This window comes from Nyctereutes procyonoides, unplaced genomic scaffold (genome assembly GCF_905146905.1).
Source record: "Nyctereutes procyonoides isolate TBG_1078 unplaced genomic scaffold, NYPRO_anot_genome, whole genome shotgun sequence".
NCBI lineage: Eukaryota > Metazoa > Chordata > Mammalia > Carnivora > Canidae > Nyctereutes > Nyctereutes procyonoides.
In genome coordinates this window covers 31,349,424-31,493,602 of record NW_026575024.1, presented here as the reverse complement: position 1 = coordinate 31,493,602, position 144,179 = coordinate 31,349,424, and the positions used below count along the sequence as shown (strand labels likewise).

At 43.9% G+C, this 144,179-nt stretch overlaps 4 protein-coding genes and 1 pseudogene across 4 annotated transcripts in view; 3 read left to right on the top strand and 2 right to left on the bottom strand.

Annotated features, from left to right (window-relative positions):
- Positions 1–2,089, top strand: part of PROKR2 (prokineticin receptor 2) — a 9,403-nt gene extending 7,314 nt beyond the window's left edge. The window contains exon 3 of the mRNA XM_055306395.1: positions 1,299–2,089. Coding sequence (XP_055162370.1) covers positions 1,299–1,995 — 697 coding nt within the window. The 3' untranslated portion in view covers positions 1,996–2,089. The remainder of the gene's footprint in view (positions 1–1,298) is intronic.
- Positions 2,090–48,002: 45,913 nt separating this feature from the next.
- Positions 48,003–111,960, bottom strand: CDS2 (CDP-diacylglycerol synthase 2). Its single transcript, XM_055300601.1, has 13 exons — positions 111,807–111,960; positions 69,825–69,961; positions 68,493–68,589; positions 67,646–67,743; positions 65,364–65,503; positions 63,811–63,869; positions 62,932–63,014; positions 60,868–60,955; positions 60,258–60,326; positions 59,173–59,325; positions 57,590–57,709; positions 56,135–56,238; positions 48,003–55,880 (listed from the first exon to the last, which is right to left on the bottom strand). Exons 1-13 carry the CDS (start codon positions 111,861–111,863, stop codon positions 55,748–55,750), a joined length of 1,338 nt encoding a protein of 445 aa, XP_055156576.1. The 5' UTR covers positions 111,864–111,960; the 3' UTR covers positions 48,003–55,747.
- Positions 94,768–95,232, bottom strand: LOC129493927 (ATP synthase F(0) complex subunit C2, mitochondrial-like; annotated as a pseudogene).
- An 8,714-nt stretch (positions 111,961–120,674) lies between the features above and the next one.
- PCNA (proliferating cell nuclear antigen) lies at positions 120,675–127,036 on the top strand. The gene is made up of 6 exons (XM_055300943.1): positions 120,675–121,058; positions 122,110–122,207; positions 122,373–122,440; positions 122,879–123,073; positions 125,675–125,798; positions 125,886–127,036. The coding sequence occupies exons 1-6, from the start codon at positions 120,838–120,840 to the stop codon at positions 125,963–125,965; spliced, it is 786 nt and encodes a 261-aa protein (XP_055156918.1). The 5' UTR covers positions 120,675–120,837; the 3' UTR covers positions 125,966–127,036.
- Positions 127,037–127,545: 509 nt separating this feature from the next.
- TMEM230 (transmembrane protein 230) lies at positions 127,546–137,154 on the top strand. Its single transcript, XM_055300956.1, has 4 exons — positions 127,546–127,675; positions 129,795–129,915; positions 131,276–131,398; positions 136,115–137,154. Exons 2-4 carry the CDS (start codon positions 129,817–129,819, stop codon positions 136,253–136,255), a joined length of 363 nt encoding a protein of 120 aa, XP_055156931.1. The 5' UTR covers positions 127,546–127,675; positions 129,795–129,816; the 3' UTR covers positions 136,256–137,154.
- The last annotated feature ends 7,025 nt before the right edge of the window (positions 137,155–144,179 follow it).

The following is a 144,179-nucleotide window of genomic DNA, read 5'->3' as shown; positions in this document are numbered from 1 at the left end:
ACCTGTCATTTGGTTATTCTAGTTTTTGTGTGGAAGAAAAGGTCTCTGAGGTCAAGGCCTGTGCCTTCCCTTACTTGTTTCCATATACACTGTTTGGGCACGCAGCAGGACCAGCAACCTGTTGTGCATTTACCAGGTTGTAGCAGATGCAATTGATGCCCCTGTCTTATCCCTTTGCTATTGTGACTTCGGTGCACACCTGTCCACTCCCACTAGCCAACACCTGCATTTCTTTGTCTGAAGGCCTCCTCTGTCTCCCTCACCAAAGACTTAAAATTGTTGGCATACAAATATCCTAGTTCCCTCTCACTCCTGGGTGAACTGCGTCTGCTCCAGGGGCTCAGCAGGAATAAGCATCAGCTGCCTACAGTGAAGGCTTGCTCAGTAACACAGCCTATTTTGACTGCCTTCCCATGCCCACCCCACAAAGGGTGCCAACCTCTTTCCCAGGCAGTGTTGCTCACTGGAAAGAGCAGGATAAAGCCTCATGCTGTGTGCTGCTTTATGATGTCAAGGCAATGTCACACACCTCATCTGAGTTTGAGACAGCCCAGGGAGGTGGGTGTAAAAGTTTTGTATCAGGAGCCTGGACTCTGGTCCCTGCACTGAGTTTGGTCAGATCATTTACTTCTCTCATTAGACAGATTCCTTAGATTCCATGCCAAGCCCACCTGAACTCTCCTTCCTTCTCTGTAATACAGGATGACACCTGAAGGGAGGAAAGAGACAGCCCTAATTCACTGCCCTGAGAAGGTCCCCACCTCTCTCAGAGCTTCAGAGCCCTCCTTTCACCTCTAACCCATGATTATTTGGAATAAAGAGTTTTGAAAGTATTAGGTTCTTGGGCAGAATGCCAAGACAAAGCCAACGTGGTATCAATAGGACGAACAATAATAGTGCTGCCTATCTGCTACATCCGAAGCATTTTACAAACATACTCATGTTTAATATTCACAACAGCCCCACAAGGTAGGTGTCACTTTATCCCATGTTGCGTCTGAAGAAACAAATCTCAGAAAGGCTGAGTGATTCACTCCAGACCCCAAAGCCAGTCAGGAGGAAAGCTGGGATCTAGTCCACCTGTTTGACCAAAGCCTGTGCTGTTTCCAGTAAACCGCTGCGCTACTCCAAATGCCAAATGATGTTGCTAAAATAGGACGAAGCTTGTCAAAGCCGGATAATTACACAGGGACTCGTTGTGCCATTCTGTCTGCTTTTGCGGTGTGTTTGCGCTTAGTTCCAGACGAATGTTTCCAAGCACACATCATTATTACTGACAGCTTGCCTCCCCACACCAGGTATCTCGCCATCGTTCACCCCTTGAAGCCACGGATGAATTATCAAACGGCCTCCTTCCTGATCGCTTTGGTCTGGTTGGTGTCCATCCTCATCGCCATCCCGTCGGCCTACTTCACAACGGAGACGGTCCTGTTTATCGTCAAGAGCCAGGAGAAGATCTTCTGCGGCCAGGTCTGGCCGGTGGACCAGCAGCTCTACTACAAGTCCTACTTCCTGTTCATCTTCGGCGTGGAGTTCGTGGGCCCCGTGGTGACCATGACCCTGTGCTATGCCAGGGTCTCCCGCGAGCTCTGGTTCAAGGCCGTGCCAGGCTTCCAGACAGAGCAGATCCGGAAGCGGCTGCGCTGCCGCAGAAAGACGGTGCTGGTGCTCATGTGCATCCTCACGGCCTACGTGCTGTGCTGGGCGCCTTTCTACGGCTTCACCATCGTGCGCGACTTCTTCCCCGCCGTGTTCGTCAAGGAGAAGCACTACCTCACAGCCTTCTACGTGGTCGAGTGCATCGCCATGAGCAACAGCATGATCAACACCGTGTGCTTTGTAACGGTCAAGAACAACACCATGAAATACTTCAAGAGGATGATGCTGCTCCACTGGCGTCCCTCCCACCACGGGAGCAAGTCGAGCGCCGACCTGGACCTCAAGACCAGCGGCATGCCGGCCACGGAAGAGGTGGACTGTATCAGGCTGAAGTGACCTGCTGGTGTTCCTCAGCCCAAAACCCAAAAGCGACCACTCTGAGCATCATCCACCCGTAACCAAGTTCACAGTTGGCTGCCTAAAGGAAGGACAGCCGTGTTCCCCTCCTCACTGCCCTCAAGGAACTGGATGCTTCTCAGTCCCGAAAGATGGTGGGACTCAAGACAGGTAACAGAAACTGACTTTGGCCTAGCTTCCTGTGTGCTGGCCACACCAGTGAGATTGGCTGAGTCAACAGGAGCTGACATTTACCCATTTCCTACTGTGGGAGAAAATTAAATAACAAGAAAAATGGCAGTAGCTATTGGAGTCACCAAGCGATGGCCAGTCAAGGGCCTCTGATGGTTATCTGCACTCACTCTCCATCTCCCTGCCCTCACTCTGTATCTTATCAATGCAGGAAGGTCAAAAGGTGAGAGAATAAGCCACTTAGGTGTGACAGAAACATAAGGCGGAAACATAAACATCAGAGTGTGGGGTTTACTGCCTCATGGGAAGAGGGCTCATGCCATCACATTGAACTTTCCCACTCGGCTCCCCCCACCTCCGAAGGATAGTTTATAGGATTCTGGCTACGAGAAAAAATATTTTCTCATAACCAGGGCATTGGTTATGTACAATGTTGTAATTTCAAAGGAAAGGTCCAAGATATCTCTTTTCCACTGATGCTTTGAGAACTCATTTTTTTGGGTGAAGACATGTGGTCCTGAAATGAGGAATACATCCGGTCCCTGACACCTGAGCATAAAGGATTTTGGGGCTGTAATGTCAGGGAGGCTGGGGATGGAGGAAGGGGTGGAGCTTGCCACTGGTAATAAACGTAATCTATGTGGCTGAGGTCTAAGTGACTTAGCGATCTAAGGTCTGGATCACTTTCTACAACAAATCCTCTTTTTTGAGAACAAACAAAATGAGCTCTACTTGGAAAGGAGAGGCCTGGGTTCAAGCCTGAATTCTAAGATCCATGTGACCTGCATGCTTACTCTGTCTGCTTCATTGAAATCAGGGTGATGAAAACAGCTGTGCTATCTACCTTCCAGGACTATTGGAAGAGCCCATGGAGGCCATAGTTTGTGAAAGTGCTTTTTAACCCTACCAGTGGTGAGAATGTATACGTGCTATTGAACAGTTTGGATAAAAGAAACCCCATCCACTGTGACTAAATGTGAAGAAACACTCCCACTTTTTCGTTCCTTGTCTTTGGACCAGAGACCCCTGCCTGAATCCTTCACAGTGCAGCCTGTCCCCTGGGGCAGAAAAAGGAACCCCTGTCCTGGGTTATAATGAGGAAGATTTAACCTCAGAATTTCAGACCACCCGCCCCTGCTGCCACCATCGTCTTCAAAAGTTTTGACGATCTTCCCTGCATGTCATGAAGCAGCACAGCCCAGGGCTGCACAATGTTTGTATTATTATACATCTGTGGTGATTATATATCTATGTTCTTGATCCTTCCTGGTTCATTTTAAAGCAGAGACTACAAATGGTACCTGGTTTGGGATTGACCCGTCCCCATTGGGATAACTCCTACTTTTCTCTAGAGAAAGGGTTATTGGGTTGTTTGCTTGCGTGTTTTTTTAAAATTAATTGTTGGTTTGTTTACCCAACAGTGAAGCATCAACCAACATTTCCTTCCATCACAACCCAGCACACTCACCTTCAACCCAATCATTTGTACCTCAGGAGATGCGCACTGACTTTAATATTAGCGTAAGCCAAATGGTTTGCAGGTTCTAAGTTTACAAAAATTACACAATGCATTTTAAAGCCAAGCAACCAAGTATTTGGGGTTATCTGCATTTTTATACATACAACTGTGCTTTTATTTATTTCCCCCATCTTGACTCTTCTCCTAATTAAAAGATTCTTTAAGAGTAGACTGTGCTACAGTTGTGTCTGACAAAAGAATTCAGCCCCTTTTTCCTTTTTATCCTAAAATGTACCATCCTCCTTTCATTTAAATTTAACTGAAACAGCTTTTGTAAATATCAGTGCGTATTTGTGATTTTTCCAGTGAATAAGTGTTATGTTGTTATCTAATTAAATAATTAACATATGGAATCTTAACCACAGTGTTCAAGTGTTTTCCCCACTAATCTCCTATATATGTTAGTATATTTAGATATAAACAGTATGTCTAGATATAAACCTAAACAGTTCAACCCTGGAACAGAGAAGCAACGTGTTGAAGGCATATTTAGAATAGCTCATGCCAGCATCCGGCCTCCCGTTGGTTACATCCCTCAAGCTTTACAGCCCAGGTGTGGATTCATGCATGCAAAACTACTCAGTGCCTCTATTACCCTTTGTTTTAAAATTGTCTTGTTTGTGTAATGAATACTACTGTCTGCATGGAGACTGTCCATTCACCTAACTGGTGTTAAAGTAATAAATAATAAATTAATTGCACTTATGTTTCCTCTCTTCTTCTCAAGATGAATTGATAATAAGTTTAAGATACTTTTAATGAGCTTGGCTATATAAATATTTATACATATGGCAAATTTTATCTCATTTGGCAATCCAGGTCCATTTCTTTGGCCAGAATAAGAGAAAAGATGACTTTGGGATGAAGCTATTAGAGGTTTTTCTTTCAGCATCCAATATCCAAATAAGTTGATTCTCAAACTAAAGAAATCAAAAAATGGCTTTAAACTCTCAGGCATAAACACCAATTCCAGACTTAGGAGGGAGAATGTAACATATGGGAGGTGATTGGAAAACTTTAAAAAAGAGTTTCATTTATAGGGGAAAATGATGGCTTTGAAATGTATTGATTCAATTTAACCATTATTTTCCCTTGGGCTCAAGAAGACACACACACACACACACACACACACACACACACTCCAAAGCAGAAAATGGCCTTTTGAGGGCTTATGATTCAACTTACTCCTTGCTTAGGTGAGGGGATCTAAATTCCAAATGAGAAATTACTTGCTTCAGGACACAAAGCTAACCTCTGTTGGAGGCAAAACATTACCCCAAGGTCTAACTCTGGTCCAGTGAACTGCACTTAGTCACTGTGTTCCAGAGCCCAAAGGAGATGAGCATCTCTAAGAATGCTTAAAGGGCCATTTAAACTGGTTTCTGACCTGAAAGAATCATGAGTTGCACAAAAGATACCTCCCTTCCCCCTAGCAAGCAAAGAGTGCACCCCATCCATGTGACTTCATAATCCAGACTCCATGATTCCAGAGAAACCAAAGAGAATTATGGCAGGGCCCCGCTGATGCTCCTGTGTTTCTTTTCCCCATGAGAGGCATGCCCTCCCTGGGAGAGACCAGAACACATTGATTTGAATGTACATGGAACTATCTGAGAATGATACTAGAGCATGTGGGAAAGCAGATCATGATGAAAGATGACCCTAACCCAAGGAAAAGCAAGTAGTGGGAGAAAGAGTGTGTTCATATTCAAAGACAAAGTCTGGGGCCACCCAAGGCAGAGTGTGCAATTTTCACCCAAGTCACTACCAGCTGGCCTTGAGCAGTGGTCATTCTTCATACTTCCCAAGGAGCAAATGGCTTCCAGTCACCAGATCAACTTCCCTCCTCAGGTACGCCAACCAAGGACATATTACCTCCTGGAGTTCCTTGCACCACCTAACCTTGTACAGATATTCAAAGAGCTCCAAATATGGGACGATTTTTCTAAGAGATAAGCTAGTATGGAAAAAAAGGTACTTGGCACTTTCTTTAGATGTAACAAACTGGTGGCAGGCGAGGGATTCATTGGAACTTAGAATAAGTAATTGCTGGGCAGGGAAATAGGTGGAGGTTTGTCTTCAAGAAGCAGGAAGGTCAGCCCTTGAAACAGAAGGCCATGTAGACACAAGGTCCTTGCATTTTTTTTACTGACTCTTATACTAAATTTCCACAGATGAGTCACAGGCTGATATGAAAGAGGTCATTTCCAGAATCTTGTTTAATCTTGTTTAATCATGTTAATCCCAGCTCTGGATCCAACACAATCCTTTGGCTGACCTCTGCTTTAGGGATGGTCCACTGTGTGCAAAAAAATGGCTTCCACCCATTTAGCCAGTGTCTGTGCTGCCTACTAGGGAGGAGCAGATATGATGGAGATCCAAACCTGAATCCTAAAATGACTTTTGAAATAACATGTGTTTAATCCTGTGTCGAAGTGGAAACACTGTAAACACAAAAATGGGAGGAATCCAGAAGACAGTTTCCTTCTGGCCAAGGGAATCAGGGAAGGCTTGGGGTGGCGGGGTAGTTAGGCAGAGCCCTGGACCTTGGTAAATGGTGGGGAGAGGGCATCCAAGGGAAAGGGGCCAGAATGAATCAAGATGTAGAAGGGAGGAGAAATGAGATGGGATGGTGAATTGTTTGGTTGGCACAAAGAATTCAGAATGTTTAAAGGGAGAGAAAACTCGGGCAGCAGGATGAAGAGCAGGATGAAGAAAGAGGCCAGGGGAGGGGAATGGCCTGAAAGAGCCTGAGATGAACAATTATACAGCATCAGGTTCAAACAGTAATTCTTCTTTAACCATGTCCATTTGGAAGATACCTTATCCCTTATCCAGGCTTTAGTTCCTTGTGTGTTAAATGGGAGTAATAATAATACCTACATCATAGGATTGTATGTGGACTAAATATATATCTTAGAAAAATGCCTAGTAGATCATAATCAGGCAATAGATACTATCTATTATTTTTAGGATGATTAATTGTAGGAACAGAATTTCTTCTAGATGAATCCAGAACATTGTGTCATATAAAATGGATATCATATTTTCGAGGTTATCAAACCAGAGAATTTTTATTTTCTGTGATCTCAATCTCTAGTCATCTTGGACTCCCAACCATACCAGGCCAGTTCAAATCACAGGATTTTTTTCCATAACGTGAGGATGCCCTTCCACCATTAAGCCTCAGCCAGGAAGTTTAATGACCTCCAGGAAAGAGATTATGATGTAGGGGAAGTCCTTTCCATAGAGGAAGAAAAAAACAAACACTACTCCTTCTAGTCCCTACAAGATTAGGAAAGAAAGAAAAAATGTTAGTTGAACACCAAAGATATTTGTTCTTGCTTTCTGATATTACGGGCTAAATCTAGGTGGTGGATGTGGGGACGCAATAGAATCATCTAAGTTATGGGGAAGCCTTGGATCAAAAAACAGGGAGGAGCATCCAGTGGAATGCTTCCCCAATCTCACTCTTCCTTAAGCTCCTCTAAGAAGAGTCCTGCATATGACCCAGAGGTATTGTGAACCAGCAGTGGAAAGGGCCACCATCTTGGTTGCCAGGTTCTGTGAGATACTCTTGATTGTGGAAGCATGCTTAAACCTGTAAGTCATCTCACTTCATCATGTAAAGATCTTTAAATCCCCCCACCTGTGCCTTTCCTGGAAGTCCTTGATGTAGGAGTGAGATCAGTGGGCAAAGTGAAATATGAGTTGTTATCAGAACTCCCTTGAGGACAGCTGTTGGGAGCACAAGGCACCTAACCTCATCCATGAGTAGTTCAAAAAATAAGTTCTTTCAAGGTACCTGGGTGACTCAGTTGTTAAGTAGCAGACTTCTGCTCAGGTCATGATCTCTGGGTCCTAGGATCAAGCCCCATGTTCGACTCCCTGCTCAATGGAGAAATCTGCTTGTCCCTCTCCCTCTGCCCTTCACCCTCCTCATTCTCTCTCTCTCTCTCTCTCTCTCTCTCTCTCTCTCTCTCTTAAATAAATAAATAAATAAATAAATAAATAAATAAATAAATAAATAAATATCTTTTTAAAAATTTTTCTCTCTCCTTAGAGAAAGAAAGAGAAGTAGCGAGGGAGAAATCAAGAGAGAGAACATATAGTCACATGCTTTTCCACCTCATTTAATAGCAGCTCACTGGAAAATGTGAAAGTGAAGAGGTATGCCTATAAAATACACAGATGGGGAGAAGATCTGGAAGGAAAAGCTCATCCTCTGTGGGACCTGGAATGTCAAAGGCCTTGAATGGCCTTCTGGAGGCCCCAGGACATTCTTACAGATGGAGTTCCTCAGCACCAGAGAAAGTACTGCCAAGGGAAGAGGGGTAGATCCTGGGTGAGGCAAATCCTTTGGGTAGACATGGAGTTTCTAAAAAAGTGAGTGGGAGTCCCATGATAAGAATGAAAGAGGGGGCACCTTGGTGGCTCGGTTGGTTATGTGTGGACTCTTGATTTTGGCTCAGGTCATGATTCAGGGTCATGAGATGGAGCCCCACGTTAGGCTCTGTGCTGGGATGGGCATGGAGCCTGCTTAAGATTCACTCTCTCCTTCTCCTTCTGCCCCCTCCCTAGCTTATGTGCATATGTGAGCACACACTCTCAAAAATTTTTATTTTTTTAAAGATTTTATTTATTTATCCATGAGAGACACATACACAGAGAGAGGCAGAGACATAGAGGGAGAAGCAGGCTCCCCCCATGGGGAGCCCAATATGGGACTCGATCCCAGGACCCAGGATCACGACCTGAGCCAAAAGCAGACACTCAACCACTGAGCCACCCAGGCGCCCAAAAATTTTTAAAAATAAAATAAAACCTTAAAAAAAAAGAAAGAGAAGTTCGCTTTTAAAGTAAGAACAAGATTTTAAAATGTCTGCTTTCATCCCTTCTGTTCAACCTGTAGAAGTCAGCATAATAAGAAAAAATATATAAGAATTATAAAATGCCATTGTCTTTTTTTGCAGATAATATAATTGTCAACACAGAAAAACCAAAAGAATCTAGTAGAAACTAATAGAATTAATAAAAGAGTAGAACAAGGTAGTTGGCTATCAGATCTGGAAACAAAAATCAGTAGTAAACTTGACAAGCTTACTCCAAAATTCAATCCAAGTCATCTTTTTGAAGAAGGGGCTTTTCTACCAGACACCGATATTTATTGTGAACCTATAGTCAATAAGTAGGCCAAGAAAATAGAATATCAAGCCCCAGATACAGATGTGTATATATATATATATACACACACACACACATATATATGCAAAAAGATCAAATTTTCTCCAAAATGTGCAAGTCAAGCTCAAGAATTAAATTTGTTATAGAGACAGAAAGTGAGATTTGTCACACACTTGACTTTTTTTTTTTTTTTTTACTAAAACTTTACACTTCCAGCCTCCTCTCATACTCTGTTGTGGAGGTGAGAGGATAAGGGGACAGGACAGGAAAGGGAAATGTAGTCTGCCCCTGCCTCAGCCCTGTCTGAATGCCTGGACAGAGGCATCTGGGTCATGGCAGGGAGTATGGTGTTTAAGCATTCCTCAGTCACCAGTGGCAAAGTGAGAAGGGGTGGAGATGGAGCCATGATGCCCTGGCTACCGCCCGGTAGATACCTTAGACTTAAGAGAAACTCCCCTGACACAAGGCCAGCAGGCCGAGAGGCTGGTCCACAGATGACGCTATGCAAGCCCAGTCAATATCATATATTACCAACAGAATTCCTCTATTATGGGTAACACACCAGCAACTCACTTCCTAAACATTCTGTGATTTCCCTTCATGTACCAGAGACAGTTTTCAAGTGTCTTCGCCCATTTTTAGAATTTTTTCCTTCCCCCTACCATCACTAAAATGTAAGGCAAAACTACATAATCATGAGCTATGATTGTGTCACCTTACATTTATCAACATGTGAAACAGAGGGTGTGGGCTTCTGCGTCACGTGTCCTTTCCCACCTGCCCCTGGTTTCATCCCTACTCAAACTCCTCAAAGAGCATGAAAATGACCCTCAACCTCCCTGCCTTCATCCTACTCCAATTTCTCTGGTGGAACTGGCTCTATCTCATGACCCTCAGACCGTTGGCTGGTTCTGGTCTCATGCCCAGGTCTGGGCTCCCCACCCCACTGGGATGAGTCCTGTTAAATGCTCAGGGACTTCCCAGAGTGAACTGTGTCCCCAGTGTATCTCCACTGCCCAAGACCCCTGCCTCTTCCCATCACCAGAGAATGTCTCCCTGGTTTCAGCACCAGCACAGACCAGTAACAATAACCTGTAATTTAGAACCGTGTGAGCCAGCTCTACTATTGTGCTCGATTCCTGGGTCCTGCTCCGTATGTCCCAAGTTTATTCTACCTCCTTCTCCCCCCTCACCTGCACCGCTGCTGCCTCAGAAAATTGATCCCACAAAGACTGGAACCCCTGGTGCCTTTAACTCTCTCTCCATGCACCAGTCAGATGGTTTAAATATGAAGATTTTAATGGAGGGACTGCTTATAGAAGTGTGGGTGTGGCTAAGGGAACCAACAAGAGGTGATTGGGCTCCCAGACAGCAGCAGCAGAGGCAGCTTTACTGCCCTTGGGACAGGAGAGCAAGGGAAGGAAATGGTGACACAGGAGCCCGAAGAGAGCTGCAGGCTGGGGAGAGGACAGTTCCTGGAGGGACGGAGCCAGTGTCAAAGCAGGGGGCAGGGATGTTATACTCCGACCTCTCTCCTGCTGCCCGCCAGTCTCCGATGACTCCCATAGGTCAAACCCAACAGTAATCCAGCTGGCATGTGAGCCCCCAAAATGCCACTCCTAGGGTCAGTCCCCAAGCTCAGAGCAGAACAGAGAGGGCAGAAAATGAGTCTGGGGTGGGCAAACAGCACATGCAACATACCTCTCATGATAGGTCCTTCATTTCTTCTGCATCCCTGAGAGCTTCAGCTCTATCACCTGGGCTCTATCCTGGCCTCGAGAGAGGGAAGTTTCTTAAGTCCTTCACGAGGTATCCACCTGGCAGTTGCCAAGGCATTATGGCTCCCACCATGCTACTCCAGCTATCCAGCTAGGAGTGAGATCATGACTCTGACTTTCTCCCACTCCTAGAGGTGGAGGATCTCTGGTACTTCCCTGATGCCAGGCGTTACTGCGGACTTACAGAGAGGACAGCGAGGGTGTGGCTCCACCAGGGAGCTCCCAGTGGAAATGCAGGCAGGTGGGACAGAAGCAAAAGAGAGGAAGACCACAGAACTGCAAAGCTCAAGCCAGGTCCCTTTGGTCCAATCACTTGGGACACTCAAGGGAGACGGTGCCCAACAAGCAGCAGAATGGCTGAGGCAGCCGTGATAGGGAGGGCTGCAGACCACGTAGTGATGCCCTTTCTGAGTTCACATCCTTCATTCTGTCCAGGCCGTGCACAGATTCCCAGCGCCCATTCAGACACAGTTGTCCTGCTCTGACTTTAGTGCACATTTTCCTACCTGCATCTCATACCCCTAGCTCCTGCCTCTTTTTTCTTTCTAGGTTTATTTATGTCATCCCATCACTTTGTGTTGTCACCTAGTCCCAGTTCCACATTCTTTGCCAACTTTTAGTGACTTTAGAAAATATGGTTGCCATAACAACGCTTGCAAAAATCACGGGCTGGCTGCATTATTTAGCAGTTGGCATGTCCCACCTCCGAACGACATCCTGGCAAGACAGAGGGTGTGGGCTTCTATTTTATGTTAATATTGAGACTCAGGGGAAGAACCAACACGTTCACCACTGGCTGGAAGACACACACACTAGCTCATTTAACTCTTCAACTACCCTGTTTGGTACAAACCAAACGAGTCCCATTTTATAGATGAGAAAACTAAAGCCCAGAGATGTTGAGCAACTTGCCCCAGGTCATGCTCCCTATGTGTCAGAAGGGGGACAGAAACCCCGATCTGTCCAACTGTAAAACACATGCTCTTCACCACTAACTTAAGTCTCCTCTATAAATCATTTCAAGGACCCTGAAGTGAAGACATAAACATGAGTGACATTGTGATGCACACCTCCAGAAGTCCCTGCTCCTAGCAACCTGCCCCTGCCCTCCCAAGAGCTTTTCTAAATGAGAATTCTGCTCTGGCCCATAGTTGGTTAAATAGAGCTAATGTTTCCTTGGTTCTCCTCTTCTGTGAGAACCTGGGGTGTTATTAGAATATCCTGGGGTTCAATCACTGGTTGCCTGCCCTCCACACTGTAATCAGATCAGAATCTGACGCGGAGACTGGAGTTCAGGTATAAGCGGTCAGTTACAAAATAAGTTCCTTAATGAATCAGATCATTAATTAAGGAGAACCCAGCAAGAAAGTGGGGGAAGCAGGATATGGAAGAGGAAGAAGCCAAGGAAGAGAGCATTTCTGGTGGGATCCCAGGCTCAGCCTAATCCCCTGGGGAGGTCTGGAGCATATATTACCCCGGAGTTTGTCTACTATGGGGAGCTGAGCTCTGTACTTCTACACTTGTCCTTGGCTAGGAAGGGAGGATTTTGGGGGGAAGGTCATGGAACTCTCAGGCTCCTCTAGCTCTTGTCACTGTCCAAAATGATCTTTCAAAAGGCACAGGTGCCGGCATTCACAGCAAAGCCCAGGGCAGCTGGGGATGCAAATGGAGAGCTGGGCGGGGGGACCTCAGGGGCTCTGGGTGGTTCAACAACAGTGCTCACGATACACACCAGCTCCTCTCCTAAAACCAAGAGCCAATACTGTTCTACTCCAGGGCGACAGTCAGCCCCACCTTCCCGCTGCCATCACTGTCATCCAGGCAGTTCTGAGGATGCATTGGTTGGGTTTCCGGCCCTAGCACGAGTTTTGTCCAACTCCAGTGAATCAGTTCCCTATGTTGCTGAGTGTGCATGATCCAAGGGTGAGGGATAAAAGCAGCATTTTGATGAAAGGCACTTTTCTCTCCTCTCATTGCTGCTAGTTCTCTGGCTTCCCCACAGATTCTGTATACATCTGCCCCTCATCTCTACCTTATGTTTCAGAGCAAGATTGAATGAATGAATAGCCAGGGCTGTCAGAAGCAGACTCCCAAATGGGGCGACCTGAGCCCTGGGTAGCTCCAGGGGGAACTGGGGTCCCTGTGGTTGAGCCTTTTCAAGCTCAGCTCAACAGTCTGCCATTGTATCTCCATTCCCTTTGATTCTAAGAACAGAAAAAAAGAAACTTTTGTTTTCTCCAGGGAGTGAGGAGGGATGGAGGTGAGGTTATTCTGAGAGAGTAAATTGAGACAGAAATGGGGCAGGACCTCTAACTGCTCCACACCCACTCACTATCTCTGTCAGTACAAGAGTCATTTCCACACTACAAAATTGCAAAAGCATGGCTGTTAGCACTTAACAAGTGATTTCCTGCATTATCTAGAGCAGTTTGGGATCTCGCATTCATCCTTCATCACACACACACACACACACACACACACACAGCCCTGGCTGGGTACAGAGTGGACAAATGACCACATGCTCCTATCCTGGTTGTACTGAGAAACTTGCGTGTAATGCCTGCGTGGTCCATAAAACCCTCAGCCTCCTCACTTCATAACAGGGAAATCAGATCTAGAAAGGCAAACTGTCCTATGCAAAGTCACAGTACCTGTTGGGGGCAGACCATGACCTAAAACCCAGGTCTGGTCCACGGTCTAAGGTGGAGGGCTAATTGTGGAGAGTCACATGAGGGCTAATTGTGGAGAGTCAACAGCAGTGTACAGCTGGGCCCAGCCAGCTGGGGTGAGAGAAGATTTGTAGGGAAAGAGGCTCTTAAAAAGTGAGAAACGAGTCTCATCATCTTTCTCAGGGAAGAGAGAACTCTTCCCAGGTAGGGCTGCCAGATTCACAAATTAAAATACAGAGTGTCCAGGTAAATTTGAATTTCAGATAAGAAATGAATTTTTGGGAATAAGCGTGTTCAAATATTGCAACTCCATCTGGCAATCCTATTCCCAAGGTTGGGATGGAGGGCAGGAACACTATAACTGCCACAGAGCCTTCATCCTTTCCCTGAGGCTGTCAGTGTTCTGACTATAGCGAAAAGAATCTGTCCTGTTTTCTAGCTTTAGTTATGGTCTGAAGTCAACAGAGCACCAGGAAGCAACTGGAAATATCAGAGTATTAACTGGGGAAGTAAAAAAAAATACAGATTCCAAAACTTATAAACCACGCTACCTCTTTGCTTTTCTGAATTTCTCAGAAAATGAGAAATAGACATGCCATGCTACTCTAAGGGATGCTACTCTAAGAAAGATGCTGTGCAGATGACCCTGAAATTAAGCAGATGCTCCTTCACATACTTCTTGAATGAATGAATGAATGAATGAATGAATGAAACCAGGCCTGATCTATCTTTCAGGGCTCAATGGAATCCCCTCCTTCTCTAAGAACAAGGTGCTCCTGGATGTCAGGCGTCTGGCTCACTCATCCAGGACCCCTAGGGCCTATCCTAATGCTAGACACAAAGCATGAAGCCAATTAAAAGTTGAATGAATGAACGAATGGCAGATCTGACCACAAGGACCTCAGGAGTTCAAGAAATTAGCAGCTTTCTAGGATTTGAAGTGCACAATGAGAGGAATCCATTATCACCAATCCTGAATTCACCCTTTCATTCAATACTAAATATGCTGAGCTTATTGAGGTCTAAGCAGGAAATAACTTCATTTATCCATTTGCCTTCAAAATTGCTCAACCCCTTCCCCTAGAAAACATCTCAGCCTAATTGACCCGTTTCAACAATAAGAACAGTCTCAGTTTGATACTGACACACTGCTTAGCTATTGAAAGCCAAGTCTGGTCCAGTCCAAGTCAAAACTCCAGTCTCGTATACAATTCTAAGCATCAATTCTCCTTGTAGCTCATCCCTAAACTGCGGCTCAAGACCCTGTAACGAGGAAGAGTGCTGTCAGCTGTCCTTGCCTTCCTCCACTTCTTCCCTCCAATGGAACAAAGCAGGAGAAGGAGGGATTAGAGAAAATAGGGAAGCATCAATGCACTTAGCTTCTGCTGTTTGTGGGTGTGCCTTGATTGTAAAAGTCTTCTGTATGTGGAAGGCTCTCAACCTTGCTCCTGGTGGGGCACACTGGGGAGTCCTTTGGAAGTACTTTTGCAAGAGCCTCCACATGATATATTTCAAGTAGATAGTTTTCTCATAATGACTAGAGGTAGGGGGTACCTGGGTGGCTCAGTGGTTGAGCCACTGCCTTTGGCTCAGGTTGTGATCCTGGGGTCCTGGAATCAAGTCCCACAGCAGGATCCCCATGGGGAGCCTGCTTCTCCCTCTGCCTATGGTCTCTGACTCTCTCTGTGTGTCTCTCCTGAATAAATAAATAAAATCTTAAAAAAGAAATAACCAGAGGTAGGATGGGGTTGATGGTCAAGGAATGTATTCTAATATTTCCAGTAAGTCTGGCATAGGTATGTCTAGTGCCTCTCTTGGTAACGTAGGTAAATACATCTTGCATCACTCATAGTATCTCTCATTGGGAAGTGAGGGTAACTTTCACTTACTATTCTCCCTTTCAGGGATTCACCAAAACTTCATGATATGAGGAAAAGCCCTTTCAACTTCCTGTGGAAGTCCATTTACTCATTCACTCCTCCATCTGTTTCTTAATCCAACACATTGTTAGAGTCCAGTTTTGAGTATGGCAGATTCCTGACAGAAGGAATCTAGATGGAAGATTTCACTGGGAGAAAGCATCTGATTCCAAAATCACACCAAACCACCAGTAATAATGGGCTTTAAAATAAAAAAAAATGAAACAAAGCAGTGTAATCAAAGGCCACAATAATATATGTGAAGTCTGACCCCATGGACATAACAACCATCCTTCCCTCTGCACTAACACACTCAGTCCAGGTTCCATCTGGAATCCCACGTTTCCTTGAAGAAAGAAGTGTGTTGACAAACTGGAGTCGGTTGCCAGATGTGGCTGCATGGGATAGTGAGGAACCTGACAGCCATACCTTAGGAAGAAGGGGTAGGTGAGTTCACCCAAGAAAAGAGGAGCCCAAAGGGAGAAGTGAACAATATCTGCCTTCGATGTTTGAATAGTAACCAGGCATGAGGGGAGCAATCTCAAAGAGTCAAACTACAATGACAGAAGCTTCCCAGAACACAGATTGAGTTGTGTGTATTAAATCACTTTCTAGGGATGCCTGGATGGCTCAGTGGTTGAGCACCTGCCTTCAGCTCAGGTCATGATCCCGGGGTCCTGGGATTGAGTCCCACATCAGGCTGTCCTTGAGAAACCTGCTTCTCTCTCTGCCTATGTCTCTGCCTTTCTCCGTGTATCTCTCATGAATAAATAAATAAAATTTTTAAATAAATAAATAAATAAATAAATTGCTTTCTAAGTCACCTGATTATTTGCACTGTGTGCCAGTGGAGGTGTAGACTAAGATCTGCTGGACCATCTGCCAGAAAGTATCTTTACTGCAATGGTCTTCAGGCCGCATTTGTAGAACATGTCAAAATACAGGTTCCTGGGCCTACCTCCAGGCTGGAAATCAGGACCTCTGGAGCAAAGCCCAGGGGTCTGTGTGTTTCCATAAGCTCCGCAGAGGATTTTGAAGGTCCAGTCAGGACTGATAACAAGTCCTCTGCAGGGTGGGGAGCCACCTATGGCCATTGCTGATTCCCAGCTGAGATAATTTGAAGAAATATTTGGTAAGAAGTAAATTGGGGTGTTCTGACTTAATATAAAGACTATGGTGCCTGGCTGGCTCAGTCAATAGAGCATGTGACTCTTGATCTCAGGGTCATGAGTTCAAGCCCCATGTTGGTTGTGGAGCTTACTTTAAAACATAAAAATTAAAATTAAATGTAAATAACTAGGAATTGAACACACAAATTATCTCCTGATCCTCCCTAAATCCTACCAGAAAAATAACATAAATGCTTATAAAAGCATAAACCACAAAAATAAAGACAGGATAGGAAATGACAGGCATCACTTTTTGGAAGGTGGGCTGCAGTAGGAGATGTGGTAACTGAGTTAGTAGATATGAGAATTGAAAATCAACAGTGGGAAAATCCAAGAAGCAACCCACTTTGCTCAGCAGAACCCGCCAAAGTTTCCAATGTTATCAAGGGCAGGGTTAAGGGCAATGCTGAAAACAGAATGAGGCTGAGAGTCTAAGGGCAAAGCAAATAGACACCTAGATTCTCCTCTTTGGTGCTGTCCAAAGACTAAAGGATTCCATCCCCTCCACTCCCCCCAGAGAGAACAAAGTGGAAACACCAGGCACGTCAGAGGGCAGCAAGTACCATATTGAAAAAGGGAACACCAGCAAAAATGTGTCTACCTATCGACTTTAAGCCCCAACTGTCTTCCTCCACTTATCCCCTGAATTCTGACAACTGGTGTCACATCCCCGAAGTGGGATGAGAAGTTTTCTCCTCTGGAAATTGGCTCAACCCAAAGAGGGTCACCAAAAGAGGAAAGACCTAAAGATACTGACATGGAATTTCCCTAACAAAATGGCCCAGTCACATCACTCTATAGTGAGACACAAAGTCAACAAGTGTTACCCATGAGCACAGACTTCTCCCATCATTCTTAGAGACATACACTTCAAGGTGAGCAGATAACCAAATATCTGAGGAAAGCCATGGACAGAGACAGAAATAATAGTTAGAAGAAAGTGACTAAGAGGGGACATGTATGTATACATATACATAATATATATAAATATATTACATATTAAAATATATTATTTATATAAACATGCAATATAAGTTAAATATATAATATTCTACATGTATAAATATAAAATGTCAATGGCAATTCCATCCTTCCTATACATGTTCACTAGGAGACAGAATATTCAAAGTAAAATTATTTCCAATTTTATAAAGTGGGGAGGACAGATACAATTTGAATGTCCATTGACAGGAGAATGGATCCAAGAATTGTGGTTATATTCATAAAATGGAATACCATAGAGCAAGGATTTAAATTTTTTGTTATATGTGTAGTTTGGAATATTCAGCAGGAAAATGATTGGAGCTCAGTCATATATATCACCGGGCAAATCTCAAAATAATAAAAAAAAGAAATCTCAAAATCAATATTGACTAAAAGAAATGAGTCACAAAGGGACACACATTTCACCTATAAATCTCCCCGGTGAGTTCCTCTGCCTGGAAGAAATATAATTTTCCAGGTCTGACCCTTCACTTCATGTTTCTGATATGGCTTTGGGAAATCTCTCACCACCGATTTCCGGGGCTTAGCCATTTGGCCTCAAAAGAGAAGAAGCTAGAGAGGGAAGCTCTTCAAGCCAGCTTGTTAAAGGAGCACCTAGAAACTTCTCATGACAGGGTTCAACTCTGTTCCCAAACACAAAACCAGAGGTTTAATCCAGAATTCCACTCTTAGGATGTTTATTTATACCAAGTCTTTCACCATGTTTTTTCCACCCTGTCATGGCCTTTAGATACCAAAAGGCAGGGATACCTGGGTGGCTCAGTGGTTGTCTGCCTTCGGCTCAGGTCATGATCCCAGTGTCCTGGGATCAAGTCCCACATCTTGCTCCCTGCAGGGAGCCTGCTTCTCTCTCTGCTTATGTCTCTGCCTCTCTCTCTCTCTGTGTCTCTCATAAATACATAAATAAAATCTTAAAAAAAAAAGGCAGCCATTCCTTCTGTAAGCATATGGCAGGACAGTAATTAATTCCCCTGCCCCTTTTTCTCTGTGTACCTGTGGTCTGTGCCTGGCCCAGGCAGGAGGACATCCCACCCTCGCTGCCCTGGACAGTGCTGTGACACCACATCAGCACTACATCATCCCCACCCCTACCACCCCCAGGAACCCAGATGCACACAGTCGGCGGAACATGGGGCGATGGTAGGGGTGAGGGAGGGAATCCTGAATTGACCAAGTTGAAGTCTGAAATGATCAAAACTTTTCAAGTGGGATGCCTGGGTGGCTCAGTAATTGAGTATCTGCCTTCAGCTCGAGGCGTGATCTCTGGTCCAGGGATTGAGTCCCACACTGGGCTCCCTGAGAGGAGCCTGCTTCTCCCTCTGCCTATGTCTCTGCCTCTCTCTGTGTGTCTTTCATGAATAAATAAAATCTTTAAAAATTTTTTCAAGTAACTTTATTTACCTGAAAAATGACTAGATTAAATTTTACGTATTCAGGTGGGAAGTGAGGCTGTGTTGGCTTGGCCTCTTCTAGAAGCAGACCCCAAGGTGGCTTATTTAGGGGTGGTGTCACAAGATCCCCATAGGAGAGTGGGGAAGGAGACAACAAAGAGTGGCTCACAAAGAATGTGTCAATGAGCAGATGCCCATCATCAGTGAGAATGAGGAAAGTGGGCCAGATGGTTGAGTCTTCCCTCAGGTCAGCTCCTTGGATCTACCAGCCGGTGCTGTCCAACAGGAGTAGCCAGAGAATATCCCCAGCGGAGAAGGTGTAGGAAGCTGTAGGGTTAGCTGGCACTAGAACAATGAATGTGAGGTGGCATGTGGGAGTGGGCATCAACAGTGTCTGCTACAGAGGCCCCAAATGACTGAGTCCATCATTAGAAAACAAAGGAAATTTCAATTTTGCACTCCTGAGTTCTGTGGCCTTGAAATATAGTTTCAGGTTCACAGCAAAATCAACAGAAAGGACAGAGTCCCCATATACCTCGTGCCCCCGCGCATGCCCAGTCTCCCCCATTGTCAACCCAGAATTGTCCTCTTCTTACAGCTGATGAACCCACCTGGACACATCACTGCCACCCAGAGGGCATAGTTTATATCAGCATTCACTCTTGATGTTGTATATTCTGTGGGTTTAGACAAACGTATAAGACACATATCCACCACCACAGGATGGTTTCACTGCCCTAAAAAGCTTCTGTGCTCTGTTTACTCATCTCTCCCTCCCCCCAGGCCCCTGGCAACTGCTGATCCTTTTACAATCCCCATACATCTGCCTTTTCCAGGGTGCATGTAGTTGGAATCACTACAAGATGCAGTCTTTTCAGATTGGCTTCTTTCACTCAGTAATATGTATTTAGTGTTTCCCCATGTCTTTTCCTGGCCTGAGAGCTCATTTCAGTAAGATTCTGTTGTCTGGGTGGACCACAGTTTATCCTCTCGCCTACTACAGGAACACCCTGGCTACTTCTGAATTTGGGCAATGAGTAAATGAATAAAGCTGCTGCGAACGTCCATGTGCAGGTTTTTGTGTGGAAGTATGTTTGCAGCTCCTTTGGGTAAATGCCAAGGAGCATGGTTGCCGGCTTGTATGGTAAGAATATGTTTAGTTTTGTGGGAAGATGCCATACCGTCTTCCCAAGTGTCTGTACCATTTTACATTTCCACCAGCAAAGAAATGAGAGTTTCTGTCACCCCACAACTTTGCCAGCATTTCCTCTTGTCAGTGTTCTGGATTTGAGCCGTTCTAATAGTTGTGCAGTTGCATTTTAGTTATTTCATACTAATTTTCAATTTAATTGTTAATGTAATTTAAATTTTTTAAAATATTTCCGGGCATTAAATGTCTCCTCCTTAAATGAAGGAGAAAGCTGGCCTCTGTCCTCCACATAAGAATTAAATGTAAGGGGGCACCTGGGTGGCTCAGTGGTTGAGCATCTGCTCAGGTTGTGATCCGGGGTCCTAGGATCAAGTCCCACATCAGGCTACCCAAAGGGTGCCTGCTTCTCTCTCTGCCTATGTCTCTGCCTCTTTCTCTGTCTGTCTCTTACCAATAAATAAATAAAAATCTTCAAAAAAATAATTAAATGTAAGAAGGGCACCCTAACCCTGAGGGGTTATAGGAGAGGGCAGGAGACATGCCCTCCCCACAGAACAGCTGGTTCCACCTTTTGGCTTCACCCTCCCTCTGCCCTTCCCTCCTCCAACTGCCACTCAGAGGCTAACATTTATAGAACAGTTACCATACACCAGATCCAACAGATGTTAAGTATCACGATTATATTATTATCCCAGAACATTGCAAAACATTTGAAAACAACTCTAAATAGAAACTCAATGTATTTTAAGTGGCTCCATAAGGAGACAGTGAAAACAGATGCTCATCGGGAGAAAGTGCCCGGTAGACAATTTAGCAACATGATTCCATTCCAGAGTCCTCTGCTGTTTGTGGGTGACATCAAGTTATTGAAACTGCATTTGATCCACCAGCAAGTGAGCAGTGTTAATGCAGGCATTCGTGTGCTCCCAAGGACGCCTCCCTGGCTTGTGATCTGAAAAGCCTAGAGAGTTCACTGGCAGGTCAAGGGGCTAAATCACCAGCTCCTCAACCGCTGCTGGATGTGTATATGCACAGAAAAAGAAACGGCAGCAAGTTTGCATAAATTTTCAACTTGGTGGGCACCTGGTGGCTCAGAGGTTGAGCATCTGCCTTCGGCTCAGGTCGTGATCCTGGGGTCCTGGGATGGAGTCCCCGCATTAGGCTCCCCAAGGGGAGCCTGCTTCTCCCTTTGCCTATGTCTCTGCCTCTCCCTGTGTGTCCCTCATAAATAAATTAATCAATCAATTAATTAATTAATTAATATATTTTTCAACTTTGTAACCCTCTCAATTTTAAAAATTGTAAGTGTGGGAAGAATATATACAAGAATGTGCATACACAAACAGACACATATACATACATACAGGGTTCATTGACAATTACTTTATTAAAACAAGATCACCTTATATATATGCTTTTCTACATCTAATTTTTCTCATTCATCAGGACCTTGGGGAGATACCTCCAAACCATCTGCATAACTCTGATAGACTCCTTTTAATGATGGCACAATATTCCCCAGCACAACCACACCATAGTCAAGCATGCCTCCATTTGTGGGCATTTACTTTATTCCCAGTTTCTTTAGGCACAACAAACAATACTGTGATAAGCACCTTGTTTTATACAGACTGGTGGTTTTAGTTCATGGGATAGAATTCTAGGAGAGCATTACTGAGCAAAAGTACATGTATTTCAGTAAAGCACACAGTTTCTTGAGTGCCTGACTCAATAAATTTTTAAAGTATAAATATTTTTTAATTGTAATAGATGTTGCCACGTTGCTGTTTTTAATTCACTTGTCCACAGCAATGAGGGAAAGTGCCTTTTGCCCTCACATCCCTCCCTGTTTTATCCAGTCTGTTGGGTACAAAGTGACACTTATTACATTAAACTGTATTTCACTGGTTGCTGGTGAGTTTCAGCATCTTGTCCCATGTAAGTTGACCACTTGAATTTGATGTTCTGTGAATCATCTCTTATGATCATTGCCCGTCTTTTTTCCCTTTGGGTGCTTGATCTTATCCTTGTGGATTTAATAAAGCATTTTTGAATATTAACAGTTTTAACTATGTCATGTGCATTATTGATATTTTTTAATCTCTCATTTATCTACTAACATTTTCAATGGTTGTTTTTTTTTTCCATAGAAGCCTATTAACAATTAAGGGGAGGGGCAGTATATAAACACACAAGAAGGAAGAGGGAAGGGACAAGTGAAAAGGGGAAAAAAAAAGACTGCATTTGAAATAAACCCTGTGCATTTATATAAAATTATGTATAAGTTTAAAGAAATTAAATACGGAGATAAAAATATTTTTAAAAGACATAGTGATACTGCTTTTCTTTATTTTTTAAAATATTTTATTTATTTACTCATGAGAGACACAGAGAGGGAGGCAGAGACACAGGCAGCGGGAGAAGCAGGCTCCATGCAGGGAGCTTTATGCGGGACTCAATCCCTGGACCTTAGGACCATACACTGAGCCAAAGGCAGCTGCTCAACTACTGAGCCACCCAGATACCCCAAGACTGCTTTTCTTTTTAATTCAACTTTTTATTTGAGAAAACTGTATACTCACTTGCAATTGCAAGAAATTATACAGGTTCAAAATACCCTTTATCCTGTTTACCCCAATAATAACATTTGGAAAACTATAGTAAAATATCACAACCAGGGGACACCTTCTATGTGCTAGACATGGTGTCAGGTGATGCAAAGAGGGGGAATAAGACACTTTCAGTGTTGACAAATTTGTGGAAGACACAGTAAGAGAACAAAGCAGTGGGGCACCTGGGTGGCACAGTCAGTTAGGCATCTAACTCTTCAATTTGGCTCGGGTCATGATCTCAGGATCATGAAATCAAGCCTCATATCAGGCTCCACACTTAGCACAGAGACTGCTTGGGATTCTCTCTGCCTCTCCCTCTGCCCCTCTTGCTCCTACTCATATGCTCTCTCTCTCTCTCTCTCTCCTCAAATAAATAAATCTTTTAGAAAGAGGGGGGGCACCTGGATGGCTCAGTGGTTGAGCATCTGCCTTTGGCTCAAGTCATGATCCTGGGGTCCTGGGATCAAGTCCTACATCAGGCTCCCCATGGGGAGCCTGCTTCTCCCTCTGCCTATGTCTCTGCCTCTCTGTGTGTGTGTGTGTGTGTCTCTCATGAATAAATAAAATCTTCAATAAATTAATTAATTAAAAGAGAGAGAGAAAAGAGATCATCCAGAGTGATGGGTAAGCGTTACCAGAGACCCTGTTCCAAACTAAGGTCACCTGTTCAAAGCTTGAAAATCAACACTCTGAGAGACAAGTGATGGTGGGAAAGGAAATATTGCTTTATTCATGAAGCCAGCACCCTGGGACGGTGGTGGACTAATGTCTCAAAGACCAACTTTCTTGTCCAGGGGGAGCCAGAGGGCTTTAAAGGGGAAGGCATGAGGAAGGAGGGGGGCTGCGTGCAGGAGGAGGTGTTTGGGCAGTTAGTCCGATGTTGACATGACCCTGCACAGACTTGGTGGCATCCGGGGCAGCCTTGTTCGAATGTGGTCAGGCCTTACCTTCTGGGAAAGTCTGGGCCTTTGCTCCTCAAGGCAGGTGGTCTGCAAATCTCAGAGTAAGTTAGTCCTGCTACAGATCAAAGGACTTAGGTCAGCAACAGGGAGTGTGTAGCTTGAAGTTAGCTAACCCCTAACATGGGTTGGAGTGCTATTACAAGTAAAAGTGAAAGCACAGAACACCAAGTCTTTTTTTTTAATTATTTATTTATTTATTCATGAGAGACACAGAGAGAGAGAGGCAGAGACACAGGCAGAGGGAGAAGCAGGCTCCATGCAGAGAGCCCTACGTGGGATTCGATTCCAGGTCTCCAGGATCACGCCCTGGGCTGAAGGCAGCGCTAAACCACTGAGCCACCTGGGCTGCCGGAACACCAAGCCTTTTGTAGGATCATGGAGCCATGTGCCAACCAATCCATCCCTTCCTCCTCTTGCAATGGCCCCCAGTGACACATCTTCAGTTTCCACGGCCCTGTGTTTCTGTTTCTGGCTCTTCTATCAGGCTTCATCACTCCGGTTAACTCTTTCATGACAATATGGCACTGCCTTAACGGCTCTGAACTTTCAATGTTGTGATATGTAGTAGAGCCGGACCTCACACTACCTTGTTCTTCTCTGTTGACTATTCTTGGCTCTTTACTTCTCCATGTAAAATTTCAAATCTTTTTTTTTTTTGAATTACATTGTATTTATAGCTCAGTTCTGGGGAGATTGACACACGTGTGGCACTTCATCTCCCTAGTCATAAACATGGCATTTTTAGCAATCACTTAGATATTCCTTAACATCTTTCAATAAAATTTTATCTTTCTCATCATAAATCTTGCTCTGACAAATGAAAAATCTGAGTTTATACAGAAAGCTTCCTTGTCTTAATTTCCAAAATGCTTGGGATCCCTGGGTGGCGCAGCGGTTTAGCGCCTGCCTTTGGCCCAGGGCGGGGTCCTGGAGACCCGGGTTCGAGTCCCACGTCGGGCTCCTGGTGCATGGAGCCTGCTTCTCCCTCTGCCTATATCTCTGCCTCTCTCTCTCTCTCTCTCTCTCTCTGTTGACTATCATAAATAAAATTTTTTAAAAAAAATTTCCAAAATGCTCATCTAGTTAACACTGATTTTCATTAGTAAATTGGCTGCTGCTAAAGAACTTTGAGAGGAGCTCTTCAATCTGAGTTCTCATCAGTGAGAAGCAAAGGCTGGGTGGGGACACCATTCCTAGGAGATTCTTAATTAGTTAATTTTCTCATCCACTTGTTCAAGGGAAAGAAAATGTTCACTGCTTAGGTAGTGCTCCAGGACTTAAGTAGGTTTTTAAAAGTTATATCCTTTCATTTTTCCAACAGACACTTACACTCCATGTGCTTGGCACCATGCTACCAAGATGCAGGTGGGAAATATATTGTGGTTGGTCCCTGTTCTCCCAGAATTTATAATGTCCCTATAGAGACAAGTCACCTCTGAGCTGTTCTTAACCCCACAGCCCAGAGCTTCAAGCATCCCAAACATTGATTTCAGTTTGTTCTTCTCATTTGGCCGAAGGCAAAGTGATGATGATGCCTAAAAATATGGTTCTTCTTTATCCCCACAATGTACATTTTTAAAAAAAATGGAACTACTGGTTTGCCTCTCCTTCATAGAGAAGGAGCCAGTGGACTCAATTCATGGACTGAATTTTTTTCTTAGTATGTGTCTTTCTTGTACAATGTCAGGTATTGTTTCTATCACCAGCCTTTATCACTAATTGGGGAACAAAAGACTTTGCTTGCTGTTAAAGGATTTTTTTTTTAGAGTTTATTTATTTATTTGAGCAAGAGAAAGAGATAACACAAGCAGGGGAGGGGCAGAGAGACAAGCAGAACCCCACCAAGCAGGGAGCCTGATGCAAGGTTCCATCCCAGGACCCTGGGATCATGACCTGAGCTGAAGGCAGATGTTTAACCGACTGAGTCATCCAGGCACCCCTGTTAAAGGAATTTTATGTCAGCATGGAAGGCAATTTTTTTGGGGGAGGGGATTTAACAAAGGGGAAGATAGAACTTGAAATCTAGAGGCCATATACAGCCCTGAAGAGAAAAAGACAAGTTGCCCTGCTTGCAGTGATGAAATTATACTTCTAGAATATGAGACTTTTTAAAAAGGGGAGGGGTGCCTACAACTTCTCAAAGGAAAAATAATGTGAAACTATGAAATATGATTAAACTGTCAAAAAAGTATCTTGCATACACCTTTTGTAGGCGGTAAGTTGTGGCACATAAGTTATATTTCCATTCTGCAACAGCCCAGAAATGTTAAATCTTTCTTTAAGGTAAAAAAGAAAATGTAAGAGCACCTTGGTATAACTCAGCCACCTACATCGTTCAGATTATCCCATCTCTACATCCCTGTACTCGCTTACTTCTTCACATGACACATGTGCAGTTCTCCATTGCCAGGCTCCTGTATTTCTTATTTCCCTGTGGTCACTAAATATTTTAGGCATGTTTTGCTGTGGGTCCTTTCTAACACTGCAATGTCTCAATACAGTAGTCATTAGCCACATGTGACCATTTAAATTTTAATTGATTTAAACAAAATTTAAAATTCAGTTCCTGAGTCACAATAGTGACATTTCAAGTCTCAGTAGCTACATGTGACCAGGGTCATTGTAACAGATGGCACAGATAGAGAACATTCTCTTCATCATGGAAAACTCTATGGTACAGTTGTTCTTGGTGATTGGAAGAATTTGAAAATCAAATTAAAATAAAAGTCTCTCTTTCCTCCCAGACTCCTCTCCTCCTCCCTCTTTCCTTCCTTTTCTACCATAGCCTCTTCCTACATCTGGTTCAGAATTCCTGGAAGAGATTGGACAGGATTCTCCTGGGTTTGTGAGCATGAATAAACTTTCCAGCAATGACCTCAAAGTTGTTATACATCAGTAAAAATACTGGAGCTGGAACCAAGAGAAATTTTAAAAGAATGAACTAAACAGGAAATCAATACTTAATAAATGTTTTTAGAAATTTATGAATAGGCCAATAGTTCTCATTAAAATGTTTATTATTATTTCGAATTAAACATAACCTGATTCACCTTAATTTTTTTAGGTAATGACTTAACATTCTGTGTAATATAATCTGAAGGTAGGTCTGTCTCTTTCAACATGTTTTTGATATCTATTGTAACCGAAAAAGTTTCCTCACAAGAAGTAAATGTCGTAAGGACAACATTGGATGTGCTCTCCTAAATTGCCATGCTTATTTTTTCTCTCTTCCACCATCAATTATGCAGAGACTCTTGTCGACACTCTGCAAGTAAATCACTCTGTTCCCTGAGGTTCTTGGAGACTAAAGAGAGGGTGTTGTGTTCTTATGTATTAACAAAATGTTTCAGTTCAAAACCTACTGAAATACTTCATGTGGAAGCTTTTAAACAGCTCAACTATTCTGTTCCCATCTTTTCCTCCGCTTTTTATTGTGTAAAAAACACATAAAACTTCTCATTTTAACCGTTTTTAAGTGTACAGTCCAGTGGTGTTAAGTACATTCACATTGTTGCAAAGGGATTTCCAGGAATTTTTTATCTTGTAAATATGAAATTCCACAGCCATTAACTCCTTTTTTTCTCTCTCCTCTGCTCCTGGGAGCCACCTTTCCACTCTGTCTCTGAACTTGACTATTTTAGATGTCCCGTGTAAGTGGACTCATGCATATTTATCTTTTTGTGACTTGCTTATTTCACCTAGCATAAAGTCCTCAAAGTTCATTCATGTGGTGGCATGTAATAGGAATTCTTTCCTTTTTAAGACTGAATAATGTGTGTGTAGGTGGGTGGGTGGTTATCACATTCTGTTTATCCATTCACGGTTGGTAGGTGCTTGGGTTGCTTCTGTCTCTTAGCTACTGTGAACAGTGCTGCTGTGAACCTAAGTGTGCAAATACCTCTTCAAGATTCTGCTTTCCATTATTTTGGATGTACACTCAGAAATGGGATTGTGGCATCATATGATAGTTGTTTTTAATTTTTTGAGGAACCTCCACATTGCTTTCCATAGAAATTGCACCAGTTCATGATCCTACCACCTGTGCACTACGGTTCTAATTTCTCCACATCCTCCCCAACTTACCTAACCTCACTCTACTGTTTTCTATCGTTGTTGTTTCTTATAGTAGTCCTACTATTGAGTTTGAGGTGATATTTCGTTATGGTTTTTTTTTAACGATTTATTTATTTATTTGTGAGAGAGAGAACATGTGCATGCAAGTGGGGGGAGGGGCAGAGGGAGAGAATCTTCAAGCAGACTCCTCACTGAACATGAAGCCCAATGTGGGGCACAATCTCACAACCCAGGAGATCATGACCTCAGCTGAAACCAAGAGTCAGATGCTCAACTGAATGAGCCACCCAGGTCCCCCTTCATCATGTTTTGATTTCCCTGCTGATTCATGATATTGAGCATCTTTTAATATGCCTGTTGGCCATCTCTATATCATCTTTAGAGAAGTATCTATTCAAGTCCTTTCCCCACTTTTAAATTGGGCTATTTAAATTTGTTTTTGAGTTGGAAGAGGTCTTTATATGTTCTGGATATTAATCCCTCATCAGGTATATGATTTGCAGATATTTTTTTTCCTGTTCCATAGCTCACCTTCTCACTCTGTTGATTGTGTCCTTTGATGCACAAAAGTTTTTAAGTTTAATGTAGTCCCATTTGTCTGCGTTTGCTTTTGTTGTTTGCTTTTGGTGTCATACCCAAGAAATCATTGTCAATGTCATGAGCCTTTCCCCTATGTTTTCTTCTAGGAGTTTGACAGTTGTAAGCCTTAAGTTTAGATCTTTAATCAATTTTAATTTTCATATATGATGTAAGATAAAGGTCCAACATCATTCTTTTGCATGTGGATATCCAGTTTTTCCAGCATCATTTGTTCAGAAGACTGTCCTTTCCCCATTGAGTTGTCTTGGCATCTTTGTTAAACATCATTTGACCATATACACAAAGGTTTATTTCTGGGCTTTCTATTCTATTCCATTGTTCTATTTGTGTTTATGCCAATGCCATATTGTTTTAATTATTGTGGCTTTGTAATATGTTTTGAAATCAAGAAGTGTGAGCCCTCCAACTGTGTTCCTTTTCAAAATTGTTTTGACTAGTCAGAGCTCCTTGAGATTCTATATGAATTTAGAATGTATTTTGCTATTTCTATAAAAAATGTCTTTGGGATTTTGGTAGGGAGCGCACTGAATTTGTAGCCTGCTTTGGGTAGAATTTATATCTTTTTTAAAAAGATTTATTATTTATTTATTTATTTTTAGAGGGGGAGAGAGAATAAGTGGGACAGGCAGAGGGAGAGGGAGAGAAAATTCCAAGCAGACTCTGGCTGAGCGCGGACCCCGACACAGGGCTTGACCTCACAACCGTGAGTCGAACCCAAGAGTTGTAAGCTTAACCAGTTGCGCCACTCAGACACCCCTAGAATTGATATCTTAATGATAGTAAGTCTTCCTATCCATAATACAAGAGCTCTTTGCATTTATTTGTCTTCTTTAGTTTCTTTCAATAATGTTTTATAGTTTTCAGGATAGGAGTCTTTCACCTCCCTGGTTAAGTTTATTCCAAAGTATTTTCTTCATTTTATTGCTATTATAAATGAAGTTATTTTCTTTTTTTAAGATTTTATTTATTTATTCATGAGAGACGCAGAGAGAGGCAAAGACACAGGCAGAGGGAGAAGCAGCCTCCTTGAGGAGAGCCTAATGCAAAACTTGATACCAGGACCCCGGGATCAATGACTTGAGCCAAAGGCAGACGCTCAACCACTGAGCCACTCAGGTTCCCCAATCCTGTTTGTTATAAAAATTTTTATTATGAACATTTTCAAATGTATGGAAAAATAGAAAAAATGGTGCAACAACCTTCTATATATGCATTACCTAAACTTAACGACTGTTAACATTTTGCCAGATTTGCTTCATACTTTTTGCCAAAGTATTTATAATAAATTACAGACTTTGACATTTTACCTCATAATACTCTCATGTGCATCTTTAAAAATAAGGACTTTCCTACATAAACCTATACTACTGTACCTAACAAAATGCACAATAATTATTTTACATCACTTAGTACCCAGTCCATATTCAGATTTCTCCAATTATCAGCATAACGTCTTTTGCAGTTGGTCTGTCTGAGCCAAGATCCACACAAGGACCACACATTGCATCTGCTTCGTAGGTCTCTGAAGTCCCTCTTAATCCAAAGACAGCTGGACAGCACTAAATTCTGGAATGTGTCTGGACAAGGCTGTTAGCTTAGGATCCAAAGGGGACAACAGAAGGCTGTGTTCATGGCTGAGGGCACTGGGACCTATAATAATATTTCATATCATAAACTCCAAGAGTGATGAGGTGCTTCTGGCTCCAGTATAAAATTTACTGTGCAAGTCTGGAGCCAAAGAGACAGGCTTCCAGAACGTCTGTTGGAATCCTTACTTGATCAGATTTTGTCATCTGACATTGTGTAGCCTGGGAGAAGATTTAGTGCACAAGTTTACACCTCCGTGTGGCTCAGTTAATGTTCCTAACCTCTTTGCAGTGAATTCTAACTATACCAACTCCCTTCCCCATCCATGAGATGAGTGAGCCTTGCTGATTTACCCGTCCATGATTGTTTCTTGGCTTTCTGCCAGGCTGAGCCCTCCCATGTCATTTGTCAATTCAATTGATTGATGGTTACTTGTCTTCCAAGAATAGGCTCCCAGATTTGAGACATTTGTCTTGTTTTCAAGGAAAACTGTGCAATTTATCTTTAAGTGAGATCTTTAACACACTTTGCCACCAGATAACCCATGAATTCTCATGTAGTTATATGCTTTTCATGCTCGTCCTCTTAAAAATCCTCTTTATTCAGGGCAGCCCTGGTGGCTCAGTGGTTTAGCGCCACCTTCAGCCCAGGGCCTGATCCTGGAGACCCGGGATCAAGTCCCACCTTGGGCTTCCTGCGTGGAGCCTGCCTCTTCCTGTGTCTCTGCCAATCTCTCTCTCTCATGAATAAATAAATAAAATCTTAAAAACAAAAAAAAAAACTCCTTATTGAGCAAGCTATGTCAATGGAGCACTTTCTATTTGCACCTCTTCGCTGCAACACCTAGCCTCTGAAACAATGGTGAATGCATTCTTTAAGAGGTGTTCAAGATCCTCACGCCAAAATCCTTCCTGTTCCCCTCTCAAATCAAAGCAGATGATCCTTGGTGGCTACAGGTTTTGAGGGCTTTCCTTTTCATCAAATACTGGTTTTATTCAAAAAGTCATTACTGCTGAGACTATTTGTCTAGTTCATCTTTCCTTTCCTGCTCATTAAAAGACACCTCTTGCATTTTATTACTGACAGAATCTAATAACCACTATACCCTGGGACACATAAGTAACTGCTCTCGGTACTTGTATCAAACTACATTGCAAACTTCCCACCTGTGTCATTTGTTTTAACATTTTCCAAATCTCCAGGAGTATTTTCCAAGTGTCCTGCACATATTTTTTTGACCAAGAACTGCATTTTAATTTTGCTACCACATTGGTTTCATGTATTCTTCTAATCATTTTATTTAGGATGAGATGTTTATACACAATGGCATAGTGCTTTCCATCTCTAAACTCTTAAATAGGAAATATTAAAAGTGGCTATTTGCCGTGAAATTTCATAACATTTTGTTAAGTTCTGAGTTCTGTTTCCCATGATTTCAATAACAAAACAATGAAAAAGTAGATCTTTTTGGATTAGGGCCCTATCTTATTCCAGTGTTACTTCACCCTAATTACATCTGCAAAGACCCTATTTCCAGGTAAGGCCATCTTCTGAGGTTCCAGGGGTTATGACTTAAACATATCTTTGGGGGGAACACAATCCAATCCATCACAGAGCTCTAAATAGTTGTTAGAGGAATAACTGCAGACCCTCTGAGCACTAACGTCTTATGTATCGAGAAATGAGATGAAGTGTTTTCAAAGCAAGAAGTTATACATGGAGAGAACACAATGACTATGGGAAGTGTTGTCAAAGCAAGAAGCTACACATGGGAGAGCACAATGACTATGATTTGTTACAGTTGGTACAGGTGATGTCAACCAGAGATATCATTCTGATCTCTGGCTCGGTCACCAGATTTGGCTTTCTTTCTTTTTCTTTCTTTCTTTCTTTCTTCTTTCTTTCTTTCTTTCTTTCTTTCTTTCTCTCTTTTTTTTTTTGCCTGTTAGTAAAGGTTTTGTTTTTTAATTTTTTTAAATTTAAATTGCATTTGCCAACATATAGCATAACACCCAGTTCTCATCACATCATGTGCCCTCCTTAGTGCCCATCACCCAGTTACCCTCTCCCCATACCTACTTCCCCTCCTGCAACCAACTCTTTTGTTTATTTCCCAGAATTAGGAGTCTCTCATGGTTTGTCTTCCTCTCTGATTTTTCCCCACTCAGTTTCCCCTCCTTCTCTGATGGTCCCTTTCCCTATTTCTTATATTCCATATACAAGTGAAACCACATGATAATTGTCTTTCTCCAACTGATTCATTTCACTCAGCATAATTATTGGGATCTAGCCAGACTGGGTTCTGGCTGCTGTTAAATCAAAATGTGTAACTGCACTCTCTAGCCAGAGGAGTGCTCCATGCAGGGATATTTCCTCCCACCTGTAGAAGCAACTGATGTTCATAATAAGAGTCCATGGCCCTGCATGGTCAGGAAGTATCTTATGAATCATCACAGTATGATGAAATTGTCTTCTGAAGAATGTTTCTGCTAAATGCATTTGAGTGATTTCATTGAAATTCAGTCTCAGGGTAAGTTCCTTAAAAGCGGAGATGGACACAGGATTCAGGTACACAATTTATTGAGGGGGACTTTCTGGAGAAGGGGAGAGAAAGAAGTAGGAGGCAGCAGGGGAAGCTGCCAAGCAGGGATGTGGTCTCAGCTGGAGCGTCGTGTCAGCCTAGTCCATAGGGAGCTCTAGAGTATGAACTGCACCACATGGTCAGTCCCATACTGAAGCAAGGAGGCTGGACTTTGGTACCCAGTATCAGTCATCATTAGCTGTGGGCTGTCAGAGAGGGGGTATAACATCTCCCAGGGAAGTTCCTGGACAAGGAAAGTTCTGCATGGAAAGGGTCAACTGTGAACTACCAGTTGCCAACAGTACCAGCAAGTGAGAGTAGCTATAGCAGCCAGGAAAGGGAGCCCAGCGCTTCTGTGCTCTTGGTGATGTGCATTGGAAAGAGAAAGGGTGGGTGCCTGGCTAGAGTCACCGTTGTGGGCTGAACTGTGTTCCCAACACCACCACCACCATCAAATTTTTATGTTGAGGTCCTAGGCTCCAGCACCTCAGAGTAACTGGATTTGGAGATAGGCTCTTTAAAAAGGTAATTAAGGGGCACCTGGGTGGTGCAATTAAGCATCTGACTCTTGGTTTTGGCTCCTATCATGATCTCAAAGTCATGAAATAGATCCCTGCGTCAGCCTCTGCACTCAGCTCCTTGCTCAGCATGGGGTCTGGTTGAGGTTCTCTCTCCCTCTCCCTGCTCCTCCTGCTTGTGCATGGTTGCTCTCTTTCTTTCTCTCTCAAATAAATAAATCTGTTTTAAAAAGTAAAAATAAATACATAAAAAGGTAATTAAGGTTAAATGAGGTTATTGTATGGTCCTTAATCTGATATAACTGGCATCCTTATAAGAGGAAATTAGGACACAGACACGCAGAGGGAGGGCCATATGAAGACACAGGAAGAAGATGGCCATCTGCAAGTCAGGGACAGAGGTTTCAGAATAAACTCTGCTGACACTTTGATCTTGGACTTCTAACCCCCAGAACTGTGAAAAAATAAATTTCTGTTGGTTAAGCCACCCAGTCTGTGGTACTTTGTTATGGCAAACTAATAGTCTAATATGGCAAAAACAGCCACTGATATTCATTAGCTCTCCAAAGGCCAGGATATTTGGTTCACTGGGAAATCTCACCTCCCAATACTGCTAGAAAACCCTGACCATAGGGTTTCATTTTCCCCAGTGCCCAGAGGCCACCAATAAAAACAAATTCATCTAAGCTCTCCCTCTGTGGAAACATACTTACATTCAGGCATCTCCTCAGTGTATTTTCCCATACCCCTACAGGCAGTTTATACAGCCAGGAAGCAGGCTTTGTTTTGCTAGGAATTAAAAATGTGAGAGCTACTGCATTAGGGTGGTTTGAATAACAGTGAGAGAGAAAAGCTATTAGCCCAGGCATGCTTGCTGTCTTCTGTTTATAGAACATCTTCACTCTGTAACGGTGTCAGGGGATATTAAAACGTCATCGATGAACAAAGGCCTTGTCACAATACCATCTTACGCAGAGGCTTACGGATTGTTGGATTACGATGGAGAAGTACTCAAAAAGCTATTGATCTCTGCTGTGTTGTATGGGGAAAAACATTTACTGCTCTGATTTTACCATCTTCTCCTAAACAATTGCCAATGAGTTGCTTTTTGGTAAGGATTGCTGAGTTTGGGTATATGTCACTATTTGGAAATAAAGCAACTTTTTAAAAAAAGATTTATTTATTTTATAGAGAGAAAGAGGGAGGGAGGGAGCACAGGGTGCAGGGAGGGGCAGAGGAAGAGAGAGAATCCCAAGCAGACTCCCCACCACATGTGGAGCCCAACACGGGGCTCAATTCCATGACCCTGAGATCATGACCTGAGCAGAAACCAAGAGTCAGATGCTTATTCAACTGAGCCACCCAGGTGCCCCTAAAGCTACTTCTTAATGACCTTTTCCATAAGGGTGACAAAGGCCAAGATGAAATTTCCACAAAGGCAATTTTGGTTCCTTTCCTCTCCCTTCCCCACACCCTTAAAGCAAACAACAATGTTGCCTCCCTAGAGTCTCTTCAGTCTTTATTTTCTCTGTTACTATCAGTTAGTGGTAACTGGTGGAAATACCAATGAAGAAGTGAGGTGGCAGGCTCAAGGAGGCAGGAGAGAGAGATGCATATCACAAATCATTCAATTCTCATTTTACTCTAGACCTCAGCTTTGGAGCTCCATTAGGCCCAGTGGCCCAATGACTCTGGCATTCACCTCCAGAAGCCCCAGCCAGCCTCTCAGTGTTGTTCATGGGTCCTTGGATAAAGCCCTCTATCTGAGGCAGCTGCTCACCACTGCCCAGAGGTAACCCCAACAGCTGCTCAGAATCTTCTCCCTGAGACAGAACATGGAAGACTCCTAACTCTGGGAAACGAACTAGGGGTGGTGGAAGGGGAGGTGGGCGGGGGGTGGGGTGACTGGGTGGCGGGCACTGAGGTGGACACTTGACGGGATGAGCACTGGGTATTATTATGTATGTTGGCAAATTGAACACCAATAAAAAATAAATTTATTATTTAAAAAAAAAAACAGGGATCCCTGGGTGGCGCAGCGGTTTGGCGCCTGCCTTTGGCCCAGGGCGCGATCCTGGAGACCCGGGATCGAATCCCACGTCGGGCTCCTGGTGCATGGAGCCTGCTTCTCCCTCTGCCTATGTCTCTGCCCCTCTCTCTCTCTCTGTGACTATCATAAATAAATAAATATTTTAAAAAAAAATAAAAATAAAAAAATAAAAAAATAAAAAAAATAAAAAAAAAAACAAAGACAAAAAAAAAAAAAAGAATCTTCTCCCTGAACTCTGGGGGCTGGGGGCTGGTAGCTTCACTCCCCAGGGGACATGTGACAATATGTGGAGGCATCACTGGCTGTCACACTGTGAGGAAAAGAGGGATCACTACTAGTATTTAGTGTGTCGAGGCCAGGGGTGCTCTAAGTATCCTACAACGCACTGGACAGTACTCCCCACCCCCACCCCAACATACACACACACACACACACACACACACACACACATATAAAAAAGAATTATCTGGACCAAAATGTCAACAGTGCTAAGTCTGAGAAACCCTGTTCTGACTACTTTTCATCAGAACCCCCTGCTCTAGCCTTGTATCCTGCCTTGACCTACATCATCCACCTATGCAGCTATCATTTGGTCTATAAACACTCAGCATGTTCCTTGTCTACGCCTGGAATTGTACCATTTGCTTTCAAACACACATGGACACATGGAACCAGAAGGATAAAGTTTTCAACTGTAGCTCGGTAACTAATGAGGGCAATAATTCAGAGAGTGATTTGACTTGTAGATATGGAGGAATGTTGTGTGGGACAGATGGGGTATGGCTGGGCACCAAGGTGCTGGCTGGGCTCCCTCGTGCACTGCAGTCAGCTCGTGGTTGATGACCTCAGTCACGTCTGCTGGGTGTCTGCCAGCAGGGGCCTTAAAGGTCTGTTTATCAGAGCATGTGTTGCTCATGCAGCAGCAGGCTCATTCACATGGCGTAGTAGTAGGGTTTCCGAGAGCACCATGAAAGGGTGAGCTCCCTTGTTGCAAGGGCTTTGCAAGTGTTGGGTTTGCAACACAGAACAAGCCCAGTGGCCCAGCCCAATTTCCAGGAGTAAGAAATAAGCTCCACCTCTTGATGGGAGGAGCTACAAAGTTACACTGCCAGGGGGTGTAGATAAAGGGAGAGGAAGAAGTGGAGCTATTTTGCAATCAGTTTTGCAATGAGAGTGACTCATTATTAATCTTTTTCTCTGGTGCCTCTCCAAGACCAAATACTGAGTTCTTCCCATTGGTTTGGGTTAATACCATTTCTCATTTCCACTTCACTAATCCTCACCCTAATCCCATGTGGGTTGGCCAAGCAAGTTTGGTTTCTGTTGTTTCTGTTTTTACTTTATAAGTGCAAAATTTGAGTCTCAGAAAGACAGAGTTCTAGCCTAAGGTCAAAGGCTAGTAAGTGACAAAAGTAGACTAGAGTAATGACCACGATGTGGTGACCAACCAGCAGCTGTCAGGCACTTTTACAGACTTCCTTCACCCTCACAACAACCCCCTCATGGATCCTATTTTGTAGATGGGTAAAGTGAAGCTCAGAGAAGTTAAGTAACTTGCCCAAAGTCACACAGCATATAGCGTTGAAACTCTAATGTAGGAGTTAAATCCAGCTTTTTCTGGTGTTAAGCCAAGTTATATCTCAATGTAACAGGATCATTATAAAAACAGGCTGAGCCTTTGTTGAAGCAGTAGGTGGCTCTGTCTCCAGGGGCGATACTATAGTTAGCCGGGGTCATCTCTGTACTAAGAGCAATTTCCCCATTGTCTAAGCTGACACACAGGACAATGAAGAGCTTATAACCATGGTCAGCGATGTGTTCTGACAAGACTTAGAGGGCACATTGCTGTTTCTTCATGGGGATAGAGACCCCATCGGTGAGTAGCCTACTTTCAGGTCCCCTGACCTTGACCAGCACCTCAGTCTAGGTAAACTATGTTAGGATAAATGACAGAGTCACATCTGGGGTTGAAAGAAAAGCAACTGGGAAAAGGAATAGTCTTACTCAATCTGCATCAACAAGAGTGAAGACAATATTCTTTTTCTTGATGTATTTTTCTGTTTACCAAAAGAATATGGTCAATTAAAAATGCTGTGAAAATACACCGATAGTATCTTCCCCTATATTCCAAATCCCCCCTCCTTCCAATGTACCCATTATGAATACGGTCATGTCTACTCTCCCCATGTTTTGTATTTGTAGTTTATATGTGTAAGTAATTTACATGTATAATACAAGCCCGTGTTGTATGAATGGGAATAACTCACAAACATCCCTATAATTTGTATTTGCCTATATAATTTATCAAAATGAGGACTTTCTGTACATTCTGCCTTGCAGCTTGCAATCTATTGTGAGCATTTACCCCTGCATGTCGATATTCTCTAAAGTATGACTGTAAGGGCTATAATATATGGTCATAACTTGATCATCTCACTGGATCTCAGGGTTGGTTGTTTAGATGGACAGATCTGCAATTAGTTGAGTTTGGGATTTTGTTTTGTTTTGTTTTGCCCCTTAGCATTGAGACAAAGACATCTGGGGTGGTCAAATGGAGATAAGGGTGAGAAGGAAGGCAAAAACCTCTCTGGTCTGTGCTCTCTCCCCATGCCTCCTTCTCCCGCAGTCCCACGCAGGGGCCCACAGTCCTTGAGTTAATTAAAAATGCTTGGGGGTGTACAGAGTGAGGGTAGCACATTACATCTCTAAGGCTCCACAAAGCATGATGTTGCGTGGGATTGTGGAATGCATTATTTATTTTCAAATCCACCTTGCCTCCAGGTAAGGCAATTCAGTATTTTCAGTGTGTCCATACTGCTGGTCTAGGACATGGAAGCCAGATATTCAAGAAAAATTATAGGCTCAAGTGCGTGCTTGAGGTTGATTGGCAATTTGAGGCTATATGCCAATTTTTAAAATAATACTACCCAGAGTCCTCATCATTCCTCTTTTAGAGAGATTCCAGGAAGAAGGAACATTATCTTCTTGTACAATTTGTATCTCTGCTTGTCATTCATGTGACCAATAGAGAGTATGCCTTACCCTGAACACTCTGTGAACAAACAGGACTTTCCAGCTGTGGCTTTAAGTCTCCTTGGTGTACCTTGAGCTCATTTTTTCTCATCGTGCCAGATATAATGAGGAAAATACAGTTTTTAAACTGTTTGTAGTGTGAGTAACAGCTAACATCCAGAGAAGTAAGCAAAATGCGCAAGGTGAGACTTATTGTTTTGTTTAGCCAACCATCTTGTTAGGTAGGGTTGGTAGAGAAAGTCAAGATCCCTGTGGGCATTGCTTAGGTGAGAGAGAGAAGGATAAAGAATAATCAAATCATTCTGCATAATAATTTGGGATTCACCTGCTGGGGCCTGTAAGACAGGGTAGAGACTATGGAAGGGGAAATGGGACCAAAGGGGTCCCAGCAGTATGGTGGAAGGAAGGGACCAGAGATAGGATGATGAGGCCAGTCCTGACATCAGTCCCAGAGAAAGGAGGACCCACAGAGGCAGCAGGCATAATGAGTGACTAAGCAGAAGTCAGAGAGCAGTGTCTTGGGTGGTCCCCCGGAAACTGACCTGAGACAGGACCTGAATTCAAGTAGATGATTAGGGAGGTGATTCCTCCGAAACGCTGGTTAGAGGAGTAGGGTGAGAGAAATAGAGATGGCAGGAAGTCGCAACAAACAGGACACCCCCTGCACAACCAGGACTCAGTCTTGCTAGGCAGCTCCAGGAGAGAGCACAGAACACACCTCAGAGTTAGCCCAGTGTCAGGACAAAGGGGATGGGCTGTTTATCTGCCAACTCTTATACATCATCAGCTGAAGGCCATCCTGGGGAACACTTCCTCCTCAGAGCTTCCAGCCTCCTCACTGTGGGAAGAAAAGCCTTATGCAAAAAGGTGCAGGGGCCTGCAGTAAAATGCAGTCAGCATGTCCTGCAATGGTGAGTGCCAAGAGTTGGGTTGGTCACTGGTGGGGTCCACTGTAGGCAGCTGAGATTGAGACTCACCAGTAGGAGTCACTAAATACCCTAATAGGACAGTTTTGTTGAAGGCTGGCCACAGAAAGGTAGAAATGGAAGGGGAAAAAAGTCTAAGATTTAGGAAACTAAATTTAGGATTTAGGAGTCCCAGGATCATTGAGCTCAAACCCATTATTTTACAGGAAAGCATAGCTCAAAGGATTTCCTGGCATTTCTTGTCCATACAGCAAGATAGAAGCAAGGGGATTAGGAAAGAGAGACCAAAACATCTAACTTTTTACACACCTGGGAATCCAGGAGGGAAGTAATCCCAGGGGCCAGCTGGGATGGTTGCTGATCAATTCATAGAATAAGCACTGCTAGCTTCCCGTTGTTTACATCTCTCTGTATTGCAGGACACTTACTATGGCCCAGCACTGTTCTAGGAGATTAGGACACAATAGTGAACAAAATAGGCAAAAATATTTGCCTTCAGGAATCTCACCCTTAAAAAAAAAAAAAAGGAATCTCACCCTTGAGAAGGAGAGATAGATAATAAACAAATAAGTAAAATATACAATATGTTAGTGATGAGCACTATGGAAAAAATAAATTAGGAAAGAAGAAGGGGGTGATCTGATGTAGGTGTGTGTGTGGCTAGACAGGTGGCCTGATGAAGCCCACTAAGGAGGAGACATTTGTATAAAGATCTGAAGGAGCCATGTGAACATCTAGGGTAAGGGCAATCTAAACAGAGGGAATAGCAAGTACAAAGGACCTGTGGAGGGACATGCTATTCTGGGGGGCCAGTATGGCTGGTACAGAGTGTACAGGGGACACAAGGAGGAAATGAAGCCAGATCATACAGGCATTGTAAGGACTTCTGCTTTTACTGAATGAGAAGAAAGCTCCTGTAGGGTTCTAGGCAGAGGAGGGATAGGAAATGAGTGGGCCAGGTCACTCTGGCAGCTGTGTTGATACTAGAGGGAAGAAAGGGACAAAGAAAGGGAAATCAGTTTGGAGGGTGGCTCATTCCACAGTGATAGCAAGGGGCAAGAAGAAATTGGATGCAAAGAAGTACATCATTTTTAAGAGAAAGTAGAGGTAAAACATGCATTTGTGCCAGAAGTGATGTCCTAGATACCCATGCCATAAAAACCTAAATGGCAAGAAGAGAGCCAGACAGGGACAATGCCTATGTAAGGTATGGGCTGAGAGGCGAGGGGTGGCATCCAATCATTCAGCCAGCGCTTCCCTCCTTCCTCCTTTCCTCATGGCAAAGACCCTCTTTGAATTTTCACTATTTTCCCTACAGAAGGTGCCATAAGGCACCCAGAGTGAGAGTTCAGACTGCAACTTTCCTGTTACATTATTTAAGGCAACTAGCTCACTCTTGATATTGAACCGCAAGGGACTCTGAAGTCGGCATGGACTTGTTACTTCCACACACCTCCTGAAGCTGGTTAATACTGTGGACTTTTGGGACGCCTGGGTGGCTCAGGCTCAGTTTATGATCCCAGGGTCCAGGGATCGAGTCCCGCATCAGGCTCCCTGCATGGAGCCTGTTTCTCCCTCTGCCTGTGTCTCTGCCTCTCTCTTTGTCTCTCATGAATAAATAAATAAAATCTTTTTTAAAGGACAAAAACAAAAAAACTATGGATGTGTGGTAGGCTCCTGTGTTTCTTTCTGCCTTTTTTTGTAAAGCAGAGGAGTAAGTGGTTATTTGGTATTTGTTATTACTATTGTTTTGAAGTAAAAAGGGTTCTTAAGACAGCTGATGTAACTTTCCACTCAGTCCTTCTCGAGTTAACAGTTAAATGTCGGGCCAAGCGTCAGTGTCCTTTGGACTAATGTGGGAAGAAATATGGCAGGTCCCAGAACCATTATGACTCAACTTCACATCCACACTGAACACCAACCAATACAGTGCCTTCATTCTGCCCAACGGTTGCCTTAATGACATACTGTGGATGTAAATCACTCTTTTCTAAACTCACTTTTCCTCGATGGTGCCTCCGTTAACTCAGATGGCAACTTTGTACAAATTAGAAGATACATCCTCCAGGCAGGTTATAGATTTGTGTCCAGGTGTATCCAGACTGGATGCAACTCCTTGCTGGATGTTGGGAGACTAGATGAATGTAGCTGTTCTGCCTTTTGACCCCCATCACCCAGCATCCTTGTGAAGCAAGCAGTCTACTCTATAGTATCCAGCGGACCGAGCCCACATGAGTCAGGTATCAGTGAATTAAAGCCAGCTAATTCTTCTAGATATTGCATTCATGAATTCCTGGGAAAGATCTGCCACACCCAACCCATACCTGCTGCAAGAGTTACCTGGGCTACACACAAGGTGGCTATTTCAAAGAACAAAGAAGTTGAATGAAACACAAAAAAATTAGTGGACTATTTTGAGATGGAACTGTCATGGAAATTATCTTGCTACTGTTTATAATCTGTTGTGAGGATTTCAAACCATGAAACTGCCACAGGCAACGATGGTATCTTTTGTGTCATGTTGGGAAAGACTGTCTGCCCTGCCAGTCATGGCCTGAGGTCCAGCAGCCCTAATCTTCCCTGAAAGCTATTGTAGCCCAGGACACCAGGCCCCACCCTTACCCCTTTGGCCCTCACCATTCCCAGCATGCAATGGCTCCCTACACAAGAGCTTTCAACTCATTGCTCGAGAGCTGCCTCTGGCTGCAGTGATGTTCTTAGCCCACTGCACAGTGGGTACAGTATGCCGGAGGATTTGATTCCCCCAGAAGCTCTCCTCAACTGGTGACAAAACAGGTTGGAGGAACCTCCTCACCTCTTAGCAGTGCCAACCCTGAAGACTGTGCTTCTGTAGTCTCATGGATTCCTCCCTGAAGACTGTGCTTCCTGTAGTCTCATTGAGTCCCAGCTGCCCCCCTGGCAGGACCTTCTCATTGATACGTGCTTCTCTGTCTGCCTCCACCACCACCGTGGGTTTGTCCTGAACATGCCCCCCGATGACCTCCCCGCTCTCAGGGTCTGCTCTGGAGAAGCCCAACCTACAGCAGCTGCTTAAAGGACTAGCTAAGTTGATTCTTCCTTCAGACCTTCTAGTCCTTCAGGCTCCAGTGTAGATGGGGAATAATTTTCACAGTGGAATTGAACACATGCAAATGACAGGCAAATCAATCACACTCAGTGGGGAGAATAAGTATGGCTATTTCTGCAAACCTAATTATGCCAACGCCCACCAATGCCAGAAAGAGAGAGGCTGTTAAAACAAAGATAACAGAAACAAATGCACCAAAACAGCCAGCCCTGGTGCATGCTCTCAACTCCCAGAGGAGACCAAGAAACTTCACCATAAGAAGTTCTGATTTGCAAAGGTGGGGGAGGGAAAGTGGAACCATCTCAAGGGTTTCTCCTCTGAAACATCCTTCACACCCTTTACCCAGTTATGTGCCCACTCCCTTGGATCTCTCCTGCTCCCCATGACCACCTCTGTCCTATGCTAAATAGCAAGACTTTTACCAGGAAACAATGGAACCGGGTCCACAATTATGGGAAAGACCATCCTTTCGCCACCGCACTAACCTTGGTCATAAATCAAGTGATCCTGTGTATACAGGTCTGTTTCCTTGCTCTTTTTTTTTTTTAAGATTTTATTTATTCATAGAGACATACAGAGAGAGAGAGAGAGAGGCAGAGACACAGGCAGAGGGAGAAGCAGGCTCCATGCAGGGGAGCCCGACTTGGGACTCGATCCCGGGACTCCAGTAACACCCCCCCCCCCCCGGGCTGCAAGCGGCGCCAAACCGCTGCACCACCAGGGCTGCCCTGTTTCCTTGTTCTTAATCCTTTCACTTTATTTACCAATTTCAAAATTACTACCTAGGGTGCTAGTTGATTCATCTTCATGCAGCAGGTATTTGATTGCATTGGTATACAGTTTATTTAGAAAAGGCAGGATCAATGCTGGATTCTGCCCCTTTGTTTACAAGTTCCAGAAATAGATTTCATTGACTAGCATCTTTCAGTGGTGATCCATTGAGTGTAAGTATCATCCTGATACTTCCCAAGTATTTAAACATAATTAACATATAAAACATAATTGATGATGTTTCAGTCAGGACTCTTTCCAACTCCTAACTCATGTCACCCTCCCAACAGTACCATGGGGTGGGGGCTCTCATCACCCCCATTTCACAAATGAGGAAATGAGCAAAGAAAGGTTAAAGGATTTGCCCAAAGCCACCAGGTCACATCAGGAAATGATGGAGTTAGGAGAAAAAGTTGGTCACTCTCCTGGCCACAATGAAAAGGAAGACCAGCCATTCCTCCTTTGTGGATCTGTGAAGGACTCCATGGAGGGGGAGGGGTGGTCGCAGCACCGGGTGGGACTCTGCACAATGCCCTGACATGCTCAGTTGGCACCCCAGTGAGAATTCAGATCTAACTGACTTTGGGATGCTCTGTTATAATTTTAGTTCCCCCTGCCTTCCTTCCCAAGAGCCTCCTTCCTTTTATTTTTTAAAGATTGTATTTATTTGACAGAGAAAGAGAGAGAGAGAACAGAAGGCAGAGGGAGAGGGAGAAACAGGCTTCCAGCTGAGCAGGGTGGCCCATGTGGGGCTCTATCCCAGGATCCCGGGACCACAATCTGAGCCAAAGGCAGATGCTTAACCAATTGAGCCACCCAGGCACCCCAAGAGCCTCCTTCCTCATCTGTGCATCAGCTTCAGTATCCCACCCTGCTCCTCCCTTCACTGGAGCATGGGTGCCTTTCCTCTGCTTCCCCCAGAAATTCTCTTCTCAGATCAAGGGGTAAGTCACAAATCAGTTTCTGATGGATGAGTAGTAGGTGCTAGGTGCTAAGTGCTAGACAAGTGCTTTGCAGATTTGCTCAATTATCTCCATTTTGTAGAGGAGGAAGCTGAGCGGTTGAGTGTTTCCTTCAAGTCACAAAGCTGCGGACCATTGGACCAGGATTCCACCCAGAGGGATCTCACACCAATGTCCTGTGCCTCGCTTATGACCCACTGCTTCCCCCTGCTGGGCTTACGGCAGCACTGCCCCGCGTGATGCCTATGCCTCCTGAGTGATTGCATCTGACCGGGAAGTGACGGCAGCGGTGGCGGGACCTGAGAAGGGCAGGGATGGTATTTCTTATTCTCAAAGCTACTGTCAGAACCAGTGACAATGAAAAATTGCATCAGTCAAAACTATATGTATTATTTTGCTATGAAGAACATTATTGGGATAATTGCTGAAATTTGAACAAGATTACAGAACAGTAAAGGAGCATAACGTCTATAATTTCAAACAATTTGAAAAAGTGTGTGTGGAGAGAGAAAGGGAATAATTGGCAAAATGCTAACATTTGAGGAATTTGGGTGAAGTCTGTGGGGAAATTCTTTACACTATTGTTATTTTTTTTGTACATGTGAAATTATTTCAAATAAAAAGTTAAGTAATTGTACATTCAGTAAGCCACCAACTACATCTCTCCTGAGATGGTATCTGGCAACTGATGAAGTCTGTAGGAGACAAATTTATGATCCACAGGGCTCCCTCCTCGGCTCCTCTTGATGACGATGATCACAATCACCCGGTAGGTACAGAGTACAGGGACCCTTGAGATGAGTGGAGGAAGAAGCTGCCTCTGAGGCAGTAGCGGCTAGGGGACTTCAGTTCTCATAGCATCCCATGTGCCGCCCCACCAATGCACATACCTATTTACAACTACAGGCAACAAGTAGAGACCCTCAAAAACCATAGGCCTGTCTGTGCCCAGACACTGGCACTGGTCAGCACAGTGAAGGAGCAGAAGGCATTTCTCATAGGAGAAAGAAGGGCATAAGATGGGAGAGCTACAGAAGAGAAGCCTGGGTGGCAAGGGCAGGAGCCACCTGGGAGCACACAGCAAATATTACAGGTATTTGTGAAGCAAAATAGATGCAGACTCAGTCTCTGAGATACAAGGAAAAGGAATGAGCACTAGGTGGAGGCATGTCATTCCACACTGTAGCCATGGTGGGCAACACCATTCCAGGGATTAATCCAGAAAGCTCACCTCAGGGACCCTGGGACTCCCAACTGGAGATACTCCCCCAAGAGGGCAAGGGGGTGTCTGGGAGGGAATCAACTCACTGGAGGGAGTTTCAACCACCGGTTCTCAATCTTGGCTACACATTGGAATCAGCCAGAGAATTTCTTTCAAACACCCATGCCAGGGTCCCAACCCCAGAGATTCTGAGGTAATTGGCTTGAGGTGCTGCCTGTGCATGGAGATTTTTTTTTTCAATTTCCTCAGGTGATTCTAATGTGCAGCCAAGCTTGAGAATCACTGGCTTAGAAAGCGCTACCTTGGGCAGCCCGGGTGGCTCAGCACCACCTTCGGCTCAGGTCCTGATCCTGGAGACCCGGGATCGAGTCCCACGTCAGGCTCCTGCATGGGGCCTGCTTCTCCCTCTGCCTGTGTCTCTGCCCCTCTCTCTCTCTCTCTCTGTCTCATGAATAAATAAAATCTTTAAGAAAAAAAAAAGAGAAAGAAAAGAAAAGAAAGCAAGCAAGCACTACCTCTAAGACTCTTGGAATCTCAGAAATCAGGACCACATGAATAAGATTGGAGGGCCCATCTTCACTGTAGGAATAACAACTTCAAACACCCTCAAATAAAAATCAGACTTAACCCTGAACCTACTCTCCGACGCCCGTGCATTTGACCCTGAAAATGTGCTGGGCTTTCTTGTTAAAATTGAGAAGAGGCAGGAATTAAGGGAATGGCAACATGGTTTTATTCCATTTGACAGCAACCTGGGCTTTGATTTTAGAACTAGCAATGGCTTTTATGGGGAGGTAATGGCTTGTGATTATGTCACGGTCAGGCCATCAGTCCATTCTCTGGGGCTTTCTATCCCAACTGCCTGTCCTCTGAACATCAGAATACAGAAGTCATTCTTGCTTTGTTTCCCTCTGCCACTTTCCCCCAAGAGGCCAAAAAAGTAATGGCACCCCTCCTTCTTGAGGAAAGGGCCTCTAAAATTCTGGCCCTCTTCCCCAGCAGGAAGTTAGCAGCCACTTCTGTTATCAGGTGGGAGGGGGCCATCCGAAGACAAACTCCATACAGGTCTTTGTCCTGGCTCAAATGCTGGATTGTCTGAGGCATGAGACCATCTCATAGAAGACATGAGGGGAAGGGCCCCAGGTGAAAAGAAGTGGATCCCTAAGTCCAGAACAATGAACAGAGGGCTTTGCTTTGGATCTGAACTCTTTCCCATCAATTGTCTCACCTAGTCTCCTGGCTCCTGGTACAGAATATCCACATCCCCTGGATTGGACATCCCCACATGGATATTTCAAGGCACATCAGACCTACTGTATCCAAAACCAAACTCCTGATCTTCCCTCTCTGCCCCACCTCCTACCCCAAACCTGTTCTCCTTCAGCCTTCTTCGGCCCCCCAAAATGGTGCCACCACTCTTCCAGTTGCCCAGGCCAACAGCATCATAGCCATCTTTCACTCCTCTCCCATGCTATATAAAATCATTCAGCAAATTCTGATGATTCTTTCTCACTATACCACCCATTCTGAGTCACGGTCTTCTGCTGTCTCGATTGTTGTTATATCCCTCTCTCTGGTCCTCCTGCTTCCACCCCTCTGAAATCTGTTCTTAACACAGCAGCCAAGTGAGTTTGAAAACAAACATCAGATCAAGTCACTCCTTGGTTCCAAACTCTCTCATCTCGCACAAAGTAAAAGCCAATGGCTTCACCCTGCATAATAACATCCTATCTCTGGGACCTCATTTCCTACCACTGCCCCTCCCCACTCACCCTGCTCCATCACTGTAGCTCCTTGAGGACATTTTGCATTTTGCTGCACACCTGCCCCAACACCCTCCCCCTACCCTTCAATGCGTCCAGTGGCCTAAACTTCACCAAACTTCACCTTGGTAGCAGGGCCTTCCCCAATTACCCTATTTAAAATAATCTCTCCCCATTGGCATTCCCCTCCCCTGGCTACATTTTCTCTAACTCACATACTACCTTTTTCACGTGTCTGCCACCCTCTCTTAAAATGAATTCCATGAGAACAGGGACTTTGTTGCTGCATTCCCAGCAACCAGATGGGTCAAGCACAGAGCAGGCCCTCCAGGAACGTTTGCCGAATGCATGGAGATCATTAAGACCTAAGCATAGGGGCTCTGAGGTGGAAGGTCAACAGATGCAGTCAATTGCAGAGGTGCCCATAGGAGATGGGCCCTGATGCCACTGGGGCCTCCTCAGAGCCAGCAGATGAACCTCACAAGCCAGGACAAGAGCCTTCAGCACATGGACAGAGGACTGGGGCCCCACCGTTTCTCCGGCGGTCAGGATGAACGTAGAATGGTCAGGCTGTCAGGGCACCTGGGTGGCTTAGCGTCTGCCTTTGGCTCAGGTCATGATCCCGGGATGCTGGGATCAAGTCCCGCATCAGGCTCCCTGAAGGGAGCCTGCTTCTCCCTCTGCCTATGTCTCTGCTTCTCTCTCTCTCTCTCTCTCTCATGAATAAATAAATGAAATCTAAAAAAAAAAAAAGAATGGGCAGGCTGTGTTTACTGATGAGATCGTTCCTAAGTACTGGCTGTGGAACAAAACACTGGGCTAGGGCGCATGTGGGTAAAGGGCCAGGGTCTGGGTTTGGTCATGCAAAGTCCACATGAAGAGGCCTCGCAGCCCATGTGGGTTAGGGGTGCGGACTTCGGAATCGTGGAGGTGAGTGTGGTAATCAGAGCCCTGGGAGTGGGTCAAAACACCCAGGACAGAGTTCAGTTGTGGGGGCGGAGAAAGCCTCAGGCAGAGTGCCACAGTCTCAGGGACAGACGGGTGGAAAGGATACTCAGAAAAGTGGCTAAGGAGGAAGAGTTAGGGAAGCCGGACCAAAGCCAAGAGAACAGGTTGCAAAGGCCAAGGGCAGAATGTCTTTAGAAGCTGGCAGGGGTGGCAGCATTCTGGGAAAGGATGCTGGTTTCACACCGCACCCCTCCCACCCCATTTCGAGCCAAGTCCCACGCACCCATAGCCTTCACAAGGCACTCCTCCCCCATCAGAAACCACAAACAACACAGAACTTAATAGATGTTTATTTGTGTAACAGGAACATTCAGGTATATAAATAAGGTAAATATTTCCCAATGTACAATACATGATGTTCTGGAACTGCAGTGAAAAAGAATCTACATGTACTGTTCAACACAGATCAGAACACAGAGAAAGGGTCAGCTGTGGCTAATACACATGGATTCCGCAAACCACCAGGTCAGGTAAAGGGCACAGCCGCAGCACACCTATCTGGGGAGGCCCTAAGGACTGTCAGGTGGGCTCCACACACCCCCAAGAGCTGCTCCAAGGTTACCAGTGTGTGAGCGCAGGAAAAGCAAGTGTCAGTACCAGTTTACCCGTCTGACGTGACTGAATCACACCGCACGAGGGGAGGAGCAGAGACATTGACCTTGAGGAGGCAGGGTACACACAGGCTAACCTCTGGGTGGCACAGACACAGCTGGGATGGGCCACAGGTGACTGCCTGGCACTCCCCAATGGGGCAGGGAGGCATTTCTGTCTGGGGGAGCTTTCGGGTTAAATCGATCCTCAGAGCAAGACAGAATTGAGGAGCAAGTCCACAGCTGTGCCCAGCTCCCCCAACACCCCAGAGCTCCTGGGGCTTCCACAGAGGGGCCTCCTACCTCACCCACTTTGGTTTTCCCCTTCCCTTTAGGAAAGTATGAAGCATCAATAAAAATTTGCTATCAGCATCAGCTCCAGAGGATAGTTCATATTCCGTGAGCTTTGAATCTTCCTGGATAGGCTTCTGAGCTCTGTTTCTGGTCCCCGCACCCACAAAACCCAGGGCTGGCCCCCCGTTAGTCTGCCCTCAGCCACAGGACTCCTGCCTGGCCTCTCCTTTGCCTCCTGTGGCTTCTCACCCGTCTTCTGGGTGGAGGGCAACAAATCTCTGCATTCTGTCCTGACTTGTTCTTGCAGCTCCAAGTCCTTTGCTTTTATTGGCCATGATGTCCACTCATCTCTTCCCCTTTCTAACCAGTTCCCCAGACGTCCAGCCAGCATGACCTAAGGAGTGACACGACATTCTGTGCATGAAAACAAAGCAGCACACGAAGGACATTCTTAGAAGAACATGGATATACATTCTGCCAACTAGAATTCTCTTCCTATTCTGGCATTTCTAGGCACAAAGGCGGCAAGCCCAGTCCATGAACTGAATGAAGGGGAGAAGCAGATGTGTTCCGGGAGCCAAGGACAAAAACAGTATCAGAGACACAATTTCACTTGGGACAGAATCACCAGGTGGCTAAGTCCACTTACACCCTGTGAGTGTTACTTAGGTAAAGCCCTAGGGAGGCTGCAAGGAGCTAGGTAGGCCCTGCCCTGTGCCCAGGAGACCAACACAGGGCATGGTCGCCCCGATGTCCAGAGGGCCCCTGTCCCCAGTTGAGAGCCCATTTCTTCACAGACAGAAGGCAACCTGTGTCCATCAGATGCAATAATTAGGGAAGAAGTGCCAGGCCTGGCAAATATGAGTCCAGGAGGGCGTGAGGGCAAGCTAGGATCAGCCTGTCAGAGCAGATGCATACTGAACACTTTTACAACCTTCTCCTGATTCCATTCATAGTCATTACTTCATTATTTAACTGAAGGGAAGAGACCATTCTTTAAATACAATGGGGCTTTCAGTCTGGTCTTCATTCCCCAACAACACCCAGGAAACAGTCCATGGTCAAATTGGTAGTTATGATTATTCCATTGGCTTGAGACTCTCATGGATTCTGTCAGCAAGATTCCTTCAAAGCAAAGAACCCTCCACCTCAAACACATGCCCTCCCCCAAGTCCCCATCTCCATTTGGAAAACTAAGTGAAATATTGTTCACACAATCCCAGTGCCTGTTTTCCGTTCATTCATCACACACCTATCTGATCCTTTAAACTAACCTTGATTCTAGCTAAACGAGACTCCACCAGAAACAAATACTCCATGCCATCTAGCCTCTCAAGAGGTCATCTGCTTCTAGCCCATTAATACCTTTTTTTAAAGAGATTTGATTTATTTGAGATAGAGAAAGAGCACAAGCAGGAGGAACAGCAGAGGAAGAGGAAGAAGCAGGCTCCCCGCCGAGCAAGGAGCCTGACACGGGGCTCAATCCCGAGACCTTTGGGACATAGCCTGAGCTGAAGGCAGACACCTAAGCAACTGAGCCATCTAGGCACCCCTTGCCCATTAATACTTTTAAGAAAGCATGAAACACAAGGCCCCTGACTTGTTATGTTGTGAGGGTATGGGCAGAACTTCTAAGATTTCCATCAGTACTATAATCTGCCACATAGGTTTCTCTTTTCCCCATTCTCCTTGGCCCTTGAGAGGCCCACCCATACAGGAAACTGCTCAGGCCACTGAGCTGTGTACAAAGGAAAATGGGGTCCAGAGTGAGTCACAAGACCTCACCTCTCATGGAGTGGAGGCAGCATCAGGCAAGAGGTAAGAACCTTCTCCAAGGAGAGCCCAGGCCATGGGCAACAGAAAGTGGGCAAGACCTCACAGAAACCACAACTAAGAGTGAAGAATTGCTGCCCATCATCATGTCTTCTTTCCCTTTGTCAGGCTAGCCTTCTAAATGAAGTCTGATGCACCCACACACTGTAGGTGGGTGTTAAAGTTGGCCTGCCTCTCTCAAAATCTTCTAGACTGTGAACACCCAGGCTGTGTGCAGGGCAAGTAACAGTGTAGTGACTAAGAACCCAGTCTCTGGCATTACACTAACTTGGGTTCAAATTACTCATTGAGTTTGACAACAAGAACTACCATTTATTGAGTGCTTACTAAGTGCCAGGCACCGTGCTAAATGCTTACATGCATTAGCTCATAAAATCCTCAGAATAACCCCTTGCGGGAGGTGACCGTCAGACCCCATCAGATTGGAGGTACACCTAGTAACCTGCCTAAACCTAGGGCTATTCGAGCCCGAAGTCTATCTTCTTAACCAGTGAGATCAGCCTGTCATGGTGCCTCGGTTTCCTTATTTATAAAATGAAGACAATAATATCTAATCAAAGGCTGTTTTCTGGATTAAAAGGGATAATGTATATAAACCCTTAGCATTATACCTGGCACATATTAAGCGCTATGACTATTATTGCAACTATTATTATTAATAACACACTGCTGGTATCTTATTTGCTCAAGAATAAAAAGGAGCCTCAGCAGATAGGCATTTGGTGGAGAGGGGAAGGAGATGGGACAGGGTCTTCAAAAGGCCAAGAGATTTGAAACCCACTACCCATAAAATCTTAGATGCCACATATTCTGCCCTCTAGTCTCATAAATTACTCAAATATTCTACAAACCCCAACAACCAAAGTATATCTCCCAAATTGCCCTCATAGCTGTGAGCTCTTTGCTCTTGAAAACACAATCCACCTACAAACAGGTGAAAGTCTTGCTCCATTAAGAGACAGCCCCAGGTAAGAATAACCTCTAGCCACCTGAAAGGGGGTGACAGGGCAGAGCCAGGAGGAACAGAAAGACCGGAACACTGGACAGTGGTACAAGCAGTCAGCAGCTGGGACTCCATTCCTGAGAATGCCTGCCTGCTGCAGAGATGTGGATGAGCAGAGTCCAGGACCAAGATGAGGTGGGCCTAGAAGAGACCATTCACTCTTGATCACGTGGGCCAAGAGCAGCACCCTCTGCAGATCAGGCCATCAGGCCCTCGCCCAACAAGGGAAACCAAATCAGACAATGGGAGTGTCAAATGTCTTCCAAAAACTGGAAAATGGACAACTGTGTGGAGAGTGATCAAGGGAAAGAGAAGTTCCTTTTGACCAAGACAAGGACAGAACAATGAGACTCTGGCCAAGAATCAGCCCCTCTAGGGAAGAAGCTGAGGATTTGTTATAGCTGCTTCTTCAGAGTCCCTGCTGCACACAAGCACAGTGAGTATGCCCATGGTTCCCTGTCTTGTGATGTCTAGACAGCCACCTGGACATCCTCCTCCTAGCTGTTCCTCCCCTCCCTGACTCTGGAAGAACGGGAACCCTGGGAAAAGTAAAACCACCCCCTCGCTACTCCACCTGATACTCAGCACATCATCACAACGGGAAAGGAAGGTAGGCCCAGATGCAGTTACTCTGGAAGCCAGTGACGGTGCCTAAGATATTATGGACACAGGAAGAGGTTCCAGAATGACGGATCACATTGCATAGAGTAATGGAAATCTACTTACTTAGAAATTGACCTAGGGCAGGTTCCTAATAGAGAAAGGCCATTGCTGAGTTTTCTGAGCATTGACGCTCTTTGTCCTGAGTCATTTACGTCCTCCCGACCACCTCCATCGACATGGGGGTGCCGCTGAGCCTGCTGGGGACTCGTGGACAGTTTGAAGATCTGAACTCAGGAAACCATTAGGATCATCCTCCAGCCAACTCAGCAACTAGCTTAGATTCAATTCAGGGTCTGTTTAATCTTTAAAATGTGTTATGTGGGAAGATTCCAAAAATATAAGTTACAGGAGAAGCAGCCCAGTGGGAAAAAACAAATACTATGAAAATGGCTCCAAAGTCCACCTGTATAAGATTAAATGTTACATTCCACCCCTTCTAAAAGTGAGACACTCATTTCAGACATACATTATAGAATTAGAGATACAAAATACAAAAAACACTAAGAGTAAATAACTTAAAATATAATTATACTGTAGCTACTAATATGCTCAGAATATGAAACAGGCAAAAAATAATAAGCACAAATAAGATCCAGGTTGCCTTAGGGATTTCACTCTCAGAAGCAAAACATACATGTACACTTTCTCAATGCTGAGGGTGGTGAAGGGGAAAAGACTCAGGCATCCCATGAGCAGTCATGAGTTGGGCTTACCAGGGAGGATGCTCAGGCCCAACCCTTGGTAGAACCCCTCCCCACCTCCAGGTTTCCAGGACACCCTTGCTCATCAGCTCCCTCTGTAAGTGCCAACCCGGTGCTGGGCCTCCTCGGCTTGAAGAACCAATGCTGCAGAATTCCAAGCACACTTAACACCATCTCACAAAAGCAAGTGGGGCCACGGATCATCCCTATTCTGGTGAGCGGGGCAGTGCAAGGTGGAATGAGGCTTGCCTCTGCCCGGTGACCCTGGAGAAGCACTCTCGCTGCTCTGACCCTCAATGACCTCACTAGTAAGGTGCTCAGGACTCCGACCTGAGGTGCCTCCAGAGATCACTAGATTCTAAGCAAAAAACAAAGGTTTCTAAATTAGGACTGCAAGATAATGATGCAGAAACAAGTGGGGAATGGAAAACCACACATGGGAGGGAGAAACTGAAGTCACAACAAGGGAGAGCACACAGTTTCGGTCACATTTTATTTCTCACACACACAAAAAAATGGATCTGAAGCAAGTTATACCATTAATGAAGATCAGTCCAGGGGTATGTTAAAATAGTCTCCTGCATCTTGACCATACGGTGAAATATCCTAACAAACGCGAGAATGAAAAACACTGCATATTCAGAGACACAAGGTGGCTTTGCTTTCCTGGCTACTAGGCTCTAGGAAATTCCTCTTCTCTGACCAGAAAGCAGGTGGGGAAAACAGAAGATAAAACCCAAGCTGACCTTCTGGGGTTCTTGCTGAGAGCTCTAGTGAGAATCCAGCTTCAGTTTCCTAGGACCCCAGAGGCTTCCTCGGTGACCACTTCCACAGAGGAAGGTGCCAGGCACCCTGATCCCAAAGACGGTCTTCTGCAAGGGCTGCTGGGCTCCAGCCACCAAGGCCCCCACCATATGCCCACACTAAGGCAACAGAAACAACCAACGCCTTGTGTCTCTGGTTTCAGAAAACAAGTTCATTCTTCAATGTGAAAACTAGATTTGTTACTAATGACCTTCACTGTTTAAGATTTATCAGTGAGCTACTGACTCATCTCAAGGTCAGGCATTTAGTAATGGCCTGAAATCTCTTGCTGTTTGGGTGCCCAGGCCACAACTCGATACCCACAATTAGCCTCTGGTGACATGAACTTGCTCAGCCAGAATCACAGAATACTGGAATTAGGGGAGCACTCAAGATGAGGACCAAGAAAGTGCTGTGTCCTGCCAGATGGTCACATCAGGATCACACAGCCAGAACAGAAACCCCATGTAAAAACCCATTTTGTTTTTAAGGGGCCTCGGCCCTGAACCAGAAAAGCCATGTACTGAAATGGAAGTACAAGCTCAGAGGGGGGAAAGTGGCTTCAGTGCTGCAAACGTGGGGAAAGCCACGCAGTGATCATAAGCTGCAATGTTGAGAGGGGCCGGCTGCCCTGCGCCAGACATATCAGTGACCTAAGCTGACTGTGAACAACCAGGGAAGGCTGATTTAAACAGAAACAGAATGAACCAATAGCAGACCAAGGTGCTGAAGCAAGTCACTGCACCCTCATTTGGCAATGAGAACCACCATGGCACAGAATAACCGAACACCTGGGCACCAAGTTCTCTCTCCTAACCTCCCTTCTTGTCCTGACAAAGAACTTGTTGCCCCAAAGTCAACCTCACTCCTATAATCAGGCAGGGGGAAAAAAAAAATCACAGTTTAAAAGAAAAAAAGGTCCCTCAATAAAATACAAACTACATTTAAACTGGTCACATTATATATATATGTATATATAAATGTGCATGTAATCTTCAGAATAGTCACACCTCTAATCAGGTTAGGTTTTCCAGAGTTGTAAGCAGGATTTTGTGGTTTCAGTGAAGAAGTCATGGTACAACTGAAATCACAGTAAGAAAGAAGTGATTTTTTAAAACACAGATACACACTTGCCGTAAGAGTAGTATATATACAACACAGCAGCTATAAGGGTGGTCAGTCAGGCAAAGGGTGAGTGAACAAGAAGCCCCCTGCTCCCTGCCTAACAGGAAAGCCCCCAGAAAGGATTCAGCAGCAACAAGTCTACAGCACAAACGTGAACAGTAGCGTCCCTGAAAAGACATAGCTGGACTACCCAAGAGGAGCCACTTGAGTCTATAACCTGTGGAAAAGGGCTCGGTTACAGTACATTCTACTGCATACACTTGAAATATTACAGTGTATTTTTTCAGACTATTATAAATAATTTCTAGTGCTTCCTGAAGAAAAAAATGTTGAAGCCGCCTTTCAGTCTATGATGAAGTAAGGTGAACCCATATCAAAGCAGAGCTCATACTCCGCAGGACTTTGTGGGTAGAATGCTTATCTAATTAACAAACTTTTGTCCCTCCGGCGTACAGAAGGCAATTGTCCCATCATCCCAGGGCAGGAATTCTTGAGAAGCCCAGGTGAAAGCTCTCCAGTAGCAAAGACATCCAAGCTATGCACCTCTTCCCAGCTGGGGGCAGCTACAAAGACGACAGGCCAGGGGACCCCCTGAACTGATCAGACACAGATGAACATCCACTTTCTGATCGAGTCCAGAAACAGAGGCTCTAGCTTGGGAGCAAGAAGCACAAGCAGATGCACCCTGGTTGGACAATACTGTCTTTCAGGTTAAAACTTTTTTTAAAAAACCCAAATGGTCTTTACCCCCGTGACTTCTTTCCAACTCAAAGCCGTAATTTATCCACGACCCAAATCATAAGCACAAAGACAGTATATACAGATTGTTTTTAAAACCCACAAATAAAAAACACTCTACTCCCCCCTCAAAAAAAAAAAAAAAAAGAAAAGAAAAGAGAAAAACAGGGAGTTGAAGCCTCGTCGTTGTCTGAATCACATCAGTGGGGCTTGCCTTGGAACCTGGCCCCTTGCTCCGTTTGCTCCTGCTGTCTCAGCCCCAGGGCCCCTATTCATCCTCCGTGGCAACTGTCAGCATCCCCTTGTCAGCCAGGTGAGATCTAAGTGTGTTGAAGATGTGAAGCTGTTGATCTGGACGCAAGGTCAGGAACTGCTGAATCAGCTTGCTTGGGTTGGGGCCCCTGGAAGAGAATGTGAGGAAACAGGAGCCCATCAGCTTCTAAGGCCTGATTACCCAAATGGTTGCTGTTCTCTCTGGATTCTCTACTCATGGAGGGCAGGATGGGGGGGCCCTTAGAGAATCCAGACAGAGTACAACTAAAAACCGCATTCATGTTTGGGACGCTTTTCACTCCAACTGATTTGTAGCTCAAATTCTAGAATTTCACCACATTCAAAATTCCACCAACATGGTTCAGATGGAATGGCACAGTACCTGATAAAACTGGCAATGTACACGTTGACAAAGGTGGCCATCAGGTACTGGCAGTCAAAGCGATCCATGATGCCTCCATGGCCAGGAATAGTGTTGGCGAAGTCCTGTTTGAGGCAGAGGAAGGACTGGTGAGCCTGGGCTAGGCCAACACCAAACCCTGGCCTATGGTCCCTTGTCAATGCCCCACTAATGTCCTGAGTAGCTAAGGGCAATAGAAAGTAAGAAGTGTTGGTTCAGGGGGATTCCTGGGTGGCTCAGCGGTTTAGTGCCTGCCTTTGGCCCAGGGAGTGATCCTGGAGTCCCGGGATCGAGTCCCACGTCGGGCCCCTTGCATGGAGCCTGGTTCTCCCTCTGCCTGTGTCTCTGCCTCTCTCTCTCTCTGTGTCTCTCATGAATAAATAAATAAAATCTTTTTTTAAAAAAAAAGTGTTGGTTCAAATGCTGAGGGTATTATAGAACACAATCTTATGGTAAAAGGTTTCCTCTGAAGAAAGATACAACATATATTAACAAATAAACTGAAAATCCAACTACAGTTGACCCTTGAACAACAGGGGTTTGAACTACATGGGTCTACTTATACTTGAATTTTTTTTCAGTAAATACAGTAATGTAAATGTGTTTTCCCTCACAATTTTTTCAGTAAATACAGTAATGTAAATGTGTTTTCCCTCACATTCTAAGATTTTATTTATTTATTCATGAGAGACAGAGAGAGGCAGAGACACAGGCAGAGGGAGAAGCAGGCTCCATGCAGGAAGTCTGATGCAGGATTCGATCCCAGGACCCCGGGATCATGATGTGGGCTGAAGGTAGATGCTCACTCACCAAGCCACCCAGGTGTCCCTCTTTCTAATTTTCTTAACCACATTTTCTTTTCTCTAGCTTACTTTATTGTAAGACTACAGTCTATAATACATATAACATACAAAATATGTGTTAGTCAACTGTTTATCAGTAATTCTTCCAGTAAAGTTATATGTGAATTTTCTACTGTGTGGGAGAATGGGGATGGTGGAAGGGAGCAGTGCTTCTAACCCCTGCATGTTCAAGGGTCAACTATACTGAATTTTCTTGGAAACAATACTGCTCTTGTTTTTGTTGTTGTTGTTGTTTTAGAGAACATAAGGCAGTGGGGGGGGGGGGCGGATGTGCCCAGGGACAGAGAGAAAGAATCTTAAGCAGGCTCCACACATGGGGCTCAATCTCATGACCCTGAGAGTCATGACATGAGCTGAAATAAACAGTTGGACACTTAACCAACTGAGCCACTCAGGAGCCCCAGAAACAATGTACTTTTAATTAACCAGCCTAAATTCCACCCATAAGTGAAGAAGAGCACACATTAGTCAGTTTACAGCTTGGTATTTTGAAGGAGGTGGTGGTTGATGGGGAGGGAAAGGAGGATATCAGGTTGAGAGACAACGAGAACAACAGAGAAGAGAGTTTTCCTACTTTGATTTTAAAGGCTCGTTTGAATCCACTTGCAAAGAAACCTCCAAAGGGGCCGATGAGCGAGGCAAAAGTGGACAGGGCAATGCTGTGAATCTGGAAGGGGTACATCCAGACTGTTGTCTGAGAAGAATAAATGAAATCAGTCAAGATGCCTTGTTAACATAAATAACTCTTTATGAAATGAACTATATTTTCTCCCCAAAAAACAAAATTAGTAAGAAAACTAGATTTTGTTTATAAATCTCTAATGCCTGGCTTAATAGAGAACATTTATGCATTCAGTCTGTTGTAATATGATGTTTTAGTTGAAGTATGTGGAAAAAATCCAGCCTTACACAGTAGCTGAAAGAAGGAAGAGTATTTTAGCATTGTCTTTTCAGATAATTATAGGTATTCTTCTCTGACACTACACCAGAACTGGACAAGTGGTAGTTTCTTAAAATTTGGTGCAGTGTGGAATTTGAAATCCAATGAATGAACTTATAATACTCTTAACATTGAAATCCATGGGTCTGTCTTACACTTTGAATGAATCTTTTACCCCACCTGACGGTTTAAACACCATGCATTCATTGGCCATTTAGACAATGATAGTTCACTAAGTTCTATAAATCTTCCAAATGTAGACACATTTTGCTATAAACAATGTCAAAACACATGTCAAAATAATCATTATGTTAAAATCATTATAAAAATCCCCACACAAAAATCATTGCAGCTCACATCCACAAAGCTTTGAAGTATTAGGAAGCTGTCAAGCTCCAGTGACAGGTATATACTTTCCAAAATACTAATTTTCACTAGGAAGCCAAATTCTATCATTGGTAACAATCACTGTCAGGTGTTTTCCTTGAAGTGACAGGCTCACTTCATCCGTTTTCAAAGAAAATGTTTGTCAAATATGCAAAGTTGAAAAACTAGTCAGTTTAAGTAAAAATTATGTCCCTATAAAAAAGCAGCTAGCTCAGCTCATAAACAGGTACATGTCTGCTTTTCTTTAGGTAAAGGAAATGAATACTTTCTATTTGTGTGTGTAGGAGTACTAGATAGGTATGTATTCAAGGGTCAGGATTTAATAAAATGAATCATTTTATGGTTTCACCAAAGACACTCTTAAGAGGAACTACCTTATTCTTACAGCAAGTGTGTGGCATGAAGAATCCAATGTCTTAGTTCAGTTAGGTGCCACTGCCTTCACTCATGCTAGAGTATCAGCAAGTTTACCCACCACTGCTTTTCACCTTTCACAGCAAATGTCAACAAGGTTAAAAAAAGGCAAATAATGTCATTATATCATTATGAAAATAACTGTGACCTCAGAGATTCCCTAAAAGGATCTCAGGTACTCCCCAGACCACAGTTTGAGAACCACTGGTCTAAATCAATTGAAGTGAGATGAAATGTTTCCTTCTGTTCTCACCCTTATCTGACTTGAACAAGTCTCCTCCACGCTGGGATCTGCAGCATTGTGGAGGGAGGAAGCAAGGTTTTTTCTTGAGGGAGTTGCCATGGTGGAGAGTGGGCTCGCTCTCTGCAGTCACTAGCTAACCAGGGATAGTTTGCCCAACGTGAGTGGCACATACCAAGCCAATGACTGACTGGATCACCTCAGGAATGTTGTACTCCTGCAGACGAAAGAGGTCGGAGGGCTCGCAGTCCACAGTAAAGCTGTTGGTGTCATTGTTGTATTCCACAGGGCAGACAAAGCATCTGTACCCGGACATCACATAGGACAGCTGAGGATAAAGAGCAGAGTTGGGCAGAAGATACAAGTCCCAGCCATCCTGCCTGAGCAGCTCGCATGGGGTTTCACTGCATCTCTCACAGCGCCTAGGACCCTGCTAACTGTGAGCTGTGCACTACATCAGAGGTTCATGTTTCCCCACAAGTATTTTGCCTGAGTTTGGAAGAGAATTGAAAAAGAGGTTCATGGCCCACTGAGGCTTTACACATAGTTGCCCAAACACCCAGGTCGAAATCCAGGAAAGACCTGAAGGAATTTGGGCAAAGGACTACAAGAAGCTTCTCCCCATTTAGGGGAGCAATGGTCCCTTTTTCTCAAGATCTCTTAATTTAATTTGAACTGGAGGCATGTTGTCAGGGAGTGGTATCGTGAGAGACAGCCAGCCTAGAGGAAGAATATAGAAGAGCAAGGAAGTAAAAGAACCAGTACTGGAGGACGGCTGGCACTTCTGAAAAAAGAGAGGCTGGCCTGATGGTCAGAAGCAGGGAATGCTCCAGAAAGGGTGGGAAGATTGTCCTCCTCCCACAGGGCACACATGGGAGAGAACCTGGGCTGGAGTGGCATAGCTCACCTCACCTCCTACTCTCAGCTACCAATCACTCAACCTTGAAATACCAAATGTGTAGATAAGGACATTACCTGCTGAGTGTCACCACGCCTTGGCATGAGAGGAGTACAGGTGCATCTGGCCCCCTGCTCCTCAACTACCAAGACCCTATTTGAAAACTGGCAGATGAAGGACAGCTGACTCTGCCGAGCCAGTGACAGAGCAGGCCATGCTCATGCCCCTCACAGGGTGAGGTAATCACTCAGTGGGACAGAGTCCTTGGCCTCAGGAAACCAGCTCTCTAGCCCTCGGTAAGCTTTGATGGTAGGTGTGAGGTCTCTGTCCATTCCCCCAAGCAGCAGGGAATCACCGCTTACCAGCAGGCCAAACACCACAGTAGCAAAGAATCCTCCAATGAAGCCTTCCCAGGTCTTCTTCGGGGACAGCTAGGGACAAAGAACAAATTCTTAACAAAGGGCATTTTGACAACTGGCTTTGGAAACAATGATTACTTGTTTAACATCTTTCTACTATAAAAAAATAAGAAAAAACAAAACAAAAAAAAAGCCCCACCTCATTCTGTTAACCACCTCCCCTTCTAAAATAACCCTATACTAGATCTCCTTACTCCCAGCCTCATACCCCTCAGTTTCCTTTCTGTCCCAATTAGTCATTCAAGTCAGATAATTAGGAAAGGGTATACTAATTTAATGACAACACTCAAATTCAGAACAAAGCCCCCAGAATGTGCCTATTTTGCCTATAAACATTCTATTAGCTCTTTTCCTCTCTATGAATAGTTGTCAAATGTCTTCCTTTGGCTTTTCTCTCAAAACTAAGTCCTTGCCAGCTAGACTTTCTTTGGGATGACTGAAGATACACACACATACACAGGCTAGATTTCTTTTGTTCCCAAGCTGCTCTGCTTGTACTGAAAGCACTACCCTTCCCTCATGGCAGTACTTCATATTGGGATGACCCACTTACTTTAATGAGAGGGGTCCGACCGAAGAAGAAGCCAAACATATAGGCCATAATGTCATTACAGATCACACAAGAGATAGGGACAATGAACCTAGGGAACAAACCAAAGTAAAAATCAACTTTCCTAAGATGGCAATACCTCAGATGTCTACAAAACAATGCCGTTCATCAATTCCAATACCAATGAAACCTGTAAGTATTTATCCATGAAAGAAGCTAGAAAGAAATAAAAAACAAACTACACCTAGTACTAGGGACAAAGCAGACATTCACATGTTTTCTGAATAACTCCTGAATAAATGATAGTGTTCTCTAAAGTGCCATTTGCTTTTTCTTTTACAAAAGTAATATATGCACAGTGTAAACGCGGTAATACAAATTTGAACTGTAAAGAAGAAAACGTTTACCCTGTTTCCCTCATCCCTATCTCTATTCCCCCAAAATAATTACTTGTACTCATTCCTGACTTCTCTCCTTCTAGTGGTTACCTACATAATTCTATGCAGTGTATTTCATGTTTATTTCATAACTTACCTACTTTTTTTGTAAATGGTTTATGACTAGCTCTAGTGAGCACTACATTTCCCTAGGGCTATGCTGAGCTCAGAACCACATCCCACACCCCACACAGCTAGCTATCTTCTTGACCCACCACCCCTGGCCTGCTGATCGCCACCATGAAAAAGGAGCCGTACAGCTTCACACCTGTACCATCGTTCTGCTCTCCTCACTCTCCACTATCACTTTTTTAAAATGTCCTCTATTTAAATTTCCATATTTAACATGATATACATAAATCTCTGATTTCTTGACCCATCAATTAGAGCCAACATTTTCTGTTTGTTAAGAGAGCATCTGTATCGTCCCAAACCCATGCAATGTCAAAGTTCTACTTTGTCGAGGCTTCTAGCACATATTCTCTGCTCTTCATATTTTCTACATCTATAATTAAATCCTATAGGTTGAGTGAAAACCAATAACCAGAAATTTTACTATGATTCACATACAACCAAATGGTATGTTTGGCCCTAAAGATAAGGACTTATCATGGGCCATTCCTTAGAATTATCTAACAAAAACTCTGAAAGAAAGGGAAAGAGTGTGTGCCTCTTTAAGCCATTATTATCATTGTTTTAAACATTATAGTGCCTAAGGCCAACATTTATGTCTCTGTTCTAAGCACTTTACATATAGTTACTAATTTATTCCTCAGGAGGTAGGTATTACTATAACCTCATTCTGAGATCTGAAAACAGAGGCACAATCTGGAGTCTTAATCACACTTGAGTACCTCATATAAATTAGGATATGCCTTCATCTTCTCTCCAAGATCATCCAGCTTCCTCAGTCAACCTCCTGATTTCTGTAAATCCTGACAGATTTCTTGCTGAAACCATTGTACTTCTGGAAAAAAATTTACTAAGTAATAACTACTATATGGTTCTTTTGACACATTGCCAGATTCTATTTGCTAATAGTTTATTTATAATGGTTACCTGTAATCATTAAAGAAATCAGTGTAACATTCTTCTTTCTACCTCCCTAAGCTTATTAGCTTTCATATGAAGGGGTAGACAAAACTCTGCTATTATCATTGGTTGCTTTTTCCCCACATGTGGATTCTTAGGCAATTTTCAAAGTTCTTCTATAGTTCTTGATCTTTTCAAGTTTTCTTCTTCATGACTTTTGGGAGTTTACATTTTCCCAGATCATGAAAGTTTCCTTTAGTTTTTCAAACCTGTTGCCATACAGTTGCATTGTCTTTGATTCTTTAATTATCCATGTATTTGTTAGTCTAGAATATAGGTTCTCAAAGTATAGGTACTGGCGGCGGCAGCAGCATCACCCGGGAATATACTAGAAATTCTCATTACTGAATCTATTGAAGTAGAAACTCAGGAGGGAGGCCCAGTGATGTGTGTTGTATGTAACTAGCCCTGCAGGGGATTTTGATGTAGCTCAAGGTAAGAACTCCTGGCTTAGAAGGTAAGCTTGAGTTCTCAGCCTACTGGACATGAGAAAACCCACAAAATAAAAGGGAAAATCTCCCTCACTGACATCACTCACCAGATCATTCCTTCAAACAGGTTGTGAATAACGAGATGTGACTGAGTCACAACAATCAATAATGTTACATGGGTCCAGCCAAACTGCAAAAGATGATCAAAAATACATTTGACCTATATGTTACCCTGAAAAGAACTTCAAATAACAGCCAATAACAAATAGAAAATAGCTTTTAAAAAAAAAAAAAGACAAAAACAAAAACAGGTAGAATAGATGTCTGTACTTGTCTTACTATAAGTAAAAAGGTACAGAACAAGCATTTGGTATGAACTTTGCCCCCAGCTACAATTAGAGACCACAGATGAGCAAGTCTTTCTCCGCTCTGAAAGCCTAGGTTTCATCTCATTTTCTCAATAAATGTTGAGTGCTGGGGCGTTTGGAGTGGCTCAGTCAGTTAAGCGTCTGCCTTCAGCACAGGTCATGATCTCAGGGTCCTGGGATCAAGCCCTGTGTCAGGCTTTCTGCTCAGTGGGAAGAGTCTACTTCTCCTTTTGTGTGTGTGCATTCTCTAAGTAAATAGAATCTTTGTAAAAAATGTTACTTGAGTGCTTGGTACACTCAGTCAGGGGTTGTTTTCAAGTTGGAAGAGAGAGGTAGCAGGGCCTGAAGCTTTACCTTGAGCCTTACTTGAAAGCCACCTCCAGGTCCTAGTGGAAAGACTGCCTGGAGTATAAATTAAGTAAAAGTGACTGGGTCTATGTGGATGCAGAGCCACCTAACTTAAACAGAGACACCCCTTCATGTTCTAGGTTCTAGATGCACACAAAACAGACTGCATTCCAGAGTTCCGATTTGTCACAGAAAGCAGAGTCTTGTTGAGTTTCTGCAGAACTTCACTTAAGCCAAGAATTCTGACACACATACATATATTTCCCTTACCATGTAGAACTGCAGTCGATAATGCTTCTTGACCAGACTCAGTACAAACATGCAGAATCCTAGTTTGGGGAGGAGAAAGGGCAAAATGAATCACACCCAGCATTATCTCTGTTCTAGTCATTTCCTTTAGATGTGTTAAATGGTCCTTTGGCCAATTTCCTGGCAGAAGTTAACCAGCACACAATTCCAAAGCCCAGGGGAATAAACCTAGTTATTCCAGTAAGAGTTAGGAACAAAACTGCACTCCTTCAAGACAATCAAAGGAAGGCAATATTTTTAAATCTTGCAGACTACACTTGATTTAGAACACTGTTCACCAGATAGGAATGTTTTGATCCTAGAGCAGGGGTCAACCAACAAAGGTCAGGCCAGCTGCCTGTTTGCCTATTTATTTTATAAATAAAATTTTATTGAAACAGCCATGCCCATTTGTTTATATATTATCTGGGGTTCTCCTTTCGTGCTCAAGGGCGGAAGAGTTGCAACAAAGACTCAATGGTCCCCAAAGCCTAAAATACTATCTGGACCTTTATGAAAAAGTTTGCTGACCCTATCCTAAATTATAGGTTTGGCTAAGGGAGGATCTACCTAGTATGGAGTCAGGGCCTTGCATTTCTCACAAAAAAGAAAAAAAAATCTGCAGGCCCACACACTCCTCCAGGAAAGAAAGAGACTTTTACCCACAGAGTGGCTTGGCCCCTCATGTGGCTATTCCAGACTCCTGACCTCCCACTGTGGGGGCTACTTTCAGGGTCTGAGGCATGCTCTTTGACTATGTTCAACAGCAACAGACTCCTTGGCAATGGATTTTCTGGTTTAATGGCCAGGTGTTATTCACAGAGCCCAGTATTGCTATCAAGCTGATCAAAAATAGGTCAGACTGAAATTTAGGTCAGAACAAATTTCTCCTGTGCCTCAAACTGGCTTTGAGAGTAACTATGAAAAACACTAGCATTAACACTTAACACTCAGGTAAGAGTGAGTTTAGACTGACACAGCACCTTACTGTTTGTCAACTTTTAATGTATCTGATTAAATCTTCACAGTACCTCTGCTGTTTTAGCTCGACTACAAAAGAGTCTCAGAGATTAAGCTCCCAGGTCCTATGAAGTCACACTCTTTTTAAACCCAGATAGGTAAAATTTCTACCACACTGTAATGGCCCTCGTGCAGCTCCTCAGGTGACTCCCCTAAAGGTAGCTGCTTGTTTTTATACCCAAACTCCTAGGTGGTTTTTGTTTTGATCACACCACAGAATCTCTGCCAACAGCAGAGTCAGGAATGGACTGTGTTATGCTGTCCTCCAAAGGAGGCTGGGACACAGGGACAGGTGGCATAAACTATAGTCCCTAAAACCACACAAGGCCCTCAGTCCCATTTCTTAGTCAAAAGCTGCTATGACTCACATTTAAGGCAGAGCCCTCAGCTCTGCTGTCCCACACAGACTTAACATCATCCAACCTGTGCATTAACCAAGAAGTTCCCCAACTTCTAGTCAGCAAATGTACAAAAACAAGACAAACACAAGAACTGGTAAACCACTAAATGCCTACCTATTAGATAGAGAGTAAAGGAAATGAAGCGGTGGTATTTACTGAGAATCCGCAAAGGCTCCTCTCTCTGGACCAGAGTGAAGAAGTAATCTGTCACTGTCTCGCCATAGAAGAAGTAATTGACACACAGGAGGAAGTACCTGTAAATGAAGACAGGTCACCACCATGGGGAGCACACATGTAGCCTCTCCTTCACAGTGAGGCTGACAGGAAGCTCTGAGGATCAGAGCAGCAGTCCACCCGAACCCTCCCGTGGCAGCTCCCAGAGGGACAAGCCAACCACAATTTCCTGTTCACTGGAGACCCTGTGGGTGAGAAGTTTTATCTGGAAATCCATGGCAGTTTTCACTCACTCTCCATTCATCACAAACCTGAGACTCAGTTTTCGCCCCTTTTATAAAGTCACCATGCCTAACCTAAGAACACTCCAACCATAAGATGACCTTCCAGAGCCTGCCTCATCCTGCCTCCCCATCCTGTTCCCACTCTTCTGGGAACCCTGCACACCTATCACAGTGGTTTACTCTGGCTTTGCCGCCATCTGTTTCACTCCTATCTCCCCCAGCCTGGGACATCCTCTTCACTTACCCATTTTGTCACTCATTACTCAAATACCATTTTCTTCATAAAAGCTTGCACAACCTAGCATGGTATCTGCCTCCTCCATGTTTATTTCTATAGTATGTAGTATTTGACCATTTCACTAAGCAATTAATTGTGCTCTGAGTATCTCCGTCTCTGAAGCCTCTCTGACACATAAACCTTTCACCAGCATTAATTCATTTGTTTATAACCTGCCTCCTCCACTGGACCTCTGGGAAGGGAGAGGCCATGGCTCATATACCTTGGCAGTCTCAGTGATGCGTTGGAGTATGGGCGCACACAGACCTACTCCAAATACTCAATCAGGATCCTGAGGTAGAAAAGAGAGTAGAGAGCTTCTCTCCTCTATTTTCTTTCTTCTTCTTTTTTTTAATTGTGGAAGTTCAAGAACTCTCAAATTGGATTTGTTTTCTGTTACATGAAAAACACTCCCTTAGGTCAGTGACCACAACAGAAGGTCAGAGATCCTGAATGTGTTTAACAAAATTTAAAATACTGCTTCCCAGCTATAGGACAGTCACAAGAGAGACCTACATCTTAACCCAGGTGACAGGCACAGGCCCATGTGGAGACCATGAGGCAGGCTGCACGGCTGGGTGGTAAGGAAGCATCTCTGGGAAGGATATGTCTGGCCCAAGTCTGAGCACTTCAGCTCCCTTGGCCAGAAGCCCTCATCTTGGGCTGCTAAGTCATGGAACCAATCCCTGAGTCCCAGCACAGCAGGTGAGAAGATTCTGTATTTGCCCCAACTCCTCTCAGCACCACACAAGAGATCTGTTCTTGTGTTCCCTGAGGACACTGAAGCCAATAAAACAGAGTTTCAGATCAGGACAGGATCTCAGACATCACCTGTGCTACAGGTTTTAACTGTGTTTCTGCCTGAAGGCAGTCGAGCCCTTTCCTAGGACAAAGGGAGCAGCGTTTCTCAGAGGAGACCAGATCCTCTACATTTGGATCCTGTGCACTCTGGCCCATTAGGTGGCTCCATCCTGAGGAACGGGGGTGGGGGGGGTGGGAGGAAGGGGGGCTGTCCAAAGTTGACTGACTCAGTCTCAACCAACTGTCTCAAGGACGAGGAAACCAAGTTCCAGAAATAGCAACACCAGCACTGACAACCTACAGATGACTTTTATGGGACGCTCAGATAGCAGAGCATTAAAAACATGGTCTAGAATTGGGGGCCACTGGGCAAAGTCTGATGAATCCAAACACCAAGGCCAACGTGCTCAAGATGTAGCCAGTATGGGAGATTCCAGGCCCCAGGTAAGTATTCAACACTCCTCACATGCCAGCCACATAAAATACTTGGGTCTTTTTTTTTTCTTTAGATTTTTTTTTAAATTTATTTATTAGAGACACAGAGAGAGAGAGATTAAGAGAGAGAGAGAGAGAGAGAGAGAGAGAGAGAGAGGGAGGCAGAAACACAAGCAGAGGGAGAAGCAGGCTCCATGCAGGGAGCCTGATGTGGGACTCGATCCCGGGTCTCCAGGATCAGGCCTGGGACAAAGGCAGCGCTAAACCGCTGAGCCACCGGGGCTACCCAAAATACTTGGGTCTTAAAGGTGCCATGTGAGTCGGTGGCCATCACTCCCCACCTATCCACCATGACTGTAAATACCTACCATAAAATGCTTTTCGTCCAAATCCATTAAGGGCCCCTGTGGGGTTAGCGGGCTTACCAGCTGAGGGTTCTGAACCAGGGCAGGTCATAGGAGTGGTAGACATTGTAGCCAATAGTGATAATCTCATGGAAACACTTAATCTGAACACACATCACCTGCAAGACATTAAAGAATCAGAACACCTGCTAATTCCCAGTTCTTAACCATCTTGGGAAGCAAAAACCCACACATGGGTCATGGATCTTGGAAAGAAACTATCATATTTAAGAATGTCAGTCCTACAGTGATTCTGCTCTCCTTCTCCTTTCTCACTCACACCACCCCCCTTGGCAGTGCAGTCCTTTATGTCTCACATAGGAGATCCAATAAATACATACCACTGAAGCTTCAATTAACTTTTTATTGTACCTCCCTGGACTCAATTAATCTCTTCTCCTTTTCACTTTGAATAGAAACACCTGAAAAGCCCCAACTGCTTTGCTCAGCAGTCAGCCACTAGTCATCTGACCCTGTCCATGACAGCAGGAAAACTAAGAGAGCAGTGCTGTGGACTGGGATTTTTAAATCAAAGTCCTAAGCCCCACAGTGAGGCCCCAGGAAAACAAGAAACAAAAATCAGAATCACACAGAGTCATAGCCAGGGTCACAGGCTAATCAAACAGCTGAAATAATAATCAACTTTTAAAATGAAGAGATATCTTTAACCACACACAGCTGGCCTGTGCCAACACCCTCCAGTTGGCTCCTAAAAAGGGAGAGGTCAGATATTCTAAGGCAGATGTGGTCTAAGGAGCCGGAACTCCCACTGATGCCCAGAAACCAACCCAATGCCCTACACTTCAGATGACTGATCCCGTGGGAAAAAAATGAAGGCAAACTAAAATAGTATGCAAATGACACTTACAATGATCATTAAAACCATTGGTCCCAGGTAAATGATGATGAAGAAAAATGCAATCATGGCCAAAGTCAGGATGCCTCTCACCCACCAGTTCTTCCATCTAAGAGAAGAGGGGAAGGAGAAAGCATGTTAAGGAGCCCAGAAAGAAGTGCAGCACAAACCCAACGGGGATGGCTCTTTGTGGAAGGAGAAGTCAATCCCTTCACCTCAACGGAGATACTAGCCACAGGCAGGCAGAAGAAGGGCAAACAGAGCCATCACTTCACCCACACCAAACTCAGCAGGTGCTCCAAAGCCTACAGAAAAATATATCCAGCTTTTATCTTAACAAAGCAATCAGGCAAAAGTCCCAAGGGAAATGTGGTGCCTACTTCTGTACCTACTTGGATGGTTTCTATGGCTCTCAGTCCAAAGAAAAAACAACGTATATATTTCCAGCAGCAGAATCCTACATCACCCTGCATCTTTATGGTGAGAACAACACTAACTGACGATAATAATGATCAGAAAGATGCATTTGGCACTTTTATAGGGCCTCTGTGTATATTAATGCATTTAACCCTCAACACTAGTAACCTTTACAGAAAAGGAAAAGGATGCACAAATCAGACAGCTGGGACGTGGTCAAACTGAGATTTGAATCCTGGGAGTCTGGCACCAGAACCCATGTCCTCGACAACTGCACAATACCAACTTTCAAAGAGACATGTGTATGGGAGACACACATAGAGCCACCTTCAGATGATGTTTTGGGGTCTTAAAGTTTGTGTTTTTCATCTGACCACCTAGCCAGTGTTGGAGAATCAGAGTTTCAAGGGACTAACATTTTAACCCTGGATTCACTTGCGTTGAGATTTCTCAATTCTTCTGGGAGAATTTAAGGAACGTCCACAATGCATATGTGTGGGTCAGGGAAAACTAAACTCTGACCTAGATAAGTTGGGCTCCTCTGTGAAAAGCAGCCCGTCTATTAGACACAAGCCCCTTTGCATGTTGTGTCAGCAACCTTGCCCACCACCACCCCTTTGTCCACACTTTCCCCACCTTCCTTGGATGACTGTACCTTCCAGCCCAGCCTACAGCACCCTTCAAGGGCCAGATCCTTCTAGATTATGCCCATAGTAGCCAGTAAGCACTAGATCACATTTAGCGGAGACCCGAGCAGAAGCGGGGAGACCGTGGCCACTGCTGCTAGGCAGGCCCCTCACCCACATACTGTCATAGCTGTGGGGCTCATGTCCTAAGACTGCAGGCTGTCTGAGGGCTCTGTGTCTCCCCTGGCACCTGGACCTGGAGCAAGGACCCCACAAGCATCTGCTCATGAAGCCAGGTTACCTTGAAGACAAGTTGGAAAGGGCCCTGTTGAGGACCTCTGGTGTATCATCTGTAGAGGCTGATAAAGGAGCAGCTTCTGCTCGGCTCTCACTGTCCGATGCAGTCTCTCCATCTACCTTTGCTTCTGTCTCTGATTCCTACATGGCAGAAAAACAGATGAGGAAAAGATCAAAAATGCTTAGCAGGATAGTGATGAATACATGCCTGTCATAGGAGATCTGTGGGAAAAGATACCACCCCCACCCACCCCCGCCCCAACAAGGCTCAAGGACCTAGCACAATCAAGTGACAAAACAGATGGGACACACAGTGATCCCAACACTGTTGTGACATGTGCCAAAATGGCCAACTCTCTGCTGGAAGTGAGGCACACATCTGTACCATGGGGAAATGAGTTACAGCCACAATCTGCTCAATCCCCCTTGCCTGGCCAGGGACAGGAGAGGAAACAGTCCAGACAAGGGAGAAAGGGGCTCTTTTGTATCCAAAGCCAAAGGAGAGGCAGGCCTGATTTCATCAGGACCTCATTCCTGACCCTGCCCGTGCTGCCAGGTTTACTACCTATTAAGGGTTTGGCCGCTGGCACCCAGGAAGACACATCCACCTCTAAAAAACCCCTCTCCACCAACACCTATATCATGGAGGAAACAGTCCCTGCTCTATGAGGAGGACTCCTAGTGCCACCAGGGTGGCCCACGGTTCTGGCAAAGCTCTTAGAGAAAAGCTGGGTGTGCAGGCTATCCCGCACTGGACCCCCTCAAAGTCCACAGTGCTACTTCCAGACTCCACAAGAGCACCCCATGCAGAGGCCAGCCCCAGTCAGTGTGGAAGCCACATAGTACTGCTTACTAGAGTCAAGGCTTCAGCAGGAGTGGTATGCCACTGTCCCTTCCCTGCCATGCAGCTCAGTGCGGTATCACTCAGAATTGCCATATGGGCTCTGGCTACATCAGAAACTCACCCTGCTTGCCAATCCCGATGAGGGGACCAGAGTCATGCCAGCAATAGGCTCTCTATCCAAAGTACCAAGGACAGGCTGCTCTGAATCCTAGGGACCCTACTACTCAGAGCATTTATCTCTTACAGGAATTTAAAATCACTGCTGTTGGGGAGATGAGAGAGAAATCAAATCGCTTCAAATTAGAGTCTAACAATACTGCTTCGTATTTGCAGAGCTCTCAACAGCTGTAAGAATGTTTCCCCATACCTGTTGTGAACCTCAGAGAAGTTTTGGAAGGAAGGGAAAGGAGACCAGAGATCTCTACAAATGAAGAGACAGAGGCTCTGAGAAGTTCAGTGGTGGGTCCCAAATCTATTAACGAAGGTCTTCTGACTTCCAGGTGTTCATCCCACTAAATTTCCTTTAAGCATCTTGGAATCCATTGCTTTTCTGACACCCAACACTTTGTGAGGAGCCTTGATGTGGAGAAGGGGTGGGCTGGGATGGACAAGAAGCGCCCAGCTCAGGGGATTTTCCTGGACATCAGGCATTCCTCCATGCAAATTTCTAGGAAACCTCATCATGGATGAAATCCCCAAGGGGCAGCGCTGTGATTGCCAGGTAGCAGAGAGAAGAGGGGCACCCTAGCACAGCTCAGGCCATGGGACAGCAGGGCTTTGATGTCAGGCTCAATGTCGTTGGTTGGAAAAGTGGGAGCTGCACTGCGCACAGGCACACCATCTGGGCACACCAGGCAACACGGGTGTGGCAACATGGAGGCCAGATGATGAGCTTGGGGGTTGGTCACAAGCACAGTGGTGTTGTCACTGGGGCCAGGCAGAGCCTCCCATGGGAAGGTGAAGAGAAGGTGCACCTGTGCACCCTCCACCTCGCACTTCTCCAGAGGCACAAAGGTGGACTCAAGCCCACCGCTGGGTCAGATGTACTTGAGGGAATTGAGGATCTCTTCATTCCTGGCATTTTCCTGATGCTTGAACTGGCTCCAAGAGAAGCTGCTGCAGCACATTCATCTGAGTGGAGTTACAGACCACTGTGCCTCAGAACAATGCCACGTTCTCAATGAGGGGCACCTTAGTCCACAGGGAGCTGCAGGGCATCCAGGCTCACGGGCTCCCCACTGGCCAGTGCACACAGAGAGGGCAGACACAGAGCTGGAGCGTGGGAGTGCGGAGCTTAGGACAGAGACCCCATTTTATTTTTTCAGTAAGACATTCAGGATGAAGTAAACTAGAAATGGTAAAAGGATGTTTAACCACACCTTCAAAGACTTCATTATATATGTGTGTGAACACAAAGAGTTACTTTTTTTTTTAAGACTTTATTCATTCATGAGAGACAGAGAGGCAGAGACATAGGCAGAGGGAGTAGCAGGCTTCCTGAGGGGAGCCTGATGTGGGACTCGATCCCAGGACTCTGGGATCATGACCTAAGCCAAAGGCAGATGCTCAACCACTGAGTCACTCAGGTGCCCCAGTCACATTTTTTAATAAGTTGAATAATTTGAGTTTCCCTAATAAGTATATGAAATCAAGCACCATTTCATGTTTATTGATTCTTTGGGTATCTTCTTTTGTAAAGTGTCTATCAAGTCGTTGACCATTTTTCTACCAAGTTTTCTGCCTTCCTTTGGATTCATAGGAGCATCTGATACATCCCAGCCTTAAGTACACCGACATGTTCTCCCAGCCTTCTCCAGCCCCACCTCCATCCCAGTCATTCCTTCTCCTACCCTCCTCCCTTTGGCACTGGCCCCATTGAGAACTGATGGGGAGATTTTTCTAATTGTTGCTCCCTTAAGATAAGGACCACCTTTTTCTCACGACCTACCCATGCCTGGTACAGAGCAAAATACTTACTAATGGATGGAAAAATGGGAAGAGAAAGCCAGGAATTAATCCCAAGTGTGGTAAAGAGTTACCCAGCCCCTGCTCTCAGGGACACCGCTCTTTTTAAACTAACTGTGATAACACCACAAAACGGGGCTTTAACTAGTGTGAGGCTGCTGATGTAAGACAGCTGGCTTTGGTAAAGGACCTGTGGAGATGACCTCATCAGTAGGATCTGAGGGAAGAGCTTAGCTTCTGATGACAAGGTCACTCTTCCTTACTCTGCCACAGCTCAGCCAGGTAACTCTGGACAAGTCACACAAGTGCCTCTGTACTTCAGTGTCCTCACCTTATAAAACGCGCCCAGAAAGAGTCCTCCTTACTTGCGGGAGTTCGCTAAAGAGATACAGCAAAACTCCCACCCAGGGCTATGTCCTACTCCAGCACCCTGAGAGGTTCTGAAATACAGCAATGCCACTGGGATTAATCACAGTCCAGTTAGACTAAATGAAGACTGAGGCATTCAGAAAGACCTCCCATTCTTTATGTGAACATTAACACCCACACCCTAGCGGCAACCATCAGCAATATGAAGTAACGATGCTGCAGTATTATCTAGATCCAACCCCTAAACCAAGGAGCTCCAGCATGTGAGCACCTGGGCCCCACCAAAGCCTCCCACAGACGCTCACCAGGAGCATCTGAAAGCCACAGGGACTGAGCAGGAGCCCAGCAGGGGAGAGGGCATGTATCTAGGCACAAGCACATGTGCACGCATACACACATGTCCCAGCACAAGGTTATTTTTAACTTCCATCCTGTTGTCAAGGAGACTCACAAAGGCTGCTGGTTTCCCCAGGAGGGGAAGGCAGGAAGGAGCCGAGGCAGAGCGCCTGCAGAGGAAGGGCAGGGAGCTCCAGCTTGGTGCTGAGTCTCTCTGGACCTTCCACAACTTTTCATGAGCATTAGCGCAGCACTGTGTCCTGCAATATCACCCTACCTGATTCCTATCCTTCCTTGCTAGATGGGGTGAGGGGCAGAAAGGTGTCCTGAGATAGAAAATAGTTGAGAGGGAGAACTATCTATAGTTCTAGATACTATAAGGGGCACTTGGGTGGTTCAGTCGGGTAAGTGGCTGACTCCATCTCAGCTCCAGTCACACGAGGTCCTGGGATTGAGCCCTGCATCGGGCTCCACACTCAAGGGGGTAATCTGCTTCTCTCCCTCTCCCTCTACCTCCCTCTCTCTCAAATAAGTAAATCAATCTTTCTTAAAAAGACCCTATAACTGGGGTGCCTGGGTGGCTCAGTGAAGTGTCTGCCTTTGGCTCAGGTCATGATCTCGGGGTCCTGGGATCGAGCCTCACGTCGGGCTCCCTGCTCAGCGGGGATTCGGCTTCTCCCTCTCCCTCTGCCCCTCCCCCAGCTTGTGTACACTCTCTCTCAAATAAGTAAAATCTTTAAAAATATATATATATATATATCGCAGCCCGGGTGGCTCAGGGGTTTGGCACTACCTTTGGCCCAGGCCATGACCCTGGAGACCCGGGATCGGGTCTCATGTCGGGCTCCCTACATGGAACCTGCTTCTCCCTCTGCCTGTGTCTCTGCCTCTCTCTCGCTCTGTGTCTCTCATGAATAAATAAATAAAATCTTTTTAAAATAATAAATAAATAAGTAAATAAATCCCTATAACTATTATTACTAAGATGTCAGGGGGCTTGAGATGAACTAAGAAATGAAGTTACTGCCCTAAAGGAACAAGCCTGAAAGAGATTTCTAGGTTTTACTTGTCTCTTAACCAAATAACCCCAGGGTCCTGAGCCTGACGCCAGGACACTGAATAAGTACCATCAGAGCCCTCAACTGGTGGCACCCTCTAGGTAGGAGGCCAGCATCTGGACAACCACTCCCTCACAAGCTGCAACAGGACCCAACAAGGCAGAAGGGCAAATCCCTGTGCAAGGCTCAAGGGCATAGCCCAGAAAACATGGACGGAGAGGGGGCAAGACAGCTGGCTCTGGGTTCCTGATGCCAGTCTCCACCCACCCCCACCCCCAGGTGTAGATGTCACAAGAGAGCAGGTCAAAGGAACACAAACTTGAAAGAACCTGGAGGCTTATCGTGTTCTGACTCCTCTCCACCCCGTGGGAAAAGGCCTTTCACCAGGATCACCAGGACTTCCTCTTTGGCTCTTATGCTGCATACAAGAAGCCAAGTGCTAGTGGCAGTTTCCATGGTGGGCAGGGATGCTGAGGAGGCAGGGACCTAGAGCCCAAGTTCTTGCCCAAAAGAAAAGTGACATGTGCTGGACCTAGAGTCAGAGGTACTGAGAGGTATGCTGGTTTGCTCCTCCAAGGGATGGCAAGATAGGCAGAGGTAGAGATGACCTCCTGCAGAAGGAGGCAGCAGCCAGTCAGGGAGAGCAGGGCCCAGGACCCAGCTCTGATGCTCATTATGCTCCCCATCGGCCTCCGATCTCTGGTCTTCCCAGTGAAGAAAGGATCCCTTATCCTGGACAGCTACTGGAATGATCAAATGCCACACCAATGCCAAGTCTGTGAAAACTATAAAGGAGCTAAAAAGCAACATGGCCACACCTGCCGGAGCGTGGAACAGAAAAAATGGCAGCCATCGGGACTTTCTGGGACCCATGTGCTCACCAATTATGTGAGCTCAGCATTGGCCTGTCCTGCTTCCTTTCTCATGCCTTTCATTCATCCAATAGACAGCCCCCCTATTCAATAAAAATCTACTTCCCAAAGCTACTGTGGAATGGGGTGGTGTGACACACAAAGGCCGCAGTATATCCTAGTGCTCTGAAGTGGGATGCGTGCAACACAATCTACTGAAGTGTGGAACGAAATATTAGAACTTACTCCTATTTATCTCTTTTGTATTTTCTTTCCTGTGCATGCTTTATAATGGAACTACCAATACACATATATAACTCTGTGCAAGCTGGGGCACAAGGCTAAAATATCACATACATGCCAGGCACGGCGGTGTCTCAGCGGCCGTGGGCTCCTTGTTTCTCACTGTGCTGAGCAATGCCTGGAACACAACAGGCACCCGAAGATTTGACCTAATGGGCTAGTGAGAATTTTACTGCAGACCAAAGAATCCAGACCGCCCTGAGTGTGACAGAACCCACTGTGATTTCCAGCTCACGTGCCAAGACCCACGCCTCTGCCTCCCAGTGGCCCTCACAGCAGGACCAGACTAGTCCCACTCTGGCCCCCTCCCTGCTGGGAGGACAGCACAGGAAAGCTGCTTTGCTGCAGCCCAGCTCCCAGGCAGCTCCTCCTCCCTTTTCAACCCAAGGGCCCCGATCAGAGGCTAAGTGGAGCAGAGCCTACCTCTGAAATTCTATCTCAATCAACAGCCATCCTCCACAATCCCTTAGCCATTCCCCAAGGGGCTTGTGATGCTGGTGTAAACAGGAAACAAAAGATATTTCAAAAAGAAAGAAAAAAAGCTCTCTCCTAGGCCCTTCTGGTTCACTTAGACCCTGAAGAGAAAGCAGAAAGTCAGTCTGAGGACAGAATGTCCTGGGTACTAAGAGCTCAGCTAAGACCTATTGACATTTTTGGAGAAGCTCAAGCTCAGAAAGGCTTTCCCTACCAGCCTTCCAGGGCCTCTCTACCCCCACACTGCCCAGAAGCCAAGCCCAGCCCTGACCTGAGAGGCTCAAAACAACACAGCACATAAGTGTTGCTTCTATGGAAGCAAGAGAAGGCAGTGAGGGAGGGCCAGGGGAGCTGCGGGATGGGAGGGGAAGCTGTCTATGGTTGAGGCCTGGCTTTTCCTGGCCTGGGGAGGGACCTGCACTCATAGAACTCATTTTCACTGTTATTCTCTAGGTAGAAAACTCTACCTCTTCCCACTCCCTCTTAATTCCCAGTGTTTGCTGAAGGACTGCCTTGGACTTATAAAAACTTATGAGGCAGCATCCTTTTGAGGCTCCCTTTTGGTTACCAGCTGGTGTCAGGGCCCACCCTCTGAACTTGTTGTTTCTCAAGACTCTATAATGACACCCACAAGTGGTGATGGTCAGAACTTGACCAAAAACGGTGTGGCTGTGGCCAGGCTGAACAGGAGCCCTTGGCATTGTATCAAGCAGGCTTCTGGCAGAGGGTACTCACCCCACAACACATTTCTTTACCAGATGCAACTCAGTCTTGTGCCTTGCTAAAGAAAACATACTAATATTCTGTTCGTGTTTGCCGGTGAGGAGTAAAAAACTAGGGAAAGAAAATAAATGGTTCCATCTACTAGGCTCTTTCTTCTCTTTTCCATTTTCAGGGAAATTTCATTACAAGGTAGTGCTCAGGGCACTGGCTGGTTCTGCTTCCAACAACTCAGTTCTTTCCAATGGCAATGCTTTCAAATTCATAAGTTTCATTTACTCGGTGACTCCATAACTCACACAAACTATGTTTCATGCTGCTTTAGATGCATATCACAAAACTTATCCAAGAAGAAAGTCATCAGGCTGAGCCTAACATTTCTGCTAAATATTGGGCTTGCCATCTCCTTAAACCCTGTGGCAGCTGCTGGGCAATCCACTACCCTACTTACAGACACATCCCCAGGAGAGAAATTGCCAGAAATAGATTTATACGTAAGAGTATCAGGGACCCATATGTCCCTCTTACTAAGAAAGTCAAGTAGGGGTGTGTGTGTGTGTGTGTGTGTCTAGTGTTAGGAAGAGCAAATATTTCCAGTTTTTCCGATATTAATGTCATTTAACAAGTTCACTTGTTTAAACAAAAGATCAAGAAAGAAGAGTTCTACTCTGAAAGTCACAATCATCCCCAATATAGCCATACAATGTCCTCCAAAAGCCTCATATGAATATGATCTACAGAAAACGCGTTCAGATACTCGAGATGGACTGTTTCACCTAAAGTACTTCCACAGGTGACTCCACTCCACACCAAAGAGCTCCGAAGAAAGGACATAAAAAGATGCACGCATGGGAGACAGCTATGACTCTGGCTATGAACCATTTTACCTCCAGACAACACTATTACCAGGGGGCTACTGGGGCCTTTGCAGAAAATATACCACTGATAGCCACAGGCCAACACATGGCTCCCTTGGAAGGACAGTCCCAGCTGCACTGGGATACACAGGCCCAAGCTCTCACCTTTGCTACCACCTCCTCTGAGACCTCACACCATTGATCATCTTCTTTCCCATCTGGATCCTCCCCTCCCCCTCATCACAGGCCCTTACAACCAGGTAAACAGGCTCAAGAATAAAAAGCTTTTGACAGCTCATCCACCCGATGCACTTTCTTCCCTACTTCACAGGCGAATCTTTGGCAAGAGCTATGGCCACCCATTCCCCTCTCTGACTGCATCAGTCCTCAACCACAGCAAGCCACCTGCCTGCCCAGCCACTCTGCTGCAGCACTCTCCCCTCACCAATGAATGACCTAATCACTAAGCCCACAGCACTCTGTCCTCCGCACCTCCCTTTGCTCAGGCAATGCAAAAGACACACCCTTCCTTTGCTTCCAGGCAGCACATCCTTCCCAGCTGCCTCTTCAGCAGGGCCTTCTTTAGCCAGCCTTGTCCTTCGCAGCTTCCTCTTCCAGCATCTTAATTTGGGGGTTCCACAGGGTTTCTTCTGAGGCTCCTATTCTTTACTATCCACTCTCCCGAAGTAATCTCATTCCTTCTGATGCCTCCAACTGCCTCTCCTTGGCAGGCCCATTCATCCAAATGTACTAGATGTTTCCCCTTGGGTGTCCCACAGATGCCTAAAATCCTCCATGTGTCCAAAACCAAATTATGTCCTTTCCCCTGAATTCTCAAGTGAGAAATGTGACCATCATCTTCGGTGGCTCCTCCCTCCACCCCTAGAACTATCTATTACTCAGGCTGTTAATAGTTCCAAAAAGCTTTCCAGTCCATCTACTCCTTCCTGTCATTTCTGGAACTCCCTTTAATTCAAGCCAACACCATCTCTGCTCTGGGAACCTGCAGCAGCCCAACTGGCCACCTCACTCCTACCTTCCCTCTACTGTTAACACTGCACCAAGAAGGACCTTTCCAGAAAGAAAATCTGATCATGTCATTCACTGTCCCGAACTCCTTCTGGAGCACTCCAATCTAAATGGAGGCAATTTTCTACCTCTAGTAATCTAAAGGATAGACCTACACTTTTTTAAATGGTGTACCAGCCACTTTGAGATCAGGGTCTTATTGACCCTTCCACTGTCATTCCTAACAGCCGTTCTGAAGTATAGTCAGTTCCTAGAACAGGTTGTACTTTCTCACCTTTAGGGCTTTTGTTCATTCTGTTCCTACCTAGAACAGTTTTTGCAAATCAACCATGGACACCCATATCTCTTCTTTCTGGTCAATTTTAATTTATCCTTCAAATATTGGCTAAGAGAGGCGCCTGGATAGCTTAGTGGTTGAGCATCTGCCTTTGGCTCAGGGCATGATCCCAGGGTTCTGGGATCAAGTCCCGCATCAGGCTCCATGCAGGCACCTGCTTCTCCTTCTGCCTGTGTCTCTGCCTCTGTCTCTCATGAATAAATCTTAAATCTTAAATCTTAAAAAAATCTTAAATCTTAAAAAAAATCTTAAAAAATCTTAAAAAAAAAAAAAAAAACAACTCAGCTAAGAGATTCCTTTCTCTCCAAGCCTTCCCCATTTCCCTGTGTGGCCCAGTGCCCCCCCCCCTTAACATTTCTCAAGAGCACACCCCACAATGCATGGTCTCCCACTACTGACTTCCTCACCACAATACACTGGGCATCTGGCTTGGGGCCTACAATGGAGAAGACAGTTAGTAGGTCTTACCCCAGCTGCCCAAGGTACCACAGCCAATCATTCAGAGAAGACCCAGGCTTTACTGAATTGGCAGAGAACTGGGTGACTCAGCAACTCATTTTCTATGCTCTTAATGAGTACTACCTGAGAGGGGTGCCTGGGTGGCTCAGCTAGTTGAGCCGACTCTCAATTTCGGCTCAGGTTTTGATCTCAGGGTCCTAGGATGGAGCTGGGTCCTGGGTAGGGCTCTGTGCTCAGCAGGGAATCTCCGCTTGAGATTCTCTCCCTCTGTCCCTCCCCCTGGTCACATACACACACCCATGCAGCACACACGTGTGCTCTCTCAAATCTTTTTTTATTTTTTATTTTAAAGATTTATTTATTTATGATAGACATGGGGGGGCAAAGACAGCACGTGTGTACATAAGCAGGGGGAGGGGCAAAGGAAGAGCAGACTCCCCTACTGAGCAGAGAGCCTGATGCAAGGCTCAATCCCGGGACCCTAAGATCACTACCTGAGCCCAAGGCAGATGCTCAACTGACTGAGCCACCCAGCACCCCTAAATAAATCTTTTAAAAAAGAAGTACTACATGAGGCATCACAAGGTTGCAGCCCATGGTCCCACTGTCCATCTTCTTTCTTAGACATTGTCACAGAAGCCCCCCGATTTTTAGCTGGGTTTAGAACCAAGACTACATTTTCCGATTCTGGCCAAGAAGTCAACAGCAGAAATGCTGTGTGCAATTCTACCATTCTTCCCTCATGCTGACTAGAATGAAGACTGGCTGGTTGGAGCTCCAGCAACCAACTACAAGGTGAAATCCACTTATTATGAATGACTAAGCAACAAGATGGAAGGAGTTAGTGAGGAAAAACTCACTATGGAGGAGGACTGTGCAGCAGCACAAACAGTATAGGGTCTCCATTCCTTATCGCACTAGAAAGAAAAGCACTTCTATCTGGGTAAGCCACTCTTATCTTGGGTTTTCGGTCATTTGTGGCCAAACATATCCTAAGTGATACAGGGGATTCACAAAGCCCAAGATGTGTAGTAGGGGTGTTTCTGAGAACCATTTGGTAGCAGAAGTGGAAGCCTGTTCGAATGCAAAGCTTTCAATTCACACACCATAGGCCTGGTTCCCACCTCCTCAAAAAATGCCAATCTCATATGTCAAACCAAGAGTACAGATGACAGAGAATGAACAAGAATTCTCCTTTCTCCCAACACTCTCTCCTACCTTCTTCACTAAACCTCCATCTGGAGTAAATGCATCTGCTTCCTAAAGGAACAAAACTCTAATCTAGTACCCAACATCACAAGACATTATTTCATTCAGGTCAGAGATGGCCAAAGGTGGAAAAATGGCCTATGTCTCACAGGAGGCTCTGCCCAAGGTTCTATCCTGATGACACCACTTGTTTTTCCATTGTCTGAGTTAGAACACAAAATACTAGAAGCCTGGCTGGAGTCCAATAGGTAGAGGACCTCTCTAACATTTAAGGAAAAAATACCAAGGGAGAAAAAACATTTTTTTAAGTTTCCTCTTTATTAGAAAAAGACTCTTTCAAAGAGAATATATCAAATATTACCCAAAAATCTAATAAGATGAGAAAGAAAAATATATTTGCAATCCTAAAAGTGGGCTCAAACATGTTCCCTAGACCTCTGCCAGAAAGTGGAACCAGGACAAGCTGCTAAGTTCCGTATCTGAGGAGCCCCTAAATCATAAATTGCCTTCCAGTACCTGCTTCAGTGTCCACCATCTCCAACCATTACTACAAAGCTGACTATACAAGGTAAGTAGACATGAGAGCTGATGTCCCCAGTGTCTTGTGTTCCAACCTACCGGCCCCTGTAAGTGGGCAAGAACCCTGAGCTGTTTATAGCATTAGAATATTACACTGTTACTTTTTTGGTATTCCTGATCCATAACTAATAGTCATGGAAATAGATGCTAATCAAATAGATTCCAATATTTCTCCACTGGGAAACAAAAATTTAACAGTGTTTTCAATCCCAAAATTGTTGTATTGGCTGTAAAAGAAATTATGAAACCAACAATCTGAAATGGCTTTTTTAATAAATCATTAAGGATGACGACGAAAAAATGAAATGGGAAAATGAGAAAGCCATTTAAGAAATAAAAGACTCCTGATCGCCAAAGGTGGGATTAATTCGAGTGTTAAAAGACTAAACATGATTTAAACACAAGTATATGAAAATCTGTGAGTTCATAATGATAATTTTAAGAAGCCACACTGGCTACCTTTGAAGGTTGCTGGGACATGAGATGACCTTTGGAAAGTCAATAATTAAAAGGAAAGAGTGTTTATCATGCCCTTTCCATACAATGGGTACGAGGAAATTGATTATTCTCTTTTGTGTTTGAAAAATTCCTTCAATAAAAAGGTTAGGAGAAAAAAAATGGGAGAGCCACCTGGTCTGCTGAACTGCAAGGGACTTTGAGATATCTAGTATCTCAGCAGTGAAAAATCAACATGGCCTCAGTGTGATGCCCCAGGCTCCGGGAACTAAAACAAATGTGAAATTTCTAACACTGCTGCCAAACTGGATGGACTTTCCAGTCTTCATCTTGTTGTACCTCTTGGCAATATTAATTAGATCTAGTTGACCATTTCCTCCTTGAACATTCCTCTCTTTGGGACCACAATACATACTTTCTAGGTTCTCATTCTACCTGACTGCTCTGTCTCAACCTCTGTGATATTTTCCCTCTACATGACCTCTAAATGTTGAACCAGTTCTGGTCAAATTCTAGGCCCTCTACATTCTCTCCCTAAGTATTATCATCCAACCCCTTCATTTTAATTACCAATTCCACCGACATAAATCCCTCCTGCAGTGCCAGACCCAACTACTGCTTCCAAGTGGAAACAGTAATGACATCTCCATCAGAAAGTTCTCCAAGGCATTTCAAACCTAACTATCTGAACTATAGATGTTTCCCACAAAACTGCTGATCCTGAGGCCTCACCCCACTGACAAGTTGATGACAGTGTATTTCAATTGCACCATCTTAGGCCAAGTGGTTGCTCTAAAACAGTCATGGCTTAGGCTGGGGGTAAAAATGCCTCTTTAGGAAACTGTCAATTTGAAAAAGGGGATGAAATTAAAATAATTAGTTTGCACAGGCTACCATGTACCATCCAGGAGGAGTGGAATGGATTTTTGGAGGGAGCCAATTGCAGTGTCCAGTACCTGGGGGAAGATGGGAGAGGAATTAAGCATGACTCCCAAGTTTCTGGCTTCTACAGGATATAGATTGTAAAATCTTAAAAAAATTTTTTTAAATATTTATTCATTCATTCATTCATTCATTCATTCATGAGAGACACAGACTGAGAGAGAAAGAGGGGCAGAGACACAAGCAGAGGGAGAAGCAGGCTCCTCACAGGGAGCCCGACATGGGACTTGATCCTGGATCACGACCTGAGCCAAAGGCAGGGGGCCAACCGCTGAGCCACCCAGGCATCCCGACTTTTTAAATTTTTTTTTAATTTGTATTTATTTATGATAGTCACACACAGAGAGAGAGAGAGAGAGAGAGAGAGAGAGAGAGAGAGGCAGAGACACAGGCAGAGGGAGAAGCAGGCTCCATGCACCAGGAGCCCGACGTGGGATTCGATCCCGGGTCTCCAGGATCACCCCCCAAGCCAAAGGCAGGCGCCAAACCGCTGCGCCACCCAGGGATCCCCCCGACTTTTATTTTTAATGTTAACATTACTTATGATAAGAAATGGGATCCAGGAAAGATCCGCCCTAACTCCAAAGCTGGTGGGCAAACAGGTGCCAGTATTCACAAGACCAAATGGACTCACTGCTTTCTCACCAACTTTGGAGTGTGAAGGTAAGTTTTTCTCCTGGATTCTGAGCTCCACTTTGTGTCCAAGTTCTTCAGGCTTTATTTGAGATGTCTTAAAGCCTTGTTTCTTATGAGAGTATTCTTTTGGCCTTTAGTCTGACTCCTTTTCAGAGTCAGACTTCCTGTTGGAACCCTCCTGGCCTTCGACCTGATTCCTCTGGAACCAGGCTGGTCCTGCTGAAAACTGTGCTTTTAGGATTTTTTCTCCTTACTCTAGAGAAAAACCTCTATGATATAGGATTCTAGTCATCAAAATGCTTTGAGGGTGCCCCCCTTTCTGGGACCCCAGCCAGTTTTATGTTTAAAAACTATGGTCCAAAAAAATAAATAAAAATAAAAACTATGGTCCTTCCACACGCACATTAAAAACCAAATGGACTTAATGAAAACTAATTTAGAGCACCAATGGCCATTATGGAGAACTTTCGATCTCCCTAAATTTGTTTTCTCAAATTAAATTAGAAAGCTATGGCTCCTTAAATGAGAGAGAGGGAGAGAACTGAATGAGATGCCCATTTTAGTTGATACCTTGAGGCCTCCAAACATTTTCAGGATTCTGTTTGCCTCTGTGCAAAATACTATTTCTAAATTAACTGAGGCAATCAAATCATGGAAAGAAGTCTAAATGGCTTCTGAGTCTTGTTTTCCTAACTAAATGGAGCAACAAAAAGTAATTTAGAACTTCAATGGCCATTATAGAGAACTTTCAATCTCCCCAAACTTATTTTCTCAAAACTGAATTAGAAAGCCATGGCTCTAAGATTGTCAAAACTGAATAAAATTTTGAGACTTGGGGATTTTGAAGCTTCCAAACATTACCAGGAATCTAAAGTTGCCTCTCCTGGACTAATGGAAGCAAGCAAAGGAGAGAAAAGGGGCTTCGGAGGCCTCTTTTTTCCTTTCCTGTCTTCTGTCTCAGGATGTATCTGGTGTGCAGTCCCCAACTTCTCTACATCACCACTCTACTAACCTTTTCATTGAACTTCCCTTTTCCTCTGAATCTCTCCCAATTCTCTCCTTTCCTGAACCTAATAAAACCTGCCCCTTTAAAGTTAAGTCATCTGAGGATCTGAATAAACCCCAAATTTCTTATGTTCCCTGGACCAAGGCCAGACTGTGAGCCAGAGTTAAAGAGTTTCCTAAGGTGACTCAGAATTCATGTTAACTGGGACGCCTGGGTGGCTCAGCAGTTGAGTGTCCCCTTAGGCCCAGGATGTGATCCTGGAGTCCTGGGATCAAGTCCTGCATCGGGCTCCCTGCACGGAGCCTGCTTCTCTCTCTGCCTGTGTCTCTGCCTCTTTCTCTCTCTCTCTGTGTGTCTCTCCTGAATAAATAATAAATAAAATATTTTTTTAATCCACGTCTATTAAAGAATTTCTTTTTAAGATTTTATTTATTGATTGATGAGAGACAAAGAGAGAGAGGTAGAGACACAGAGGGAAAAGCGGGCTTCCTATAGGGAGCCCAACGCAGGACTCAATCCCAAGACCCTGGGATCTTGACCTGAGCCCAAGGCAGACACTCAACCACTGACCCACCCAGGAGCCCTACTAAAGACATTAACATACTTATTCCAACTTACCATCCCAGTTTCTCAGACTTGTATCAGCCAGGCCGTGTGCTTGTTAGTGAGGACCAGCCCAAACACCAGATAAAACTTGCCCCATGAAAACACCCTAAAAGATTTAGAGAAACAAACCCCTAACTTTTGGCAAGATCCTAGAACACTCACTGGAAATCTCCATGTGGCAATCACAGTAGCTTTTCCTAAGCCTGTTGATTGGAACAAAATTCTGGCTTACACACAAAAACCTAATGAACCTGGTCATCCTATTATCAACTCCAAACTGTCTTTAAAGATTCTGATCTTCCTCTAGAGGCTGAAACCTTCTGGGTAGCATTTAGTTCTACGTTTAGTAACAGGCTGAATGAACCAGGATCTTTTAGTTGAAGGACCAGCATGGAATGGAAAACTGTTCACTCCACATTTAGCTAGTTTTGCAAGCCAGCTCATTCACAGCCTAGTAGGGGTCACCTGCAACAAAGACCACTAAAAGTCTTAATTTTCAAACGTGGCAAATGAAGGTCCCTCAACAGAGTAAAACTCCCTGGTTTCTGTTATTGGTGCAAAGGGCCAGGGCACTGTGAAAAAAGACTGTTACAAAATTAAGCATTCCAGGGATCCCTGGGTGGCGCAGCGGTTTGGCGCCTGCCTTTGGCCCAGGGCACGATCCTGGAGACCCAGGATCGAATCCCACGTCGGGCTCCCGGTGCATGGAGCCTGCTTCTCCCTCTGCCTGTGTCTCTGCCTCTCTCTCTCTCTCTCTCTCTCTGTGACTATCATAAATAAATAAAAATTAAAAAATTAAGAAAATAAAATCTTTAAAAAAAAAAAAAAAAAAAACAAAATTAAGCATTCCAGAAGCCTTAAGCCCTCTAGCCAGTTACCTACGTCCTCCTAATTCCCTGGTTTGGATGACATTACAATCCAGCCCTATCAGAATTTTTAAATCCCTAATACCACTGTACATGCCTTAAACCATTAGTCTACTGACAAAATGATTGCACTCAAGAACCAATATGTTTTGATAATATGGATAAATATGTTTGGTCACAGTTTGTATGTTTTCACTGCACAAACTAATCACAGTGATTCCCTGAAGACATGACCTTGTCCATGGAACTTTCATTTGCTAGAAAATCCTGCAACCTTGTGAAGTCTGAAAACAAAAGCAATGTGAAAGAGAGCAACCAAGGCTTGGTGACATTTGAGCCCCTAGATTTTTTTTTTCTTTTTTTGAGACCCTAGATTAAATTAGGCCTAAAGCTGGAATTCCTGCGGTGTTTAAGTTACATGAGCCAATAAATTCTTTTTTCATCAAATTTGAGTGGCTTCCTGCATTTATAACTAAAACAGTCTTATTTTGTTTTCCTTTCCAATCACATCCTTTCTGTTGTTCTTCCCCACACTTCCTAAATGCAGGTTGTGTTTCTATGTTGTATCCTCAGCAAGTGAGCCACTGTCATCAGCTTCTCTTCTATGGACTCATCCTCCATAACACTAGTTATTCCCTCTCCCCCAAACTATAGCACTACATTTCAACCTGCCAACAAGACACCTCCAATGTCCAACCAGCACCTCAAACTCAATGGGTCCAAACCCATCATCTCCTTCCCAACCCACAAAGGCTCTTCACTCTGTTTTACTTCAAGACCCTAATTTACTTGAAATATGCTCCATATGCTCCATGGGGAACACTGATCCTCACCATTATCTCCACCCCCTGTTGAAAACCACAGGCCCCAAATGGCATCACTTATACCAACTTCCCAAACCAGGGTCTAACACTTAATCTAACTGCAGTTTCAAACTCCCCCAGAAATGCAGTCTTAACGGGTCAGTCAGGAAATTTTGATCAGTACCAGTAAGTCTGCCACACGGGCCCTTTCTAACCCCCAAAGGAAGATAAGGTAATCTGCATGAGAAGACCCCCAACTTCTCTTCCTTTGCCTGGAACAATCCCTTTGCTGGTAACTTTCTTTCCCCCCATAAAAACCTTCCATTCCATACAACTCCTCAGAAGTCCCCTCCACTTGCTAGATGGGATGCTGCCTGATTTACAAATCACTTAATAAAAGCCAACGAAATCTTTTAAAAATTTATTTCGTCCAACTGTTAACACCTCCCTACACACACACACACACACACACACACACACACACACACGTCATCAGTTCTCAAACTATGTGATCCTCGCCCTACAGGGTCTTTCCTTATTCCTAATCTCACTGCTAGTACTATTGCTGAAGTCTGCACGTCAACCTTTCTCTACTACCCTGGCCTCCCAACTCGTTTCTCCACCAATTCCTCCCTTCTCTAATTTATTCTGCACATATTCCCAGATTAATCTTCATAAAGCACAGCTCTGATCACAACTCTCCTCTACTCATTTTTGCCTAGTGAATTAAAGACAAACTCCCTCTATTCCAGGCCCTCCACACCCTACACACACCACATACTTCATCCAAGCAAAACTACTCGTTGATTCTGATTACATCCCACTCTTCCTTCTTCTCCTCCTTTGCTCCTTGCCTTTTCTCTTCCTTGCTCATCCTTCAAGTCCCATCTTTTTTTTTTTTTAAAAGATTTTATTTATTTATTCATGAGAGACACAGAGAGAGAGGCAGAGACACAGGCAGAGGGAGAAGCAGGCTCCATGCAAGGAGCCCGATGTGGGACTTGATCCAGGGTCTCCAGGATCACGCCCTGGGCTGAAGGCGGTGCTAAACCGCTGAGCCACCCAGGCTGCCCAGGGAGAGAGAATCTTAAGCAGGCTCCACACCCAGGGTAGAGTCTGAGGTGGGGCTCCCTCTCACGACCCCAAGATCATGACCTGAACTGAAATCAAGTAGGATGCCTAACTAACTGAACCACCTTGTTGCCCCAAGACTCATTGAATTTTAATCAAATTCATTAACCTTTATCTATGACATGCCTAAAATAATGGTATGCCAGTATTTGTGTGGAAAAGACCACCCTAAAGCTACAGCTTTACAAATCCAACTAGTGACTAAAAAGGCTGCATTTTCAGCCCTTCTCAACGGTTAAAATGACTGGGGTTGGGGAGGCTGGTGAGGGAGTCCTCAGGGAGCACACATAAAACCCAGAGTGGTCATAAACTGTATTTGCAGACAAATACCTGATATTGCCAGGGGTAATGATTATATGTGCAGAGTAAAACTTTTCGGAGCCCTAAATGGTTCAGTCCTACCCTACAAAAGGTATATATCTCTGCACATTTCCCTTGAATAATGGAAAATGCTCCAGAAAGAATAAGAACACATCTGTTCTTTGAGCCAATCAGATTCATTAGCAGAAGGGCCCTTCCAACATAAACACTTCAAAATGCTTCCTTCATATTAAAAAATACCTGATTTGTTCTTCATAACATCACTACCACCTGATATTATTAAACATTTGAAAAAAAAATAAAAAAATAAAAATAAACATTTGCCCCCCACCTCCGGAAAGCAACTCCATGTGGGACTTTGGTTATTCACTGCTACATCCCCAATGGCCTATAACAATGACTGACATATACAAGGTCCCCAATACAGGTTTCTTCACAAAGGGAAGAAGAGAGAGAAGATGACAGGTTAAGGAATAACAAAGGAGTTTCTCCACTCCTGAGTCTGTAGGTTAAAATGGCAAGCATAATTTCTCACATAGCCAGCCACTCTGCACAAAATGGTGCCAAGCTCACGGTGTTCACCCAGATTTGCAGATTTCATAAGTGGAATGAATGAGAAATTCTTAAGAATGTCCTAAGGGGGAAATCCCTGGGTGGCGCAGCAGTTTGGCACCTGCCTTTGGCCCAGGGTGCGATCCTGGAGACCCGGGATCGAGTCCCCCGTCAGGCTCCCGGTGCATGGAGCCTACTTCTCTCTCTGCCTGTGTCTCTGCCTCTCTCTCTCTCTCTCTCTCTCTGTGACTATCATAAATAAATTTAAAAAAATTAAAAAAAAATGTCCTAAGGATGAGACCTCAAACATCTAGGAGACTAAAATGAGTAGTACAATGAGAAAATAATCTCCAGCAGCTGCTGACTGCTTTCTGTCCAACAACCTTGCAAAAGGAAAATACCTGCTTCCTGCAAGCTTGGGCTTCCAGAAGCTAAGCCCCTGACAAACTGGTTGTCACTCTAAGTAAAGACAGACAGATGCATCAACTGAAAAAATTACTCACCATTTTTGTAATAAGCACAGTTGTAGCAGCCACTGCAGTCTTCACACTGTGGACAGGCTGGCTGTTGTCCCCACCCAACTCCATTCTCAGCTGAGAAGTTGAGGTTTGATGAATAGAATAAACTCTAACACCTCACTTTTCTGGTAATAAGGAAAAATCCACTAATTCACGGTGAAATTTCTAGATAACCAAAATGTACCTACTTCATCAATTTAAAAAAAATGGTTTTCTTATAAATGTTTGAGGTTGCAAATCCTCTACCTAAAGATTATTATGCACCTCTACAATGAGGACACTTAATGACATCATCCTAGGTTTCCTTTGTTAAAACAAAATTCATGGGACACCTGGGTGACTCAGGGGTTAAGCGTCTGCCTTCAGCTCAGGTCGTGATCTGATCCCGGGGTCCTGGGATTGAGTCCCACATCGGGCTCCCTGCATGAAGCCTGCTTCTCCCTCTGCCTGTGTCTCTGCCTCTCTCTCTGTGTTTCACATGAATAAATAAAATCTTAAAAAAAAAATTCAGCCGAGTAAATTTTAAAGGTTTTATCGGCTTTATTCAATGATTCATGAATAGGGCAACATCCCACCTAGCAGACAGAAAGGAGCTCTGAAGATCTGTACAAAATAAAAGACTTATATAGGCAGAAGGGGGTAGGAATAAGGAAGTCATGCTAGGCCAAAGCAGACTGGTTACTGTGAGGTCATTCTCCTTTAGGGAATTCCCTTAGGGAAAGATAGGGGTGCATCAGGCAGATTATCTAACTAGTGCTGTCAGATAACTTCTGACTAGTTTAAGATTCCATTTGTGGGAGAGCCAAAACTAAGTTTCAGTTTGGTGATGTAAGGCTTAGCCATAAGTGAAGTCACTTTGGGGTCTGCTATCTTGTTTTCAACGCCTGAAATCTCTACTGTTCTTCTGCCTGGGCAGGACTCAGGGGCTAATGAGCGAAGGTGCTATCTACCCCAATAGTACAGACTCTGTGCTTCAGTGCTCAAGTTTGAATCCCAGAGTATCCTCCCTCATTATCAGGACACTGGCTATCTGCAGACCTGTCTTCAGAGTGTTTCCAAAGCTGCCTCTCTCCCAAAGACCTCTAACAAGGATGGAGAACTCAGATGGCCCAGGATCTCAGGACTAGGCCTGCCCTAAAAAATGAATACAGTCAGTGAGCAATTCACAGTCTGAGAGGGTCCTCGGGCACAGTGCCCATGGGCACAGTGCCCAACACAGGCTTCTAGGTGCGCACTGTTAGACCTCAACCCCTGCTGTTCTCAAAGCATTTACTCCAAGAGGTCCTGGCTGGGAGCAATAACCTCTCAACCAGAAACGCTTGAGGCTGACAGGACCGACAAGACTCTTAGGCCCTGCAGATAGGTATTCTGCAGCCTGAGGGAGACACAGGGCGAGAAGAAATCTATGCATAAGCTTGACACACAGAGAAGGAAACGCAAGTCAGCATGCTTTGCGGCTGGTGACAATGAGGACCTGTAAACACCCAAATTCATCTGTCACACCTGTACATCATCTATGCACCTGTAGAGTTTCATTCTATTAGGGAGAGGCAGAGGATGAATGCCATGAAAGCCTCCAAACTACAAAACTTCCAAAACAATGAGCAAATGTATACTACTAATTTTCACAAAAACATTCTCAGTACTTAAGAATGATAATACCGGAATTCACTAAAGCTACATTAATAATGAAATCAATCCTATAAACACAAGTAAGAAGTGATGAACTAGGCAAAAAACAAAAAAGAAAAGGTTGCAACCGATTTTCCAAAGAAGCAAGTCTATCAAAAAAATAAAAAAATTTAAAAATAAAAAATAAAAAAGAAGTCTATCTCAATGAGAAGAGTATCTAAGAGGCATGGGGAAAAGGGGAACCAGTACCAGCTGTGTGATCTTAGGAGTGATTGTGTCACCCTCAGGCCTCAGCTTTTTCAAGACAGAAACAATTCCTATCTCAGAGGTATTAGGGAGATAAAATAAGGCTATGTTTTTCAAGTTGTGGATTGAAACGTACTGGATCCTAAAATCAGTTCAGTATATCATAACTATCAAAAAATAAAATATAGTGCCAGAGGGCAGCCCCGGTAGCTCAGCAGTTTAGGGCCGCCTTCAGCCCAGGGAGTGATCCTGGAGACCTGGGATCGAGTCCCACGTCAGGCTCCCTGTGTGGAGCCTGCTTCTCCCTCTGCCTATGTCTCTGCCTGCCTCTCTCTCTGTGTGTGTCTAATAAATAAATAAAATCTTTAAAAAAAAAAAAAGAAAACTAACTAGAATCTGAATTTATTTAAAAAATATATATATATATATGGTGCCAGAAGTCACGCTACTCCTAAAAGGGGTACATACCATGTTAACATAATGTGGTACTTCAATACCAGAAATAAATACTGACATGCCAATATTTTCTTTTTGTTCTACAACTCTAGTTACTAAGCTCAACAAATTCCTCCCGAAACCAGAGGCCTAGTTCTCACTGCCCAGCCTGTTGCTAATCTTCACAGCTGACTTAGCACCCCTCTACCTTCTGACAACCATATGTGCTAGGAACAGCCAAGTCTGACAGCAACCAGGAGCTTATGACCATGTCGGCAGGATGGCTGTGCTTTCAAGCTTGCTTCTCCCAGGGATGGTTAGTTTTGCCTCCCTGTCAGAAACCATCATAACAGATCAACACGCCTTTACTGAATTTCGTGGGAGCTACAGAACTCCAAGACAAAGAGCCCAAATCCAAACATTTTATTGCTGAGAGACAGCACCTAACCAGAATTTGAACAATTTCCATAGAAGACTGGAGAAGAAAGGAAGATGAAGAAATGGGATGCAGGAATAGAGAAGGTTCCACAGAGGAGCTGAGGTAGGCATCAGGGGGTATGGGCTCCCTGGCACGCAGGCCTCACATTGGTGCAGCCTCCAGGGCCTGTGCTGAGATGCCCCTGCTTCCAGCATACAGGCCCCAAGGAACTCTGGTGCCACTACCCCACCTCCTCTCTCCAAAACAAGTGTAGAGTGAGGCAAGTGCTCTCCAACTCCCATGGCCCTGTTGGCTAACCCTGAGATGCTCACAGGTCCTCTTGTGTTAGGAGCTCTTTGGCCAAATCATGGAAAATCAAATCATGACTAGGGAGATCAAGAAAGCAGAATGGCAGGGATCCCTGGGTGGCGCAGCGGTTTGGCGTCTGCCTTTGGCCCAGGGCGCGATCCTAGAGGCCCGGGATCGAGTCCCACGTCGGGCTCCGGTGCATGGAGCCTGCTTCTCCCTCTGCCTGTGTCTCTGCCTCTCTCTCTCTCTCACTGTGTGCCTATCATAAATAAATAAAAATTAAAAAAAAAAAAAAAGAAAGCAGAATGGCTAAAGCAAACAGCATGGAACTCAGACTCAGCCTACCTGGGTTCAAAGTCTAACTTGTGTTTTAGATCTTTTTGCTCATCCCTGTAAAATGGGAGTCAATATTCTGATAATCCAGGAAGCCTTCCTCTAGTTATAGATATACAAGTAGCCATGGGTCACTGCATGATCAGGCCTTACAAGAACTTCACAGCCCTGAACAGGTGATCACTGCAGCATGTCTATGAAAAATGAGAACTTTCGGGTCCTTAACTATTCAAAATAAGAACAAAAAACTCTTGCAAATCAATAAAATGTGGTCATGCCAACAGAAAAAAAATCAGCGAGAAACAATTTGCCAAATAACCTGTATATTTATCTAACCTCACTAATAATCAATAACATCAAAAATAAAATGGACAGGGACACCTGGGTGGCTCAGCAGTTGAGTGTCTGCCTTTGGCTCAGATGTGATCCCGGAGTCCCAGGATCGAGTCCCACATCAGGCTTCTTGCATGGAGCCTGCTTCTCCCTCTGCTTATGTCTCTGCTTCTCTGTGTCTCTCCCATAAATAAATAAATAAAATCATTAAAAATAAATAAATAAATAAAATGGCCATAGAAGCCATTTTCTCACATCAAACTGAATAGATAAAAAGAACATTCACAGGGGACTGGACCAGGCTCAGAGAAAACCAGTATGCTCATATAGTACTCATGCAAATGTAAATTACCACCACTTTATGAAAGGCAAGTTGGAAATATGTATTAAGAACCTTTAGGGGGGATCCCTGGGTGGCGCAGCGGTTTGGCGCCTGCCTTTGGCCCAGGGCACGATCCTGGAGACCCGGGATCGAGTCCCACGTCGGGCTCCCGGTGCATGGAGCCTGCTTCTCCCTCTGCCTGTGTCTCTGCCTCTCTCTCTCTCTCTGTGACTATCCTAAGTAAATAAAAATTAAAAAAAAAAAAAAAAAAAGAACCTTTAGGGGCACCTGGGTGGCTCAGTGGTTGAGCATCTGACTCTGGCTCAGGTAATGATCCTGGGGTCCTGGGGTTGAGTCCCATATCAGGCTCCCTGTGAGGAGACTGTATCTCTCTCTGCCTATGTCTCTGTCTCTCTCATGAATAAATAAAATCTTAAAAGAAAAAAAAAAGCACCTTTAAATGGCTCACATCTCCTCTGATCTAGTCATTTCTTGGTGAAAAATATACCCAAAGTGAGTATCTAGAGAAATACCTCATTTACAGGAGGATGTTCATCATGCCATTATGAGAAGAAACCATTTACATGACGACCTACTTAACAAAGATAGGGAGGGCAGCCCGGGTGGCTCAGCGGTTTAGCGCCACCTTCAGCCCAGGGCATGATCCTGGAGACCCGGGACTGAGTCCCACGTTGTCGGGCTCCCTGCATGGAGCCTGCTTCTTCCTCTGCCTGTGTCTCTGCCTCTCTCTCTGTGTCTCTCATAAATAAATAAATAAAATCTTAAAAAAAAAAAAAAAGATAGGGAAAACACCAAGCAGCCACAGAAAAAAAGATTAGCAGGGCACAATATAAATGATAGCAGCAGTTACATTCTAGGTAGTAAAATTAAAGGTAATTTTAAAATTTTAAATATTTTCCCATCACCTCCACATTTTACACCAAACAAGTATTGATTGCTTCCATACTTTAAAAATGCACCAGATGGATAGATCTAAGCTTCTCAACTCCTCTGTGCTGAGGTGCTGAGCCACCTTTGCTGGCTTCTCCCTAAATTCTCTGGCCTGGCCTTCAGGGCCTTCCCCCTGGGACCCCTAACTTATTCTTCGTCCATCTTTCCAGATGCACTCCTGTTCCTCGAGCTAAACTGTCACCACCCCCCCAGAAGCCCTTCCCCTGCCCTCACCCAGGCAGTGCTAAACAAGTCAGAATGATGAGCAAGCCCTAGAGTCCCACATGGATGACCATAGGAGACAACATGAGATTCTTCAAAGTAACCAAAACCACCAGCCCCTGAGGTCAGCTTCCATATCTATACTGAACTCATCAAAGCTAAGAGAGATTTGTGATGAATGAAGATGGAAATCCTGGGCTAAAAAAAAAAAAAAAAAAGAAATCCGGGGCTAACTTTCCCTGGAAAAAAAAAGGGGGGGGGGCTGAAAAATCTCAAACCATCTTGGTTTCCATCCCTTTCTTGATCCCCTAGATACCAAAAGTCACTGTTTTTTCAACTTCATATAATGGCTCCTTCTTGTATTTTAGATTTTCTTTTATTAATACAGTATTTATTTGTCTTCCCTCTGTCAAATCCTGAGCCAACCACTTTCCCCAGGCTGCTTGTAGAGGTATAGAAAAAGGAACATACAGGGCGAGACACAGGATAAAGACCTATGGGAGATGAGACACAGCTCCTTCACATGGTGAAGATGACAAAGACCACCATCGGGCAAAAGAGCCCCATGGCCTCCGAGAGGGCAAAGCCCAGAATGGCATAAAAGAAGAGCTACTGCTTCAGAGACAGATTCCTGACATGACCGATGATGAAATTCACAGTCCCAATTCCAGCCCCAGCGCCAGCCACCCCTACCGTGGCAGCCCCAGCCCCAATGAACTTGGCTGCTGTGCTGATGTCTCTTGAAATGGCTGTGGTTCAGAAGCTATGGCTGGGAATAAGTGAGGTCAGGGAACATGGGGCTGCCAAGCTGTCGAAGCTCTCATCTGTCAGTGTCTCCCGTTGCTTTTAACATCGCTGCAGACATTGATCGGCTCAACAGCTGAGAAGTGCTCCTGCCCAAGGGGTTGGAGACAAACTTTGCACAGGTGTACATTTTCAGGGGATGAGCAGTTGTGGCAGGAGAGTTGTTCCCAGTGCAGAGAAGACAGAGAGCTTGTATTTTGGGTATTTTAAAACCAATGAGAAATATAAGAGCCATGTGTTACAACACCAAAGCCCATTATCAAGGTAATTTTTCCTGAGATCTAGGAAACAAGATATCTAACCAGTTTCAGGACTCAAGCAGGATCCTCTAGAATTATGAGATGTCACTTGTCTGATAAAAAGCCTCTAGGAAAGGCTGATATCTCTAGAAGAATTGGTTCTTTGACAGAAGTACTCAAAATAGTTACTGTCCCAAAGTGTTTTCAACAGACCACTATGTGAAAATTGAAAATTCTCTGTACAGAATTCTCTGTGGAACAGACAGAAGATAGAAATGGCAACCGTTCAAGAGAAAACTGAGTCTGGATGACATCCCTGTAAAAAAAACAAAGCCTATGTGGCCCTTGCTCTCCCAAAACTATAGGGGGTGACAGACATCAGCCTCAACATGGCATAGACCAGACTGTAGTGGAAGATTCTATTTAAAGTAGCCAGTAAAGGAGGTGTTTGGGCTTCCACAAACTACCCTCATATTCAAAGTAGGATGGGACACTACCCACCTATAGTTGAAGGGAATACAGAAGATTTACAATTTATGCCTTCAGAGGGAAGCCCCTGGAAAAACTGGGTAAAGGTATCAGAATGCAGATTGGCTGGTCAGTCCCTCCGAGCCCACTTCCATGTATGACATAATGGGACCATTTCTCAACTGATTATTTTTCCACCAATGACCTCTTGTTTAGACGACTATTATTATTTTGAAGCCTAAATTTATCAGTAACTGATTCATTTCTCCAAAGAAAACTGCCACATTACACTAAGAACCTAATCAAGGCATCCTTGTTAGGCCCTTCAGGCAGCAAGCAAGAGAACCCTGCCAGGACTTGCACCACCTCTGGCAAGTAACTGTTTCAACATCTAGGGAATGTACATTTCTGTTGCAATGATGGAAAGAGGCTGCATGCGTGATAATAATTTTTATCTAAAGTCATCTTGTCAGGCACCTGGGTGGCTCAGCGGTTGAGCATCTGCCTTTGGCTCAGGGCGTGGTCCCACAGTCCCAGGATCGAGTCCTACATCGGGCTTCCTGCATGGAGCCTGCTTCTCCCTCTGCCTGTGTCTCTGCTTCTCTCTGTGTCTCTCATGAATAAATAAAATCTTTAGAATAAATAAATAAAATAAAGTCATCTTGTTAAGGCAGCATAATTGCTGGCTATCTTTAACAGGTCATTTCCATACAATTTCATAAGACTTAAGATCATCATTTTAGGGGCATCTGGCTGGCTCAATCGGTAGACCATGCAACTCTTGATCTTGGGGTTGTGGGTTTGAGCCTCATTTTGGGGGTAAAGATGACTTTAAAAAGTGGGGGTAGGGTGCCTGGGTGGCTCAGTAGGTTAAGTGTCCAGCTCTTGGTTTTGGCTCAGGTCATGATCTCAGGGTCTTGGGAGCTACTGGGATGCAGGGAGTTTTCTAGATATTATTCCTTTGTTTACTAGACATTTACAGACCACTCAGCAACAGATCCTCAAGGCCTGTGCCTTGAGGGTTCTTTCTCTAAGCCACAGGCAACTATCTGTGCTTGGTCCGCACCATTCTTTCCCATTCTCACACCTGCAAAACAGTCCCGCTTTTCTCCTTGTCTGGCTGTCAGTGACCTGGCTGAGGAGGTACCACCACCTCCACCACCAAAGGAGACCACAACTGGACTCTTCTACTCTCTGCCCTCATCTTCCCACAGCTTTGCTTCTGTGCAGTGGGTTTGTAGAATGCCTGCCAATTTTTCATAGGCATCTTCAGGCCTCTGAAGTACTCAAAGTTCTGTTTGTCTCAACATCTATCCTCTTTTTCTTCCATTGTAATAGGAACCCCAGGGCTCAGTCAAGCACATGGCCACCTAGAAAGGGCATTTCCCAGCTTCCCTTGCAGCCAGGCAAGGACATGTGACAGAGTTCTAGCCAATGGGGTAGATGCAAAAACCATGCATTTCCTAGGAGTCCTTACAGGAAAGGAACAGGCTTTTTCTCTCTCCTTCCCTTCTTCCTGTTTCCTGAAATATGGATGTGATAGCTGGAATTCCAGCAGCCATTCTGCACTAGGGGTGGAAGTCACACACTCAGGATGGTGGAACAGCAAGAGAGAAGGAACCTGAATCCGTGACACTGTGAAGGTGCCGGAATGCCCACCTCCAGACTTCTGTGTGAGGAAGAAGTGTACTTATACTTCTGTCTTGTTTCATCCACTATAATTTTTAGTTTTCAGTCACTTGCAGCTTAACAGGACAGCAACTAGTTTTTGGTATGGAAACCTGATACTTTGTGGTAATGTTTAAAGAAATAGGTTATAAACACACACAAGTACTGGTTATTTCATAAGGTAACAGGGGCTTTTTTTTTTTTAAAGATTTTTTATTTTATTTACTCATGAGAGATACAGAGCGGGAGAGAGAGAGGCAGAGACACAGGCAGAGGGAGAAGCAGGCTCCATGCAGGGAGCCCGACGCGGGACTCGATCCCAGATCTCCAGGATCACGCCTGGGCTGCAGGCGGCGCTAAACCTCTGCGCCACCCAGGCTGCCCAACAGGGGCTTAAAAGTATCATAAAAGCTTAGCAAAATCCATAAAATGGGAAATGTATAAGGTTTACTGTTCGGAAAAACTTAGGTCCTATCACCTTGTGAGATACCATCTTTCGTGAAGGAATTTTTGGACCATTGTGGGAAATCATGTTGGCCAGGTAAAACCTTGCCTGCTCCTTCCACTTGACCTCTCCATGGTACTCAACACAGCTTTTCTTTCTTCTCAAACACTTGTTATTTCAGAATATGGTCTCACACCACCCTCTTCTGACTCTTCCTTGGTCTCCTACCCAGTGTCCTCCCCTCCATCAGCCAATTCCAATCAAACACAGGCACTTACCATGGTCAAGTGTCAGCTCTTGCCCTTCTTAATGTAAAGAAGCCCAGAATTCAGAGGTGCCATGAGTCAGGAGGAACCATGTTTATCCCTCACCCCAAACACGGAACAAAAGTGTTGCAATGAGTTGCTTCTAATGTAAGATCAGCTCAGTCTCTCAAAACTGAAAACTTCCTGTTGATGAAAGCAGACAGAGAGCATGCCTCATACCCCCCTGATAATGAATGTCAATAAGCACAGTAAGGAATAAAACCATGACCTTTTAGGCAGAAATAGTAGGGACAGGGACCAACCACAGATGAGATTTCAACAAATTTCTGGATAACAAAGTAGACTAAAGAACTAAGATGGAGGAAATAAAACAGAAAGTGTAGCCAAGAGTATATACTTGAAGAAGGCTCCAGAGAAAGTAAAGCCCTCTGTCCTCTGCTACCCCCTGGAGGAGTCTCTGGACTGAGATCTGATATATGAGATGATGGATGAGATTTAGGAGGTTCAGCTCCCTATCCACTCAACCTAAAATGAAGCCTATCAAGCACCAGGTCCCATCTAAGCACAAGAGGTCTCAGACAAATTCCCAGTCAGGAGAAAGGCAAGGCAAGACATTGCTACTCATTCTTTCCTTGTCCAAACAGGAAAGCTTATTTGGGTTATCCTGCCCGCTCCATCCTGTCCCTCATCTACAATTGTCCTTGAAGGGGAGAGGGACAGAAGATAATCTTTAGTACATAGTCCCCAGACCCAGTAAGACTACTGGACATCAAATTGTAATACAAAACCCTGGGCCACCTACAAGGACTTGCAACTAAATAGGCTCGGTGTTAACCTGCCTTGGGAGGAAGTGATGTGTTCTGCAGACCAGAAGAAAAGACTGGATTAAGCAAGCACACCCTACAAACCCTCCCCAGTTAGTGTTTTCCTGGGAAGACACACACAGACTGTTAAAATACAAACTTCATAAAATGCACGTTTCTCAACGTGATGTTTTTAGTCAATGTTTACATAGGAAGCATCTGTGTCTCAAAAATCCATTTGACATTTTTTTTACAGACTTACTTATTTTTAGGAAGAGAGAGTGAAAGACGTTTGGGGGGAGGGGCAGAGAGAGAGGAGGATAGAGAGTCCCAAGCAGACTCCCCACTGAGCATGGAGCCAAACATGTGGCTTGACCTCATGACCCTGAGATCACAACCTGAGCCAAAATCAAGAGATACTTAACTGACTGAGCCAGCCAAAGATCCCCATTTGACATTTTAAACAAAACAGTGGGGATTCCCTGGGTGGCTCAGCAGTTAAGCATCTGCCTTCAACCCAGGGCGTGACCCTGGAGTCCCAGGATCGAGTCCCACATCAGGCTCCCCACAGGGAGCCTGCTTCTCCTTCTGCCTGTGTCTCTGCCTCTCTCTCTGTGTCTCATGAATAAATAAATAAAATCTTAAAAAAAAAAAATAAACAAAACAGTGAGTGGGGAAATTTTTGAGTTACATTCCAAACAACAGTGGGAGGAGGTCAGAATAATTAGATTTCAAATCATTAGTCAAAATTCAAAAGGAATGTACGGTCTCTAAAATTACTGGTATTTGAGAGTCACATTGGCAACATATGTTTTATGAACATATGATGAGAGGCTTTATTTTAGAGAATAAAAAAGATCTGATGTCTTATAGCACCGTACAGAGAAATTTTTAATGTAACAATCAGGGGTGTAATAAAACTATATTCTGTAGTTTTTTTTCATCCTAAAGCATGGTCTACAAGAAGATGAAAGCTTGCCAGTTCAGGAAGCTCTACTACAACACCAAGCAAAGGCGACTGGGTTACCCAGTCTGACAATCCACCTGATAATGGATCCCATTATTAGGGTGACCATATAAAGTATCCTCCAAATTGGGACATTAGAGATCAAAGGAGAGTATCACCCACCTAATCCACATCCATTGGCAATGACTGCTTCAACTTTTCTCCTCCTTGGTGAATAACACAGTTCATTAAAGCTGCAGTCCTTGCCCCCCCCCCTTTTTTTTTTAAATCTCAAGACCTGGGCAGCCCCAGTGACCCAGCAGTTTAGCGCCACCTTCAGCCCAGGGTGTGATCCTGGAGACCCAGGATCGAATCCCATGTCGGGCTCCCTGCATGGAACCTGCTTCTCCCTCTACCTGGGTCTCTGCCTCTCTCTCTGTCTCTCGAATAAATAAATAAAACCTTTAAAAATAAATAAGTAAATAAATCTCAAGACCTCTTTACACTCTTAATTATTGAAGACCACAAGTGTGGTCTATGTAGATTACATCAATCAATACTTGCCATTATTAGATATTAAAACAGAAATTCCCAGAATACACAAGAGTGGTAGTTCCTCAGGAAATTAAACATAAAATTACCATATGATCTAGCAATTCCACTTTGGGGTCCATGCCCAAAATAACTGAAAGCACAGATCCCAACAGATATTTGTACACCCATGTTCATGGCAGCACTATTCACAATTTGGGTCATTTGCAGGTTGTGGCTACTATAGAGAACACTGCTTTCAATATTCTATAACTTGTCTTCTAGTGACCATTATGAACACTGTGTACAGATTTCTATCAGGTAATCACCTATGAATGTTCATAGGATTTGTGTATAGTAGGTTTTATTTTCTGTTAAGATTTTATTTGAGAGAAAGAGTGCACACATGAGGGGGTAGGGGAGAACAGATAGGGAAAGAGAATCTCAAGCAGACTCCAAGCTGAGCACAGAACTCAGCCCAACAGGGGGCTCAATCTCACAACCCTGAGATCATGACCTGAACTGAAAGCAAGAGTTGGACACCCAAAGGATGGAGACACTGACACCCCTATACACAGCCTTCAGTAAATATTTACCAAACAGTTTTCTAGAGTGGTAATACCAGTTCATACTCCCACAAACAGTATGTAAACTCCATATATTTGCTATCTCTTAGTATTTTCAGTCTTCTGAATCTTAGCCATGCTGGTGGGTGTACAGTGGAATCTTACTGGAGGTTTTAATTTTCACTTCTCAAAAAAAAAATTTTTTTCACTTCTCTAATGACTAATGATGTCAAGCACATTTTCATATATTTATTGACCATCTGAAGAGCCCATTTTTTTGAGTTCTCTTTTTCATATAGTTTGTAGGCTTTCCATAGATTCTGGATATCAGTCTTATGTCAAATATATTTTTTATATCTTCTCATCTGTAGACTTCTTCATTTAGTTCAAAAAACAGAAGTTCTTGATTTTAATTTAGCTCTATTTACCAACTGTTTCCTTTATAGTTAACATTTTTATTAAGAGTTCTTAAATATCACTATACCATTATCACACCTATAAAAATTAACAATTCCTTCACATTAAATCTCCAGGATTTGGGCAGCCTTGGTGGCTCAGCAGTTTGGTGCCGCCTTTGGCCCAGGGCCTGATCCTGGGGACCCGGGTTCGAGTCCCAGGATTGAGTCCCACCTCAGGCTCCCTGCATGGAGCCTGCTTCTCCCTCTGCCTGTGTCTCTGCCTCTCTCTTTCTCTGTGTCTCTCATGAGTAAATGGATGGAATATTAAAATAAATAAATAAATAAATCTCCAGGATTTGAATTTATCCAAGATTTTCTAGTTTTTTTCTTTTCATAGCAGTTTGAATGAGGACCCAAATAAGGTCCAAAAATCATTAATACACCTTATATCTTTTAATGTGCAAGTTTTATATCTCTTGCTCCCCCTTTTTTTATAGTGGGGCAAGATGTCTCCTTGTCATGTATTTTCTAAAGTAACCAGGTCATTTGTCCAGTGATATTTTTCAATGTGTTCTCCTGTCCCTTGAATTTCCTGTAAACTAGTACTTAAACATCTTGTTCAGGCTCAGGTATGATTTTTGGACTGTGTACTTCCATCAGGAGATACATGATATCTGGCTGTCTGATGGTAGCATTGATGGTTATGGTCTCATTCTATCAATTCCCTGGGGAGTTGAATATATTAATATTCTATCACTCTTTTTCCATTTGTTCTATAAGGAAACACTTCTAGGGGCACCAGGGTGGCTCAGAGGTTGAACATCTGTCTTTGGCTCAGGTTAGTGATCCCAGGGTCCTGGGATTGAGTCCCCCACCAGGTTCCCTGCAAGGAGTCTGCTTCTCCCTCTGCCTAGGTCTCTGCCTCCCTGTGTTTCTCATGAATAAATAATAAAATTTTTTTTTATTTTTAAAAGATTTTATTTATTTATTCATGAGAGAGAGAAAGAGAGAGAGAGACACACACACACAGGCAGGAGAAGCAGGCTCCATGCAGGGAGCCCAACGTGGGACTCGATCCCAGGTCTCCAGGATCATGCCCTGGGCTGAAGGCAGCGCTAAACCTCTGAGCCACCCAGGCTGCCCCTAAAATCTTTTTTAAAAAAGAAAGAAATGTAAAACTTCTAATCAACTATTTGGTTACTCAAAGATACAGTTCCTATGCGGAAAACATGATAATGCCTCAGAATAACTTCATCCTAAACCTCATTATTCAGAGGAGAAAACTGAGGCAAATTATTGGGGGGAGCCAGGTTATAAACCAACTAGTCCAACTAGGAGTCTGTGCTTGTAACTACTAGGCTGTAATGCCTCTTCTAAGATCAGGAAACAAGTATGTCTTTGTGGGGGAGGAGAAACCACAAAGATAGACACTCTCATGCAGTTAGGGTGGCTACAAATTTACTGCAGGAAGGAAATACATTAATTGTATCAAAAGTTTAGACAATGTACATCCCTTCTTAAAATCAGCAGTTCTAAACATAGAATTTCTCTAAGACCACGCATGTGCAGAAAGGGGTTTTTGCATTTTGTTTTAACAAGGGTATTTCCTGCAGCTTGCTTATAATAGCAAAAAATTTAAAACAACTTAAAACCCTGATTGATTCAATAAGTTAAGGCACAGCCACACAATGAAATGACACATAGCCATTAAAAATGATGGTGGTTAAATGTTTACAGATTTGAACAATGTTTAGAGCATATTCTTAAGTAAAAAATGAGTTCTAAAACAGTAGTATACATAGTACAGGACTGTGCAGTGCATACAAAAAGAAAGGCTACACACCAAAACATCAATGACAGTGGTTATCTCTCAATGTCAGGCTTAAGGTGATTTCTTTTCTTTTTGGTGCTTCTACAATGAATATCTTTTATTTTCATCTGTTTCTTCGTAATAAGAAAAAGTTTGAAATACTGTTTATAAAGAACGAGCCTTAATGATGTGGAGAATATGCTTCAGACAGCGTAAAAAGGCAAGCTATCAGATCATATGTGGTAACTACTATTACACTCAGGTGCAGCCGCATGCATTTGAACAGCTCTGCATGATGGGATTATAGGTGGATTTCATTCTCATATGTATACATTTCTGTGATTTCTACAATAAATATATGCCTGATGAAATAATGAGATGGAGAAGAGCTAAAACAGATTTTGAGAAAATAAGATTTAAATAAGTAGAGGTAGGGAGAGGGGTGACAGACAAAGAGCACAACTCAGGAGTTGGAAATAGCAGGAGCCAAGATTGACACCACAGGGGCACCAAACAAGAGGAGAGACTGGTTAAGAGAGAAGACTGTATTGTCTTCTATGTCCAGAATTCTTTTTTTCTTTTTTTCCTTATAATTTATAGGGTGGTTTCAGAGCTGTTAGCAGATAGAAAGGACAGATGGACTAGAGGTGACTAGGTACAAATCCTAAAGGGATAGAACTCAATTAGAAGATTTCACAATAGTGCTGAACTACGTGAAATATTCAAGAGCAACAGATAAGGAATACAGGTAACACCTGGCTAGAATCTGTGACCTGGACGGGGTGAGAGAGAAGACACAGAGACCAACGTACTCTAAAGCTAAAGCAACTTAGAGATCTGATTCTACTTGCAGAGACAGGAGGGTCAATGTCTAGAGCAAGAGAAGTCAGATTTGAGATAGTCACTGATTGAGGGATATGCACCAAGGAATGTCCTGGATGTCATGAAACCACCAGGACTAGCAGGACACAGGTTGTTGGGAAGAGGCTCTGAGAATTGCCCACTAAAGAATCTGGAATCAGGCAGCCCTGGTGGCGCAGTGGTTTAGCGCCGCCTGCAGCCCAGGGCGTGATCCTGGAGACCCTGGATAGAGTCCCATGTCAGGCTCTCTGCATGGAGCCTGCTTCTCCCTCTGCCTGTGTCTCTGCCTCTCTCTCTCTCTGCATCTCTATGAATAAATAAAATCTTAAAAAAAAAAAAAGAATCTGTAGTCAATGACAGAAATCCCCTCAATGTCAGGGACCCAGTAGCAAAGACTATTGCCAGAAAATCCCACATCTTGGGCAGCCTGGGTGGCTCAGCGGTTTAGCGCTGCCTTCAGCTCAGGGTGTGATCCTGGAGACCCGGGATTGAGCCCCATCCCATGTCGGGCTCCCTGCATGGAGCCTGCTTCTTCCTCTGCCCATGTCTGTGCCTGCCTCTCTCTCTCTCTCTCTCTCTCTCTCTCTCTCTCTCTGTCTCTCATGAATAAATAAATAAAGTCTTTAAAAAAAAAAAAGAAAGAAAATCCCACAGCTCAACAGCTCTTCCAAAAACACAGCAGAGTCGTCACAGAGGAGCCCTAGGCTGGCCCTGCAAGATCCTAATACAAATGACTTGCTGCCAAAAGGTAACAATAGATGTCTAACTTTGGAAGGACATACCAGGTCCTGCACCAACAGGAGGCACTCATGAGCACTGCAACTTGGCTCAAGAGGCTGCCTCTGTGGAGCACTGGGGAGGAGGGAAGGGGGAATTCACAGCGTACACTTTGCACCTTTCAAATTCTGAACCATGCACTGCCTAGTCAAAATGACACAATAAAGTTTAACTTTCTTGAAAAGGTCACTCAACTTGGTGGGCCCTATGCCATCCCCACTGTTGGGGCAAACAGCATGAGAACAAAGATTGGGGACTGGACAGGCAAGCTGCCTAATGGAACCAGCCTACCATTGCTGGCACTGCACCACCCTGCCACCAGGCTTGTAAGGCAAGAACTCTGCCCAACACCAGGAGCAACTTGGTATTTTTCCAAGAAGACTCTGGCAAAAACACTAATCAAGAGTCAGGGTCTCTATGTCTCTTTCACAAATCAGAAGCAGTATAGCACATGAAAGTCTCTGCTTTCTCATGCCCAGTAGCCTCCAGCACCAGTCAGGAAAGTCGAGGAGGCTGTCACAGCACAGGAAATAAGAAACCATGTGCAGGAGAGTTACTCTGCAAGCCTACCAAAAGTGCAAACAAGTTTAATATACTCCACCGGTGTAGATCTGAGAACAGAAGAAGAATGCACAGATCAGCAGCAGTTTTGCTTTTCAAGGTCAACCAGGGTCTGGAAGCAGGTGATCCTCCTGAGATATCCTCAAAAGGTCACAGTGCCTATGTAATTGACCTCACATCATCTCATCACATAAGCATTTCACCATCTCACATCACAAGAAGGGTGAGTACAAAACAACATTTTGAGAGAGACAACACACTCACATAACTTTTATTATAGGATATGGTTGCAATTATTCTAATATTGTTAATCTCTTACTGTGCTAATGTACAAATTAAGCTTTTTCATAGGTTTATGTATTTTAAAGATTTTATTTATTTATTCATGAGAGACACAGATAGAGAGGCTGAGATACAGGCAGAGGCAGAAGCAGGCTCCATGCAGGGAGCCCGATGTGGGACTTGATCCCAGAACTCCAGGATCACCCCCTGAGCCAACGGCAGATGCTTAACCACTGAGCCACCCAGGTGTCCCAGGTTTATGTATGTATAGTAAAAAAACACAGTAGAGCTAGGATTCAGTAGTGATCTGCAGTTGCAGGCATCCACTGGGGTCTTGGAACAAATCCTCTACAGATAAAGGATGGGAGGTGTTACTGTATTGATGTTCACATTCTTTCAAACACTTTATTTTTTTAGATTTTATTTATTTATTCATGACAGATACAGAGGCAGAGACATAGGCAGAGGGAGAAGCAGGCTCCATGTGGGGAGCCCGATGCAGGACTCAATCCCGGAACCCCAGGGTCACGCCCTGAGCTAAGGCAGACGCTCAACCACGGTCCACTCACGCATCCCTCTTTCAAATACTTTAAAGGATAATTATTTGCATCTTTTTGCAACTATGAAATTAGTTACAAGATTAATTTTTGTGCATTTAGTTCTATTTCTTCAAATCAATGGAGAAAGAATGGAATATTTGAGGCCAAAACTGGTATAAAATCCTGAACATTTTCTTATGAACATTTTCTTATGAACCAGCCCTTCTTCAGAGCTAAAGGGACTGTATACAGCGGACACAGGATTCAGTGAAGGTTCTAAGGAGAAGGTGTGCTGAATACTGAGTGACTGATTACTGTTGGAACAAACAATTCTGATATTAAAAGTCATTATCCGGAAAGCAACCTCATACGCAGCTCAGTGTGAGGAGCCCACACCACACTGGGACTTTCTTTCAAGGATACCCGAATGGTGGCCCTCAGGGATGGAGACTCCAAAATACATAAACCACCAGTACCTGGGAAAACTGGACCTAATCAGCTTTTTCTGCCAATTTTTTTCCCCTCAGAATCTCCACATTTACTGACAACTTGCACACACATTTTGAAAACCTTTGCTATTTTTCTGATTTTTGTAGCCACATAAGAAAAATAGGTGATATGTGGGCATGCTTTTAAAGTCTGTAAATTAATTCTGTACCTTTGCAGGCAGCATTATGCAACATAATGAGAAAGAAAAAAGTTAGGAAACCTTCATACCCTATGACACATATCTGCCTCCAAGGAGCTGTGTGACCTTGACCAAAGAAACTCTCTGGGATATGGCATCCTCCTCTATCAAATAATGACCTCTAAGACCCTTCTAGTTCTAATAACCAATGAGAACAATTTAACGTTTTTAAAAGATACAAATTCTTCCAATGAAATATCACAAATGTGTACAAACACAAAACATCTCAAACCAAATCAGTTTTTAAAAAAAATATTTTATTTTTAAGTAATCTCTACACCCAACATGGGGCTCAAATTTATAATCCCAAAATGAAGAGTTACATGCTCTACCAAGTGAGCCAGCCAGGCACCCCCAAAATTAGCTTTTTAAAAAAACTAATGAATAAAAAGGCCTAATTTTAAGTAGTCACAAAATGAGAGCTAATTGAGTTTATAAAATTATACTTTAAAAAACTAAAATAAAATTATACACTGTGATCAACATAAATAAGAAACTTAAAATGGTGGATTATGTAGCAAATCTTGTAATTTCTCTCCCTGTTTAAGAACCATAGCCAAGGTTTACCATTTTTCGATACCTGAAGTATTTCTCAATATAAAAACAAAAGAGTTGAAATAGAGTATTTCTCCATATCTGTAGTTTATAACCTTAAACTAAGATTTCATTATTTCAGTAATTTACTCTTAAAAATCAGAAAAACATTTTTAATTATTCACCACTATCCTAAAATAGATTATCACCAGTGCAATAAAGGGAAGATAATTGTGTACAGCAATGCTACTTCTATCTGTGATTTGGAACACTAAAAAATTTGGCCTGAAAACATACATCACAGAGTGCAAGCCCTGTCTATAACACTTTCCTTAAAAAGTGATGAATAGGGAAAGACTATTCCAAACACTCATAACTTGGTGATTTAATCCTCTTACAAGAGTGGAAGGTGAGGGGCACTTGGGTGGCTCAGTGGTTGGGTGTCTGTCTTCGGCTCAGGGCATGCTCCTGGGGTCCTGGGGTCGAGTCCCGCATCAGGCTTATAGCAGGGAGCCTGCTTCTCCCTCTGCCTATGTCTCTGCCTCTGTCTCTCATGAATAAATAAATCTTAAAAAAAAAGAGAGAGAGAGAGAGAGAAGGGGAATGTCATTTTTTTCTACAAAATTCTATTTCAGGGAACCCTGGGTGGCTTGGGATTCCGGATGGCTCAGCGGTTTAGCGCCTGCCTTTGGCCCAGGGCACGATCCTGGAGTCCCGGGATCGAGTCCCACGTCGGGCTCCTGGCATGGAGCCTGCTTCTCCCTCCTCCTGTGTCTCTGCCTCTCTCTATGTCTATCATAAATAAATAAATCTTTAAAAAAAAAAAAAAAAACTATTTCAGCCAGAAAGTCTTAGCTAATACACCATCACAATGTGATGGCTTCTGCCCTATGTAACATTCATATTCATTTAAACCACAGGAATATCCTCTGAAACACATGCTATCCTATCACCTCCATTTTAGGGATAGACAAACGGAGGCTTTTATACAAGTGCCTTGCTCAAAGTTACACAGCTAGTAAGTGGCACAGTCCCTGCACCTAACGACCATCTCCAGTTAAAAAAAAAATTTTTTTCCAGTTAAAATTTAAACTCCCCTTCCTAAACAATGTCATTATTTCCTCCCCAGGCTGGTCTATCTATCTACAAAGGAAGCCTTGAGATGAGCAGAGCTCTAATTTAAGTAGCACTCCAGCACCTAAATACAGCAGAGCCTTCACTGTAACCTCCAAAACAAAGTCTCCTGAAATGCCAACCCAGACATAAATTTTAAGATGCCGATCTTTTGGCCCATGTTTCATCCTTTTCTTTCCTAACCTCCATTAGAATAACATGGTTGGGCAGAAGGGAGAATCATTCTCAAAGCTTAAATTCCAAGCTTCTTAAATTTGGCAACAATACTGTGCTTTGGGACGTTAAAATTATAAGCACGGTTCCCAGAGGAAAACATTTCCTTTATTAGCAATTGGCTTTGAAAATTCCATTCTAGGATGCTAAATATAACAAAATACCTTCTGACTTACAATAAACACATTCTCCAGAGTATTTTGAAACTAATGATTGTCTGCTTATTTACAAAACAATTTTGCCACAACCATTAAGCAAATGGAACATTTTAAAGAATCCTTCAAATTTGTTTCAGTTCTTTTAATGAACTGACCTGATAATATTTTCTGAATTTTTCTATGAAAGAAGAAAGTTCTCATTTCACGATTCATTTTTTTTATTTTATTTATTTATTCATGAGAAACACGGAGAGGGGCAGAGACCTAGCCAGAGGGAGAAGCAGGCTCCATGCAGGAAGCCCAATGTGGGACTCAATTTGGAGACTCCAGGATCACGACCTAAGCCGAAGGCGGATGCTCAACCGCTGAGCCACCCAGGCATCCCTCACGATTCATTTCTTTAAAGAGATATCCTTGTTTTATCCCATTTCCTTAAGTTTTAACACAAGAACATCAGCAAAACCAGAATCATGGAGATAGGTTTTTTAAACTATGAAATAGAGTAAACATTTTTAAAGACTCTATACATTCGTCAAAAGCACATAAAGCATTTCACAGTTCTTAAAATGTATCTTTATTATTAAAAATGCCATACATGGCAGTTCAGAAATACTGAGTGACAGGGTGAGGAGCTGACAGCCTTGTTGTGGGCTAATGGACTACATCAATCAGGCTTTTAACCGAATGCAGTAGCCGCTGTGTTTTAGGGAACAAGCACTTAGTAGAGCTCACAACGCCAGCCATTCTGTCATTGTATAAGTGGTTTAAATGCAGTTGCAAACATTTAAGGTACCTTCAGCTGGACAGCTCCTCATGGTCTCCCTACCTAAAACACGGAATGAGAAAGTAATTAAGATTCAAATGGCACTTTTTCTCTGGGAGATGGATCCAAGGAGTTGAGTGGGAAGGGTAAAAACTTTCACCTCATAATCCCATGGGAGCGGGGAGGTGGTTTTGTTTTCACCACTAAGTATGTCTATGACAAACAGCTTTTCAAAAAAAAATATATCCCACTAGCTACCATGCCTTCTTTTGTCTCCAAAGTTCCATTAAGTCTCAAACAAGGCTACGCAATCTCTAAATATCTAAGGGGCACCTGGGTGGGTGGCTCAGTGGTTTACCGTCTGCCTTTGGCTTAGGTTGTGATCCAAGGGTCCCATATCCCCCCCTTAGCAGGTTCACAGGGGGCCCCCCCATCAGGCTCACAGCGGGGAGCCTGCTTCTCCCTCTGCCTATGTCTCTCATGAATAAATAAAATATCTTTAAAATCTCTAAACACGCACCAACATGTATATGCAGGGTAGGGGCAGAGTTCTTTTAGCCCCAACCGGGATATTTAATGGGAAGATAAGAGATTTCAAAGTACCTTTCTCTACAAATGACTCCTAAACTTGCACTGAAACCCTAAATTTTCTCCAAAATGTATTCTAAAAATTAATACGAAGAGTTCTCCTTGAAAGATCCACTATTAATAGCAGCAACCAAAAAACTTGTTTAACACCCTATTATCCTTCACCCAAAACATGCCTCCTAGTATAACTACTCTGTTGACACCCTGTCCCCAAAATTTGTGCTTTCTCCCTTCCTGGTGTTTCCCTAATGTCCCTTTCCTCCAGTTATCAAAACCTCCAAGCTGCATCCGTAAGTGGGTGCTGTGAGGCCCAGTGTAGGACAACAGGGATTGGTGGCAACAGCCGTTCCTCAGCTCCCAGCCCCGCGTTAATCAGGTGGGACTATGATGGCAGGTCCTCCAATTATGCACATTGACCTGAAATTCAGGCTGTTAGGAGAAACCTTCTGGTTTTTAAGATAGCATGCGAGGGATGCCTGGGTGGCTCAGGGCTTGAGCGTCTAATTTTAGCCCGGGGCCTGATCCGGGGTCCTGGGATCGAGTCCCGCATCAGGCTTCTCCCTCCGCCTAGGTCTCTGCCCCTCTCGGTCTCTCATGAATAAATAAATAAAAATGTCAAGAAAAAAATAAAAGAGCATGAACCAAAGAATACATGTGCAGGTCACCCGCTGGCAACCCTCGAGTTAACCAGCGTCTTCCATTCCGTCCAGGCTCCCTCAGTCCATCCTTCCCATCACTGCCCGCTCAGCTTACCAAACACCCGGCTCCTGAAGCTCGACATCCTGCCGCCAAGCCCCAACCCTCCTGCTGTCGCTCGACGTCCCCAACTCCCCTGCACAAACCCTTCACTTCAACCAAAGGTGTCTCCTCCCCTCACCCCCCCCCCCCCCAGCGGCGTCCCCGCCAAGATGGCCTCTGTTTCACCCTCACCCTCCGGCTCTGCTCCATCAATGCCCAAGCTCGAGGCAGGAAACCCATCCTGGGAGCAACCCTTCCAACACCTGCGGACGTGAGTCAAGAAACCTGCTTATTTTAAAGCCGAAAGATTGAACTTTCAAGAAAGAATTTAAATCTCCTTAGAGGCAAATTCCAATGGCCTTTTCTGAACTGCCGCCTCCCCGCCCAAATATTCCCAAGGGGGAGCGGAGAGCTCTAGACAGGCTCAGAGGAGGCTCCTGCCAGTCCAGGCTTTGCGGGGTCCCGCTGCCTCCACCCCAGGAAGGCCTCGGCGAGGTGGCGGACGGGCAGGGGGCCCCAACCAACCCCGCGAGCCCGGGGGCCGCGCGCTGCCTCCCGCGCCCGAGGGACGCCACCCCAAGCAGAGCCCGCAGCCGGGGTCCCGACCCGCCGCCCGCTCCCGCGCGCCCCGCCGGGGCCCTCACCCGGAGACCCTCGGCGCTGCCCAGGCCCCGGGCCGACAAAGGGTCGGAGAGCGAGAGTGCGCTCCGCGCGCGCCACCCGCCAACATCCGCGGGGCGCCGCTGCCCGGCCGCGCCAACCCCGCCGCCGCCGCTACCTTGTCCTCCGGCGGCGCGTCCGGCTCGCGGGCCGCCCTCTGCCTCAGCTCGGTCATGCTTGGAGACCCCCGCGCGACGTCGCTGCAGGGGAGCAGCGCAGCCGCCGGGCGTGCAGCTCAGCGCGGGCGCGCGCGGACTCCGCTCGGCCGCCCCGCCCCGCCCCGCCCCGCCCGAGCGGCTCGCAGGACCCACCGCAGCCGGGCCGCGGGCGGTGGAGCTCGGCCCCGCCCAGCGCCGCCGCCGCCGCCCTTTCACCCGGGCGGAGCACAGTCGGCCTGCTCCGGCCGCGGCCAGCTCTCCCCCCCCAGGGAGCAGGACCCCGGAGCGAGCGCGCACGCGCACCGCCGCCACCGCGGCTCCAGAGATCCACCAATGACGCGAATCCGTCGGGGAGGCGGGGCCGCGGGAGGCGGAGCAGAGCGGAGCGCTGAGGCGTGCATTGGGCCAGCTGCGCGAGGAGGCGGGCGTTTCCGAAGCAGACGAGCCAATGGGAGCTCCGGGCTGACAGCGGACTGGGGGCGCCTGCGCTCCGGGTCCTAGAGGTAAATCGGCTGCCCCGGGTGGCGGGGCGGCGTCCTCCGAGCTCTCGCCTGCTGGGTGCTTGCTGCTCTCGGCTCGGGGTCCTCCGTAGCCGCGGCTCGTCCCTCACGTGTACAGAGAGACACTCGTTAGGTCCTCAAGTGGAAAAGCCGAGGGAGCCCCGCTGTGTAAGAGGAGAGACTCACGTGATAGGAAGCGAAGCCCACACTTCGGTCGGCTTGGCTTTGCCCAGCTGTCTCTAGCAATTCCGGAGTGTAACTAAATAGGCTAGCCTCTGAGCTAAGTAATCGCTTCATCTCATATAAAGAGAGAAGTAGATACGGTGTTTATTTTACAGACAAGATCTTCCGCGGTTTTTCGAATTTCTGCCTCCTGGACCGCTAAAGAGCTTTTCTTGGACAGGAGTGGAACGCTGCCTCGTTCACAGGGGATCCCCCTGTATACCGGACATATCCTTAGTACTTGAATGGATTCAAAGATTCTCCCAAAGGAAAAGGATCGACCAAGGTCTCGTAACTACGAAGACATTGCCCGCTAGGAATTAGAACACAGATCTGTTAGTTACCAAAGCCCACGATAATCATTGTCCATACTGCCTCGTTCAAACACTGCCTTCAGCGGTTCTTATTCTCTGCTTCATGAGGGGTGCAAACAAGTATGAGACGGGGTCCCTTCCTGTAAGCATACCGTCACCCCACCAAGAGAAACGCGCACACGTAGGAGTGGCTATTTCATGTCAGCAATTTTGTCCTTAGCTGTGGCTTCTGGATAAGGTCGTGAGAATTCTGAGAAAGGCATTCTATTTTCTTGATTTCTGTAAGTATAGCCCCAAGTTTCTGTAACAGTACTTCACAGTGACAGTAGACTAGGTATGGGGTGTGCTTGGTTTCCTACCCACAGCATTGCACAAATTCTTGGCGGGCTTTTTGTGGGAGAAGAAACAGACCGCTCCTTCCAGGCCATAATTTATAGAAAGCTGCTTTGGCTTCAATGTTATTTATAAAAAATAAATAACATAGTAGTGGTCATTTTAAACCTCTTTTAATCTGTTGAGGACTGTGTGACCATCATTATGACCAATGTCAGTGATTACTTCTTCATCTAAAGATCAGACACCTCTTGAGTAAATGAAGCAAGGTTTATTACCTAAGAGATGTAGAAGGATGTCAACACAGAGAAAGCCACAAAGGTCATCCTCTGACATAGAGGTGTTAGTATCCAGATCCTCACGGTTAGGGTACGTAATTATGAAAGGTCACAACTGAGTAAGCATCGCATCAGTCCTTCCAGCTCAACTGTTGCCTTTCAAACCCAGCCTAATATAAAGGAGGCTGAAGAGCAGTGCATAGCAATCAAAGTTTCAGAGTGTACGGTATGATTACTAGGGTAGATAAACCCCTACAATTGGCCTGAACAAATTTCTCAGCCATTGCTCTAAGCCCTTCCAGGCTAACTGAGCTTAAACCAAGTACATGTCTAAAGTGCTGTAGAGAACCAAGGAGCAGGTATTCAGACCATTGAAAGTCATACTAATAGGCCTTTAGGCAAGCATTAGGGTCTCTCTCTCTCTCTCTCTCTTTCTCTCTCTCTGTCTCTCTCTCTCTCTCTCTCTCTCTCTCTCTCTATATATATATATATATATATATATATATACTGTAGATATATATATATATACTGTAGAAAGAAATTAAAAGTAAAGATCTCCCCCTATCTCCACCCTGAAGAAAAATTTTGATCCTTTACATTACCTTACACCTGCTCCTCTATCCCTGATTTTTCCCTTCTAGTCCTCATATTAGCTCCTTCATGTAGCGTCATTTCTTTCAGGCTTGTGGCTTATCTTGTTTACAATGACTTCTTTTCATTACATTCCTTGATTAGTTCCCATTATTTTTAGATGTTATTTTGATTACTTGATATAACTAGCAAGAAATTCTCAAGTCCCCCAGAATGTTTGGGCTGTGAGCTCAGTATAAGTGGAAAGCTATTGTTGTAATTATTATTCTATAATAAAAGTTATTTTATAATAAAAACATTTGAAAACTGTATTAGTACAAACAACAAGAAAATCCTTCAGTTCCCTGAACAGTGTTTTTCATCTCTTAGCTGGGAAGAATTGTCAATAAACAATTCCTTAAACAGCAACTTCTTTTAAAAATTGTCAATAAATAGGTGTGCCTGGAAGGCTCATTCAGTTAAGCATCTTCCTTTAGCTCAGGTCATGATCCCAGCGTCCTGGGATCTAACCCCACAACAGGCTCCCTGCTCAGTGGGGAGTCTGCTTCTCTGGCTCTGCTCTTGTGCTCATGCTCTCTCCAATAAATAAATAAAATCTTTTTTAAAAATTGTCAATAAACATAAACAGACTATCTGCTTTTTATCTTGCCCTTCAACATTGCCCTTTCAGTATTTAGTTTGACAGATGTTCTCAGATAACTAAACCTTCCACAATTTAATGAGGCAACATACAAAATGGAATTGAGAGTGTGCTCTGCAGAATTGTCAAACTTCTTAAAGCTTCAAAAATGCAAATCCTGCCCTCCCACAAACTTACAGACGTACTCAATCATTAGTCCATCTAAACTAGAGTCTAGATGTCGGCAAAACTCTAGGTCTCATTTTTTCAAACCAATATGTAGGGGCGCAGGTGGCTTTAAGCAAATATTCATCTATTGATCCCACATGATCCCACATGAAACAGTACTACTCAGTCTTGATTATTTATCAGAATTATCTGGGGAGTTTCTAAAAGATAGTAATGGACCAACTAAATAAGAATTTCTAGAGATGGAGCCTAGAGAAAATAGGCTCCAAATATTCATCTATTGATCCCACATGATCCCACATGAAACAGTACTACTCAGTCTTGATTATTTATCAGAATTATCTGGGGAGTTTCTAAAAGATAGCAATGGACCAACTAAATAAGAATTTCTAGAGATGGAGCCTAGAGAAAATAGGCTTTTTTGCTGTTAATCTTCTTGGGTGTTTCTCTTTTTTTTTCTTTTTAAAATTTTATTTATTGAAGAGACAGAGCACTGATAGGGGAGAGCATAGGAAGAGAAAGAAGCACACTTCCCACTGAGCAGGGAGCTCGACACAGGACTGGATTCTAGGACTCTGATATCATGACCTGAGCCAAAGGCAGATGCTTAACTGACTGAGCTACCCACCGGCTCCTCCCCAGGTGTTTCTAATGGGCAGCTAGACTTAAGAATCACTCTAACAGATATCACCTTATAAGGAAAGTTGCCAGAAATTATATAAAATAGTTTACGACATTTTCTCTCCAAACAGTCATTAACATTTTCTTTTTTTAAAAGATTTTATTTTGGGACGCCTGGGTGGCTCAGCAGTTGAGCATCTGCCTTCGGCTCAGGGTGTGATCCCTGCATCGGGCTCCCTGCATGGATCCTGCTTCTCCTCCCTCTGCCTATGTCTCTGCCTCTCTCTGTCTCTTGTGAGAGACATTTATTTATTTAATTTATTTATTTAATTAATTTATTTTATTTATTAATTTCTTTTATTTATTTATTCACAAGAGACAGAGAGAGGCAGAGACATAGGCAGAGGGAGAAGCAAGCTCCCCACAAGGAGTGTGAAGTGGGACTCAATCCCGGGGCGGGTGCGGGGGAGATCTCCACTTGAGCCAAAGGCAGAAGCCACCCAGGTGTACCTCATTAACATTTTCTGATCAATACATGTCCCACGAAGAAAATTTGGAAAATGCAGAAAAGTATAATGGAAAACATTAAAATCATTCGTGGTAGTATCAGCCACAGGTAATTAATTACTATTTACATTATTGCATTTTCCTTCTATTTTCCATGCACTTGCACCTAGTATAACAATTTTAGAAAATTGGAATACTACTATTTATACCATTTCATAACCTGACTTTTCTGTTTATCATTCAGCGCCCTTTAAGAATGGTATTCGTTTTTTTATTCATGAGAGACAGATAGAGAAAGACAGAGGCACAGGTAGATAGAGAAGCAGGCTCCATGCAGGGAGCCTGACATGGGGCTCCATCTCTGGTCTCCTGGATCAGGCCCTGGGCTGAAGGCGGCGCTAAACCGCTGAGCCACCCGGGCTGCCCTAAGAATGGTATTTGAAAGGCTGTTTAGTATTCCATGTTAGATTTACCATAATTTACCAATATTTTGTTAGACCTCAGGGTTATTTCCAATTTCAGAGGAATTTTTAATAATTCTACAAGAAACATTCTTTTGTTTGTTGTTTGTTTTGTGAGTAGGCTCTAGGCCCAGCGTGGAGTCCAACACAGAGCTTGAACTCACAACCCTGAGATCAACACCTGAACGGAGATCAAGAGTTGGATGCTTAACTGACTGAGCCACACAGATCCCCCCTCTATAAGAAATATTCTTAAACGTGCTTCATCTTGGTAAGTATCTCTGATTACTTATTTAAGAAAATATCCTAGAGGTTGAATTTGTGTGTCAAAGAATAAATAAAATTTGAAGGCTTCATACACATTACCAAATTCCCACCAGAAAAATTAGAATTTATACTGTAATCTTCAATGCATGAAAGTGTCCCCTTCCTTGATTTCTTCCTAACAATGAATGTTGACACAATTTTCATTAATTTGGTAGATTAAAATTCTGTCTCCCATTAACTTACTTTTGTATATTAATGTGGCTAACCATTTTGTTCATATACTTACTAAGACTGAGCCTTGGACACTGCAAGCTAGCTACTTCTGGCTTTTGTTTGATGCATAAAGTCCTCTTTTTTCTTGATCAGTTTCAGTTGGCTTCTCTGTCATGAAACTTAAACTGTACTAACCAACACAAAGCTCTTAGCCGTACTGAGTTTTAAAACATATGTAGTAAAAATAAATAAATAAATAAATAAATAAACAAACAAATAAATAAATAAAAATAAAACGTATGTAGTCATTCCTTAGTTTTATGGAGGCTTTCCTTTTATGTTTAGAAGCCCATAGCAAGATCTCATGGATATTTACCAAAAGACTTTCACACATCTTATTGGGTTTATATTTATTTGAAAAAAATTTTAAAGATTTTATTTATAAATAAACTCTACATTCAACATAGGGACCAACCCCAAGGTCAAGAGTCACATGCTCTACTGACTGAGCCAGTATGGATTTGAATTTTGAATTTATTTATTTGAATTTTAATTCTTTAATCTATCTGGAATTTATTTTGGTGAACAGTTATTAGGAAGACTCTATACCTTTATTATTTCCTAAACGTTTAATCAATTTTGATAATTCACTTAATACATTATTTTTCTCACTGACTGGAATAGCACCTTTACCAGATGTTAAAGTGATCCTTTTAAAACACAAATTAGATCATGTCAAAGATCTTCTGATAATTTTCTCTCACACTTGCAAAGTCCTACAAGCTCTCCTACTTCCCTTTGCAACCTCACCTTGCACCAGTCCCCCTTTTACCAATGTGTTCCAGACATATCAATCTTTGAGTTCTATTATATGTCAGTTATATCTCAATAAAACTGAGGGAAATTACCCATAAAAAATATCTTCGAATTCTAAAATGAAGTACTATCTGAACATCTTCTAAACATGCTGTCCTTTTTCGACATATTATTCTTTCAGCCCAGAATACTCTTTCTTCCACTCTCCAAACAGCTAGCTTTTCTGGTAAAATCCTACTACCTAAGAGGGCCTTCTACAACAGGTCATTGCCCTCCATATATCCTCATTTCAACTGACCATGTGCAATGTGGGTACCATATGGGTGGAGTTTAATCACCATTTAAAATGTCTTCAAGTTGATTACACTTAGATCTAGCATTAAACCAAAATGTAATTATGTAAGCAAAAAACCAAGAAATAGAGTAGCCAAATATACATTTATTATTAGTGAAGCAAATGTTCCTCCCTGGAATGAACAGATTCCACATTTTGCAAAGGAATGGAGACTCCAAGAGAAATAAGAAAGGAAAATAAAGATGGATAAAACTATTATGTTTTGATATTAAAATGTATGCAAAGGATAGTTGATCATACATAAAACATGAAGGTCCCCCTATCAAAATTTACCAATGGGAAACCATCAACAAAATGAAAAGGCAACCTACTAAGTGGGAAGAAATAACTGCAAATCGTATAAAGGATATAAGGGGCTAATCTTACACAACTCAATAGCAAAAACCAAACAATCCAATTTAAAAATTGGGCAAAAAATCTGAATAGACATTTTTCCAAAGACATGCATATAGCCAACAGGCATATAAAAGATGCTCAACATCATTAACCATCAGAGAGATGCAAATCAAAACCACAATGAGCTATCACCTCACATCTATTATCAAATAAACAAGAAATAAGTGTTGACAAGGAGATGAATAAAGGGAACCCTTGTGCACTTTGGTGGGAATGTAAATGGTTGCGCCCATGATGGAAGTATGAAAGTTCATGATGGAGTATGAAAGTTCCTCAAAATATTAAAAATAGAACTACGATGTAATCCAGCAATTCTACCTTGGGATAGTAATCCGAAGAAAATAAAAACACAGGGGCGGCCTGGTGGCTCAGCGGTTTAGCGCCGCCTTCGGCCCAGGGTGTGATTCTGGAAACCCGGGATTGAGTCCCACATCGGGCTCCCTCCATGGAGCCTGCTTCTCCTTCTGCCTGTGTTTCTGCCTCTGTCTCCTCTGTGTGTCTCTCATGAATAAATAATCTTTTTTTAAAAAAAGAATTTGACAACCAAAACAAATTTAAAAAAAATGAAAACACTAACTTGAAAAGATAAATATATCTGCATGTTCACTGCAGCATTGCTTACAGCAGCCAAGCTATAGGGACAACCTGAGTATCCATTGATGAATTAATGGATACAGAAATTGTCATACGCACACATATACACACCAGAATATTATTCACCCACAAAAAAGGATGGAATCTTGCCATTTGCAACAATATGGTTGGATCTTGAGGGCATTATGCTAAGTGAATAAATCAGATAAAGACAAATACCATATGATCTCTATGTGGAACCTAAAACAAAAGCAAAAACAAAAACCGAGCTCACAGATGGAGAACAGATGGGTGGTTACTAGAGGTGGGAGTGGGAGAAATGGGTGAATTGCTTTCTTGTTTTTGTTCAAAGTGACTTTAAAAACTTTTTTAAAAAGGGGGTGGGGGGAAAAAGGGGGGGAGGGGACCCCTAGGTGGCTCAGCGGTTTAGCGCCCCCTTCAGCCCGGGGCGTGATCCTGGAGACCTCGGATCGAGTCCCACAGCGGTCTCCCTGCATGGAGCCTGCTTCTCCCTCTGCCTGTGTCTCTGCCTCTCTCTGTCTCTGTGTGTCTCTCACGAATATCTTAAAAAAAAAAAAAATTTACAGATGGGGACACCTGAGTGGCTCAGTGGTTGAACATCTGCCTTTGGCTCAGGGCCTGATCCCGGAGTCCTGGGATTGAGTCCTGCATCAGGCTCTGTGCAGGGAACCTGCTTCTCCCTCTACCTACGTCTCTGCCTCTCTCTATCTCTCATGAGTAAATAAAATCTTTATTTAAAATCTTATTTATTTGAGAGAGAAAACATATTGGGGAAAAAAAAGAGAGAGAGAACATATTGGGGAGGGGCAGAGGGAGAAGGAGAGGTAGAAGCAGACACCTCCCGGAGCCAGGAGCCAACCTTGGATCTAGATCTCAGGACCCTGGGGTCATGACCTGAGCCAAAGGCAGAGGCTCAACTGACTGAACCACCCACGTGCCCCCTGTAACAAGTTTTTAATATGCAGATTGGAATTTTCACGCAAATAAGCTTAGATTTTTAAAACAAGATTGCTGATATCTGTATTTAGGAAAATATTGTAGATTGCAATCCTTCAGTGGTCAGTTTAGCCACATTTATCAAAACATCACTTCTACGATAGCAAAAATAAAATGCACTTTTAAAAGAGCCGTATTCCTCGGGCTGCCAGGCGTCGTCCTCCCGGTGGGTTGGATTTGCCTTTCACTTTCACGGCTAAAGTCTTTCTAGTCCTGAAGCGGGAGGTTGAGGAGGCAGCACAAGACTGTAACTCAAAGAACCCCAACCTGGGTCTGGCCGTCACAAGCCCAGACTTGTTCAGCGCCCCGCGTCGCGAGCCGGGCCAAGAAGGCAGACCTGCGGCAGGCGGAGGCGCCCCGCTCCTGCCCCGCCCCTGCAGCCGACCGACCCTTCAGTGGACGGTCAGGGAGGACGGGCTAGAGCGGAGGCCAAGGACACTATTGGCCCAGGAGTCCGTCCGCCAGGGAGTGGGCGGGGCTACGTGGTGACGCGCCACACGCGGCGCAGAGGCGGAGAGCGCGCGCCAGCAGACGCGGCGCTATTAAACGGTTGCAGGCGGAGCGGGCGGGTTGTGATCGTCCCGGCTCCCAGGCCCTCGCCGCTGCGTTCGCCCGCTCGCTCGTATCCCGTGACGCCAAGCCGGCTACAACTTCCTCTTCGTCTCCGCCTGCAGCTGTGTCGTTGTGACTCTGCCACCATGTTCGAGGCGCGCCTGGTCCAGGGCTCCATCCTGAAGAAGGTGCTGGAGGCGCTTAAGGATCTCATCAACGAGGCCTGCTGGGACATCAGCTCGAGCGGCGTAAACCTGCAGAGCATGGACTCCTCCCACGTCTCCCTGGTGCAGCTCACTCTGCGCTCCGAGGGCTTCGACACGTACCGCTGCGACCGCAACTTGGCCATGGGTGTGAACCTCACCAGGTGAGCCCCTGGGGTCGCCAAGGGCCGGGCTCTCCTGCACCCCCACCTCCGGCTCTTGGCGGGAGCGCCTGCGAGCTAGGTCCTCATTGGCTGGCGTGGGCGACCCGCGCCTTCTCATTGGCCTGCGGCGCCCAGGGGCGGGAACTAGCGGAGCGCGCGGTTCCGAAAGCCCGCGCTGGCAGCCGCGCGAACCGGCGTTTTCCGCGCCAAAGTCACAAAGCGGGTGGTGGCGGGAAAATGACGGGCTTCTTCGTGGTGCCGGGAAAAGACGTACACAGCACCTTGGCCACTAAGTGCCGGCGGCCTTGGATGAGAACCCTTTGGCTTGACTGCCTTTAACCGCTTTATAATGTGCCCGAGTTATGTCACCCCACCTAGGGACCATCGGTTGATTCTGGCCCTTTATTATTAGGAAGTTGCAGTGAGCACCCTAAGTTCCTGGACTTAAAGTTTCTCCAGGGCAGTGGCTTTCAACTCTTTGATCACTACATGTCTAGTACACGAACATGTTTAAAGATTTTATTTACTCGTGAGAGACGCAGGCAGAGGGAGAAGCAGGCTCCCTCAGGCTCCACATAGGGAGCTCTATGTGGGACTCCATCCCAGGACCCCGGGATCTCGACGTGAGCCAAAGGCAGGCGCTCAACCACTGAGCCACCCCGCCTTCCAAAAGCATGTTCAAATATGAGGCTTATGAGAAATACTTGACCTCGACTACATGCAGTGTGTATTAATAAGTATCTTAGCTCATTTTTCTTGACCGTCAGGACCCAATAATTTGCTTCGCTCACCAAAGGGATTTGCAATTTGCAATGCGTGAAATGCTGCTCTTTTGTTTATATCTAGAAGTGAAATGGCTCATGGTAGGCTGTGTGCCTGTTAAAGAATAAATACTGCCAAATTGCGTCACAAAATGGCCGGATTAGTTTACCTCACTCACCAATTCCTCAGACGACCTTGGTAAAGATGGTAACTCCTTAATTGGGTCAGAAATCTTAACGATTCTGAGAACGTTGTGGCAATTTTAAATCCTGTGTCTTCCGTGTTCTAGCATGTCCAAAATACTAAAATGTGCTGGCAATGAAGACATCATTACACTAAGGGCTGAAGATAATGCGGACACCTTGGCACTAGTATTTGAAGCTCCAAGTAGGTGATACTCTTCTACTAAATTATATTAGAGGAAATTTAAATGCAGTGTAAAATATTTCTCTTAGTTGTGAAAAACTTAAAATGTTCCTAATGATTGTAAAACTTATTAATGGCATAGTTATAAACTTACGTGCTTTTCTTCAATCTGCTTTCTTTTGGTAGATCAAGAAAAAGTTTCAGACTATGAAATGAAGTTAATGGATTTAGATGTTGAACAACTTGGAATTCCAGTGAGTATTAAGAGTAGACTTTAAAGCAGTGTTAGGGGATCCCTGGGTGGCTCAGCGGTTTGGCGCCTGCCTTCGGCCGGGAGCCTAATCCTGGAATCCCAGGATTGAGGCTCCCTGCATGGAGCTTGCTTCTCCTTCTGCCTGTGTCTCTGCCTCTCTCTCTCTCTCTCTCTCTCTCTCTCTCTCTCTGTGTCTTTCATGAATAAATAAATAAAATCTTTAAAATAAAAATAAAGCTGTGTTAGCAGAAATTCATTCAGGTGAGGTTTATCGACATAAGAAATGATGAGTATGTTCTGGAAATACACAATGAGTGATACTTTAAAGTAATCAGAAAACCTTAAATTCTGAATTCTTGTCTAGATGCCAAGGCTTCAGAAAAATGAGAATGCCAAATTTAGTTTCCAGCAAGTGAACTCTAATTTTTCATTTTAACAGGAACAAGAATATAGCTGTGTGGTAAAGATGCCTTCTGGTGAATTTGCACGTATATGTCGAGATCTGAGTCACATCGGAGATGCTGTTGTAATTTCCTGCGCAAAAGATGGAGTGAAATTTTCTGCAAGTGGAGAACTAGGAAATGGAAATATCAAGTTGTCACAAACAAGTAATGTCGATAAGGAGGAGGAAGCTGTAAGTAGTGTCTTAAGTAAACAAAATACTTTGAAGAGAATTCTGACCCTGTTTAACATTAGGTTGTTCCTTAGTTTTTTCGGGCTGCTACAGCAAAATACCATAGACACTGACTTAGAAACAAGTGAAGTTTATTTCTCACAGTTGTGGAGGCTGGGAAACTGGCAGAGTCAGTGTCTATGAAGACCTGCTTTTTGGTTCACAGACAGTGGGCTTCTTTCTCACCTGGTAGGGTCAAAGAAGCTCTCTGGGGTCTCTTTTAGAAGGGTATAGCATTAAGCAACCCCCCAAGCCCTACCTCCCAAGTACCATCACATGAAGATTTGGTTTTAACATGAGTTTTTGTGGAAACAAACAAACATTCAGTCTATAGCAAGGTAATTGCAACTCAACAGAGGTATCTAGTTGGAGGTAAAAACCTACCGTTTAGGAGCTCTTAGGTAAATCTTTATATTAGCTTTCTACACTGTATGCCCAGTAGGGGGCAATTAAGGTTTTCCAATATAATCAAGTGCTTTATTAATTTAATTTATTTTTTAAGATTTTATTTATTCATGAGAGACACAGGGAGACGCAGAGACATAGGCAGAGGGAGAAGTAGGCTCCCTGCAAGGAGCCCAATGTGGGACTCAATCCCAGGACCCCAGGATCATACCCAGAGCCAAAGGTAGATGTTCAACTGCTGAGCCACCCACGTGTTCCTCAAGTGCTTTTTTTAGATCCTCATTTATAAGCTAATATTTTGTAATTGCATTTTTTAAAAGGTTTGTAGCCTTTGAACCAACATCAGCTAATTCTGAGACACATGGATGGCTCAGTAGTTGAGTGTCTGCCTTTGGCTCAGGGTGTGATCCCAAAGTCCCAGATTGAGTCCCACATAGGGCTCCCTGTATGGAGCCTGCCTCTCGTGTCTGTCATGAATAAATAAAAATTGTTTAAAAATCAGCTACTTTTGTAAATGAAAGTGAATTGATGGTTTTAACCTCACAGGATTATTAGGATTAAATATGGTAACATATTCAAAGCGCCTAACGTAGTGTCTGGCATTTTAAGTTTACGGTAACTATATTAGATATTCTTGTCCCTTGCGTAAGTAGTCAACCCTCAGGTTAAATTAAGACTTAAAAATATTAGTAGCAAAAGTCCAGAGGCTAATTCTGCATTATCTGTCTCCTAAATCACATTGTAATTCACCTGCCAGCCCAGATTTTTTGTTTTAATCAAATTAATTCTTTTATAAATAGTCTTATATCTGAAGGATAAGCATTTAATGACATTCATTATTTGATATTAAGAAATTTAGCAAAAATATAAAATAAATTTAGCAGTGTTTCCTATTTTCTTGCTTATTTCAGAAATTTGAATCAAGATTTTAATAGGCACCATACATTGTAGTTTGTTGATAGGCCCTCAGATTTCTTTATTTTTTTTATTTTTTATTTTTAAGATTTTATTTATTCACAAGAGACACACAGAGGCAGAGACACAGGCAGAGGGAGAAGCAGGCTCCATGCAGGGACCCTGATATGGGACTCAAACCCGCATCTCCAGGATCATGCCCTGGGCTGAAGCTAAACCACTGAGCCACCCAAGCTGCCCTCTTTTCTTTTTTAATTTATTTTATTTTTATTTTTTAAGATTTGGGCAGCCCCGGTGGCGCAGCGGTTTAGCGCCGCCTGCAGCCCGGGGTGTGATCCTGGAGACCCAGGATCGAGTCCCACATCAGGCTTCCTGCATGGAGCCTGCTTCTCCCTCTGCCTGTGTCTCTCTCTGTCTCTGAATGAATGAATGAATGAATGAATGAATAAATAAATAAATAAATCTTTAAAAAGAAAAAATATTTTACTGATTCATGAGAGACACAGAGAGAGCGGTAGAGACCTAGGCAGAGGGAGGAGCAGGCTCCATGCAGGGAACCCGATGCAGGATCGTATAAACTGGTAGCCACAGCTCCGGAGGCTTGATGATATTCAGTGTTTTCTTTGTTTTGGGAATGAGAGCAAGAATACTCTACAGATGGTGGTGTGTGTACCTCTAGTAGGTGTGAGGTGTGTACATGTATTTTCTTAGCCATAATAATCATTTAGAATCATTAGGTCATTAGGGTTATAATAATATATTTCATTCCTTCATTTGTTAGCTGATTTAATTATTAAAAGCATTCCCATAAAGAGCTTTCTCTTATCATGTAATTTGTTCACCTGAGCTATATATAGTTCAAATAGGAAAGACTAAATACCTGAGTCTTTTGCTTTATTTACCATTCCTCAAAATTGGCTACTTTGAAGAATGATATGAAACTAATAAATTTTTTTGTTTGTTTGGTTGGTTTTTAAATGTATATTCTAGGGGTGCCTGGGTGGCTCAGTTGGTTAAGCTCCCAACTCCTGCTTTTGGCTCAGATCATGATCTCCCTGCTTGGGCTCTTTACTTAGCTGGGAGTGTGTTTGAATATTAACACCTTCCACTTGCTCACTCTTGCATGCATGCGCTCTCTCTCTCTTGCTCTCTAATCTTTAAAAATAAATGTATATTCCAAACTATGAGTTGTAACTTTCTTGATGTTTTTCAATATGATTAATCTTTTGTTTTCTCTTTCAGGTTACCATAGAGATGAATGAGCCAGTTCAGCTAACTTTTGCACTGAGATACTTGAACTTCTTTACAAAAGCCACTCCGCTCTCTCCTACAGTAACACTCAGTATGTCTGCAGATGTACCCCTTGGTAAGATAATCAGTTTGTTAAATCTTGTTTTATAGATTGCATATGTGGTACTTCTCAATAATTAATTATGTTCCTGTCTTCTTTCAGTTGTAGAGTATAAAATTGCTGATATGGGACATTTAAAGTACTACTTGGCTCCCAAGATTGAGGATGAAGAAGGATCTTAGATATTTTTCTTAAAATCCAAGAAAATAAAATTAAGCTCTTTAAGAACTGCTTCTGAGATGCCTACATGTACTTACGTTTCTTCTGTCATCAAATTTGTGCCTCTGAGTACATATGTAGATATTTTCTGTAAATAACCTATTTTTTCTTCATCCTTTACAATTTGTTTAAAGAATAAAGTCAAATCTGGACTTGTTAACCTAGAAATATTTCTGCCTTACCTAAAAAGTTCTCGTGATTTTCATAACAAAAGGGTTTTGACTCTAAATGCAGTTTAAATAATTTTTTTCAATTTAAATAAAGGTTATTTGAATTTCAAATATCAGAAGACCGTGCCTTCATTTGGACTGTTGCAAGTATCCTAGGGAATTCAGTTCAAGCTACCCTTTCATGTAAATGAAGTATTCCAAATACAGTAGGTGACCAGATATTTTTGGGGATTCACCTGTCAAACTTATTTTGGTATTCTAACTTGAATTCAAGAAATGGAACAGGAGAGTAGACCAAACCCTATATATTTTTTTAGCAAAAACTAACACTTTTTTCAGAAGCTTTTTGTATCCAAAGCTGTGGGCTTTAGAAGACTAGCATTGCTATAGGCCAGTGTTTCTTTAGCCTAGGGAGCCTTTTAAAAGAATCTTGAAAGATTTAGTAGATTTGATAGGGCCCAAGCAATATGTTTGTGCAAAAATAATTTTTCTAGTATAAATAGCCTTTTTTGGGACTAGTAGTTGTGAAACAGACGAAGTGTTACTAATTGTGTCACAAACTGGCATAGTACACGTTGAGAATTGCTTCATTAAAGTCCTTTATCCCAGTGTATTTTGTGCTGGTGGTTTAAATGACAGGTTTCTTTGTTGTAATACCTGGACTGAGTTCTAGTTACTGGACCTTCTGTGTGCCTGGGGGTGGGGAAGGACATTGGCTGCCGAGGGGCCTGACGGGTTTTGGGAGTGATGTAACTTATATGACTGGTGATGGTTCCAAGACTGTATGCACTTCTCAAACTCATCCAATTGTACTTTATTGTATGTAAATTATACTTTAATAAATCTGACATTTACAAAGCTTCATGTGCTGCAAAATGTCCCTTGTGGGCGGGCCTCTTATCTGGGTAAGGATCGACATCCTGATCGAGAGGAGAGGGAAACCAGTGGTGGGGTACTGACCAGCAGAGCAGAAGAGAACACCCGGCACGGCGAGGAAGGCCTACAGCCCGGGCCGTGAAAAGGCGGCTTGGCATTCCAGTGGTTGCTGCGCTGTCGGGGTTTCCGTCTCCCAGGGGTGCCGCTTGAGCTCCCAACACTGCGCGAGGGATCAGAGAAAGAAACGGGGCAGCCGGTCACCTTAGACACCCAGCAGACGTGGCCGGCAGCAAGCCCGGGCCGCAGCCCCAGCCGCAGCGACTCCCGCGACCCCACAGGGCGAGGCCACCGGCGCCCCCGTCCCCCGCCCCAGCTCCCAGGGCCTCCCATAGCATGCTCCCCCTAGCGCGGGGCCAAAGCCGGACCTTCCAGAGAGCGGAAGGAGGGGGCGTCGCTCCCGGTGACGCCGCTTCCGGCGCGCTGCCTTCCGGCGCATCACTTCCGGCGTCGAGCTCGGCGGGTGGGGCGGGGTGACAGTTAGGCGAGGCGTGCCATGAGGCCTCAGGCGCCTCCGCTGCCAACCGTGAGGGAGCCGTCGGCGCGCGGGCGGCCTGGCGCGGCGCTCCGGTAAGGCGTGCGTGCGTGCGGCGGGGCGGGAGCGGAAGCGCCCCCCTCAGGCGCCGGCGGGGCCGAGACTGCGCCGCCCGTCGAAATCTAGCTCCGTGTCCTGGTTGTGGAGCGTTCGCCAGACCGGCCGTTGCTGGCCTCTTCCCAGAAGCCGGTTTTGTTTGTTTTCCGCCTAAATTCGTGTCGGTTTTTCTTTGTCTTCCCGGCTAGGTCGGGAGACGGGCAGGAAGGTAGTTGTGTGTGTGGAGGCGCCTAATGCCAGGCTCTGCGCTGCTCAACTGATGCTTTCAAGGTCTTGCAACATTGGCGTGGGCAGGGAGTTTGCAGGTTGTGGTGCAACCGGTAAAAAAAAAAAAAAAAAAAAAAAGACTTTTGGGAACTTGGGCTGCTACTTTGAAAACCTCGATTTACGTTTTCCCTTTCTCTTGCAGAATTCTTACTCTTTGACACCAGTAAGCTTTCGTCTCCCTTGTTCCTTATTATACCCAGCGCTTTTTTATGTTTTGATGCAGGTGTAGGAATAGGTAATGGCAAAGTACGGAAACTTTTTTTGAAAAGAATACAAATCTGAAGTGATTAAATGCCCTCAAACTCCCACATACCGGTAATTTGGACTTTATAGAGTTAAATTTAGATTATCATGAAACCGAGATCGCAACACTTAAAAATCTAGTATTAGATGCAGTTTGAGCTAACTTTAGAAAAGCATATAAATTAGCATACTTGATTGAGTACTTGATTTCTGCACTGGTATATAATTGCTAAAAAGGGACATTTGCATTTAGCACCAATTCCATCATAATGCTAGTTATTTGAGGTTGACTACGGGCCACTGGAAACAGCTCATTAATATTATAGATAAAATATCTAGAAAGCACTTAGAATAATAATACCTGGTAGGTACCAACACTGGGTAATTATTAACTGACATTATTATAATGATGATGGTTGTTTCCAAAGTGTCATACCAGAGGAAGGCAAAAGTCTTTATAGTTTCTGGTTAGTTTGTTTTTTTAATGTTGCACTTATTGTAAAATACGTAATTTTCTCTGTTTACAGATACACTTCACCTTTATTTTTTTTTAAATATTTTATTTATTTATTGAGACACAGAGAGAGAGAGGCAGAGACACAGGCAGAGGGATAAGCAGGCCCCATGCAGGGAGCCTGATGTGGGACTCCATCCATCCCAGGTCTCCAGGATCACGCCCCGGGCTGCAGGCGGCGCTAAACCGCTGTGCCACCGGGGCTACCCCTACACTTCACCTTTAGAAATAGCTTCACAATCAAAATAGATTTACTTTTTAATCATGATTTTGTGATTTAATGGAGGAAAAGTGCACAAATTACAAATGTTTTCTGATTTAAATGTCACTGCTTTTTAATCTTCCCTACTATCTCTTAAACTGGTGACAGAATAACTGTGATTTAATTACTGAAGTTGGCTTTGACTATTTTGAACAAAAAACAGGTTTTATTCCTTTCTTTTTTTCTTTTAAGGAAACCATAGAAGTAATCTGGAAAATGAAATCACTACTTTCAGTGCTTGGGGTGGGGCAGAGAGGCAGGCAGATTGGCACTGGTACCGTGCTGACTGATAACCAGTACTGATAGTGCTGACAGACAAATTTACAGGAAGCTCTACAGATATTTTGCATTAAAAGAATGATGCCATTAGAGGGAATCAACAAAATGCTGATGTGAGTGTATTCCGTATCCCACCCAACTTCCTCCCTGGCAAATAAAAGAATCATTTGAGCATATGCTCCTCATGCCTTTTCCTGAACCAGGGACTGGGGCCAGGCAGTACTAAAGCAGAATTTAAGTCACCGCTCTTCCACCTACTCTGTGAGGCTTTGGAAAAATTAGGAGGCAAGGGAACATTGGTGACAAGACAAATATGAGGCCTGTTTCTTGGCAAATGTTTTGATTCTCATTCTACGAGGACAAACCAAGGTAGATACATGAGAATGTTTTCAGTCTGTCAAAGAAATACCAGATTTCAAGTGCAATGGAACATAAATTGCCAGTTGCTTAGTATGACATCTCAGGCTCAAAATTCCAATATATGTAGCATACTGTTGTCACTTGCAACAATAACAGTTTTCTTTGTCTTTAGGCTATAGCTCTGTCAGTGTGTTATGATGCCGTCTCGTACCAACCTGGCTACTGGAATCCCCAGTAGTAAAGTGAAATACTCAAGGCTCTCCAGCACAGACGATGGCTACATTGACCTTCAGGTAGATGCGGAAGGGAGCTGGTAAGACTGGCTGGCTCTGTTTCTGTTGAGTTAGCAGGAAGACCTTACAGGCAGAGGTTCTGCTAACTGTCCTTAGGGGTTAGAAGGAACAAGAAGGAAACTAAGCTCTGAGACCCTTTCAACCATAGTTTGCTGAAGGAGGGACCTTGGTAGAGCAGTTTCAAACCGATATAAATACTGTTCATTTCTAAGAGTTTTTAGTTGTAATGCCAAAGCCCAGTAATTACAAATTTTATTTGGTTTTTCTGGAAAATACTCAGATTGTGTTTTGTTAAGTAGAATTTTTTTTTAAGGACTGTGTCATTGGTTCGTTTACACTTTAGTCAAAGCCAGTTCATCTTTTAAGGGAGAAACTAACTGCTAAAGCCAGCAAATTGTGGGAATCTTCCTTCTTTCCTGATGTCATGAGATCCAATTTATTAAAGGTATTCTTTGTGGCAAACAGTAAGTAAAACAGAATATTTGTTAAGTTTGTATCCTACCCTGATCATTAGTTATAAAATTCTTTTTTTTTTTTTTAGTTATAAAATTCTTAATGGTGTAGCATCTCCTTTTGCCCACTTCCCCTTAGGATAGTTTAGGTGGACCCAGGGCCAAGGAGGAAAAAGCAGGAACCCGTCCCTTTAAATATAAACAAATCAATTACTCTGTGCTCTTTGGACTCATGTTTGAAGGAGAGAGGTTTGGGTTTTGTTTTTTTTTTTTTTTTTTTTTTTTTGAAAGTACATCTGGGAAGCTTCCAGCCGGTTAGGTCAGATACAGAAATGAGGCAAACCTTAGAAAGCTTGTCTCTGAATCTTAACTTTGAATCAAACTTATTAACAAGTCGGGTTACTTGATCCAGGGGGTGGGCAACTAATGCTTTAGAAAAAGCTATCTCTAAGACCTTTGACTATGTGTTGGCTTAACTTTGAATGCCAAAAATCACGTATTTTCTTCTCCAGAGCATGATGTTCACTCTTGAATTACTGTAGATTAGTACAACCTTCCATGTGCCAGGCACTTAATAAACACATGTCTAATCAATGAATGACCATAAAGTATCTTTTATTTTTGTAAAAAAAAATGTTTTCTTATGGTACAATGAATGGTATGGAATGAGATTAGAAGTAGAAAGAGTAACATTCTGCTGGGACTCCTCTGGTGACTGTTAGCAATAACTGGAGCTTCACCTCCAGCTTGTCCCTTTCCTTTCTCTCCCAGAGCTATCGTGGGTAAGTAGGACTTCCTTCAAGACACACAAAGCATCTAGGTTGGTTCTTACTATCGTCCTTGTTTTAAAGTATCTGAGTCCTGGTATTTTCATAATGCTCTGCCTTTTTTGTTTGTTTCTCCTCCAGTTTAAGAAGAGCCCTCCTAAGATCCCATATAAGGCCATTGCGCTTGCTACAGTGCTGTTTTTGATTGGTGCCTTTCTCATAATCATAGGCTCCCTCCTTCTGGCTGGCTATATCAGCAAAGGGGTAAGCTGAAGGGTTTGTGGGAATGTGCCAGGAGATCTTTAAAGTGTGAGTCTGGGCTCTATTGTTTTATATTCATGTCTAGTATGATTCCTGTACACTCTAGCAGAAAGAAGAAAAGAGTTTTCTTTTAGATTTTGTTCTCAGATGACAAAATACATTTTGTTACATTTTGTACAAAATACGTTTCCTCTTTTGAGTAACAGCATGCTTGTCCCACAGTTTCTAGGTGGGTGGGGACAGGTAGGTACATTTTCCCTCCAAGATGTAGAGCAACCTTCCCAGTCATGGTTTGAAACAGCAAAGCCAAGCCTAAAATTGAGGATTCCTGATTGGTAATGTCTGTAACTGGAGTAGAATGTGTTACTGTAATTTCGCAGTGCCACAGACATACTATTCCAGGTTTGGGGAGAAGCAGTGAGGTTTGTATAGGTCTGGAGCCACCGACTAAGCCAGGACTTGTGACTCATGAGTCTGATCCTTCTTACATTAGGTTTGGTTGGAATTCTTGTTGAGCTTCAAAGTGTTATCTTCAAAACCTGAAGTGGTATTTGGTGGTTCTTTTTTCAGGCTATATACATACAGTAATAAACAGCATCCATGTTGATCTGAACTAATAATGATGATCTTAAGTCATGTGTGTTCTTCAACACACACCAGGCCAGGGGATGATGGTCATATTGTTCTACACAGAGAACACAGCCACGACCTGAAAAACTGTGGACATGACAGAAATTGGGAAGAGTAGCACTGTTGTAATAAAATGGCTATATATGGCTTTTAAGAAGTAATCTGATTTGCCTTTGGTCCCTATCTATTTAAAAGTATTATATGGTCACCAGATGCTTACTTGGTATAGTCTGTGTTTGAACACCTAACTTCAGGACTGTGGCTTTGGTTAACCTTAATTGAAGCATGCAGTATCAATCCCAGAGGATTCTTAATTATATTCTAAAAATTGAGAGTAGAGGTGAGATCCACATGCAGCAAATACCATTTTACTTTGTGTGGTTTATAAAACATTACTTTTTTTTTTTTTAAGATTTTATTTATTTATTCATGAGAGACAGACAGAGGCAGAGACATAGGCAGAGGGAGAAGCAGGCTCCCTTCTGGGAGCCTGATTTGAAACTCCATCCCAGGACCACGCCCTGAGCCGAAAGCAGATGCTCAACCACTGAGCCATCCAGGCATCCCTAAAAGACTACTTTTTTTTTTTTTAATTTTTATTTATTTATGATAGTCACAGAGAGAGAGAGAGTGTCAGGGACATAGGCAGAGAGAGAAGCAGGCTCCATGCACCGGGAGCCCGACGTGGGATTCGATCCCGGGTCTCCAGGATCGCACCCTGGGCCAAAGGCAGGCGCCAAACCGCTGCGCCACCCAGGGATCCCCTAAAAGACCACTTTTTCAATAAGGATAAATATGTTAATTTTAAAAATCACTAATAAGTTTTGGGTTTTGTAAAGTTTTTTCACTTTTTATTACAGGTATTTGAAACAGAACAGAAGTAAATGAAATAATATTTTAAACCCCTGTGTGTCTTACCATTCATCATCAACAGCTATAAACATTTTGTTTTGTGTATTCCAACTGTTTTTTCTGTGTATGAAGCCAAATACCAAATTTACATTTTGCTGATGTTCGTTATTTTATTATTTTTTTGAGAGAGAGTGGTGGGATGGAGGACAGAGGGAAAGGGAGAGAGAAAGAACCTGGGCAGCCCCGGTGGTGCAGTGGTTTAGCGCTGCCTGCAGCCCAGGGTGTGATCCTGGAGACCCTGGATCGAGTTCCACATCAGGCTCCTTGCATGGAGCCTGCTTCTCCCTCTGCCTGTGTCTCTGCCCCTCTCTCTCTCTCTCGTGTTTCTCATGAATAAATAAATAAATAAATAATTCTTTTAAAAAAAAAAAAAGAATCTTAAGCAGGTTCCATGCGGAGTCCAGTCTCACAACCCTGAGCTTGTGACCCGAGCTGAAATGAAGAGTCTGATATTAACTATCTGAGCCACCCAGGTACCTCTGTTTTGCTGGTATTCTTAAGTGTGCATCTTCAGTATGCATCTATAACAGTTTTTACTTAAGTTTAGGGGTGCTGTATTGATATCTTTGACCTTGTTCTTCAGATTTTTTTTTTTAGATTTAGGACTTGCTTAGATTCAGGGTTTTTTTAGTTGATACTAAGATAGATTGCTGGGTTTAAGTGTCTTCAGCTTAATTCATTTATTATAAACTTCCCCATCACTGTTTGTTTGGTTTTTTTTAAGATTTTTTATTTATTTATTCATGAGAGACACAGAGAGAGAGAGAGGCAGAGACACAGGGAGAGGGAGAAGCGGGCGGGCTCCATGCAGGGAGCCCAACGTGGGACTCGATCCGGGGACTCCAGGACAACGCCCTGGGCCGAAGGCAGGCGCTAAACCCCATCACTGTTTATACTAATGAATGCATTTCAATCATTTTCTGTAGTCATTAGCTGAAATTCCACTATAAAGCACTTTCTCAAATCTACCATCTGGTTACCCCAAAATATAATGTGTATAGTGAAAATAGGAAAAATGTTTACTTCTGTTTCACAACTTCTATAAAAATATATCTAGCAATCTTAAAAGGGGTCAGAGAATGGTATCATTGTAAACTATTTTTTCTTTCACATATTTGTGTTTCAGTCATAGTCTATATTCTTTTTTTTTTTTTTTTTAAGTAGGTTCCACGCCCAGTGTGGAACCCAAAGCAGGGCTTATATTCACAATCCTGAGATCAAGACCTGAGCTGAGATGAAGAGTCACATGCTTAACTGACTGAACCACCCAGGTGCCCCCCATATTCTTTTTAATACCTAAATTGTTCCATATTTGGTCAGTAGGACCCCTTCGTGTTACTCCTATGTCTTTTAAATGTGACCCACATAGCCTTTGATAACTTTCTTGCTTTCTGGCACAGCAAATTATCCCAGGCTCATCTATATATTTCCTGTCTCCCAGCTTGCAAACAGCCATTTCTCTAAAGAGCCCTAGTTTCTTTATAGGAAGTAGATTTAGAGAGATCACAGACTGGGCATTAGTGGTGCTCCTGCTTTGGTTTTCATTGTTTCTAGGCCTTTTCTGTGATGGAATCAGGAAATAGGTATCTTTTAGAAAACAATTTCCAGTGTAAATTTAAGAGTAGAGTTAATTAGAACTTAATTTCTTTTGATTTCTGTTTGTAAGTGAAGCAGCCAAAATTATATTGAGTTAGATAACCTAACAATAAGGATGCCTGGGTGGCTCGGCTCAGTGGTTGAACATCTGCCTTCAGCTCAGGGTGTGGTCCCGGAGACCTGGGATCAGGTCCCACTTCAGGCTCCCCTCGAGGAGCTTGCTTCTTTCTCCCTCTGCCTGTATCTCTGTGTCTCTGTGTCTCATGAATAAATAAATCTTTAAAAAAAAAAAAACAGCGTAAGATAACCTAACAATGTACGCTGTATAACTAGCCCTGTTAAAAGGAGATTTTTAGATTGGATTTAAATCTTTAGATGAGGAAAAGCTTAAAACCTGTGATAAAGGGGAGCCTGGGTGGCTCAGTTGGTTAAGCGTCTGCCTTTGGCTTAGGTCATGGTCCCAGGGCCCTGGGATCAAGCCCTCTATTGGGCTCCCTGCTCAGCGGGGAGTCTGCTTCTCCCTCTCCCTCTGCCACTTCCCCTGTTTATACTCTCTCTGTCAAATAAATAAATAAAATCATTTTTAAAAAATGGGAAAAATCACAAAAGAGGATAAGTTTAACTATATAAACATCTAAAATTCTTCCTAAAGACGGAGCAATTTTATAAAAGTCATTCATTTATTTAATACATTTATATGTTGGGCACAGCTGGGGATATAGGGATGAACAAAGTCCCTGCCCTCCTGGAACGCCCCAAATAACTGAAGCCCTACTGATAAAAACATTAAACACCATTTCTTCCCCTTTGACCTGTGAATTGTGCTCATGGGAATATACACTAAAGAAATAATCTGAAAGGCCAGGAAAAACAGTGACGTTTATTGTGGTATTCTGTACAGTTACAAAAAGTGAGAGACAACCAAAGTATCTAACAGGGAGGGGGGTATAATTGACCTATGACATGTTAATTTCAATTGTATAACATGATTCAATATATGTATGTATTGGGAAATGATCACCAGAATAAGTCCAGTTAACATCTAGCACTACATAGTTAGATTGTTTTTTCCCTCTGGTGAGAACTTTTAAGATATACACTCCCAGCAACTTGCTAATACAATACAGTATTATTAGCTATAGTCCCCATGCTATACATTGCTTCTCCAGAACTTCCTTATTTTGTAACTGGAGGTTTGTACCTTTTGTCTGTCTTCATCCTTTGCCTATCTCCCACCCCCAGTGCAGAACTTTTCATAGTATTTTGGCAATTGCTTGTTTTGTAATAAGAGACTAAAGGCACAGGGTATGGTGTGTTCACAACTGTAAACTACAATGGCGAAACGGAAGGAAATAAGCAAAATATGGGTGAAGATGGACAATTGACTTTTTAATTTTTAGTGCTTTACAGTTTTTCTGCATTTTATAATCAGGGGGAAAAGAGATGTAAACCTGTTCCCTTGGTAGCATACTACCCAAAGGAAATGCTCCAAAGAGTGTAAAACCCTGATGTATGGCTGTGTTTTATTTTACAACTTGTAATTTGTACCTTACTAATGTGTTTGCCTCCTTCTGCCACCAGGGGGCAGACCGAGCCGTTCCTGTCCTGATCATTGGCATTCTGGTGTTCCTGCCAGGATTTTACCACCTGCGCATTGCCTACTATGCTTCCAAAGGCTACCGGGGTTACTCCTACGATGACATTCCAGATTTTGATGACTAGCGCCCACCCTCAACCCCGAGAAGAATAAACACAGATGGGACTGAGAACAGAAACTGGCTAAGGAATTCTGTAGTTTGCAAATGTTAAACAAAAGAATGTGGCCAGATTTAAAGGTCCACCCTCAGGATGTCAACCGAGCATACAATTACAAATTAACTGGCCCTGGCAAAAGCTGACAACTTTTTCCACACAAATATCTATCTTGGAAGAATAGCAATGTTAATGGTGTGGGAAAGCAGGAGGTTATTATATAGCGGAAGGTGTTACTGCTGCCACCCTTTTTAGAGTTCAGCATTTCTTTTAATTAGTCCTCATTGTCAGTTTGTTTTGGTGGCAAATGGAAGAATTCAATATGTCAAATTTCATATTACTAGTAATTTATTTTGAAAACATCTAAGTATCTTACCCCTACACTCATCCTCTAACTTTGTATTCTAGTGGAAGACCTTGGCAAAATCAAATGTCAGTGTGGGTGCATCTGTAATATTTTTTACTTGCTTTCTCATTAATAGCCAGGACTTTTTTAAATCTCAGAGCAAGTTTCCAAAAGGTAAACATTTTCTCTGTTCAGGAATCCTTGGTCAGCTTTGATTTGGTCCACCAGTAAGTTGACCAGCATTTAATTTGGATCATTCTGTTCTTTGTAGATCAAGATGTTCTGTATATCATGCCTTTAAGGACTGGACTTTGGCTGTTTCCTAAGGAAAAAATGTAGATAAACGGTTGTTACTTAGAGATTATAAACCTCTTATTAGCACCTTACATTATGATGTCATTCTGCTGAAGATTGCAAGACTCAGCCTGGATCCCTAGGTGGACCAGACTGCCTTAATTTGATTCTGCTTCCTAGCTTACACAAAGTGACATATTCAAAAGAAATTAAAATGCCAAAATCTAAATCCTAGACTTAAAGTGAATTAATTTTAAGTATATTTCAGAAAAAATTTTAATGATTATATGATATCTTTGATCCCAATACTCAGGGCCAACTTCATTTTTAGATAACTGACCATATGAGTCAGACTGCTTTTCATTCCTCCTCTTACTGTGAGCTTATGGACCTAGGTGACTAGAAGCCAGGAAGGGTCGGTCATCAATTGAGATTTGGAGGGCTGTAGGTGGAACAGGTTTATTGGGGAAGGTGAGTTCACTTTCAGATGTGTTAAATTGTGGATCTGTACTTTACATCCACATGGGACTGTTGAGTAGGCAGTTGCAAAGCATGGATCTAAAGTTCAGGAGGGATAAGCCCTATCTAAGCCCGAGATAGAAATTAGGGAGTCATTGTTGGGACACTAACTAAAAACTGGATGATACCAATCACAGTGTGAGTGCATATGGGAAAAAATTAAGACTCAGGAAATGAGGGACAGAGAGAGCTGACCTGAAGCAACCTCCAAAGTTAAGTTCATTTGGTAATGGGAGAGCAGGCTGGGGAGCCCAGTACTCTTATTGAAGTTCCTATGTAAAAGAGATCTGTAAAGCATTATCCTTGGAACTGTTTTTATTTATTTATTTATTTATTTAAGATTTTATTTATTCATGAGAGAGACACAGAGAGAGAGAGAGGCAGAGACATAGGCAGAGGGAGAAGTAGGCTCCATGCAGGGAACCCGATGTGGGACTCCATCCTGGGACCCCAGGATAATGCCCTGGCCTGAAGGCAGGTGCTAAACCACTGAGCCACCCAGGGATCCCCTGGGAACTGTTTTTAAAGTAAAGCTCAGACCAGAAGGCTTTAACCAAATCAAATTTTTTGTTTTTGTTTGTTTTTAAGGTTTTATTTGAGAGAGAGAGAACAAGCTAGGGGGCAGGGAGCAGACTGCCTGCTGAGCAAGGACACCCCCCCCCCCCCCAATACTCTGCTTAATCCCAGGATCGAGATCATGACCGGAGCCGAAGTCAGACACTTAACTGACTCATTCACCCAGGCACTGCCCCTATTTGGTCCTTTTTATAAGGGTAATCGTGTCCCTGGTAAGGGGAAAACACTCAAAATGGAACATGGTTATAAAATGAGAAGTAGGCGTTTTGCAGTAGAAGGTAAACATTTACTCCCTGACCCAGTCTCTAAGGTTGTCTAATGAAGTTTCTTAGACACCTATCCAGAAGTGTTGTAAGCACATAAACCTATATATCCTCCTTTTTAAAACTCAGGTTCCAGGCAGCCAGGGTGGCGCAGCAGTTTAGCGCCGCCTGCAGCCCAGGGCGTGATCCTGGAGACCCTGGATTGAGTCCCACATCAGGCTCTCTACATGGTGCCTGCTTCTCCTTTTGCCTGTGTCTCTGCCTCTCTCTTTCTCTCTCTCTCTCTCTCTCTCTCTCTCTCTCTGTGTCTCTATGAATAAACAAATAAAATCTTTAAAAATAAATAATAAATAAAAACAAACTCAGGTTCCCATTGTATAGTTCTATAATTTCCCTTTTTTCCAGTTATTCTGTTGGGTGTATCTTTCCATATACATGGAGATCACATCCTTTTTAAAAATACACTAGAATATAGTTTTCATGTTGTGCATGTAGTCTTAGGGTTCTTTTTTTTTTTTTTTTTTTTTTTTAGTCTTAGGGTTCTAAGAGCAGAGATCATAAAGTTCTAATCCTTCCCTCTCTGATGTCCCCTAATGAGTGGTCCTTGCTGTTCTATTTGAACATTCACACAATCTCATTCCAGGTGGGATTGTTATTGAAGTATTTGATTTTTTTTAAGATTTTATTTATTTAAAAAAAAGATTTTATTTTGAGAGAGTGGGCAGGGGAAGGGGTAGAGGCAGAATGAGAGAGAATCTCAGGCACACCCACACTGAGCACAGAGCCCAATGTGGGGCTTAATCTCATGACCCTGAGATCCTGACCTGAACTGAAGTCAAGAGTTGGACATTTAGGTGATCCCTGGGTTGCTCAGCGGTTTGGCGCCTGCCTTCAGCCCAGGGCATGATCCTGAAGTCCCAGGATTGGGTCCTGCATCAGGCTCCCTGCATGGACCCTGCTTCTCCCTCTGCCTATGTCTCTGCCTCTTGTTCTGTGTCTCATGAATAATTAAATCTTTAAAAAAAAAAAAGTTGGACATTTTACAGACTGATCCACCCAGACACCCCTCAGGTATTATTTATTAAGACAAAATCAGACTCCCTGTAACTACACTGCCAGTAAATGTTTATTTTGGTTCTTTATAGAAAACACCCAAACCTTCATAATAGTGAATGTTTCTTGAACTCTGTCAAATGTACCAAGCACTTTTATTACATAACTTTCATTTTAATGCTTGGAAAAAACACCGACTTGGATGATATTCTTAGGTAATAGGTTGGATATTTGTAAAATTTTTTAAAAAAATATTTTATGTATTTATTCATGAGAGACACAGCACAAGAGAGAGGCAGAGACACAGGCAGAGGGAGAAGCAGGCTCCATGCAGGGAGCCGGATGTGGGACTCCATCCAGGTCTTCAGGATCACACCCTGGGCTGAAGGCGGCACTAAACTGCTGAGCCACATGGGCTACCCTAGGTTGGACATTTGTAAAGAAGTAGGGTAAGGGTGGGCAGAGCCGTAAACTGTGGTGGGGACCAAGGTCAGTTGTCAAATGTATATTTTATGTAAAAGCAGCCTTCTCCCTCCCTGCCCTTACTGTTAGCCAAACCATGTGCTCTAGCTTTATAAGGATTTTCTTATTTGCAACAACTGTTACACCTCTCAATAGTCATTTCCAAGGCTAAAAATCATCCCCACTTGAATCAGCTGTTCTACCTATGATGGAAATTCAGACCCATTGCCCCTGGATAAGCTTCACCCAGTCTGTGCCAGCCTCATATCGACTGTTTCCTTTCTGCCAAGATTTGTTAGGTGCTAAAGGCATAACAGGAAAAATTGAGCATGATCAGTGGGTAGCAGAGGTTGCAAACTAGTGGACACAGATGTTGGCCTGCATTTTGTTTTTAAAAATGGAAAAGTTCAATGATCTGATTTGGGGTTTTTCTTGGAAAATCAGTATATTTTTCTTCCTTACTGAGAGGCTACAACCACTGGAGCAGAATTCTCCAGTTCACCAAAGTTCTTATTGTTGCTTTATCTTTGTGCCTAACCTGCTAATTGTTTTCATTAAGGGCAAGAGTGTGTTTTAGGGTCCCACAAAGTCTAGCACAGTGTTGGTGGACACTTCAGGCTATTAGATGAAGAACCAAAGTTGAAAGTACGTTTCTATCCCAGGATGCTAGTTCTGTTCCTTTGAGGTGTGGACAGTTGGGCTGGTACCGTTTGATTTAGATGCTCCTAAATGACCCTCCCGCCAGCTGCCTGGCAGGCTACTCCCCTTCAAACAGATTTGGGGCTACCTGGTGAGTTCAGTCTCTGCCTGGCACCTTCTACTGAGGCCACTGTACCTAATTCACAACCATCTGCACATTCCCTCCTACGGGGTCTTCCAGTGTCCCAGTCAGCTGGCCTGGAAGAGCCTTCTGTTACTGGTTCAGTGAGGGAAGCTGGTGGAAAGACAACAGTTTTGACCTTTTGCTGACCGTCAAAGGGGTATAAGCCAAATTAACTGACCTTAGTTGTCTTGTGTCATCTAAACTATCTTGAGGCTTCTCTCCTAGACATGATCCCACAGGCTCCTGGCCTCACGTAAACTAGTTATGGTTTCATGCCAGGGTGGGAAAGGTAGAGTCCTGGTTAGCTCTTGAGGCATTGGGCAAATTATATCTGGAGCTTCAGTTTCCTTATAAAGTGGGGGTAAGCCAGTTCTACCTCCTAGGGTAAATGTGAAGATTAAATAAAACTGTGGAAGTGTGCTTCACACAGAGCCCGGCACCTAGAAAACGCTTTCTCACGCTGTTTGAGAAAGTGAAGACCGTCATTCCTTTGGCTTCAGGGAGTAGTGCTTCGGGTGAAGTTCATGAGGGGAGAGAGCCCATCTGTTATCCCTGGGGCCAACCTGAAGAGTCTGCTGGTCCGTGGTGGAACCACCATGGAGTCTGGGGCCAGAGCTAGCATGGCAGTCAGCCCCAGCCAAGGCAGGGCCCCCTTCGCTAACAGAATGGAGGGATAAGAAGATCTCCAGCCCCTGGCCCTTTGCCAGCATGCAGCTGGGATGCTGTATGCTCTAGTCCTGTGGGCAAGAGGGGAAGGTAGAGGACCTAAGCACCCCATTCTTTCATTCTTCTCACTAACTGGAGAAGAGCCAACTAGAAAATGCTCCAGTCTTGGCTAAGGTGCTAATCCTTTGAGAAGGTTTTCTCTAGGATTAATATCCACAGAGTTGGCTCTGAGACCATCATCCTCAGGCCCGCTATGCCCCTATGACTGAAAAGGTGACAATAGAATCACCAACACAGCTAGGAGGTTTTGTGGCCTGGCAGAGTGGGGAAGACGACTGGCACCAGGCAAGAGTTGTAAGGATAAGGAGCTGGGGCTGAGTCAGATCTCTGGATATAGCTACGGTTTCTGTCACTGTAGCTATGATCTGAACTTTTAAGTTGGTGTTTTTGTTTTGTTTTGTTTTGTTTTGTTTTTTTAAGAATTTGACAGAGAGAGAAAGAGCATACAAACAGGGAGCAGCAGATGGTGGGTTGGGGGGGAGAAGCAGACTCCCCGCTGAGCAGGGAGGGGATAGATTCCAGGACCCCAGGATCATGACCTGAGCCAAAGGCAGACACCCCTGAACATTTTAAGAATTAACATGTCGGGGACCCCTGGGTGGCTCAGCGGTTGAGCATCTGCCTTCGGTTCAGGGCGTGATCCTAGGTCAGAGGATTGGATCCCACATTGGGCTCCCCAAAGGGAGCCTGCTTCTCTATGTCTCTGCCTCTCTCTCTGTGCTTCTCATGAATAAACAAATAAAATCTTAAAAAAAAAGACTTAAGAGCATATTGACAGGGTCCAAAGTTCCCCTTCTTGGGGATATCAGAAAATGCCAGGTATTTTCCCCATTTAATGGGAGTGAAATCACAGTGGGACCAAAGAGCATAGAATGGTGCCGGCCCAAGATCAAGAACTCCTGCTCATTCTGAACATGACCCAAGATAGTCTTCCACCATATTGCTCTCCCAGATGTTTGCATCCCACCTCCAGCAAGGGGCCAGGGATCCTCCAGTCTTACCTCATCAACTGGTAGTAAAAGAAGTTAACTTCTCAAAGCGCAGAGATTAGGATTTTGCACTGTAGAAAAACAAGGCAGACACAAAGTCTCCAAAGTCACTTAGGTTTTTGGCAGGGTAGAGTACATTTACTTTCCAAGGCCCAGGTCACCAAAACTTGAAACTTGAGAGTACTTTGGGGGGAAAATATCTCTTTATTAAAACAACTCAACTTAAACATTAACCAAAAAAGTAGGCCACAGCGCTTTGAAGGCAGCTCTATCTTGATACAGTTAGGTCCTCTAGATGCCTTAACTATTACCAGTCACAAAAAAAAAAAAAAAAAACAAAACAAACTATTACCAGTCACAGCTTTAATCTAACCTTAGTTTTATCTCCAGACTTTGTTTTAAATCTGTCTGTTAATTCACCTTGCATTCTACTTTTAAGTTTATTCATGAAAAAAATAAAAAATAAGTTTATTCATGAAATGTTTTTGGGGCACCTACTATAGACATTTGCCAGACATCAAAAAGGAATCATCCATTTCCTCCCGAAATTTGCAACTTACTTAGGGAGAAGAGATCCATATCTGAACTAGTTAAATGTAGTAAGTGATAGTCATCTATGAATAATTTAGAAAATTGTTGCTCTAAGTGGATTGGGGAGGAAAGGAGGCTCAGCAGGCTCTGAACAGGTCTGGGAGAGACAGGACTTGAGCTAGACCAAGGATGGGCAAGAGGGAAATTGGTTGAACTTGGGCTGGCCCCCAACTGGTAATGGGGGCTGTGTCCAGGCAGGGCATCGGGAGAGTTGGGAATTAAGGTTGCTAGGTTATGTGGGCCTAGGTTGTGACCAGCTAAGGAATGGGAACCTGTGGTGGTTTTCTCTTTAAATTTTGTTTTATTTTTCTTGAAACAGTGCACATATCATAAAAGTTAGTTACATCAAGCTCATTATGAAAATTAGTGGTTCTTAGCAACTCCTTCTCCCTCATTCCCCAAGGGACAAACCAAGAACCTTTTGTTCTTCCAGCTGAATCTCTTTGTATTGACCCTGAATCTCCACATGACATATTACCACTTCACAGTTTTTCAGTACTAGGCCTAATTAAATGAACTTTATCTGCTAGAAAATGGTGATTTTGCTCCATGCCTTCTCTGTCTCCTGTCCTATTCACATACTCACAGGCCCTCGGTTTTCTCCATATAATTGTGTGATTTTGGTTAGATCAATATTAAACATTGTGACATGACTAAGAATATATAAACCCTATTTGCAGCTTACCCAGGACATATTATGACTTACTTCTCCCTTCTGGCACAACTTTTAGTTTTCCCTGGAGTTGACAATCTTATTTTGTTTCTGTGATTTTCTTTGCAACTGTCACTCATTCATATTCTGCCATTTCTTTATATATCCCCTGGTATTCTGTCCATGTCATGGAGAACTCTCTCTCGAGCCTGCTGCCCTGTCCTCTACCTGCTTTTGGTACCCCCAGAGGTGAGGATGTGACTGCAGAGCCTTCACCTTTCCCATGTGACTTTTGTGGGGATGTTTGGGGCCACTCTGATTCTGGGTTCTTCGCTTTGCTACCATTTTTTCATTCTGGATGTCTGTAGGATTGCATTCAGTGTTCTGACATTTCACAGTGACATGTCTTGTTGTTGGCCTATTTTTCTCCAGCACAAGTACTCTGGAAACTCATGTCTTTTTAAAAGATTTTATTTATGGGATCCCTGGGTGGCGTAGCAGTTTGGCGCCTGTCTTTGGCCCAGGGCGCGATCCTGGAGACCCGGGATCGAGTCCCACATCGGGCTCCCGGTGCATGGAGCCTGCTTCTCCCTCTGCCTA

Excerpts from the sequence above, each read along its gene's own strand:
- CDS2 (XM_055300601.1), bottom strand. The coding sequence starts at position 111,863 with ATGACCGAGCTGAGGCAGAGGGCGGCCCGCGAGCCGGACGCGCCGCCG. Across the intron at positions 68,590-69,824 it reads CTTTCCAACTTGTCTTCAAG|ATGGAAGAACTGGTGGGTGA; the intron begins GTAACCTGGCTT and ends CTCTTCTCTTAG. Across the intron at positions 60,956-62,931 it reads CTGTTTGAAGGAATGATCTG|GTTCATTGTCCCTATCTCTT; the intron begins GTGAGTGATGTC and ends TTTGTTCCCTAG.
- PCNA (XM_055300943.1), top strand. The coding sequence starts at position 120,838 with ATGTTCGAGGCGCGCCTGGTCCAGGGCTCCATCCTGAAGAAGGTGCTG. Across the intron at positions 121,059-122,109 it reads ATGGGTGTGAACCTCACCAG|CATGTCCAAAATACTAAAAT; the intron begins GTGAGCCCCTGG and ends TCCGTGTTCTAG. Across the intron at positions 122,208-122,372 it reads ACTAGTATTTGAAGCTCCAA|ATCAAGAAAAAGTTTCAGAC; the intron begins GTAGGTGATACT and ends TTCTTTTGGTAG.
- TMEM230 (XM_055300956.1), top strand. The coding sequence starts at position 129,817 with ATGATGCCGTCTCGTACCAACCTGGCTACTGGAATCCCCAGTAGTAAA. Across the intron at positions 129,916-131,275 it reads ATGGCTACATTGACCTTCAG|TTTAAGAAGAGCCCTCCTAA; the intron begins GTAGATGCGGAA and ends TTTCTCCTCCAG. Across the intron at positions 131,399-136,114 it reads CTGGCTATATCAGCAAAGGG|GGGGCAGACCGAGCCGTTCC; the intron begins GTAAGCTGAAGG and ends TTCTGCCACCAG.